Genomic DNA, 144,179 nt, shown 5'->3' with positions numbered 1-144,179 from the left:
TATTAACCAATTACAGGCCAATATCTAATTTGTGTGTCCTGTCAAAAATCCTTGAATCTCTGGTGAGTGAGCAACTCAAAGATTTTTTTATACTCAAACGACCTTCTTTCAAAGCTGCAATCAGGTTTTAGGAAAAAGCACAGTACTGTCACTGCTGCCACAAAAGTGATTAATGACATACTTATTGCCTTTGATAAAAAACAGTACTGTGCTGCGCTTTTCATTGACCTGTCAAAGGCATTTGACACTGTGGACCACACAGTTTTAAAGAAAAGTCTCTCCAGTTTTGGTCTTTCAGATCATGTAGTTTCCTGGTTCACAAATTATTTAAGTGATAGGACCCAATGTATCAAATATGATGACTTGTGTTCAGAATTTGTGAGTGTCCACAAGGGGGTGCCACAGGGTTCTATATTAGGTCCCCGCCTATTCATTATGTATATAAATGATGTGGGTCAAAATGTGTCTGATGCAAATATGCATTTCTATGCTGATGAGACAATCATTTACTGCTGTGGGTCATCCCCTACTAATGCTGTTGAATCCTTGCAGAAGGCCTTTGATGTGATCCAGCACGCATTTCTGCAGCTAAAATTAGTACTTAACGCGGACAAGACTAAACAAATGTTTTCAAAGCCAAGGAAGGGACTGTTAAACATCCCCACAGTATTCACTCTTGAGGGAAATGAAATAGAGGTGGTCCACTCGTATAAATATCTTGGTATCCTGCTTGATGACACCCTGACATTCAAAGCCCACAGTAAAAATCTTGTTAAGAAACTTGAACTGAAGCTGGGTTTTTTATTTAGAAATAAATTTTGTTTTTCTTTTGATGTTAAGAAGCGCCTTGTCGCTGCAACCTGTTTTATCTATTTTAGACTATGGAGACTTGTTGTACATGAACGCTTCAGCTCAATGCCTGAGTAAGATTGACTCTGTGTATCATGCTGCCCTGAGGTTCATCACTAATTGTCGGGCCTTGACCCATCACTGCAAACTATATTCCCGAGTCGGATGGCTGTCACTGTCTACCAGGAGGCTGACTCACTGGTATACCTTTATATACAAGGCAATATTTGGACTACTGCCACCCTACATCAGTAACCTAATCACACTGAGGAACCTTGACTCTTATGGCCTGCGCTCCAATGATCATTTGCTGCTCTCTGTCCCATCCGTCCGCACAGAGCGGGGAAAAAGAGCTTTTGTTTTCTCTGCCCCCACCACCTGGAACAAGCTGCAAAAGGACCTAAAAATAAAACAACTTATTCCATTGAGTGGTTTTAACTCCAGACTGAGAGCACTTGAGACGGCGTCCCTGATTTGTAACTGTTTTAAATGATTTTTTTTTCTTTTAATCAGACTCCAGTAAATTGTAATTTTAATTTTGTAACCTGTGCTGCCTCTTGGCCAGGACGCCCTTGTAAAAGAGATTATTAATCTCAATGGGTCTTCTCTCCTGGTAAAATAAAGGTTAAAAAAAATATTGAAGAGCAGTGCAGACATCACACATCCTTGTCTGACTCCTGTCTTCACCTGGAATGCGAGGCTGCCATTTCTCATTTTACAAGTGAAGTTGGCATAGAAGGACTTCATGAGGTCTACTATGTGCTATGGGATTCCATACATTCTTAAGGCTTAAGGCTATCCCAGACGCTATTCTGGCGGAGGCTGTCGAAAGCCTTTCAAACTCAACAAAGTTTATGTAAATCTGTCTCTGCCATTCTGTGCATTGCTGTATGATGCTTCTAAGGGCAAATATCTAGTCAATGCATCCCCTTCCTCTGCGAAAACCTACCTGTTTATTTCTTAGCTGTTCATCTACTGCATCTGAGATGTGTTGTATGATAAGTTTTGTCAAAATCTTGCTGACAGGAGAGTGATCTCACGCCAATTGTTACAATCTCTTAGGTTGCCCTTCTGTGGAATTCCAGTGATGACTCCTTCAGACCAGTCATCAGGTATCTCCTTCTTTTCCCATATTGTTGTGAATAGTGGATGGAGTACTTTAGCAGCAAGTTCAGGATCTGCCTTGAACAGCTCTGCATTCAGGTTATCTTGGCCTGGGGCTTTTCCATTCTTGAGAGACTTAGGCTACATCCACACGACAACGGCAACAAGATATTATTTAAAAAAATATCGCGTCCACATGGGCAACGATCAGTAAGATATCAGGTCCATATGGCAACGCAACACTTGCTGAAAACGATGCAATACACATGCCACACCTCTAGGGGAGCTGTAAGACGGTCCCTTCGGAGACACCAGAACAATAGAAGAAGTAAGGACGCATGCGCATAAACTATTATGCGCGAGACTTCATATTAGCCACAAAGTCAGAAAAATCTGTTCGTAAAATTACATTATAATGACCAAATACAATGAAAAGTATTTTTCCAGTCTCACCTGTGAAAGGTAATCCCATGTGATCTCGTTTGGGCAGTAAACCTTTTGGTACAGTTAAACGCAGCACATGAATGAGGCATCTTCATTCTCCGCTTTGACCCATCCAATATGGCGGCGAGGATGACGTATGATTCTACGTGGAAGGCGGTGTCTTTAATGGTCCGGAATAAATTGAATGCTACACGTTGATGGATTAATTTGTTCTTCTACGCCCTTTTTGAGGAATGTATTGTAGGACTTAAACCAACATCTGAAGAGGTGAGATTGCTCCTTTTTTTCCCTATTTTTACTGGCGGGATTGACTCTGCCCTAAGGGCTATTCTCTCTCTCTCTCTCACTTTGCACCATTACACAATATTCACAGTGAAAATATTTTGTAAGCGCGTTTCATGAACCAAGTTATAGGATTTGTTGACAACTCGCATCGAGTTCGTTACACTTCTACCCGGCGTGAAGCACTCACAGTCATGTGGTTGTGACGTCATCATAAACAAATCCGTTCTACTCATCCAGACGACTTCGCAACGGCAACGTTGCCAGATCTTTCCACTCTGGAACCCATTCTCAAAAGATTGCGTTTTGGGGCACCCAAAACGCCGGTGCCGTGTGGACGCCAGGCCGAAACGATAAACAATTGTATCGGATTCACCTGAATCCGTTGCCGTGTGGACAGGGCCTTAATGGTTGTAACAATTTCCTCCTTACTTGGTGGCTCAGTGCTAATGTCGAGGTCATTTTCTGCATGTTGGATATCAGCATCTACTGTGGGTAGTGGTCTATTCAGAACTTCTTTGAAGTGTTCTGCCCATCAAGCTTCTTGTTCTGCCTCAGTTGTCAGGAATCGGCCCTGTTTGTCTACTATTGGCATCTCTGTGGTTTGACAATATTTTTCACAGACTATCTTGGTAATCTTTCTGATCTTCCCTTGTTCCCTTTTCTTAGCTGCCTCTTCTGCTTGATTAGCAAGATCTTCTAGGTATGCCCATTTATCAGCTCTGGCTTTTCTTTGAACTGTTTTGTTTATTTCTTGGCATTGTCTCTTGTACCTGTTTTTCAGCTGTTCTGACTTTGTTTCATTTATTTGCTTCTTTAATTATCTTCTGCTTTCTATGGTTTGCCATGTGTCTTCAGTTATCTCATCTCATCTCATCTCATCTCATCTCATCTCATTATCTCTAGCCGCTTTATCCTGTTCTACAGGGTCGCAGGCAAGCTGGAGCCTATTACAGCCATTACAACCACTCAATTCATTTTTAACATGTGGAAACGCGTTTTTCTGAGCCGCCTCTAAACGCATCATGAGCAGGCGGAGCCAAGGCGGCAAACAAACACCGCTGTCGTGTGTGATCAGAGACGCTTTAGAAAATATTGTGTGATTATCTTTGGTGTGATTCAGATCTGGGCAGTGCTTCTGTATGTTCAGCAAACCAGCCAAGAGGCTAAAGACTTACAGTTTTTTCCAAACAAACCATGTAAGTTGAGTAATGCTGTTGAATGTAGATAATGTTTAGCTAAAAGATGACAAGTAGGTGTCAAGTTAGTTAGTCAAGTCAACTTTATTGTCAAATATGCTATACATGCTCGACATACAGCACAGATGAAATTTCAGTCCTCTCTGACCCACGGTGCAAACAGGCAATGACTACGGGTGAAATCTTCAGTTATCCATTCCTTCTTTTTCTTCTGCTTGTACCTAAGGCAGGATTCACTGGTTTTCAGATAGGCTGTTTTGGTTTGTTCCCACATAGTATTGATGTCATTTGAATTTGGCTCCTTATGATTTTCCATATCTGCCAATGCCTGAAACTGGTCTAGCTAGCTAACTTATGGCCCTTTTCCACTACCCTTTTTCAGCTCACTTCAGCTCGCTTCAGCTCACTTCAGCCCGACACGGCTCGCATTTCGACTACCAAAAACCAGCACGACTCAGCACGGCTCAGCAACTCCAGGGGCTGAAGCGAGCCAAACCGAGCTGAGTGAGGCTGGGGGCGTGAGCAGACACTCCCCTGTGCACTGACTGGTGAGGAGGCGTGTCCTCACATGCCCACACACGCCCCGCGAGCGCGCTGGGATCTGTAAACACCGCAAACCCGGAAGAAGAATAATTACGAGAATTTCTGAAGCCTTATGCGCCTCGCCTCATCTATACGCTCTTGCCAGTATCTGTTGGCGTTGTCGGTGACAACAAGCCACAGCACCAAGACCAGCAACACTAACGACACCATGTCCTCATGTTTATTGTTTACTATTCGGGTCGTGAGACTACTGCTTAAAAGATCACTGAATCAGTGACATACAGAGCATCGTGGACGAGTTCGCGGAGCGCAAGGCTCGTCATATGCCCTTCAAATAATGCGCGCAGTAGGCTATTGATGTTTTATTATGAGCCATGTACAGTAATGTTTTTTTGTTTCTGAGTTACATGTTCGTTTGAAGGACTTAATGTACAAAATAACATAGTTGCACCCCGTAGTGTTGAAATTGGTAAACACAGTGCATTCAGTGAGGTTTGCACCGCCCTCCTTTTATTTCTGACTCTTCCTGTCACCGTTGCAACCTCTGAGCGCTCATTCGTATGCCCTTCAAATAATGTGCGCAGTATAGGCTATTGATGTTTTATTATGAGCCATGTACAGTATCCTAATGTTTTTTGTTTCTGAGTTACATGTTCGTTTGAAGGACTTGATGTACTAAATAACATAGTTGCACCCGGTAGTGTTGAAATTGGTAAACACCGCGGTTGCGGACATTTTGTAGCCTAAAATGATGTTATGATGAGCTTTAATAAAGGGCCCGGTCATTTGCCCCGCCCCCGGCCCGGCTCTGACTTGTTCCGCCACTGTCACTGATGTCACTGTTTGCGCTGCTTAACGACATCACGTGACGTCCACCCACTTTCGCTAACTCCACCCAATGTGTCCACCCACTTCCAGCCAGCACGGTTCAGTGCGGTTGTAGTCGAAATGCAACTCCAACAGCCCCGCTCAGCTCGACTCAGCTCGACTCAGCACGGCACGGCTCAGCCGCGTTTGTAGTGGAAAAGCGGCATTAGAGGCGGTAGTAACTAGGTACGTTTACTCTGTTACATTTACTTGAGTAAATTTTTGGATAAATTGTACTCTTAAGAGTTGTTTTGTTGCAAAATACGTTTTACTTTTACTTGAGTAATATTATTCTAAAGTAACAATACTCAAGATTCAAGATTTTTATTTGTCATATACACAATAACAGACACAGCGGTTTATTATTGGGTAATGAAATTCTTATTTTGCAACTGCCTGACCAAACTACACTTACCAATATAAAAAGAAATATATCTCATCTCATCTCATTATCTTTAGCTGCTTTATCCTTCTACAGGGTCGCAGGCAAGCTGGAGCCTATCCCAGCTGACTACGGGCGAAAGGTGGGGTACACCCTGGACAAGTCGCCAGGTCATCACAGGGCTGACACATAGACACAGACAACCATTCACACCTATGGTCAATTTAGAGTCACCAGTTAACCTAACCTGCATGTCTTTGGACTGTGGGGGAAACCGGAGCACCCGGAGGAAACCCACGCGGACACGGGGAGAACATGCAAACTCCGCACAGAAAGGCCCTTGCCAGCCACGGGGCTCGAACCCGGACCTTCTTGCTGTGAGGCGACAGCGCTAACCACTACACCACCGTGCCGCCCAAAAAGATATATATATATATATATATATATATATATATATATATATATATATATATATATATAAAATGAGTGATTCCACACTTATGGGTACTGAAATGGGGACATGAACTTATTCACCTAAAACCATTTCTTTTTTTACCATCAGGTCACAAAACATGTAATCTTTAATGAATGATATGTTAAAAGATAACTTTAATTTTCTGAGATGTAATAAAACATTTATATGCCAAAGTCAAGCCTATGAGTTCCAAAATGATGTCTGTTACATTACTTCTGTTACGATTGTCCATCTCGCGTCTGTTACAAATTAATTACAATCTAGCTATATACCATGTTAATCTTATTGAAAGAATGTGTATGTTTATTCTACTACACATGTTTATTAATTATATTTGCTAAAACATCACCTTCCTATGTTTCAAAAAGTAATTCTACATTGTTAAAATTGAGAATATATATGTCCACAACACTTCTGTTACATTCTGACTTTGGCATATAAATATGTTTTTATTACATCTCAGAAAATTAAAGTTATCTTTTAACATATTCATTAAAGATTACATGTTTTGTGACCTGATGGTAAAAAAAAAAGAAATGGTTTTAGGTGAATTTTTAAAAATAAGTTCATGTCCCCATTTCAATACCCATAAGCGTGGAATCACTCATTCATATATATATATATATATATATATATATATATATATATATATATATATATATATATATATATATATATGAAATATATAAAGTGCATATGGAATGCAAAATATAAAGGTAGAGTGAAAAATGAAGATAACATTAAAAAAAAGGGGGCAAACAAACAATGTGCAAACATAGAGGTAGATATACTGTGCAATGTCTTGTGCAAAATTGCTAATATAATCCGTGGTTCAAAGCCTGATGGAAATATAGAGGTAGATGGTGATTATAATCTGTGGTTCAAAAGCCTGATGGCCTGGGGGTAAAAACTGTTTGTCAGTCTAGTAGTCCTTGCTTTCACACTCCTGTAGCATCTGCCAGATGGTAGGAGCGTGAATATTCTGTGTTGTGGGTGTGTTTGGTCCCTGATGATGCTCTGTGCCCTTTTTGTGACCCGGGTGTTGTAAATGTCCTGTAGTGGGGGGAGGACAGCTCCACAGATGAACTGTGCCATTTTAATGACACGCTGGAGAGCCTTTCTGTCCTGAGTTGTGCAGTTCCCGTACCACACAGTGATGGAATTTGTCAGGACGCTCTCCACTGTGCACCTGTAGAAGTTGCTGAGGAGTTTGGTGGACAGTCCAAATTTCCTCAGCTTCCTCAGGAAGAAGAGTCTCTGTTGAGCCTTCTTGATGGTCTGCTGTGTGTTGTGTGTCCAGGTGAGATCCTCACTGATGTGAGTTCCGAGGAATTTAAATGTTTTCACCCTCTCCACCTGTGTCCCGTTGATGTGCAGTGAGGCATGCTGGTCTCTCCTCCTCTTCCTCGGGTCAATAATCATCTCCTTGGTCTTCTCAGCATTCAAGGAGAGTGTAGTATGTTGAGCAGGTGGGTGGAGCACAGAAGTACGGCAGGCCAGAACTGAGTTTCACAAAACTCTTTATTTGCAGCTTTTCAGCTTATTTAACAAACTCCCAGTCACACAGACACACACCCATCAGTCGTCTGGTTGGGGAGCGAGCCTCTTCTCTCTTCTCCCCCTCCCTTTATACTCCATCCCTGCAAAACACACACACACACACACACACACACACACACACAGACAAATTAACATCAGGTGTAATGACCTAGCCACTTACCTTCCCCGACCCTGCCCTCCATTCACAGACTGCTGCTTGGCCACGCCCCCGCTGCCACATACCCCCACCGCCTGACTCAGGCCAGGGAGCCGTCCGGCCCGAAGCTGACTCTCCCCCCCCCGACGGGACAGGAAGTCCGCCACCACCATCTGCGCCCCCGGCCTGTGGATCACCTCGAACTTAAATGGCTGGAGCATGAGATACCAACAGGTGATCCGCGCATTGGCATCCTTCATGCGGTGGAGCCACTGGAGGGGCGCGTGGTCCGAACAGAGAGTGAAAGGGCACCCCAGCAGGTAGTATTGGAGGGTGAGGACTGCCCACTTGATGGCGAGACACTCCTTTTCAATTGTGCTGTACTTGCTCTCGCGCATCGACAGCTTCCAGCTGATGTACAGCACCGGGCGCTCCTCACCCTCCACCTCCTGGGACAAAATGGCCCCCAGCCCCCTGTCTGATGCATCAGTCCATAAAATAAAGGGGAGAGAGAAGTCAGGGGAGTGTAAAAGTGGCCCCCCACACAGTGCAGCTTTTACCTCTGAGAAGGCCTGTTGGCACTGCTCCGTCCACTGGACCGGATCTGGAGCGCCCTTTTTAGTGAGGTCGGTTAGCGGGCTGGTGATGTCCGAATAGTTAGGTATAAACCTACAACCCCGATTCCAAAAAAGTTGGGACAAAGTACAAATTGGAAATAAAAACGGAATGCAATGATCTGGAAGTTTCAAAATTCCATATTTTATTCAGAATAGAACATAGATGACATATCAAATGTTTAAACTGAGAAAATGTATATCATTTAAAGAGAAAAATTAGGTGATTTTAAATTTCATGACAACACCACATCTCAAAGTTGGGACAAGGCCATGTTTACCACTGTGAGACATCCCCTTTTCTCTTTACAACAGTCTGTAAATGTCTGGGGACTGAGGAGACAAGTTGCTCAAGTTTAGGGATAGGAATGTTAACCCATTCTTGTCTAATGTAGGATTCTAGTTGCTCAACTGTCTTAGGTCTTTTTTGTTGTATCTTCCGTTTTATGATGCGCCAAATGTTTTCTATGGGTGAAAGATCTGGACTGCAGGCTGGCCAGTTCAGTACCCAGACCCTTCTTCTACGCAGCCATGATTCTGTAATTGATGCAGTATGTGGTTTGGCATTGTCATGTTGGAAAATGCAAGGTCTTCCCTGAAAGAGACGTCGTCTGGATGGGAGCATACGTTGCTCTAGAACCTGGATATACCTTTCAGCATTGATGGTGTCTTTCCAGATGTGTAAGCTGCCCATGCCACACGCACTAATGCAACCCCATACCATCAGAGATGCAGGCTTCTGAACTGAGCGCTGATAACAACTTGGGTCGTCCTTCTCCTCTTTAGTCCGAATGACACAGCGTCCCTGATTTCCATAAAGAACTTCAAATTTTGATTCGTCTGACCACAGAACAGTTTTCCACTTTGCCACAATCCATTTTAAATGAGCCTTGGCCCAGAGAAGACGTCTGCACTTCTGGATCGTGTTTAGATACGGCTTCTTCTTTGAACTACAGTATAGAGTTTTAGCTGGCAACGGCGAATGGCACGGTGAATTGTGTTCACAGATAATGTTCTCTGGAAATATTCCTGAGCCCATTTTGTGATTTCCAATACAGAAGCATGCCTGTATGTGATGCAGTGCCGTCTAAGGGCCCGAAGATCACGGGCACCCAGTATGGTTTTCCGGCCTTGACCCTTACGCACAGAGATTCTTCCAGATTCTCTGAATCTTTTGATGATATTATGCACTGTAGATGATGATATGTTCAAACTCTTTGCAATTTTACACTGTCAAACTCCTTTCTGATATTGCTCCACTATTTGTCGGCGCAGAATTAGGGGGATTGGTGATTCTCTTCCCATCTTTACTTCTGAGAGCCGCTGCCACTCCAAGATTCTCTTTTTATACCCAGTCATGTTAATGACCTATTGCCAATTGACCTAATGAGTTGCAATTTGGTCCTCCAGCTGTTCCTTTTTTGTACCTTTAACTTTTCCAGCCTCTTATTGCCCCTGTCCCAACTTTTTTGAGATGTGTTGCTGTCATGAAATTTCAAATGAGCCAATATTTGGCATGAAATTTCAAAATGTCTCACTTTCGACATTTGATATGTTGTCTATGTTCTATTGTGAATACAATATCAGTTTTTGAGATTTGTAAATTATTGCATTTTGTTTTTATTTACAATTTGTACTTTGTCCCAACATTTTTGGAATCGGGGTTGTACGATAATAGCCAGCCAGCCCCACGAACCGCCTCACTTCCTTTTTGGTCTTGTGCCTCGGGCAGGCCACAATCACTGCAGTCTTGTTAATTTGGGGACACACCTGCCCATGACCCAAGTGGAACCCCAGATACCGTACTTCCACCCGCCCAATTGCACACTTTTTTGGGTTAGGTGTGAGGCCCACTCGCCTCAGCGACTTTAGAACAGCCCTCAGGTGTTCCAAGTGCCGCGGCCAATCATGACTATAGATTATTATGTCATCTAGATAGGCGGCCGCGTAGGCAGCATGAGGGCGGAGGACCCTGTCCATAAGCCGCTGGAACGTAGCGGGCGCCCCAGATAACCCAAAGGGGAGCATGACGAATTGGTGTAAATCAAACAGTGTGGAAAAGGCTGTTTTCTCTCGGGATAGAGGAGACAAGGGGATCTGCCAATATCCCTTGGTTAGATCCAGTGTTGAATAAAAGCGAGCAGCACCTAACCGATCAAGCAACTCATCAATGCGAGGCATTGGGTACGCATCAAATTTAGACACCGCGTTGACCTTTCCATAGTCCACACAGAACCGGACCGACCCATCAGTCTTGGGAACCAGGACCACTGGGCTGCTCCAGTCACTGTGGGACTCCTCGATTATGCCCATTTCGAGCACGGGCGATTGCTCTAAGACAACGAGGGAGGCTCAGCCTCCTCTAAAAATGACGAACATTGTGTAGGATGAATTGCACTAGGCTTATGTTATAGCCGACCTTATAACATTGCTATTTCAGATCCAGAATCATAGAAATATATGTGCTCAACCCAACTACAGTGCGAAATCATTCTGTTATAACTTTCCCCAGTTCGCCTAATGTGTGCGTGAGTTTTTCCCCCTCGTGTCAGCGTGATGCAGCCAGCCTCAATGGATTGGGAGCTATGTGCTTGTCAATCTCAAAATGCAAGACAGTTATTGGACAAATACTGCGAAAACGCCCGCCCAGGGAGTCTCACGGACTCCCAGCCTCAGTGGACTTCAACGGCATTTGGAAGCTATACGCTTGTCAATCTCAAAATGCAAGACGGTTATTGGACAAATACTGCAAAAATGCCCGCCCACGGACTCCCAGCCTCACAGTGGGAGGGACATGGCAGTTTCCGCGAGGAGACTGGTGATTGGTGAAAGCGGTCGGATATTTTCTTTGATTGACAGCTCGTTTCAACTATAGACAGGCAGCGGTGAATTTCAGTTCAGTCCCATGCGGATTTGCAAGTGGTGTGGTGTATTGTAAGAGATCAGCTTACATTTCGATTTCATTCATTACATACGGTTTCTACCAGCTTTTTTAGTTTGTATATATTTTCATTGTAAATAAAGTGTAAATATAGTGTTGTCAAGTTTGCTACGGTATCTTAGTTCCAGAAATTTCGTTTGAGTGACTGAACTTGAACTTGAGGGGGCTAGTCAGCTAGCAAGAAAGCTGCGCACGGATGCCAAGTATTGCTGATTTAATTTTGGCGAAGCCATTTGCCAGGCTTCCTTTCGAGGAAAAAATTAAAATTAAAGAACAGGGTAGACCAACGCCTCAAATTGACTTGGTGAAAAAGGTAGGGAATAATACTCGTTCCTTTCAGCTCTCCTGGTACGAGAAAGTGAATTGGCTAACAGCAAGTGACCCACATCAACAACAGTAAATAGGCTACTTTAGTAATATGTCATGGATGGACCAAAAATATAGAATCTATTTAAAATGGTTATGCGGAGTATATTATATTGGAATATATATTTCTCTGGATATGAATTAAACACAGCTACAATTTGGAAAACATTTTTAAACAAAAACACAGCCGAGAACATTTCGCACTACAGACCTGGATTAAAAGTGAAGGGTTATCAAAATTGTCACTAGAACATTTCTCAGTCAAAATAAGTAAAATATAGGGAAAGTGTCATTGAATAAAATGTGTGGCACCCAGCTCTATGTTTGGCTCCCCAAGGTCAGTGCTTGTGCCTATTCTAGAACACTCTGCTGTTACTGCTGAGGTTCCTGACAAAAAGCTGCTTTCAATAATGATAAATTTTTAAACAACATGCCACAATTTTAAAATATTAAATTTAAAAATATACCCCCCCCCCCCCAACACCACCATCATGTATATTGGACAGTAGGCTAATGGGCCAAAAGAACCTGTTATTTCATAGTTTGTGACCCTGCCAACAATCAGCCAGATCAGAGGCAAGAGTATGGGCAAAATTGATGTGTTTTGTCTTTTTTCTTTTAAAATCTGGAAATATCATAACCAACCAGCCTCCCCTGTTTGAAAGACTACCAGCTGCCACTGATTTCGAGCATGGCCTTGAGTTCATCCCGAACCACCTTTTTCTTGTGTTCGGGCAAGTGGTAAGGGTGGCTATGCACTACCACCCCCAGGGGCGTTTCAATGTGGTGTTCTATGAGGTGGGTACGACCCGGAAGGGGCAAGAACACGTCGGAAAATTCCTTCTGCAACCTGGCTACCTCCGTGAGTTGGGTCGGCGAGAGGTGGTCTCCACAAGGGACCAGAGTGGTCCGCGATGTTATCTTTTTTACCTCCGGCCCCAGCTCCGCCTTCTCTGGGACGGCCAACACCACGGGGACCCCCTCATTCCAGCGTTTTAAAAGGTTGAGGTGGTATACTTGCAGTGCCCCACCCCTATCCATTCGCTTTACCTCATAGTCGACATCCCCGACTCACCGTGTGACCTCGAAGGGCCCTTGCTACTTGGCGACTAATTTAGAACTCGACGTGGGCAATAATACGAGTACTTTTTCTCCCGGCGTGAATTCTCTAAGGCGTGTGCCCCTGTCATACAGCTGGCTTTGACGTTCTTGTGCCTGCCGTAAATTCTCCTGTGTTAATTGCTTGAGAGTGTGGAGTTTTGCGCGCAGGTCAAGAACGTACTGGATTTCATTTTTACTCGGTGAAGGTCCTTCCTCCCAATTTTCCCGCAGCAGATCCAGAATGCCACACGGCTTACGCCCATATAATAATTCGAAGGGAGAAAACCCTGTGGAGGCTTGCGGGACCTCTCATACTGCGAACAAAAGGGGTTCAAGCCACTTATCCCAATTACGCGCATCTTCACTAACAAATTTCCGGATTATGTTTTTGAGTATCTGGTTGAATCACTCTACTAATCCATCCGTTTGTGGGTGATATACACTGGTGCAGATGGACTTAATCCCCAGTAACCCATACAGCTCGCGCAGTGTGCGTGACATAAACGAGGTGCCTTGGTCTGTCAGGATTTCTTTCGGAATCCCGACCTGGGAGATAATGTGGAAGAGCGCTTCTGCAATACTGCGTGCTGAGATATTGCGGAGAGGCACTGCCTCCGGATATCGCGTTGCATAGTCCACCAGAACTAAAATAAAGCGATATCCCCGTGCTGACCGATCTAATGGCCCGACGAGATCCATCCCAATTCTCTCAAATGGGGTCTCGATTAGAGGAAGAGGACGCAGCGGCGCTTTTGGAGTGGCCGCGGGATTTACTAATTGGCATTCACGGCACGCCGCACACCACCGACGGACATCCCCGCGAATCCCAGGCCAATAGAACCGGGCCATTATTCGGGCTAGTGTTTTGTCTTGCCCCAAGTGTCCAGCCATGGGATTAAAGTGAGCCGCATGGAATACGAGTTCCCTACGGCTCTTTGGGATTAACAACTGGGTTACTCGTTCCTTGGTTTGAGTGTCCTGAGTCACTCGGTACAGTCTATCTTTCATAATAGCAAAATAGGGGAAGGTTGGCGCCGCGCTCGGCTGAAGATTTTGACCATCGATTACTCTCACTTGCTCAAACGCATGCCACAGAGTCTCGTCTCGCGACTGCTGTAACGGGAAATCCCCAAGGGAATCCCCGAGAGAGGGAGGAGGAGCGGAGTGCTCCTCACTCCGACACGGTGTTGATGCAGACGGCTCTGTGACAGCTTCTCCAGCCAATGCCACACCAGGATCTTCCCGTGACCTACTAGGGCAGGACCCACTGTGTGTTAAATATTCCATTAATTCATTAAATCCCAGCCAATCAGTACCCAAGATCAACAAGTGGGTAAGACGAGGATTAACCGCTGCCTCCATTTTATGCGTTTGGCCCCGGAATAGAATATGGACAGACACTAGAGGGTAATGGTGAACATCCCCGTGCACACACAACACTTTCACCGCTTGTGCTCCCCCCAATGCCTCACCTTGCACCAGGCGTTGGTGAATTGAGGTCTGATTGCAAACGGAATCCACCAAAGCGTGATATGTATCCCCTTGAATACTCACCGGTACGCGATATGCTCCGGCCCAATTGGGGGTGGTTTCTGGTGCATCAGGGATCCGGATGACAGCCCCCACCTCCCTTGCGGGGCTCTGATTCGGGAGACGCTCCGATTCCCCGCCGCGCCAGCACACCGGCCCAGGCTTTCCCTCTGCACTGGTGTTATGGGTGTCACTCACCTGAGGGGGAGACAACACAGACACAGAAGAGGGAGATAGGAGGACACCGCGGGTGCGATGGGCCGGCTGGGGAGGAGGCAGCCGCCGCCTTCATGGCAGGGGAATGGGGTGGGGAGGGGGACAAGAGACAGGAGAGAGAGAGGGAGAGAGAGAGGGGGAAGAGAAGCGAGGGGAGGCACCTCATCTGTCTGCCGTCAGCGCCGCCTCCAGATGGTCCTCCGCCAGCTCAATGGCTTGTTCCAGCGATGCCGGGCGGTGACACTGGACCCATTCTGCCGTTCCTTCCGGAAGTTGAGAGATAAACTGCTCCAGTGCCACCAGATCGATGATCTCCTCGGTGTTGCGGTCTTCCGCCCTCAGCCACCGCCTGCAGGCGTCCCGGAGTTGCTGGCCGAATGCAAACGGCCGGCCGACCTCCTCCAGTGTCAGCGTCCGGAAGCGCTGACGGTGTTGCTCCAGGGAGTGGCCGAGCCGCTGCAGGATGGCTTTCCTCAGGTCGTCAAAGACCAGCCGACTGTCAGCAGGGAGCTGCTGCGCTGTGAGCTGCGCCTCGCCAGTTAGGAGCGGGAGGAGGCGCGCCGCGCGCTGCTCCAGCGGCCACCCCCACGCCTCAGCTGTTTGCTCAAAGAGAGCTAGGAATGCTTCTGGATCGTCCTGCGGTCCCATCTTCGTGAGGGTGGCAGCAGCGGCGGCCGGCGGCCCTGCTGACGTGAGCCAGTGCCGGAACGCCTGGCAATCTTCCCGCTGGGCCAGCATCAAGGCTTCGAAGCGCTGCTGCTGCTCCTTCCGGAGGGTGATCAGCTCTTGACACTGGTTCTGCTGGGCAGTAGCGAGGGCAAGGATGAGCTCCTTGAACGGGGAGGACTCCATGGGGCGGTTCCCTTCTGTGCGTCCCAGGTTTCGGCACCACTGTAGTATGTTGAGCGGGTGGGTGGAGCACAGAATTACGGCAGGCTAGAACTGAGTTTCACAAAACTCTTTATTTGCAGCTTTTCAGCTTATTTAACAAACTCCCAGTCACACAGACACGCACACATCCATCAGTCGTCTGGTTGGGGAGCGAGCCTCTTCTCTCCTCTCCCCCTCCCTTTATACTCCATCCCTGCAACACACACACACACACACACACAGACAAATTAACATCAGATGTAATGACCTAGCCACTTACCTTCCCCGACCCCGCCCTCCATTCACAGACTGCTGCTTGGCCACGCCCCTGCTGCCACAGAGAGGTTATTTTCCTGGCACCAGGAGACCAGCTGAGCCACCTCCTCCCTGTAGGTGCTCTCATCTCCACCGGTGATCAGCCCAATGACAGTGGTGTCATCAGTGAACTTGATGATGGAAGTGTTGCTCTGGGTGGGGGTGCAGTCGTAGGTGAAGAGGGTGTACAGGAGTGGACTGAGCACACAGCCTTGGAGGGTCCCTGTGCTCACTGTCTTGGTGCTGGATGTTCTGGTACCGACTCTGACAGCCTGGGGTCTGTTTGTGAGAAAGTCCAGGACCCAGCAGCAGAGGGAGGATGTCAGTCCAAGGGTGGAGAGCTTCTCTGTCAGTCTGCTGGGGATGACGGTGATGAAGGCTGAACTGTAGTCCACAAACAGCATTCAAACATGGGTGTCCCTGTGTTCCAGATGTGACAAGGCTGTGTGGATGGCTGCATTGACAGCATCATCAGTTGAACGGTTCTGACGATATGCAAATTGAAGGGGGTCTATTGTGTCTGGGATGCCCTTTTTGACATATGACATGACTATCCTCTCAAAACACTTCATTACAACTGAAGTTGAGTTTCACAAAACTCTTTATTTGCAGCTTTTCAGCTTATTTATAGACATAGCAGGTAATCTTAGGGTCCTAGGCAAGCACAGGTTCTAAAAGATAGTTATCCATGCAGGAGCTAATGATATACGCCTTTGTCAGTCTGAGGTTACTAAGAGTAACTTTGTAGAGGTGTTTAAATTAGCGAAGGCGATGTCCGATGCTGTAGTATGCTCTGGCCCCATCCCAATGCGGCGTGGCGATGTAGCTTACAGCAGGTTATGGTCGCTGAACTGCTGGCTGTCCAGGTGGTGCTCTGAAAACAGTGTGGGCTTTATAGATAATTGGGCTAATTTTGAGGGCACTGCTGGCCTGTTAGGGCGGGACGGTATCCATCCCACTCGGGAAGGTGCTGCTCTCATTTCCTGCAGCATAGGTCATAGTCTCAGAACAGGCCTAGTTAATTTCTGACAATCCAGAGCCAAGGCCAGGGAGCAGACGAACAGGCTAAACCGACTGTCTGCTAGCTGCACAGAGTCATCACTCAGGGCCCACTACATCGAGACTGTGTCTGTTCCCCGAGCTCAACAAAAAGGTAGAAATTTTCAGAGAGTTTGTTCTAGTAACCTAATCAATATAAAATTAGATCATACTGACTGTACAGCTGCTGCCAGCACCTTTGATCTAAAGGTGGGGCTATTAAATATTAGATCTCTTACATCTAAAGCGCTAATGGTTAATGAACTCATTACTGATCAGGAGTTTAATGTACTGTGTTTAACAGAAACATGGATTAAGCCAAATGAATATATAGCATTAACTGAAGCGAGTCCTCCTGGATACAGTTATATACACCAGCCTCGTCTAACTGGCAGAGGAGGAGGCGTCGCGGTTATTTATAACGATTATCTAGGTGTAACACACAAACCTGGTTATAAATTTAATACATTTGAAGTTCTTCATACTCGTATAATGTATGTAGCCTCAAAAAATAAGTCTACCCAGTTAATTCCATTGCTTATTATTTACAGGCCCCCGGGGCCATATTCTGAGTTTCTTTCTGAATTTGCAGATTTTATCTCAGATTTGGTTATTTCCTTAGACAAAGCTTTAGTTGTCGGAGATTTTAATATTCACTTCGATAACCCAGAAGACCCTTTAAAAACAGCGTTTGTGTCCATCTTAGATTCAGTCGGGATTAAGCAGAATGTCATAGGACCGACCCATAATGGTGGTCACACCCTTGATCTAATACTAACATTCAGATTAAACGTAGACAATATAGTCATACTTCCACAGTCTGAAGTTATCTCAGATCATTGTCTCATCTGATTCAAAATATGTCTGAGTAATAATATATGCACCTCACCACGCTACTGTATTAAACGTACTTTCACGTCAACTACTGCACAGAGCTTTATAAATGATCTCCCAGAGCTGTCAACTTTGATTGGGTCACTGTCAGCCCCTGCAGAACTCGATCAGGCAACTGAATGCTTAGAGTCAACATTCCGCCATACTTTAGATAATGTAGCTCCTCTAAAAAGGAAAATGGTCAGAGACAAAAAATTAGCACCCTGGTATAATGATGACACTCGCACATTAAAACAGACCACTCGAAAATTGGAACGTAAATGGCGTCAAACAAAATTGGTAGTGTTCAAATTGGCGTGGAAGGAGAGCTTCCTGAAGTATAAAAAAGCTCTTAGTGCTGCGAGATCAACATATCTCTCCTCCCTAATAGAAGATAACAAAAATAATCCTAGATTCCTATTTAATACTGTAGCAAAATTAACCAGGAATAAGTCCACTATCAACACATGCACACCTGCAGTATGTAGTAGCAACTACTTCATGAATTTTTTTAATGACAAAATTGAGAATATCCGACAAAAAATTCAAACTACTAATTTAAGGTTAGACAATGAAAGTGACCTTGTAGTTAACAATATAACTGTATCAGATCATCAGTTAGAATGTTTTACTCCCCTAAAAGAAACTGAATTACTCTCATTAATCTCTACATCAAAAGCCTCAACTTGCGTACTAGATCCCTTACCGACACATCTATTCAAACAGATAATGCCTAGAGTAATTGAACCGCTTCTAAAAATAATAAATTCTTCTCTTATGATTGGCTATGTACCCAAATCCTTTAAACTAGCAGTTATCAAACCCCTGATTAAAAAACCTGACCTTGATCCCTGTCAGCTGTCCAATTATCGGCCAATATCAAACCTCCCCTTTATCTCCAAGATCCTTGAAAAAGCTGTGGCACAGCAGTTATGCTCATATTTACATAGGAATAACATCCATGAAATGTATCAGTCAGGATTTAGACCTCATCATAGCACAGAGACAGCACTGGTTAAAGTAGTAAACGACCTACTGTTGGCGTCTGATCAGGGCTGTGTCTCGCTACTTGTGTTGCTTGACCTTAGTGCAGCATTTGATACCATTGATCATTCCATTCTTCTGGATAGACTAGAAAATGTTGTGGGAGTTAAGGGAATGGCCCTCTCCTGGCTCAGGTCTTATCTAACTGATCGTTATCAGTATGTCGATATAAATGGTGATATTTCTAGATGTACCGAGGTAAAGTTTGGTGTTCCACAAGGTTCTGTCTTGGGTCCACTGCTTTTTTCTCTATATATGTTACCTCTGGGCGATATTATTCGTAAACATTGTATTAGTTTCCACTGTTATGCTGATGACACACAGTTGTATGTCTCTGCAAAACCTGATGAGAGACACCAGCTTAATAAAATTGAGGAATGTGTTAAGGACATTAGACACTGGATGCTTATAAATTTCCTTCTGCTTAACTCTGACAAGACTGAAGTACTTGTGCTAGGACCACATACAGCTAGAAGTAAGTTTTCTGATTACACAGTAACTCTGTATGGCCTTTCTGTTTCTTCACGTGCAGCAGTAAAAGACCTCGGAGTGATTATTGACCCCAGTCTTTCATTCGAAACTCACATTGATAACATCACCCGGATAGCTTTCTTTCATCTCAGAAATATTGCAAAGATAAGAAATTTAATGTCATTGCATGATGCAGAAAAACTAGTTCATGCTTTCGTTACCTCCAGGTTGGATTATTGTAATGCCTTACTGTCTGGATGTTCCAATAAGTGCATAAACAAGCTCCAGTTAGTTCAAAATGCCGCAGCAAGAGTCCTTACTAGAACTAGAAAATATGACCACATCACGCCTGTCTTATCCACACTGCATTGGCTCCCAATCAAATTTCGTATTGATTATAAAATACTACTATTGACCTTTAAAGCACTAAATGGTCTCGCACCACAGTACCTGAGTGAACTTCTGCTCCTCTATGACCCGCCACGCCTACTTAGATCAAAAGGTGCAGGCTATCTGCTGGTACCTCATATAGTGAAGGCTACATCAGGGGGCAGAGCCTTTTCTTACAAAGCCCCACTGTTATGGAACAGCCTTCCAAGTAATGTTCGGGAATCAGACACAGTCTCAGCATTTAAGTCTAGGCTGAAAACATATCTGTTTAGTCAAGCCTTTTGTTAATGGTGTTTATGAGGTAAAGGAGTAGATCTGGAGGGTCCTCAGACATAGTGTTTTGGTAAACTGGGATGTATGGATGCTGTCAGTCCCCACTCGCTTGCTCACTCGAGTTTGTTGACGGTGCAGTGGCTGGCTGCTTTATGTCCCGGGGCTCCCTCATGCCTGTGTTACCTTCTGGCTCTCTCCTTTTAGTTATGCTGTCATAGTTAGTTGCCGGAGTCCCTGCTTGTACTCGGTGCAATATATATACTGTTCCTACTTATTCAGGTGACATTGGGCATACCTAACCACCTTGTGTTTTCTTTCTCCCCCCCCCCAAATCTGTCCCTCTGAGTTACATGGAGTCAACAGGAAATCTTTTGGTGGAGACGGTGGGGACCTCGACTGGCTATCGTAGCCTGCAGGGAATCGGCCGTCAGACATTCTGTCGCATGTCCCAGACCCGGTGAAATGTAACTGAATTGTCTTGGCCAGGCCTAAGGGCCCCATCTGCATCTCATCATTGCTGAGGAGTGTGCTCCCATTACCCAATCAAGCATCCAGCCAGAGCAGGTCATGATATATTTTTTACCATATTAACATGCCATTGTGCGTCATGCCTGATGTAAAGACTCTCGTCTCTGCGAGCCTACCACACAGATTTAATACTTGTCATTTTTAGGGCATACCTAACAACGTGTTTTCTTCCCCCCCCCCCCCCCCCCCCCCCCCCATCTGTCCCTCTGAGTTACATGTTGATCCTGGGATTGAGATGCTGGCCTCTTCTGCCCCTCGGACCTGCTTGATCCATCCTGGTGCCCTGTGTCTGGTCGGAGTTTTATCGCCCCACTCCTGTGAAGGACGGCCCCATGAGGACAGTTGAGGGTTATACCTGTTAAAACTGTTAATATTATAGTCAGGCTGTCTGTTGTTGCCCAAATGAGGATGGGTTCCCTTTTGAGTCTGGTTCCTCTCGAGGTTTCTTCCTCATGTCGTCTGAGGGAGTTTTTCCTTGCCACCGTCGCCACAGGCTTGCTCATTGGGGATAGATTAGGGATAAAATTAGCTCATGTTTTAAGTCGTTCAAATTCTGTAAAGCTGCTTTGCGACAATGCTTATTGTTAAAAGCGCTGTACAAATAAACTTGATTTGATTTGATTTGAAGTGAGTGCAATTGGGCGATAGTCATTCAGGCATGTTTTATTGTTTTTCTTTGGGAGGGGCACTATGGTGGTGGTCTTGAAGCATGTGGGCACAGAAGACATGGAGAGGGACAGGTTGAAAATGTCTGTGAAGACCTCTGCTAACTGTGTGGAGCAGGCCCTCAAAGCACGGCCAGGGATGTTGTCAGGGCCGGCTGCCTTTCGGGGGTTAGTCCTCCTGAAGACCTTGCTCACCTCGGTTATGGTCGCAATAGGTGAAGAGCTCTGTGCTGCCTCTGTTGGTAGAATCCCTCTGTATTGGTTGGTGTTGAGGGTGTCGAAGCGAGCATAGAACTCGTTCAGCTCATCTGGTGATGTGTTGTGGTTGGTTGTGACCCTGCTGTTCTTCTGCTGGAAATTGGTGATGTGTTGCAGGCCCTGCCACATGCATCTGGAGTCTGAGGTGTTGTAATAACCTTCCAGCTTCAGTCTGTACTGCCTCTTGGCTTCCCTGATGGATCTGCATAGGTCATATCTGGCCTTTTTATATCCATCTGCATCACCAGAGGCAAAAGCGGTGGAGCGTGCATGTAGCTTGGAGCGTACTTCACTGTTGAGCCAAGGTTTTTGGTTAGGATATATTTTGCAGCACTTGGTGGGGACAATGTCGTTAATACACGTACTGATGTAGCTGGTGACCACAGATGCATATTCTTCTAAATCCACAGAACAGTCTTCTCTCAAAGCAGCAGTCTTAAACACATCCCAGTTTGTAGAACTGAAGCAGTCCTGGAGCACCAGATCCATCTCTTCATTCCAAACTTTAACAGTTTTACTCACTGGGGGGGCTTGTTTGAGAAGGGCCTTGTAAGCTGGGTAGAGGAACACAGAGATGTGGTCAGACTGTCCAAAGTGGGGGTGGGGCACAGCCTTGTAGCCATTTCTCACGTTGCTGTAGTTATGGTCCAGGATGTTGTTGTCCCTTGTCGGAAAGCTCATGTGTTGATGGTACTTCGGTAGCACAGTCCTGAGGTTGCAATGATTAAAATCCCCGGCCACGATGAACACAGCATCTGGGTGTGTGGTCTCATGTTTGCTGATGATGTCATGTAGTAGTCCTAGTGCTGTAGTGCGGTCGGCCCGCGGCGGGATGTAAACAGTCAGCATAAACACAGCACTGAACTCCCTCGGTAGATAAAAGGGTCTGCACTTCACCATCAGCACTTCAATGTCCGCACAACAGTGTTTTTCAACCACCTGTACGTCTGTACACCATCTGTTGTTAACATAAACACACACACCGCCACCTTTGTTTTTACCGGAAGCAGATGTGCGGTCTCCACGGTGCATGGAGCGGGTCTGTAGTTCAATGGCCGGGTCTGGCAGGCTTGCAGTAGTCCAGGTTTCTGTAAAAATCAGGGCACAACACTCTCTGATCTCACGTTGAGATGTTATCCTGGTTCTCAGCTCATCCATCTTATTCTCGAGCGAGCGAACGTTAGCTAGCAGAAGGCTAGGTAGCAGTGGTCTTGTAGCTCTAGCCTTTAGCCTACCATGTAGCCCGCCTCTCTTACCGCGCTTCCGTTTTGGGTGCAGGGATCGTCGGCCGTTTCGCCTACTCGAGTCTGGTGATGATGCAGCCTGCCGGATGGTGTCGGTGTAGCTTCGGTCGGTGTCAGTGATGAGAAGAAAGCTACAGTCCAGAAGGACTGGACTGGGCCCGTGGTGAATTTTACCAATGTCCAGAAGTGTGTCTTTGCTGTAGGTGATCCTAGTGTACAAGCACTGAGCATTTGTCACAATCAAAATTACTAAAATAAACAATAAATACAATCGGTGTCGGGAGCGCATCGCAAACACGTTCGCCACGGGGGGCACCATGATGGCCATACTTGATACTCTTACTTGAGTGACATTACTGTTTTGGCTACTCTAAGATTACTCACTCTGGGTAGAAAAATAAGAATATAAATGTATTTGTGTTCCTTTGACTGTTATTTTTGTAAAGATTTCATTTATTTTTGTGGTAGTTAAAGTTTAAAGTACATGAATTTGCTGATTATTATTACTGTATTCCTAATTCTATTTCAAAATGTTGCTTTCCACATATGTTTTAATCTTCATTGCCACAATAGAAAGAGCAGGGTGAGAAAGGAGACAGTGGACCAGAGGCCAACAAGGATGATTATGCAGGGTCACAGGTGAGAAGAGAATATAACTAGCTACGTCACTACTACTATTCTTAATTCTATTTATAAATTTTACTTTATAGAGTTGTAGATTTTGACTTTAGATATTGATAGTATATTATTTTAAAGAACTAAAGTCGGTTCCCTGGTGCTGTGCTGTTTGTGGTTATGTGGTTCTTTAGCTGCTAAGGAGAGGTGCAATTGAATGCGAGAGGATGATAAATCACTCAGTAGACCTCTGAACAATTTGTCCCCCTCACTTCTAAAATGATGGCTACGCCCCTGCCTCCAGGTGCCGTTAATCATGAGATGGTCTGTCTGACTCCTGTCCCTTCCATTTGGAGAGTACTGTGTGAGTTTGTGGATGCCCTTGTGTTGGAATGGGTCCCTCCAATTACTAGGTCATAAGTGATTCATAGCTCTGCTAGTCTCTCTCCATTCCCAGTCATAGTACCTCAGCCCTCTTTTCCCATTGCCCTGTCATACTCTGTATTGTCGTTACCAACTTTGGCATTCAGGTCCCCCCCATCATAATCTTCATGTCATGCCTTGGTGTATTTTCCAGCTTGGCTTGTAGTTGCTCATAAAATTCATTCTTCACTTTGTCATCACTATCGTTTGTTGGAGCATAACACTGAAATAGTTGTGTTAATTTGTTTCCCTTCATTCTGATCTTCATGAGCCTGCTGTTGACAGGTTTCCACTCGATCAAGCTGTTTTCCACTCCTTTCTTTAGAATGATAGCTACTCCTTCTCTGTGATTTTCATTATCCCTCCATGAGGGATCCCTCCACTGTCTCTCCTGTGATAGTCCTAAGTCTCCCCAATCCTGTCCATCTGCTTTCACTTACTCCACAGATCTCTAAATTGTATCATCTCATCTCTGATGTTACTTGTGCTAGTTTCCCTGTATCGTACATTGTTCTTACATTCCAAAATCCTATCTTAGTCTTATGTTTGGCATTCAGAACTTTCACCTTCCTGCCACTTGCTTCCAAACGGCTTTCACCATTGGCACTCATCCTGGCATCTATCTATAGTCCATCATGCCTGGTAGTGTCGATTCCTTCTGTTGCTGTTTCTAGCATATTTGTTTTTTGGGACAGGGTTGTTAGCCCTGTGCCCAACCCCCAACCTGGAGGACCAGTGGATTGCTTTTCATCTTACGTCTACCCTAGACCAAAGTTCTGTCCATGTTATGCCAACTTACAGACTTGTTGAATGTTCACTTGAGTATGTCGAGGCTAGATCTAGATCTATGGGACTTTTATAACTGATTGGTCTTGAGCTAGAAAAAGTTGCGCTTATCCATCCATTATCCATAACCACTTTTCCTGTGCAAGGTTGTGGGCAAGCTGGAGCCTATCCCAGCTGACTATGGGCGAGAGACGGGGTACACCCTGGATAAGTTGCCAGATCATCACAGGGCTGACACATAGAGACACACAACCATTCACACCTACAGTCAATTTAGAGCCACCAATTAGCCTAACCTGCATGTCTTTGGACTGTGGGGGTAACCGGAGCACCCAGAGGAAACCCACGCAGACACGGGGAGAACATGCAAACTCCACACAAAGGCCCCCGTCAGCCACTGGGCTTGAATCCAGAACATTCTTGCTGTAAGGCAACGGTGCTAACCACTACACCACCATGCTGCCCTGCTAGAAAAAGTGTTAGGAGAAATAACAGGTGCACAGAGCTTTCAGAATAACCTGATATAAAATGTTTTCCACAAACATGAGAATGCTTTGCTGGCATCCAATCTTCCTGTTTAACTGCAGCTTGCCATTTTTCTCGTCTTTCTGGGTTCGCCGGAAAGTAGTGAAAAGTTAAACCAGGCTTATCTCCACGTCTGTTATTACACCCAAAAGTGCTACAGGTTACTGATCTTTCTCCCTCCAGTATAGTTCCAGAATCTTTGCCAAGGTTTTGAAGCTGTTTTGTTCACTCAATCTGGCCTAACACCATAATCAGATACTATGTTGCTTTTTCCTGCATGTGAAATTTCCACACATGATTAAAAAAAAAAGAGTTTTCGAAACTAATCACACAGTTTTACAGCTTTTGTAGTTTCTTCCTCAATCGAAGCACATAAAACTGTTGCAGCAGTAAAACATATAATCAGAAAAGTGTTCTTAAATTATGCTTGATATGTTCCGGATACATCCTTATGCAAACACATTTTTCATGCTATCAGGGAAAGGACACCATTGCCTTTGGTGGGTACATCAGAAAGGAGAAGTTACTGATGTAATGTTGTAAGATACCACAGAACCATATAAAAGGCTATGCATCACTATCACTGTTAAGGTTGTATTACTGCATCACTGTTAAGGTTGTGATAACCTTGGTTAGGTTTTATCATAGTGAGCAGGAAAAGCAAGATGCAAATCCTAAAGTTATTGGTTCTTTTGGTGTCTATGTTGGGGATGATGGAGGGTACAGGTATGTCACCAAATTTCAATTATATAATTATTATGTTAGTTTAAATACACCAGGTCAAATAGCATGTTGGTTTTGAAATTAGTGCCTTTTGAGTTGGTCATTTGTAGTGAGGCCAGAACTTTGGAAATAAAACTTATTTCAGGGGTACAAAGCAGAATGTATACACCTAGGTCCATATTTGGACAGAGACAACATTTTTCTAATTTTGGTTCTGTACATTACCACAATGAATTTTGAACAAAACAATTCAGATGCAGTTGAAGTTCAGACTTTCAGCTTTAATTCAGTGGGTTGAACAAAATAATTGCATAAAAATGTGAGCAACTAAAGCATTTTTTAAACACAATCCCTTCATTTCAGGGGCTCAAAAGTAACTGGACAAATTAAATAATTGTAAATAAAATGTTCATTTCTAATACTTGGTTGAAAACCCTTTGTTGGCAATGACTGCCTGAAGTCTTGAACTCGTGGACATCACCAGACGCTGTTTTTCCTCCCTTTTAATGCTCTGCCAGGCCTTTACTGCAGCAGTTTTCAGTTGCTGTCTGTTTGTGGGCCTTTCTGTCTGAAGTTTAGTCTTTAACAAGTGAAATGCATGCTCAATTGGGTTGAGATCAGGTGACTGACTTGGCCATTCAAGAATATTCCACTTCTTTGCTTTTATAAACTCCTGGGTTGCTTTGGCTTTATGTTTTGGGTCATTGTCCATCTGTATTGTGAAATGCCGACCAATCAGTTTGGCTGCGTTTGGCTGGATTTGAGCACACAGTACGTCTCTGAATACCTCAGAATTCATCCGGCTGCTTCTGTCCTGTGTCACATCATCAATAAACACTAGTGACCCAGTGCCACTGGCAGCCATGCATGCCCAAGCCATCACACTGCCTCTGCCGTGTTTTACAGATGCTTTGGATCATGAGCTGTACCACGCCTTCACCATATTTTTTTTCTTTCCATCATTCTTCTGGTAGAGGTTGATCTTGGTTTCATCTGTCCAAAGAATGTTCTTCCAGAACTGTGCTGGCTTTTTTAGATGTTTTTTAGCAAAGTCCAATCTAGCCTTTTTATTCTTGAGGCTTATAAGTGGCTTGCACCGTGCAGTGAACCCTCTGTATTTACTTTCATGCAGTCTTCTCTTTATGGTAGATTTGGATATTGATAGGCCTACCTCCAGGAGAGTGTTGTTCACTTGGTTGGCTGTTGTGAAGGGGTTTCTCTTCACCATGGAAATTATTCTGCGATCGTCCACCACTGTTGTCTTCTGTGGGCGTCCAGGTCTTTTTGCATTGATGAGTTCACCAGTGCTTTCTTTCTTTCTCAGGATGTACTAGACTGTAGATTTTGGCTCTCCTAATATTGTAGCAATTTCTCGGATGTTTTTTTTCTGTTTTCACAGCTTAAGGATGGCTTGTTTCACCTGCATGGAGAACTCCTTTGACCGCATGTTTTCTTCACAGCAAAATCTTCCAAATGCAAGCACCACACCTCAAATCAGCTCCAGGCCTTTTATCTGCTTAATTGAGAATGACATAACGAAGGAATTGTCCACACCTGCCCATGAAATAGCCTTTGAGTCAATTGTCCAATTACTTTTGGTCCCTTTAAAAACAGGGTGGCACATGTTAAGGAGCTGAAACTCCTAAACCCTTCATCCAGTTTTAATGTGGATACCCTCAAATGAAAGCTGAAAGTCTGGACTTTATGTCCATGTCCATTATATAACTATAACTTGAATATGTTTCAGTAAACGGGTAAAAAAACAAAATTTGTGTCAGTGTCCAAATCATATATGGACCTAACTGTAGGTATTGACTGTATTTTACTCATGGGTGTTAGTTGGTTCAGATGTCTTCCTTTCTAAGTATGTTAATTATCTGAATGTTGATACACTTTTGAAATACGCTTTCATGTTTGCAACTGGTAGAATAATGTGTGGTAAGGTTTTTTTTTTTTTTAATGAGAATTGTTACTTCCTTAAAATGGTGATTTTTATGCAACTTGACTTGACATTATTATTCTTCTTTAATGACAATAAATGAACCCAAAAAATGAGTTTAAAATCTTATTCTAATGTGAGGTGTGTAGTTTAAAATGGTGTTGAACTTTAAAACAGTAGCATTTTTATAGTCAACATATCAGAAAAAGATAACAGAAAATTGTATTAATACATTACTTAGAAAAATGATCATACTGTGTGTGTGTGTGTGTACACACATACTATATAAATTTCTTTTTTTACACTTTTTTTTTTTTTTTTAATTGTGTGAAATTCACTAAGCTGTGGTGCTTATGCAGAATCAACACTGTACATTTCCTACAAACATTTTGGAATCAGTTGACAATTGAGCTGGAACCGTAAGAGGAAAATAGATAGATAGATAGATAGATAGATAGATAGATAGATAGATAGATAGATAGATAATATAAAATTAAATTTCCTTTTATGGATTCCAGCTCAATTGTCAACTGATTCCAAATTTTTGTAGGAAATGTACAGTGTTGATTCTGCATAAGCACCACAGCTTAGTGAATTTCACACAATCAGTCAGATTATCCAATTTTGGTGAACTGTTGTATCATCCATTACCATTGGCCCACAAACTTGCAGCAGGTTAAGAAATACCTTGCAACATGAATTACTGAAGTGCTTTCCTTCACAGAATACTATACTGTATATTCAGAAGTCAATAATGGAGCATTTCATGAGTGGGACTCATCATTATTTTTCTTTTTTCTTAGTCTTTTTCCTCCTTCTTCTTCTTGTTCTTTATTCACAATTTCCAATTATTCTCTGAAGGTTTTTTGTTGTTGTTGTTGTTGTTTTGTTTTTTACATGTACTTATTGTTGAGGTCCATTATCTGAGTACTGAAGCATATGGTTAGATAGTATTAGATATTAGACAGATAGTATTAGGATTAGATATTATTAGCCTATTGTCTATTGTGCAAATAGGGTACTAAAAGTAGGCTGAAATTACTGTGCTGAAGTGTAGCTGCAATAGTAAAACCTCTAATCTGTCATGTCATAAACCTGAATTGCTCTTTCAGATTGGTGCTATAAATCCCAGGTCTCATGTGACAACAAATGCAAAGGTGAGCTCTGATCATTATTTTATCAAATATTTTTTACATTTAAAATTTGGAAAAATTGTTTTCTCAACAAAATAAATTAGCACACCCTGTTGTTACTCTGTAGGACCAGATGAATGGAAGGACATAGCACCAACCTGTGGTGGCAAAAGCCAGTCACCTATTAACATTGTAACAAAAAGGGTGGTTACTATCAACCAGACCCCCTTCAGATTTCAAGGTTACCAACATCTTTTCCAAAGAAACATCACAAATAATGGTCACACAGGTGAGACATTAATCAGTATGAATCCAAATGAGGAACTGAGATCATATTGAAAACTGTTTGGACTGAATATATACACAGGAGATTATCACAATTAAGAGATCATTAGAAAATCGCACACAATTCAGAATTTGCCAATCAATGATTCAGTAACTTTTTTTCTTGAATAAACAAGCCTTTGAAGTGAATTAGGACCTAATGAAAGAAAATGTCCTTTCGAGTATACAGTGTCTTGCAGTGTCATTCCCCTTGGTGTTTGTCCTCTTTTGTCACATTACAAGATGGAATTAAAATGGATTTTTTAGGGGGTTAGCACCATTTGATTTACACAACATGCCTACTACTTTAAAGGTGCAAATTGTTGTTTTATTGTGACACAAACAATAATTAAGATGTAAAAACAGAAATCTGGAGTGTGCATAGATATTCACCCCCCCCCCCCCCCCCCCCCAAGTCAATACGTTGTAGAGCCACCTTTTGCTGCAATTACAGCTGCAAGTCTCTTGGGAAATGTCTGTATTAGTTTAGCACATCAAGCCACTGGGATTTTTGCCCATTCCTCAAGGCAAAACTGCTCCAGCTCCTTCAAGTTAGATGGGTTGTGTTGGTGTACAGCAATCTTCAATTTATGCCATAGATTCTCAATTGGATTGAGGTCTGGGCTTTGATTAGGCTCTTCCAAGACATTTAAATGTTTCCCTTTAAACAACTGCAGTATAACTTTAGCAGTATGTTTAGGGTCACTGTCCTGCTGGAACATGAACCTTCATCCCAGTCTCAAACCTCTGGCTGACTCAAACAGGTTTTTCTCTAGAATTGCCCTGTATTTAGTGTCATCCATCTTTCCTTCAGTCCTGACCAACTTTCCTGTCCCTGCAGATGAAAAATATCCCCACAGCATGATGCTGCCACCACCATACTTCACTGTAGGAATGGTGTTCTCAGGGTGTTGGGTTTGCACCACACATGGCATTTCCCATGATGGCCAAAAAGATCAATTTTAGTCTCATTTGACCAGAGAAGCTTCTTCCATGTGTTTGGGGAGTCTGCCACATGCTGTTGGGCAAACTCCAAACATGTTTTCTTAAGCAATTACTTTTTTCTGGCCATTCTTCCATAAATCCCCACTCTGTAAAGTGTATGGCTTAAACTGGTCCAATGGACAGATACTCCCATCTCCTCTGTGGATCTCTGCAGCTCCTTCAGTGTTATCTTTGGTGTCTTGATTGCATCTCTGATTAATGCTCTCCTTGCCTGGTCTGTGAGCTTTGGTGGGCGGCCTTCTCGTCAGGTTCGTAGTGGTGCCATATTATTTCCATTTTGCTATAATGGATTTAATGGTGCTTCCTGGGATATTCAAAGTTTGGGATATTTTTTATAACCCAACCCTGAGCCATACTTCACAAATTTGTCTCTGACATGTTTGGAGTAGCAGTAATCCCCGAACCTGTGGTGGACACCTGTGGTGAGGGGAGCCGTCAAGCTGAAGGAGTCCTATCGGGCTTGGTTAGCCTGTAGGTCTCCAGAGGCAGCTGACAGATACCAATGGGCCAAGCAGAATGCGGCTCTGGTGGTCACTGAAGCAAAAACTTGGGTGTGGGAGGAGTTTGGTGAGGCCATGGAAAGTGACTTTTGGTTGGCCTCGAAGAGATTCTGGCAAACCATCCGGCAGCTAAGGAAGGGGAAGCAGTGCTCTGTCCCTACTGTTTACAGTGAGGATGGAGTGCTGTTAACCTCAACTGGGGACATCATCCGGTGGTGGAAGGAATACTTTGAGGATCTCCTCAATCTCTGAGAAAGATGCAGAATCTGAGGGTGCTTGGGAGGACTCGCCCATCACAGGGGCTGAGGTTGCCAAGGTGGTTAAAAAGCTCCTCGGTGGCTGGGATCCAGGGGTGGATGAGATTTTGTCCTGAGTTCCTAAATGCACTGGATGTTGTTGGGCTGTCTTCGCTGACATGCCTCTTCAACAGTGTGTGGAGGTCGGGGACAGTGCCTCTGGGAGAGTGTGTTCCAACTATAGGGGAATCACACTTCTCAGCCTCCCTGGGAAAACCTGTGCTGGGATGCTGGAGAGGAGAGTCCAGTTGATAGTCGAACCTTGGATTCAGGAGGAACAATGTGTCCTGGTCATGGAACACTAGACCAGCTCTTTACCCTTGCAAGGGTACTGGAGGGTGCATGGGAGTTTGCCCAACCAGTCTACATGTGTTTTGTGGACCTGGAGAAGGCTTACGACTGTGTCCCTCATAGTGCCCTGTGGAGGGTGCTTCGGGAGTATGGGGTTCGGGGACTACTGTGGGCCATTCGGACCCTGTATGACAGGAGCAGGAGTTTGGTTCACATTGCCAGCAGTAAGTTGGACTCATTCTCAGTGCATGTGGGACTCCACCAGGGCTGCCCTTTGTCACCGGTTCTGTTCATAACTTTTATGGACAGAATTTCTAGGTGCAGCCAAGGGGCGGAGGGTGTCCAGTTTGGTGGCATCAGGATAACATCTCTGCTTTTTGCAGAGGATGTGGTCCTATTGGCTTCATCAATCTATGACTTACAGCATGGGGTGGGATGGTTTGCAGGCCGAGTGCAAAGCAGCTGGGATGAGGATCAGCACCTCCAAGTCCGTGGCCATGGCGCTCAGCCAGAAACTGGTAGAGTGCCTACTTTGGGTCAGGGGGGAGTTGCTACCTGTTTTCTCTCCGTGCTCTTATGGAAGGCGGTCGCATTTCTCTGCTCTCCTTCCCTTATCTTCCCTGCTTTGCTCCTTTTGTCTTGTCTCATCTGTCTACTGTCTATTCTTTTGAGAGACTCTCTCCGCACTGCTCTCCAAACTAAAAAATCATGGAATTGATAAACTGGTCTCAACGCTATTGACACAATTTTCTCGACGAGAATCCTGGGTTCGGGGGAACCAGCCTGTCCTGCCGGAACATTCGCAGCTGGCTACACGATGGGCACGTGGGAGAAGTGGCGGGTCATGTGCCTGGCAGTTCTTTCTGTGGAGGACATTGAAGACATCTACCTATTCGGAACCATGATTACAGGTCTTTTGCTGATTGGATTAGGCATTGCCCTGGTTTATCGAGGAAATCAGGAAATGGTGACAGCCGTCCAAAGCCCCATAAAGCTGCCCGACATGATTGAAGTGGTGGGCAGAGCTGTTGGCACTCAGACTGTGGCTATTCAGAACTTGAACTGCAACATGGATAACATCATGGAGAAGCTTTTGGCTTTGCAAAGAAAATGGATTGATTCGGAGACCAGAATGGACAAACAGAGTAGTCGTGTAAAAGAATGCGTCTACTTGCCCCAAGACCAAACAATCCCAATCTTATCTGCTTTTGGCTCCCTCAGACAGCACTGGCCTCGGCCAAGGCCGTTGCTGGAACAAAAACTCCCCTGAAGATCACTGCAGTGAGACACTCTTGGATCCCTTCCCCCACTTCCTGCGATCTCCGCTTTTACCCCCAGTGTGACAAGCGGGTGCGCAACCAGCGTCGTTATGGCTGCAGGAACAGATGGCTGCTTGCTCGCGCTGGGTTACTTCTACCTCCACCCCTCAAGTCCCAAGTTTTCATGTTGTAAAGTGTACTTGTGTATTTTGTGCTTATGTGCTGAGGTGGGGTTTTTTTTTTTAAATGTTCCCACACTGTACTCCTCAAGGAGCATAGTGTGGGGGTTGCTTTTTTCTCCTCCCCTCTCCTCATGTTACTCTGTATTTTTTTTTTCTTTTCATCCCTGTCTTCCTGTCCTGTCTACTCCCCCCTCTGTCAATTGTATGTATGTGTATATGTAAGGACGGGTTGATGGTCAATTTCGCTGGCACTTGTGGCTAGTGACAATAAAGGGTTCATTCATACCTAAAGTGGAGGAGTTTAAGTATCTTGAGGTTTTGTTCACGAGTGATAGTAAGGGGGAGCAGGAGTTGGACAGATGGATCAGGGCAGCGTCAGCAGTGATGCGGACGTTAAACCAGTCTGTTGTGGTAAAGAGAGAGCTGAGCCAAAAGGCAAAGCTCTCAATTTACTTGTCCATCTACGTTCCCACTCTCACCTATGGTCACGAGCTGTGGGTAGTGACCGAAAGAATGAGATCACCGATACAAGCAGTAGAAATGAGTTTTCTCTGCAGGGTGGCTGGGCTCTCCCTTAGAGACAGGGTGAGAAGCTTGGTCATTCGGGAGAGACTCTGAGTAGAACTGCTGCTCTTCTACAGTGGTGCTTGAAAGTTTGTGAACCCTTTAGAATTTTCTACATTTCTGCATAAATATAACCTAAAACATCATCAGATTTTCACACAAGTCCTAAAAGTAGATAAAGAGAACCCAGTTAAACAAATGAGACAAAAATATTATACTTGGTCATTTATTTATTGAGGAAAGTGATCCAATATTACATATCTGTGAGTGGCAAAAGTATGTGAACCTTTGCTTTCAGTATCTGGTGTGACCCCCTTGTGCAGCAATAACTGCAACTAAACATTTCTGGTAACTGTTAATCAATCCTGCACACTGGCTTGGAGGAATTTTAGCCCATTCCTCCATACAGAACAGCTTCAACTCTGGGATGTTGGTGGGCTTCCTCACATGAACTGCTCACTTCAGGTCCTTGCACAGCATTTCAATTGAATTAAGGTCAGGACTTTGACTTGGCCATTCCAAAACATTAACTTTATTCTTCTTTAACCATTCTCTGGTAGAACAACTTGTGTGCTTAGGGTCGTTGTCTTGCTGCATGACCCACCTTCTCTTGAGATTCAGTTCACGGACAGATGTCCTGACATTTTCCTTTAGAATTTGCTGGTATAATTCAGAATTCATTGTTCCATCAATGATGGCAAACCGTCCTGGCCCAGATGCAGCAAAACAGACCCAAACCATGATACTACCACCACCATGTTTCACAGATGGGATAAGGTTCTTATGCTGGAATACAGTGGTTTCCTTTCTCCAAATATAACGCTTCTCATTTAAACCAAAAATTTCTATTTTGGTCTCATCCGTCCACAAAAGATTTTTCCAATAGCCTTCTGGCTTGTCCACGTGATCTTTAGCAAACTGCAGATGAGCAGCAATGTTCTTTATGGAGAGCAGTGGCTTTATCCTTGCAACCCTGCCATGCACACCATTTTTGTTCAGTGTTCTCCTGATGGTAGACTCATGAACATTAACCTTAACCAATTTGAGAGAGGCCTTCAGTTGCTTAGAAGTTACCCTGGGGTCCTTTGTGACCTTGCCGACTATTACACGCCTTGCTCTTGGAGCGATCTTTGTTGGTCGACCACTCCTGGGGAGGGTAACAATGGTCCTGAATTTCCTTCATTTCTACACAATCTGTCTGACTGTGGATTGGTGGAGTCCAAACTCTTTAGAGATGGTTTTGTAACCTTTTCCAGCCCGATGAGCATCATCAATGTTTTTTTCTGAGGTCCTCAGAAATCTCCTTTGTTCATGCCATGATACACTTCCACAAACGTGTGTTGTGAAGATCAGACTTTGATAGATCTCTGTTCTTTAAATAAAACAGGGTGCCCACTCACACCTGATTTTCATGCCATTGATTGAAAACACCTGACTGTAATTTCACCTTCAAATTAACTGCTAATCCTAGAGGTTCACATACTTTTGCCACTCACAGATATGTAATATTGGATCATTTTCCTCGATAAATAAATGACCAAGTATAATATTTTTGTCTCATTTGTTTAACTGGGTTCTCTTTATCTACTTTTAGGACTTGTGTGAAAATCTGATGATGTTTTAGGTCATATTTATGCAGAAATATAGAAAATTCTAAAGGGTTCACAAACTTTCAAGCACCACTGCACATCGAAAGGAGTCAGTTGAGGTGGTTCAGGTTCCTTGTTAGGATGCCCCCTTGACACCTCCCAAGGGAGGTTCTCTGGGCATGCCCCACTGGGAGGAGACCCCAGGGCAGACCCAGGACATGCTGGAGAGTTTACATCTCTCGCCTGGCCTGGGAACGCCTCGGTATTCCCCCAGAAGAGCTGGTGAAGGTGGCCGGGGCAAGGGAAGTCTGGGCTGCTTCGCTTAGGCTGCTCCCCCCGTGACCCAGATCTGGATAAGCGGTAGAAAATGGATGGATGGATGGATGGATGGAGTGCTCCTTGGTTTTCATGTTGCTTGCTGAGTAGTGTTGCAGAGTCAGGGTCCTTCCAGAGCAGGTTGATTTTATACAGACATCATGTGACGGATCACGTGACACTTTGATTGCACACATGTGGATCTTAATCAATTAATTATGTGACTTATGAAGTGAATTGGTTGGACCAGCTCTTATTTAGGGGTTTCATACGAAAGGGGGTGAATACCTATGCACACTCCAGATTTCTGTTTTTTCATCTTAATTATTGTTTGTTTCACAATAAAACAATAATTTGCAGGTGGTAGGCATGTTGTGTAAATCAAATGGTGCTAACTCCCCTGTAACATGGCAATGACATACCAGATGCTCGCGGATTAAGAACAAACTCAGGGTTTTAATGGACACAGTGAGAGAAGGCAATGTGCAATAACCAGGCCAGGTCAATACCGGGAAATCCAACTGAGTAATGAGGGCTAGACAAATCGTGGTCATGAAACTGGTGAGAGTCCAAGAACCGGAAATCAGGAAAACACAGGCAGAATAAACACAAGGGCTAGGCAAATCAGAGTCAAGAAACAGGTGGAGATTGAGAAACCGGAAAGCGAGAGAAATGAGCAAACAAACAGAAGGGCTAGGCGAAACAGGAAGAAACTGGAAGGCGAAAAGGGTCATACACGGAAATGCAATCAGATACAAACACTCAGTAGGCTCATGAAAAATGTGGAGGCAATACTGTGCAAAGAACTAAACAAACAGATGGGTATAAATTAGTGCTGTCAAAGTTAACGCGATAATAACACGTTAACGTGATCTCAATTTAACGCGATTAAAAAAAATAGTGCCGTTAACACAAATTCTAATTTGGCCCTGCGAGTCACCCATAGTTCCTGTTGAGGCTTGTCGCGCACTGCTTCAATAAGAGTACGTGTGAGTGATGGAGAAAGGCATAGACATATAAACATCCTCGCCGCCATATTGGATGGGGCAAAGTGGAGATTCTTCAACCGTCTAATAAAGATGCCTCATTCATGTGCTGCGTTTAACTGTACCAACAGGTTTACCGTCCAAATGAGATTACATGGGATTACCTTTCACAGGTGAGACTGGAAAAATACTTTTCAATACTGTTCCTTCAGTCTTCAGTTTCCCAGCTCATCTCCACCAGGTAGGTATATAGTTATAAGCAGTGAGAATTAGATAATACAGTGCCACACTATGATTAACGTTTTTGAACGTATGATGAATGTTTTTATTTTTATCTGTTTTTTTCTTCTTTTATGGCAAATACTTCTCTTCAAAAGAAACTAATGAAGAGTAAAATAAAACATTTTTTATTTTCACAGTGATATGCACTTTATTTTTCATCCCTTGGTTTTCTCATCTAATATGGAAGTTATGGATGTCAGTGGCTGTGACAAGACGTGTTATGCTCTGCAATAAAAAAAAAACATTGGTACAAAACAAGCCCATTCACTTTTTTATGCTGATAAGAGAATTACAATGGTTTTTCATGTGACAAAAATGTGCGATTAAATTGCGATTAATTACGAGTTAACTATGATAGTCGCGACATTAATCGTGATTAAATATTTTAATCGCTTGACAGCACTAGTATAAATACAGACGTAAACAAAAAGGTACAGATGATAACAATTAGAACTCGGGAGAGCCACTCCTAGGAAGTGGTTCCGGATTGGTGGATTGGGTGTACGTGGTAGTGTTAGGTGTGTGAATGGGATTGTGGGAAGTGGAGTCCAGAGTGTTAGGTGAGCCCAGGAGCATGACTGTACCCCCCCCAAGGAGGCCGAGGGACGAGGGCGACCACGACGACCACCACCCACACTGCCGGGAACGCTCCTGAGTGAGCCTTCAGAACAGCCATGGTACTGGACAGAGGGTCATCGTTGCAGATGACCCCTGAGACCACTGCTGCGCAGACTGCTGGGGGGGCTGGACCCATGGTGCCTGGAACGTCCCCGAGGCCGAGGCGCGGGCTTCTCTGGATGACGCTGATGGAACTCCTCCACCAACCCCGGATTCAGGATATCTTGTGTGGGAACCCAGCTATGCTCCTCAGGCCCATAGCCCTCCCAGTCCACAAGATACTTCAGAATCCCACCTCTCCTTCTGGAGTCCAGCAACTGGTGGACCACATACACTTTGATGTCCACCAGTGGTGGGGGTGTGACATCGAGTGTGACCTCGTCCAACGGACCTGGGACAACAGGTTTCAAGAAGGACGAATGAAAAGAGTTAGAAACATGGTAATGTACAGGCAGATCCAATTTATATGTAGCTTCATTAATTCTCTGGAGAATTTTGAACAGCCCTATGTATTTAGGTGTGGCAGCAGGGGCATGGTCAAGCGGCGGTCTGTGAATGGAAGGCGGAGCCAGGGAAGGTAAGTGGTAGAATTATTGCACCTGAGAGGAATTAACCTGTTTGTGTGTCTTCCCCAGTGACCACGCCCTATAAGAGGAGAGGGAGAGCAGAGAAAGGGAGCTCTCCCCCAACCCAAACACTGGTGTGCGTGTGTGTGGCTGGGAGAGTGAATGTTGAATGCTGAAAAGTGAGAAAATAGAGTTTTATAAGAACTCAGTTCTGGCCTGCCATGCTTCTGTGCTCGACCCACCTGCTCAGATTTTACAGTGGTGCCAAAAACTGGGAATCGGAGTGCGGAAGAGAACAGCCCCATGGAGTCCTCCCCCTTCAAAGACCTGGTCCGTGCCCTCACCACGGCCCAATAGAGCCAGCACCAGGCGCTGATCGCCCTCTGGAAGGAGCAGGAACAACGGTTCAAAGCCCTGGTGCTGGCGCAGCAGGAAGATCGCCAGGCGTTCCAGCACCTGCTCGCGGCGGTGGTGGTGGACCCTCCCTACCTCACCCTAATGAAGATGGGTCCACATGATGACCCCGAAGCCTTCCTCGCTCTGTTTGAGCAGGCAGCAGAGGCGTGGGGTTGGCCGGTGGAACAGTGTGCAGTGCACCTCCTCCCCCTGCTAACGGGCGAGGCGCAGCTGGCCACGCTGCATCTCCCCGCTGACAGCCAGCTGGTCTACGCGGACCTCCACAGGGCTATCCTCCAATGTGTTGGTTGCACCCCCGGAACAGCAAAGCTTCCATGCTCCGCTCTTAGAGGAGGTCGGCTGGCCATTTGCGTTTGGCCAGCAACTCCGGGATGCCTGCCGGTGGTGGCTGAGGGCCAACAACCACGATGCCAAGGGAATCATTGACCTGGTGGCGCTGGAACAATTCATTGCCCGACTTCTGGAAGGAACAGGGGAGTGGGTCCAGTGCCATCGCCCAGCGTCGCTGGATCAGGCGATCAAGCTGGCGGTGGACCATATGGCGGCCATTCCAATGGCAGGACAGCGTGTCTCCTCTTCTCTCTTCTCCCTCTGCTCCCTGTCCTCACCCTATTCCCCCACCACGGAGGTGGGGGCCAGGTCCATCCCAGCCGGCCCACCGCACCCATGGTGCCCTACCGTTTCCTACTTCCTTGTCTGTGTCTTCTCCCCCTCAGGTGAGTGATGTCCGTAACACCGGTGCAGAGGGAGAGCCTGGGCCAGTATGCTGGCGCTGTGGGGAACCGGGGCACCTCCAGCATCAGTGCTTGGCGATGGAGGTGGGTGCGGTGGTCCAGATCCCTGACGCGCCAGGGACTGCCCTCGATCGGGCTGGAGCGTATCGCATACCGGTGAGTATCCAAGGGGATATGTATCAGGCTTTGGTGGACTCCAGCTGTAATCAGACTTCAATCCACCAAAGCCTGGTGCAAGACGAGGCATTGGGGAGAGCACAATTGGTGAAGGTGTTTTGTGTGTGTGTGCTCATGGGGATGTTCACAACTACCCTTTAGCAGAGATGGGACCAAGTCACACATGTGCAAGTCTCAAGTAAGTCTCGTCTTAACCTTCAAGTCCCAAGTAAGTCCCAAGTCTTTTTTGTCTTGGGCAAGTCAAGTCAAGTCACAGGCTATGTCAAGTCAAGTCCAAGTCAAGTCACCTTAGGCATATTGGCGTAATTTTAGCAGCAGAATATGAATTTAATACATTGAAAAGGCAATACATAAGTAAATGTCAGTAAACATCCCTGGCACATGTGCCCAACCTGTTAAATATTTGCATTTTAAATACTCATGTTCTGTAAAATGCATCATGGAATAAAACAAAACAGTAATAATGTCACAAAGTTATTTATTGATGGCAAAATTGATTGCAAGATTGAAAGCCAACTAAGTTTCTCACATTGTCATCAGCCAACAAGAAAAATAAACAAAGTGTTATAAAAACATATTACGATAGGAGTCATTTTGAAGGAGTAATGTATTTTGAACTTCTTGGCTTGCTATGATAAAATCAGAGGTATCGATGCCAGGTCCATAGTGTAAACACTCTACCATGTATTCCTATTCACAACTTAAGCCTAGTTGATTGACCTTCCTGTTTTTTTTCTTTTTTTTACTGCTTTAACTTGTTATAAGTATTATGTTTCATAGTTCACTCTCGCCTGCACAACAGATTCCATGATGCCTTGCATCACAAATTGCAGGTCTACACACTACTGCCTCATTCATTAATTTTTATATTTTATTTATTTCTGATCAGTGATGGGAATAACAGCAGCCGCTACTAACACCTTTACTTGATCCAGTAACAGGCCATCTAATTAATTATTAGGGATGCACCGAAATGAAATTTTGGGGCCGAAGTCAAACACCGTGTCTAATGCCGTACACACTATGTTTACTGTAATTGTACACCCTGAAGTTTAAGAACAGCAAAGGAAGATGAAAAATTCAGGGAGCTGTCTGTCTCATTTTTCACAATAAAATAAAACTAAACAATATATAAATAAATACATATAAATAGTAAATGCAAAAATTAATGAAAAAAAACACCCCATTATGGTAGCCTACTCATGCAGAGAATTGGCATTCTGTTATGTGCGTAGTTAAAAGAGGGTAGGACGACACCTTGGGTTAACAGGGGCATGAGCTCCTCCAATCTTTAATCACGTCAGATGAGATGATTATTATTAATAAGATACACGTGGAGAAACCTGAAGTGACTTCGATGTATGTTTGCGCCAGTAAAAAAAAAAAAACCCAAAGGATAGTGTGGGTGCAATCAGTTAATTATTGAAATTAAGTAATCAATCTCATTAAATCAGTCTCATTAAATTTTGAAGGTCAATAATTAAAATGAATCAATCCCATTGAATCGTTTACTTTGACTCATTTGAATTGAATCATACCATAGAATCACTCATTTGAAGTGAATCATTCAGTGAATCGTTTAGTGAATCATTTAATGAATCGTTCAATGAATCATTTAGTGAATCATACCATTAATCCTGGTGCTTAATAATAAATTACCAAACAGCTAAATTATGGTATATTTCCAAATTATTACGATCACTTACCATATTACATAACTTATATGCACCTTTTTGAATTCTTTGAGAAGATTGGGGACTTCATATATTGTTCACACAAATAAAACACAGTTTGTTTAATAAATGAATTTATTATACAAAGATAAAAATAATCAATATATACAAGCAGTGAGGTGTGTGTGTGTTTATGTGTGGTGTGTGTGGCCTAGCTTGTTGCTAGCTAAAACAAAGGAATGTTATCTAAATAGAACAAAGGATTAGCTCTGTTGCTAATGTGTGCTTGTGTGTGTGTGTGTGTGTGTGTGTGTGTGAAGGACTTGACCATGTGTTTAGCCTCGTGTAGCTAACTACACATGGTGGAGGCCTAGATTAGCCTTGTGTTGCTAGTGTGTGTTTGTGAAAGGCCCTATGGCCTAGCTAAAGTGTGTTTGTTAGGCCTTATGAGGCCTACTGAGCACGTGTTGCTAAAGACAAAGGGAAGCTGTAGCTAACCCACTAGCTCAACCATACTGAATCCACTGAAATCTTGATGAGATCAAGATGTATAATAATGAAATTAAAATGTTAGTAAGAATAAAAGAGAGAGAAGCATGCGCAGCCTATCTATTAAACAATTGAGAGAACATAGAACCAAAATAAATCAACACGCTGCGTGTCTAACAGTGTAACAGATAAACCTGGGTTTAAATTCACACTATTCCAATAAAAGCAAATTCCTAAGACTATCCTAATTATGCCCAATTGCCAAAATCTTACTTAATCCTGCCTTTAGCAAGATGTGAAGAACTATTCGCCGGTGTAGTTTCGGGACTCGCCGTGGGAGCACGTGAGCCGCTCGTGATGGAGGCGTAGAAAACTTTCGGGTCCAGCGGAGCACTTGGGTGGTTCCCGTGGAAAGCAGAGGATTCTTGGTCCGAACCTCAGCGTTCGTGAGGAAAAGTCTCTGATCAGAATAAGATGCACAGCGCTTTTGAGTTAAAAAGGATTCAATCGCTTCTTAACTTTTAACTGCCTGGGCTGCAGTCGTGACGTCACTTCTAATACAAGTAAACCGGTTGTAACGCAGGTTGAGTTTAAAGATCGCGCGACTCTAGAGTTTACCTTTGCCAAGGGTAAGAAAGAAAATCGCGCTGAGTGATGGATCTTGCAAGAAAGAAGACGTCTTTCTGGTGGAGAGCATCTCTTTGGTGTGTCTAGCTTCCTTGAAAACCGGACGCGAGAGACAAAATGGCAGAGCTTCCGCTTGGACTTATGCGCGCATGGCGGACTGACATAGATGATCCTGCCCACGCGTGACGTAGGTCACGCGGAAGTTGCCTGGGAATTGTAGTTCTGACACAAGATGGCGGCATGATACCTACAATAGAGAAATGTGTCAGACATAATTTAGGTCTCAAAAAGAAGACCCGTTCGCCTGTGCAAAAGTGACATCATCTTACCCCATATGACAAGCTACAGAGGTGTGTGCAAAAGTGCTCTCTCGCTCTCTCCCTCTCCGAGGCTGCCTCAGCCTGTGCGGAGCGGGGACATACGACTTTGGCGTGGGAGTCTTGGTTCCCGCTATAATAGATTATTACGAAAATAAATGTTAAATGAAATATGCATTCTGCGCATTCCTTTCCACAGGAACTTTGCTCACAATGTTTCGGTCGTGGCTAACGCACTGTCCTCCTTACCACAAGTGCAACGTTTCAGGAACAATACGGAAAGGACAGTGCACGGGATTCATCTGTCCTTGAACAATTACCCAGAGACTTTTTAAATTACCTCACTGGGAAATATCCAATGCACCTGTTCAGTTACAGAGTTGTGCTCTCTAAATTGTAGTCATTCAAACCATTGTTTTGGCGGCCTGGTAGCCTGATATACTAAATGTAAATTCATGGTTTGGATGACTGCACAATTTATTTTCGTAACACTGTGTTACAGCGGGAACCGAGACTCCCGCTCACAGTCAGCCTATTTTGCAGAGTTTAGTATTGCTGCTATTCAAACAGCGAGTGGCATGCCGGTGAATCCAAATTGTGGCGCTTTTTTCAATAGTGCATGATAGGCAGTGGGACGGAGTTTTCTTTTCTTTTTTGATCGGGTAGTGTGATGAAAAAAATGTGCAGGTTGCTGCACTGCTATTTCAAATGGCTATGATAAACTCCCCTGCCTCTATGCCCTATGGACAGTCTGGCTAATGTACACGAACACACTTACACCAATTTGTACTGCTCATGAACGTGTACATGTTCACAAGCTGACCATTAGCTTAACCCTGAAACAGAACAACAGGGTAGGAAGCTGCTTATGTTATTCAGCATCATGACTGCAAAGTGCACAATCAACTTACTACTACTGATATACAATATCATTAAACTTGACGTAACTACATTGCTTACCAGCATTCACATAAGAATTTCACAATAATAAACTGAATCCCTAGCTACATCTGCAACGGCTAAAATCCTCCTACTGCTCACTCTCGTGGCTAACATTGGCTAACGAGGAGTTTAGCTGCTATCAGCAAATAACAACACATTAATAAACTTACTGGGCAGAATGGATCTTCAAATGCCGGACGAAATTGGAGGTCGTGGTCTGGCTGTCAGAAATCGTCACGTTGCAAATCTTGCACTGCGCCGTTCGTCGTTTACCTTCTAGGCAGTAGCCCTTGAAGCCGAAAGTGATTACTCTTGGGATGGCTGACATGATGATATGATGTGAAATCTGTGAACACATCGTGGCATGGGGCGTGCCGGTATATAGCCCACGCAGAGAGTGTGCCTGATGGACAGGGCGGTGACAACGCAACGGCAGTGCAATCAAAATTACTGAAGTATGTGCATATTACATTTTATTTTCACAATAAAAACACGATGGAAATAACACTCAAGTCACTCAAGTCATCGTGTGTCAAGTCAAGTCCCGAATCTTAAACTTCCAAGTCCGAGTCAAGTCTCAAGTATTTTCATGTTTTGTCAAGTCGAGTCACAAGTCATGAAAACAGTGACTCGAGTCAACTCGAGTCCAAGTCCCCAAGTCTCAAGTCCCCACCTCTGCCCTTTAGTGTCGGTCCACATTCTATTTCGAGGGGAAAAATTTAGAGTAAAGGCGGTGATTAATCCTCGCCTTACCCACTCGATAATTCTGGGGACTGATTGGCCGGGTTTTAGGGAATTAATGGCACATTTAGTGAAGAGTGGGGCCTGCCATAGTTTAGTGAGGGGAGGTCCCAGAGTGGCATTGGTGGGAGCGACTGTCACAGAGCCGTCTATGTCATCACCACATCAGAGTGAAGAGCAGGCTGCTCCTCCTCCTTCTCTTGGGGATTCCCTTGTGGATTTCCCGTTGGAAATGTGGGAAGCATGAGACAATGATCATAACAGTAACTGGACCATGAGAGTATTTCCTTATCAGACCAGGATATGACAGGGTTATGTTTTTTGAGCCAAGACAAACTGAAAATAATAGCATACTCGCAAGCGTTTAACACAAAAAACCGAATCTGTTCAGAGTGCAAAGCACTGACAGTCATCTTGATGGGTTTTGTGATTCAGGTAACCAGTCCTTCTCCAACTGGGTCCCCATCGACAGCCGTAAGTCTCAGTGGCGACTCCAATGGCTCCACGGGAAACTGGAGTTGCTCCACCAGCTCAGCGTGGATGAAATCCCCCTCAGCTCCAGAATCGATTAATGCTGGAAACACACAGACAGACTGAGGGCAGTAAACGGTCACAGGCAGGAGGAAAGACTTGGAGACCAACCCCTTAGTGAGTGCACTCACCACATTAATGCATGGAGCCTGCTCCACGCGCTTTCCCGGGGTTGATGCCAAAGTGCTGCGTCGACGGAGTTGACAGTCACTTAGGAGTTGGCCCGCCACTCCGCAATAAAGACACAGTCCTTGATTGAGACGTCATTGCCTCTCCTCTGCAGATAAATGGAAGGAGTCACACTGTATGGGCTTGGGGATTTCTGGCTCCTGAAGAGTCTGGGTCAGCGGTGGACATGGGCAACGAGGAGCCAGTGTAGCAGCTGGGGCAGTAGGGGATTTATGCTGACCTCTCATGTGCTTCAGTTGGTCCAGGCGAATGGCGAGAGAAATTAGCCTCTCTAGGGAAAGGCTGTCATCCTTGCATGCCATCTCTGCTAGTATGTCAGGGTTCAAACTGTTGCGAAATGTTACTAATAACGCCGGCTCATTTCAACCACTCCCAGTCGCCAGAGTGCGGAATTCCAAGGCGTAATCCAACACTGAGCGATTACCCTGACGTAAACGAGTGAGCGATTCTCCTTGAGAGCGACCCTCATTGGCGTGATTGAAAACAGCATTAAATTCTTTAATGAAATTGTCGTAAGTGTTGAACTGGACAATGGGCCAAACTGCAGTAGTCCAGTCTAAAGCCTTGCCCGTAAGGCAAGAAATAACAAAGGAGATGCGAGCCTTGTCTGAGCTCTGGGGGGGAATTTGCAAAAAACATCGAATGTTGTAACAAAAACCCCTTACACTGATTCGGTGAGCCATCAAATTTATCTGGCTTGCTGACAACAAACAAACAGGTACCTGCTGTTGGGGGAGCAGCCTGGTTAGTGACCCTGGGCACGCTGGGGAGGCTGAGTCGTTGGAGTTGAGTTGTAATTTCTTTCATGCTCTGAAAGATTCTTTCAGTGATCTGTACTAACTGTTTTTGCTGCTCACCCTGCTGCTGAGTAAGATTCTGGATGGACTGGGTCATGGAGTCGAAACAATGGTGATGTTGTCCAAGCATCTATTCTTGACTGCTAAGTGCCACCTGTAGCTCTATGTAATCTGCCGTCTGCATGTCAGCACAGTATTCTGTAACGTGGCAATGACAGGCCAGATGCTCGCGGATTAAGAACAAACTCGGGGTTTTAATAGACACAGTGAGAGAAGGCAATGTACAATAACCAGGCCAGGTCAATACCGAAAAATCCAACTGAGTAATGAGGGCTAGACAAATCATGGTCATGAAACGGGCGAGAGTCCAAGAACTGGAAATCAGGAAAACACAAGGGCTAGGCAAATCAGAGTCGAGAAACCGGGAAGCGAGAGAAAAGAGCAAATAAACAGAAGGGCTAGGCGAAACGGGAAGAAACCGGAAGGCGAAAAGGGTCATACATGGAAATGCAATCAGATACAAATGCTCAGTAGGCTCACGAAAAATGTGGAGGCAATACTGTGCAAAGAACTAAACAAACAGAGGGGTATAAATACAGACATAAACAAAAAGGTACAGGTGATAACAATTAGAACTCAGGGGGAGGGTGGATTAGGTGCACATGGTCAAGTCAACTTTATTGTCAAATAGTGCTATACAGGTACATGCTTGACATACAGCACAGATGAAATTTCAGTCCTCTCTGACCCATGGTGCAAACAGGCAATGCAATAAATAAAAATAGAATAATTGAAAAAACAAACAATATAAACAGTATAAACACTCTAGATAAGAACTAGACATAGACTAAACACTCAAACAATATAAACAGTATAAATAAACAGTATAAACACTAGATAAGAACTACAACCCCGATTCCAAAAAAGTTGGGACAAAGTACAAATTGTAAATAAAAATGGAATGCAATAATTTACAAATCTCAAAAACTGAGATTGTATTCACAATAGAACATAGACAACATATCAAATGTCGAAAGTGAGACATTTTGAAATTTCATGCCAAATATTGGCTCATTTGAAATTTCATGACAGCAACACATCTAAAAAAAGTTGGGACAGGGGCAATAAGAGGCTGGAAAAGTTAAAGGTACAAAAAAGGAACAGCTGGAGGACCAAATTGCAACTCATTAGGTCAATTGGCAATAGGTCATTAACATGACTGGGTATAAAAAGAGCATCTTGGAGTGCCAGCGGCTCTCAGAAGTAAAGATGGGAAGAGGATCAGCAATTCCCCTAATTCTGCGCCGACAAATAATGGAGCAATATCAGAAAGGAGTTCAACAGTGTAAAATTGCAAAGAGTTTGAACATATCATCATCTACAGTGCATAATATCATCAAAAGATTCAGAGAATCTGGAAGAATCTCTGTGCATAAGGGTCAAGGCCGGAAAACCATACTGGGTGCCAGTGATCTTCGGGCCCTTAGACGGCACTGCATCACATAAAACATGCTTCTGTATTGGAAATCACAAAATGGGCTCAGGAATATTTCCAAAGAACATTATCTGTGAACACAATTCACCGTGCCATCCGCCGTTGCCAGCTAAAACTCTATAGTTCAAAGAAGAAGCCGTATCTAAACATGATCCAGAAGCGCAGATGTCTTCTCTGGGCCAAGGCTCATTTAAAATGGATTGTGGCAAAGTGGAAAACTGTTCTGTGGTCAGACGAATCAAAATTTGAAGTTCTTTATGGAAATCAGAGACGCCGTGTCATTCGGACTAAAGAGGAGAAGGACGACCCAAGTTGTTATCAGCACTCAGTTCAGAAGCCTGCATCTCTGATGGTATGGGGTTGCATTAGTGCGTGTGGCATGGGCAGCTTACACATCTGGAAAGACACTATCAATGCTGAAAGGTATATCCAGGTTCTAGAGCAACATATGCTCCCATCCAGACGACGGGTCTTTCAGGGAAGACCTTGCATTTTCCAACATGACAATGCCAAACCACATACTGCATCAATTCCAGCATCATGGCTGCGTAGAAGAAGGGTCCGGGTACTGAACTGGTCAGCCTGCAGTCCAGATCTTTCACCCATAGAAAACATTTGGCGCATCATAAAACGGAAGATACGACAAAAAAAGACCTAAGACAGTTGAGCAACTAGAATCCTACATTAGACAAGAATGGGTTAACATTCCTATCCCTAAACTTGAGCAACTTGTCTCCTCAGTCCCCAAACGTTTACAGACTGTTGTAAAGAGAAAAGGGGATGTCTCACAGTGGTAAACATGGCCTTGTCCCAACTTTTTTGAGATGTTGTTGTCATGAAATTTAAAATCACCTAATTTTTCACTTTAAATGATATACATTTTCTCAGTTTAAACATTTGATATGTCATTTATGTTCTATTCTGAATAAAATATGGAATTTTGAAACTTCCACATCATTGCATTCCATTTTTATTTACAATTTGTACTTTGTCCCAACTTTTTTGGAATCGGGGTTGTAGACATAGACTAAACACTCAGACCAATATAAATTGTGTAAACACTAGATAAGAACTAGACAAAGACTAAACACTCAAACAGACAATATAAACAGTCTAAAACACTCTAGATAAGAACTAGACATAGACTAAACACTCATATATACATACACACACACACACACACACACACGTAAATTGGTGCAAATAAACAGTCAAGCGCACTTGAGGTATAGCAGGTAAACATGAAATAAGCAGTATAAAAAACTAGCAGCTGTTAAGGTGAGGTAGTGCGGAATAGTGCAAATGAGCGAGGTAAAGTGAGATGTGCGGTCCCTGAGTTCAGTGTGTTAATGAACGATGTGTGTGTATGTGTGTGTCTGTCTGTGTTTGGGGGGGAACTGTGAGGATGACATGTCAGATGCTGAAGGGGGGGCAGGGGGGTGTGCGAGCAGAATCTGTGGCAGGGGGCAGAGGGGGGAGGAGGGGCAGAACAGGGAGGGAGTTGAGCCTCCTGACTGCCTGGTGAAAGAAACTGTTCTTGAGCCTGCTGGTTTTGGCCCGGAGACTCCGCAGTCTCCTCCCCGACGGCATCAGACTGAAGAGGCTGTGAGATGGGTGGGTGGGGTCACCTGCAATCCTAATGGCTTTGCGGGTGAGGCGGGAGTTATAAATAGGTGGGAGTGGTAGTGTCAGGTGTGTGATTGTGGGAAGTGGAGTCCAGAGTGTTACGTGAGCCCGGGAGTGTGACACCCCCAAAATTCCATTTTAATTCCAGCTTGTAATGCCACAAAACAGGACAAACACCAAGGGGGCTGAATACTTTTGCAAGACACTATATATGCTAAATATATAAATCTGAATCCCAAAACACTTACTGTATATAGTATATGTATTGTGATACACCACTTAAAAATAGAAAAAATAATAGTATGTAAAGGTTTCATTGATTAGTATGTTTTTCATCTTTGACAAGTGTCTGTTGTGACCTGATTATCTGGATTATTTACTTAAATTGGTAGCATAAGATTCATTAAAGTGGGTTGTGGATTTACTCATTATTTCTCTATTCCCAGTCAAGTTTACCTTACCAGGTGATGCTGTGATTACTGGTGCAGGGCTTTCAGAAACTTACAAAGCAGTGGAAGTCCATTTTCATTGGGGCAAGAATGGTGGGCCAGGATCAGAGCACACTATTGATGGAGAGCAGTATCCTATGGAGGTCTGTCCCTCTCTCTCTCTCTCTCTCTCATATCAAAACTTTTTCTTTTTAACTCTTTTGGCAAAATTAACAGATATTTTTGTATTCCAATTAAATTTAAACTACTACTAGCACTGGTTTTTGCCATCCAAACTGGTCCTATTGCAAGAGGATATTGATGACCACAGCAATGGTTTTCATACTTTTCTTCGTTAAATAAGATTTAGTTCAGGTGATCACTTACGCAATATGTCATTAAGTAAAATGAGGTGTGCTTGTGTTGGAATTCCAGCACACACAGGAATGAAATGGTAGCCATACATAGAGATGCTGATTTAAGAAAAAACTGAAGTGGTCTCTTAATTTTTTTCCATATATATATATTGCAGTGTGTGTGTGTGTGTGTGTGTGTGTGTGTGTGTGTGTGTGTAAAATATATATGAAATAACACTGCGAAATAGCATTGTTGAAAGTTAATTGGTGGAATTTTTTGCCTTCTTAATGCATTTGAGATCATCAAACAGTGAATAAAAACAAGTAAATAGCCCTATTTGACAATGACTCAACTAAGTAAAGAGAAACGATAGTCCATCATTACTTTAAGTCAAAGTTTATTTATAAAGCACTTTAAAAAACAACAACAGGGCAGTTGACCAAAGTGCTGACAAAAGGCCCTAAACACGCAAGACTTGAAAGACACACAGGACTTGAGAACAACCATAAAACACATAGGAGAACAATAATAAAATACCAGCACAAGAGGGGGGCTATTTACAGTAGATGGAATATAAGTATATTAAAAGAATAAAACAAAGTGACAATTTTGCCAATAAAAGATGGGTTAAAAGCGGGATTTCAGACATAGATAGATAAAATAAAACCTCAAAAGCCCTAGGTATATTAAAACAGATGAGACTAAGGTCTTATAGAGTTAAAAGCCTGTGCATAGAAATGTGTTTTAAGGTAGGTTTTAAAATCAGACAAGGAGGGGGCCAGGCGGATGTGAAGAGGGAGCTCATTCCAGAGTTTAGGGCCAATGACAGCAAAGGCCCTGTCCCCTCTACTCTTTAGTCTGGAGGGGGGCACATCTAATAGTAGTTGGTCAGCTGACCTCAGTGCTCTGGCGGGAGTGTGAATTTTTAAAAGATCAGCCAGGTAGGATGGTGCCAACCCGTGTAAAGATTTAAAAACAAATAAAAGAATCTTAAAATGTATTCTATACTGTATAGGGAGCCAGTGGAGGGCAGCCAGCACCGGTGTAATATGCTCACGCCTTCTTGTTTTGGTAAGAAGGCGGGCTGCAGCATTTTGAACTAGTTGTAGGCGTGAGAGGGCAGTAGCGCTTATGCCAGCATACAAAGCATTACCATAGTCCAGGCGTGAGGAGACAAATGCATGGATGACCATTTCGAAATTTTTAAAAGATAAAAAAGGTTTAACCTTGGATAAAAGCCGTAATTGATAAAAGCTAGATCTAACAACCATACTTATTTGTTTTTCCATTTTAAAGAGGGAATCTAAGTACACGCCAAGGTTTTTTGCAGTACCTTTCTCGTAGGGTCCAAGAGGGCCAAGGTCAATGTGTCGGCCACGGGAAGCGCTAGGCTGAAATACTAGAATTTCAGTTTTGCTCTCATTAAAATTTAAAAAATTTAGGGCCATCCAGGCTTTAATATCCTCCAGGCAGTTTAGCAGACGTTTGAAAGAGTGGGGGTCGTTGTGACTTAAGGGCATATATATTTGTGGCATAGCAGTGAAAGGAAACATTGTATTTTCTAAAAATAGAGCCAAGGGGGAGCATATACAAGGAAAAGAGTAAAGGGGAAAGAATGGAACCTTGCGGGACACCACAGGAGAGATGTGCAGAGGAGGACAATGAGTCTCCCAAGCAAATAGAAAAACTTCTATTCGAAAGGAAGGATCTGAACCATTGAAGGGCGGCGTCTCTGATGCCAACACAATGTTCTAGACGTGAAATTAAAATGTTGTGATCAACAGTATCAAAAGCAGCAGTGAGATCAAGTAGAATTAAAATCGCAGGGTGACCAGAGTCTGTAGCTAATAAAAGATCATTAAAAACCTTGAGTAACGCTGATTCTGTACTGTGTAGTGCTTTAAAACCTGACTGAAGAGGTTCCAGGATGCCATAGGTGTCAAGAAAGGATTGCAGTTGCTGGAGTACCAGTTTTTCAAGGACCTTGGATAAAAATGGAAGCTTGGAGATGGGTCTGTAGTTTGAAAGAATTGTGGTGTCTAAGTTAGGTTTTTTGATTAGTGGCTGTACAACTGCATGCTTGAAAGATTGTGGTACACAACTTGAGGTTAGGCTACAGTTCATGATGTTCAAGATGCTAGGGCCTGTGGACTCAAGTGTTTGCTTAAGAAGAGAAGAGGGTAATACATCTGTTTGACCAGAAGAGGCTTTCATTTGGCCAATAGTTTTGGTTAAGTTAGCCAGAGATACTGGTTCAAATTGATTCAAAGTGGCAGTGGATGTAATTTTGATGGAGGGGTCAAAGGAAGGAGGGGCAATAGTAGCTCTGATGTTAGTAACTTTTGAGACAAAGAAATTTAAAAACTGGTCAGCATTTACAGAGGTGTCCAGAGCTAAATGCAGTTTGGGGTTAAGCGCACTGTTAATGGTGCTAAACAGAATGCGGGGTTTGTCACAATTTCGCTGGACAATGTCTGAAAAATAGTTGTTTTTCTCGGTTTTGACAGTTTTCTGGTATTTTGCCCAGGATTCTTTCAGAATTTCGAGTGACACATGCAGTCTGTCTTTCTTCCACCTGCGCTCCACCCTCCTGCACTCTCGTCTGACAGCACGGGAAACGTCTGTCAGCCAAGGTTGTTGCTTAGTTTTAGGGCGCCAGGATTTGAAAGGCGCAATGGAGTCCAGGATGGAGCTGCACGTCAAGTGAAAGAAAGAGGTCAAGTGTTCAACATCACCGCAAGCAGCCGGGTCGCGGGGCCCAGCCACAGAGAAAGCAGCAGAGAAACGGGGAGTTGTGGTAGAGTTAATAATGTGGCGGCAACTCACGGGGGCGCCCGCACTTGGCACATTTGTGACTGTGGTTTCAAAACATATCGGCATGTGATCTGAGAAAACTGCGTCGAGAATATTCAGCTTTTGCACAGGGAGCCCAAAGTATAACACCAAATCTAACGTGTGGCCGTGTATTTGGGTAGGGCCAGTCACTGATTGAGCGAGATTAAAAGGGTCAATAAGATTTAAAAAATCAGTTGACAGTGGTTTGGACGGACAGCAAACATGGATGTTGAAATCACCCACACGATCATATTTGGTCATGACCCCGGACAAAAACTGGGAGAAGTCCAGTATGAAGTCCTTATTATATTTGGGGGGGGCGGTAGATCACAGCACATAGACATGGTTGCGAGGAGATAAGTTCAAAGGCATTAATTTCAAAACTAGCGTGCTGCGCCAACTGCAGCTGCTTACATTTCAAGGAGTTTTTAAAAACAGAAGCCAAACCACCACCACGCCCCGAAGTTCTCGGTGCATTGAAGAATCAATCAATCAATCAATCAATCAAGTTTATTTGTACAGCGCTTTTAACAATAAACATTGTCGCAAAGCAGCTTTACAGAATTTGAATGACTTAAAACATGAGCTAATTTTATCCCTAATCTATCCCCAATGAGCAAGCCTGTGGCGACGGTGGCAAGGAAAAACTCCCTCAGACGACATGAGGAAGAAACCTCGAGAGGAACCAGACTCAAAAGGGAACCCATCCTCATTTGGGCAACAACAGACAGCCTGACTATAATATTAACAGTTTTAACAGGTATAACCCTCAACTGTCCTCATGGGGCCGTCCTTCACAGGAGCGGTGCGATAAAACTCCGACCAGACACAGGGCACCAGGATGGATCAAGCAGGTCCGAGGGGCAGAAGAGGCCAGCATCTCAATCCCAGGATCAACATGTAACTCAGAGGGACAGATTGGGGGGGGGGGGGGGGGAGAAGAGAGAGAGAGAAAGAAAACATGTTGTTAGGTATGCCCTAAAAATGACAAGTATTAAATCTGTGTGGTAGGCTCGCAGAGACAAGAGTCTTTACATCAGGCATGACACACAATGGCATGTTAATATGGTAAAAAAAAAAATATATCATGACCTGCTCTGGCTGGATGCTAGATTGGGTGATGGGAGCACACTCCTCAGCAATGATGAGATGCAGATGGGACCCTTAGGCCTGGCCAAGACAATTCAGTTACATTTCACCGGGTCTGGGACATGCGACAGAATGTCTGACGGCCGATTCCCTGCAGGCTACGATAGCCAGTCGAGGTCCCCACCGTCTCCACCAAAAGATTTCCTGTTGACTCCATGTAACTCAGAGGGACAGATTTGGAGTGGGGGGGGGGGGGGGGGGGGAGAGAAAGAAAACACAGGTGGTTAGGTATGCCCAATGTCACCTGAATAAGTAGGAACAGTATACATATTGCACCGAGTACAAGCAGGGACTCCGGCAACTAACTATGACAGCATAACTAAAAGGAGAGAGCCAGAAGGTAACACAGGCATGAGGGAGCCCCGGGACATAAAGCAGCCAGCCACTGCACTGTCAACAAACTCGGGTGAGCAAGCGAGTGGGGACTGACAGCATCCATACATCCCAGTTTACCAAAACACTCTATGTCTGAGGACCCTCCAGACCTACTCCTTTACCTCATAAACACCATTAACAAAAGGCTTGACTAAGCAGATATGTTTTCAGCCTAGACTTAAATGCTGTGACTGTGTCTGATTCCCGAACATTACTTGGAAGGCTGTTCCATAACAGTGGGGCTTTGTAAGAAAAGGCTCTGCCCCCTGATGTAGCCTTCACTATACGAGGTACCAGCAGATAGCCTGCACCTTTTGATCTAAGTAGGCGTGGCGGGTCATAGAGGAGCAGAAGTTCACTCAGGTACTGTGGTGCGAGACCATTTAGTGCTTTAAAGGTCAATAGTAGTATTTTATAATCAATACGAAATTTGATTGGGAGCCAATGAAGTGTGGATAAGACAGGTGTGATGTGGTCATATTTTCTAGTTCTAGTAAGGACTCTTGCTGCGGCATTTTGAACTAACTGGAGCTTGTTTATGCACTTATTGGAACATCCAGACAGTAAGGCATTACAATAATCCAACCTGGAGGTAACGAAAGCATGGACTAGTTTTTCTGCATCATGCAATGACATTAAATTTCTTATCTTTGCAATATTTCTGAGATGAAAGAAAGCTATCCGGGTGATGTTATCAATGTGAGTTTCGAATGAAAGACTGGGGTCAATAATCACTCCGAGGTCTTTTACTGCTGCACGTGAAGAAACAGAAAGGCCATCCAGCGTTACTGTGTAATCAGAAAACTTACTTCTAGCTGTATGTGGTCCTAGCACAAGTACTTCAGTCTTGTCAGAGTTAAGCAGAAGGAAATTTATAAGCATCCAGTGTCTAATGTCCTTAACACATTCCTCAATTTTATTAAGCTGGTGTCTCTCATCAGGTTTTGCAGAGACATACAACTGTGTGTCATCAGCATAACAGTGGAAACTAATACAATGTTTACGAATAATATCGCCCAGAGGTAACATATATAGAGAAAAAAGCAGTGGACCCAAGACAGAACCTTGTGGAACACCAAACTTTACCTCGGTACGTCTAGAAATATCACCATTTATATCAACATACTGATAACGATCAGTTAGATAAGACCTGAGCCAGGAGAGGGCCATTCCCTTAACTCCCACAACATTTTCTAGTCTATCCAGAAGAATGGAATGATCAATGGTATCAAATGCTGCACTAAGGTCAAGCAACACAAGTAGCGAGACACAGCCCTGATCAGACGCCAACAGTAGGTCGTTTGCTACTTTAACCAGTGCTGTCTCTGTGCTATGATGAGGTCTAAATCCTGACTGATACATTTCATGGATGTTATTCCTATGTAAATATGAGCATAACTGCTGTGCCACAGCTTTTTCAAGGATCTTGGAGATAAAGGGGAGGTTTGATATTGGCCGATAATTGGACAGCTGACAGGGATCAAGGTCAGGTTTTTTAATCAGGGGTTTGATAACTGCTAGTTTAAAGGATTTGGGTACATAGCCAATCATAAGAGAAGAATTTATTATTTTTAGAAGCGGTTCAATTACTCCAGGCATTATCTGTTTGAATAGATGTGTCGGTAAGGGATCTAGTACGCAAGTTGAGGCTTTTGATGTAGAGATTAATGAGAGTAATTCAGTTTCTTTTAGGGGAGTAAAACATTCTAACTGATGATCTGATACAGTTATATTGTTAACTACAAGGTCACTTTCATTGTCTAACCTTAAATTAGTAGTTTGAATTTTTTGTCGGATATTCTCAATTTTGTCATTAAAAAAATTCATGAAGTCGTTGCTACTACATACTGCAGGTGTGCATGTGTTGATAGTGGACTTATTCCTGGTTAATTTTGCTACAGTATTAAATAGGAATCTAGGATTATTTTTGTTATCTTCTATTAGGAAGGAGAGATATGTTGATCTCGCAGCACTAAGAGCTTTTCTATAATTCAGGAAGCTCTCCTTCCACGCCAATTTGAACACTACCAATTTTGTTTGACGCCATTTACGTTCCAATTTTCGAGTGGTCTGTTTTAATGTGCGAGTGTCATCATTATACCAGGGTGCTAATTTTTGTCTCTGACCATTTTCCTTTTTAGAGGAGCTACATTATCTAAAGTATGGCGGAATGTTGACTCTAAGCATTCAGTTGCCTGATCGAGTTCTGCAGGGGCTGACAGTGACCCAATCAAAGTTGACAGCTCTGGGAGATCATTTATAAAGCTCTGTGCAGTAGTTGACGTGAAAGTACGTTTAATACAGTAGCGTGGTGAGGTGCATATATTATTACTCAGACATATTTTGAATGAGATGAGACAATGATCTGAGATAACTTCAGACTGTGGAAGTATGACTATATTGTCTACGTTTAATCTGAATGTTAGTATTAGATCAAGGGTGTGACCACCATTATGGGTCGGTCCTATGACATTCTGCTTAATCCCGACTGAATCTAAGATGGACACAAACGCTGTTTTTAAAGGGTCTTCTGGGTTATCAAAGTGAATATTAAAATCTCCGACAACTAAAGCTTTGTCTAAGGAAATAACCAAATCTGAGATAAAATCTGCAAATTCAGAAAGAAACTCAGAATATGGCCCCGGGGGCCTGTAAATAATAAGCAATGGAATTAACTGGGTAGACTTATTTTTCGAGGCTACATACATTATATGAGTATGAAGAACTTCAAATGTATTAAATTTATAACCAGGTTTGTGTGTTACACCTAGATAATCGTTATAAATAACCGCGACGCCTCCTCCTCTGCCAGTTAGACGAGGCTGGTGTATATAACTGTATCCAGGAGGACTCGCTTCATTTAATGCTATATATTCATTTGGCTTAATCCATGTTTCTGTTAAACACAGTACATTAAACTCCTGATCAGTAATGAGTCCATTAACCATTAGCGCTTTAGATGTAAGAGATCTAATATTTAATAGCCCCACCTTTAGATCAAAGGTGCTGGCAGCAGCAGTACAGTCAGTCTGATCTAATTTTATATTGATTAGGTTACTGGAACAAACTCTCTGAAAATTTCTACCTTTTTGTTGAGCTCGGGGAACAGACACAGTCTCGATGTAGTGGGCCCTGAGTGATGACTCTGTGCAGCTAGCAGACAGTCGGTTTAGCCTGTTCGTCTGCTCCCTGGCCTTGGCTCTGGATTGTCAGAAATTAACTAGGCCTGTTCTGAGACTATGACCTATGCTGCAGGAAATGAGAGCAGCACCTTCCCGAGTGGGATGGATACCGTCCCGCCCTAACAGGCCAGCAGTGCCCTCAAAATTAGCCCAATTATCTATAAAGCCCACACTGTTTTCAGAGCACCACCTGGACAGCCAGCAGTTCAGCGACCATAACCTGCTGTAAGCTACATCGCCACGCCACATTGGGATGGGGCCAGAGCATACTACAGCATCGGACATCGCCTTCGCTAATTTAAACACCTCTACAAAGTTACTCTTAGTAACCTCAGACTGACGAAGGTGTATATCATTAGCTCCTGCATGGATAACTATCTTTGAGAACCTGTGCTTGCCTAGGACCCTAAGATTACCTGCTATGTCCGGCGCCCTGGCTCCCGGTATACACCTGACTAAAGCTGCTGGTGCCCCTAAAGGCTGAGCTAATTTCACGTGCCGTATGATAGAGTCCCCTATAACCAGAGCTCTTTCAGGTTTCTCAGTGGGTGCATCACTAAGGAGAGCAAACCTGTTCGACACGTGGCGCGGAGAGGAGTGGTGCTCCCGTGGGCGAGCCTCAGCGGTAGCTTTGGCTCTACGCTTATGCCGCCGAGCCGTCACCCATTCGCCCCGCTGTAAGGGCTCTAATGCCGGAGTTGGGGGATTGCTAACTCCACCTAGGGCGTCCAGACTTTCCCTAACAGAAACTACACTGTTCTCACGCTCACTAACCTGCTCTAAAGCCTGGACACGCGCTTCTAGCACTGTAATCTTCTCCGTCAGAGAGCTAACTAATCTGCACTTATCACAAGTAAAGCTAATAGAGCTATCGCTAGTGACGGAGGAAGAATGACTAAACATCCTGCACTCAGCACACTGAACAGGCTGAAGGTGTGCCATGATGAAAAGATTCACGTACCTTAAATGAAGATCTGTTGATATTAAAGCAGATCAGATGGCCTCCGCTTGTGGACTTTACACAGGAGGAGAGAAAAAGAAAGCTTCCGGTCTCGGCGTTCTTCCGAAAAAAGAAAGAGAAAAAACCGGAAAAAAAAACCGGAAAAAGGAAACCGAAAGTGAAAAGTACAAAAATGAAAGCGACAGTATAATAAAAATGAAGACGATACTGGAAATTTATTTATAGAAAAAAAGTTAAAAAAGGATTAGTAATTAACGCCGGCACTCGCGGGAAAAAGGACTCGGCGCCAATGAAGAATGAACAGTTGGGTGGTAAAAGTTCTGTCAGGGGGCTCAGATTCCCAGGGCTCAACCAGGTTTCTGTAATACACAACAAATCCAGCTGCTCAGAGTTCAAACAGTGAACGTTACATATTTTTCCAGTGAAGACTACATATATACTTCATTTCAGTGCAGGCTACGTATATACTTCATTTCAGTGAACACTACATAAAGACTTCATTTCCTACCCAAAGAAAATAATAAAACAAGAAAAAGAGAGGAAGTGGAGTAGAGAAAAGAAGTGTTAGTGGTTAGGGGTTAATCTAATCTGGTACGGTAACGGCAGCAGATGGTTTAGCCAGAAAGCGTGCGCTACCATGGCCGAAGCTGTCAGGAACGCAGACCCCTTTATCCAGCTTGGCGTATAGCATCGCTATTCGTTTGTGTAGCATGCATGCGATACCAGCAGAAAAGACCCAGCCACAGAGAAGAAGTCCCAAAACAATCAGACTTATGATAGATCCTAGGTCAAGTGACTCTCGGATCCGAGTTTGGGAGACTATGGTTGAAATTCCATTCTGACCCAAACTAAATTTCACCGTTTTGGTCCCTTCAACCAGCAATTGCTGTTGGAGGGTGTTACCGATCTCCAGATCATAACCTTCGAATGCATCCATCATCTCAATTTCCGAATCGTACCTGTCAGTACTAAGATGGTGTAGGGTGATGTCATCTACGTGAATGGTGGCTCCCTGTGGTACACTAAGGAACACCGTTTGGTTTGGGATTTTCATTCTGGTGGCTGTGTCGTGCTGGTCGTATGACATCAAGACTTCAGTTTTTGGAGTGTTAACAACCCACCGATTACCAGCTCTCTCTACTCTAGTTTCCATGTCCTCGTCCTTTATGGACATTTGACCTACACACTTTTGTTCGGGCGCTTGTACCCTCAAACCACACAGGCGATCTGTAGTGTCTCTAACAATTGGGTTGCTTGGGCAGACCCAGTGGATGTCTTCAGTGGCGGTGCACATCTCTAGGTTGGGAATAAAGTAGACAGAGGGGTTGTCGTCATGGAATGCTACCATGGGTGGTGTCTGTATGTGTATACGGACATTGTTTTTCCAGAAACCCACGTTGAGGACAGACTTGAGTCTATATATGTTGGTTTTCTCAATGACGGGTAGGTTTAGCATGAAACCTATCTCCAAGTCTTGTGGATTCACAAAAATGGGGATAGCACTGCCAGGACTATATGCCAGGTGTATTTGTGATGAATACACGTTAGTAGTAGTAGCAGATTTTAGTATTTTATCTACCATGTTAAGGGGTATCAGATACGGTGGGATCTTACCACTACTCAGGGTACTGATTGAGCTGCTAATTTCTCTAAGCAGGTCTTGCATTAAATCCCTTGCTACTCGGATGTATTTGATCTCGCTCTTGATTATTTCGGCCAATTTGTCTATGGCATGCACAGTGTTATAGATTAGAGCAGAATGCATGTTAACAGTTAGTATAGTTCCCTGCAGGGTTTTGCCTAAGCCCTGCAGCTCCTCTTGTTGAGAAAGCAGTTTCTCTCAGATCTCTGGCATTTCCTCTTTCAGAATGCTAACTTCTCTTTTCACCGTACTCAGACTGACTGAGTTGGCTGCAGAGAGACCAATAGAGAACAAGGACCCAATGGCAGATGCAGCGGTAAGTAAACCCCCGAGGAACCTTTTCTGATGTGTTTTACCGCTCAGCTCTTCCTCGGTGACTAAGAATTTTTGTAACTGCTCTTGCATGTGGATAGTGGTGCGTTTAGCATGTTCAACTGTATTCCAGATCTCACCATTTGGTCCGTTATCATCGATTGATTGTGGTAGTGACTTGAGGTGTTTACGGTATACGTCCCATGGGTCTAGTCAGGCGTATACTCGTTGAGTGTGAATGCGACAGTTTGTAAGAAGGAGCCCAGGAGCCTCCTGCAGGATGATGCCAGCTGGGGGGCCAGGCTCCACCACCTCACTTGACTGACTCAGTTGTAAGGTGAGGAGGATGCACAGGATTCCGAGGGAGTCCATTCTGTAACATACAGAAGGGTTTTTGTTTTATTGGGTTGGTAAATGTGATTGGGAGTGTTAGTGTACGCTTATGGGTGAGTGAGGCATACAAGCTGGGTGGACTGGATGGGCCTAACTATCGTCCACCCCCTTTTTGGAATGAGGACTGTTCAAAAGGTTTGATTTGATTGCTATGAACCCGGTAGGAGGGCATTTGATTAGGCCTGGATGTCCTAATGTGATACGCGACAGGGGACAGTTTTCCCACGATCTCGAAAGGTCCCAACCAGTGTGGTAGGAACTTCTTTGAGACTCCTACCGGCTTGGTAAAGTTGAAGTAGAGGACTTTGTCGCCTATTTGATATTCGTGATGGGAGGCTTTTCGGTCATAGTAGGCCTTTTGTCCTTTCACGCTCGTTTCGAGATTCTTTTGGGCCCATGCAAAGGTGGATTGTAGGTGGCGTTGTAGGTCGACGACATATTGATGTGCGGTGTATGCAGTGGCGATGCTCATGTCCTCTGGTCTGTACAGGAGATGCAGTGGGAGAACCATTTCTCGCCCAGTCATCATCTCAAAAGGTGTGACTCCAGGGGTGCGATGAGGGGTGGACCTGACGGCCATTAGCACCAAGGGAAGTTTCACATCCCAATCTTTACCATGGTGGGTGACATACTTTTGCAGCATGCTCACAATGGTTTGATTGGCTCGTTCAACCTGACCAGAGGATTGAGTGTGGTACACGATATGGAATTTCACCTCAACGCCTAACGTTCCACAGTGCAGCCATTACACCAGCAGTGAAATGGGTGCCCTTGTCTGAGTCAATGGATAGAGGAAGGCCCCAACGGCTGAACACATGGTTCATGAGAAGGAGAGCAGTAGTCTCTGCGGTATCATTAGAGGCTGGTAGACATTCTATCCATTTTGTGAAAGCGCATGTGACGGTAAAGAGGTATTTGTTACCCCGGGAAGATTTTGGGACCGGACCGATCCAGTCCATTTGGAGGTTGGACCAGGGAAAGGTAATTCTGCGACTTTGCAGGGGAGCTCTATTTAGCGGTTTGGATGGGCGAAATTGACAACAGACCAGACATCCCTTGACATACTCGGTTATGTCTTTGATCATGAAAGGCCAATAGACTATTGGCTGAAGGGTCTTGTAGGTGGCCCTAGCGCTCCTATGGCCTTCACATGGGCTGTCATGAGCATATTGCAAGACAATCCCCCTGTGGTCCATGGGAACAACCCAGCGGGGTGGTCCTTGGCCACGAGGCATGTACACCAGGAGCCCTTTCTCAAGCTTCAGGCAGTGCTGGAGGTTATAGAGGTGTTTTAGGTCTTTTGACTGTTGTAGCGCCACTTCTGATAAGGGGAATGCCCTTGGGTCTGTAACAAAGTTGAGAATCTGACTGATAGTTGGGTCCTTTTCTTGCATAGTTACCAGATCTGCGTCGCCTGGTTGTCTACCTAAATGGACGGTCAACGACTGGGGTTCAGGGTCTTTTGCGCCTTTCTCTAGCCTGTCAGCGAGTAATGGCGTTCACGACGTGGCACAGTCTCTCAGGGAGCCATCCCTCCTGGAACTCCCAGGGGGGGCCATCCACAGCTCCTGCTTTGGCGAGGCGATCAGCTTCATCGTTGCTAATTTTATCAGGTCCAGGGACCTGAGAGTGCCCTTTCACCTTTTTCCAGTACACGGTCATTCCTTGGCCTGCCACCAGTTTGTCACATGCCAGGAAAAGTTCAGAGTGTTTCACTCCTTTTCCTCTAGCATTTTTCATGTCATTCATTTTCCATGTGGGGAAGTGAGAAATGAAGCTGTGACGGGCATAGGTGGAGTCAGAGCAGATGACTAGTTGCCCAATGCTCACTTCGCTAGCTTGCTGCAAAGCGATGAGCATTGCTGCTATCTCTGCATATTGGCTTGTCCTGGCTCCGATTTGGTACTGGTATTGTATTGTCCTTTCAGAGGGCCTACTGTCCAAACGATACCAATGCCGGCTCACAGTTCATTCTCATGGCGAGTGGAACAACCATCTACGTAGACCATGGGAAGGTCTTTACATGAGTTATCATCATAGTAGTGGTGGTCTGATGGAAAGGAAGGTGTAGTTATGAGGACAGGATTCTCTCCTGTCTCCTGCCCGCAATCACAGTGCTGGCAGTCGGCTAAGCCTTGGCCCAATGCCATTTTATGGTTCTGGGCATACTTCACCTCAATGTCGTAGCCCTGTAAGGCCATCATCCATGCCGCGATGCGACTATTGGACACCCTTCCGTCTCTTAGCCTCTGACTGTTTAAGAAAGAGACAGGTTGGTGAGATGTCTCTATCACCACTTTCTGACCACCAATGTAGCTGCGGAAATGTTCAACGGCCCAAACAGTGGTTAACAGGGCTTTCTCGCAGTCTGAGAATTTAAGCTCCACACTACTAAGTGAACAGCTAGCCTATGCGACGACTTGCCTGTCCTTATCATACTGCTGTGATAAGGCAGCACTTAAGCAGTGAGTGGAGAAGCTGGCTTCAAGGTAAAATGCTTTGTCCTTGTCTGGATAAGCGAGGCAGGGGGCAGAGCACAATTTCTGCTTCATTTCTCTGAAAGCATGTTCTTGAGGACTGTCCCACTGAAATTCCTTATCCTTTCGGAGAAGCTCTGTGAGTGGTCTCGCAATTTCTGCATAGTCTTCAATAAACTGCCTGGAGTAATTGCAGATGCCTAGGAAGCTCCTAAGTTCTGACACATTAGTGGGGGCTTTAATGTCTTGGATGGCTTGGATTCTCCCTGACTGGGGTTCGATGCCATCAGGCCCCACGAGCAGGCCAACATATTCAACTTTTGTGCAACACCACTGGCCCTTAGTAATGGAGAGCTTGGCTCCAGCGTTAGCAAGCTGAGTAAGGACATGTCAAATCTCGATTAAATGAGCTTCAAACGTTTGCAATCTGATCAGGATGTCGTCAACATGAATCAAGTTTCCACGAGCAGCAGCATCACTCATAGCCTTGTGTAGGAATATGTTGAATTCCGCTGATGAGTTGGAGTACCCAAAAGGGCATCGGGTCCAGGTAAACTGCTGATTTGCGAAGGAGAACGCTAGTTTATACTGGTCTTTAGGATCGACTTTCATCGTCCAGAATCCACTGGCCACGTCGGCAGTGGAGAAAAACTTGGTGTCTCTCACCTTGGCGAGCTCTTGGTCTAGATATCATTGGCCACCTTGACAAGGGGACTTGCTTATTCAGCTGCCTGTAGTCAATGGTGAGGTGCCATTTGCCGTTAGGCTTCAGCACGGGCCACAAGGGAGAATTGTAGGTGGAATTACATTCTCGAATGATCTGCTTCTCCAGCAAAGTGTTTATGATCCCTTGGATAGAGTCATAAGCAGCTAAAGGGATTTTGTACTGGCGCACAAACGTTGGTTGTGTATCCGGGTCAGTGGGGATTCGTACGGTGTGGAGGTCGGTGACTCCGCAGTCATTAGAGTCCCGTGACCAAGTGTCCTTGAAATCCTAAAACAATTGGCGGAGTTGTTGTCTTTGAGCGTCCAAGGTTAGGCTATCAGCCTTAGTAAGCTGTTGTTGGACCTCCTGTTCAAACCCTGGGTATGGTTCGCCTAATGAGGAATCTACAGCGTCTGACGCAGGGATGTTTTCACCCGGCTGAGAGGAGAGGGCATATACCATCATGCCCTCTGCTGTGTCGACTTTGGCCATGAAAACTCTGTCATCGCACAGCATGTCGTGTGGCTCGATGCGAATCATGTTATTGGGGACGGTAAAGAAAGCGTTTCTATTGTCTTTTAGTCCAACCAAAGAAAGAGGCAGTTCGCCTATGACTGGAATTGTTAGTTCAAAGTCATGGAATGATCTATCTATCAGCAGACCTAGGGGGCGGCAAGCAGGCACGGTGAGAGGGGTGTTTGTCAAGTTTTGTACCAGGAGGTAAGACGAACGTGGTTCAGTTCAAGCAGAGGAGTGCCACAAACTGTTAGGTTACGTTCCAGAAATAGGGGCAAAAGTTGGAAGAAAGCCTCTGAAGTTGGAAGCTCTTGACCCCTCAGAATGACCAACTTAAGGGAAAAACCGGCCGTCCTAGCGGGAATATCAACGTCAAACTCACTAGCTACCTGGCATGCCTGAGAGATGGTCTGTCCCGAGCACATGTGCTCAGGGTCAGCGAGGAGTGGGTGGTTGTTGATGTTGGCTTGAGTCCAGATTACCCGGTTTACTATGTCTATCTGGGCTCCTAGCCTAACCAGAATGTCTGCTCCGATGAAAAGTGGATTGGAGAGTTGAGGGACCACGCTCAAGAAATGGAGGAACTCTCTTGTTCCGATTGTCATGGTTACGGCACAGACGCCAACAGCCTTAACAGAGATTTGGGGTTGTTCGGCAGAGAGAAGTCGGTGGCTCTTCTGCCCGAATACGGGGCAAGAACGGCTTTGACACAGCATGTTAAACAAGGTCTGGCTGATGGCTGATTTCTCAGACCAAAGTGTCATAGCTGCGTTGGGGACCATTGTCCCATTGACTCGCGCTTCACCTGATAGGGTAGGGCAGTACATACGATAGCTGAGGTTGAGTTGCTCAGGGAGCAAAGGAAAGAGGCGTGATTTTCCAAAGAATTGTGGCCACTAGGGGGATTCACGATGTCGGGTGTTTCGACACCAGACTCGGTATACAAAGACATGAACCGAAGCTCATCGGATATTTGGTCTCCTGTGGCGCTTGGTTGGTCGGTGTCTGCACTAATCTCATCGCAACGGGCTTGTTCATGTTTTGTGGGATCCAACGACTGTGGGGTCATGATTTGGGCCCACAGTTGACTGCGACGACAATCAATGAGTGGCGCCAACCTATCGAGTAGGTCTTGGCCAATCAGTAGTTCTTCCATACCCACAGAGCAGATGTAAGTGGGATGTATGATTGACATGCCTTGGAATGTGAGTTTCAACCATGCCATTTTTGTTACTGGGGCTTTGTTTCGCGTGAAGCTGACCAAGTTTATGTTGCAGGGTTTGGTTGGGATAGGGTCACCCTGTGAGAGCCGTGTCTGAGAGATGGTGGCGAAGACTTTAGCACACATGAGCATGATCTCCGATCCAGTATCTAGAAGGGCGTGGAGGGTGATTGTACCCTCGACCACCACGGGGTGTAAATGCACTTAGTGTTGCCCCTTCTAACTAGATCACCTAAGAACTGCATCAGAGGCGCGTTTTGTGGGTTTGCCTTCACCACCAGGGGGGGGGCTCTTCTTCCTGACCATCGCCTGCGGTTTCACAGAGATCTCCGCCCCATTTCACGAGATATACTCGCGGTTCCTGGCCTAGTCATGCCAGCGGGTGGTCTTCGTCACCCTTCTTGGGCCCTTTTGTTTTATCTGTTGAGGGGTTTGACCTCTTCTGTAACAGTCCCTTAACCTCAGCCAACTGGGCTTTCAAAGAATCCAGCTCTGAGCGGAGCTCGCCAGGTTGGTCTGAGTCGCTGTGTCGGTCACTTCTACCCTTACGTTTGGAGCTACGGTCAGAGCATTCCTGCCGTTTCTGGCCAGAGCGGGGATGGTGATCTTGCTGCCAACCACCTTGTTCCTTATGACCCTTTTCATGTGAGGGGTGGTTGCCATGGTCACTATGGCCTTGCCCTCGGTCCCTCCTGGCCTTACCTTGCCGATTCTTCCGCTTGCCCTGGTGATGGCCCGGCAAGGGGCGGTTCGGACCGGAATTCCTCCGGGTGGGTCCCCCTTTTGGAGCTTTATCTCCTTCTAGGGTTAGCGGGGGCCCGTCTGCACCCTGGAGACTAAGGACTGTGGGGTCATCATCGTTCCTGTCTGTGGGTTTGACGATGGTCTCCCAGGTCATTTGGGCTAGTTGCCTAATTTCCCTCATTGAGTAGCAACCTTGTCGACATGTCAGTGTGACCTGAGTCCGCACACATGGATGGAGGTTGTGTAAGAAGAGGGATTTGAAGCCTCTGTCTTCTTCCAGGCCGGGTGCGTTACTACCCTGGAAATAGGCAGTATGTAGCCATCTATAATACTCACGAGGCGCCTCAGACTGTTTTTGTCTGATTTGTATAGCACACAATGTCGCGGAGGTTTCATCCGTGTACGGCGCATATTCTTCCCTCATGTAATTGCAAAGTTTTGAATAACTATCACGAACATTTGGGGGTAGTGTCTATAAAAAAGCACGAACGCTGCTACTGGAGGTTTTCCAGATCAGCTTAAGTTTCTCTCGCATTGTGGCTTTTGGCAGGTCCATCAGACATCGGCCTATTTCTTGTAAATAGTCATTTACGTTGGTTCTTTTATTGTCGGGATTGAATCGCTCAATATCTTTGGCAAGTAGGTCAATTTGCCGTATGCGGAGGGCTTGGTGCACGTCTTTGTGCGGCCTTCTTCGTTCTCCTGAGTACTCACTATCTGAGCTACTCTGGAATTGCTCCCGTTCTGCACGAGAGTCGTAGTCTGATTCATCCGAAGACGGATCAGGGATACTGTAGCGCACCGACCTGGGTGTGCTTTGGTTCTGGGCTCAGGATGAGTGCAGTACAGCTCCACCTTGGCTAAACGACGAAGGAGTCGTATAGCAAGTTGATGGAGTTTGGCGGGATGTCTGGCTCTCGACTAGGTAATCCACGGTGTCCGGTTCGGACGCCGCTTCCCACTCTGAGCTTCGGCGCATTGTTGGGGGTCTTTCACGCCCCTCGCACCCTTCTTGGGGGGTCTGCTCCTTGGCAGAACTTTTAGCAGCCTTTTCGGCTTTATCCAGCCTCTCGGCGCAATCATCAAGGGAGCTTTTCAAAAGCTCACGCTCCCTATATAAATCATTAACATCGGCTGTCAGCTCTGGTGTTGCTGGTGGTCAGCCTTTTAACCTCTCCGCGGAGGTGTCTGATCTCTTGATCAGTATCCTGGAAGTGCAACAGGAATAGCTTACCTAGTGCCTCTTGGACACTAATAGTTGTTCTCTTTGGATCTCTCATATGTTTTATGGAGCTATCTATGTTAATCTGGCATTCACCCTGGCTCATGCTCCTAATGTTTGCTTTTTCGGAGGCAGAGCAATGAATGAGGTCTGCGATGACGTCAAAGAGAGACACATCTTGAACGTTGTCTTCAGCTTCTGAGACATGAGGGGATGCCATTTTGCTTATGTTGGATGATCAATTAATCAATTAGTTAATTTGTTAATTAATTATTATTAATTAATATTAACTACATAATTAATTAATCAGTTGATAAGGTTTGTTTTGTTTGACAATGCTCTCTTATCCTAAGTTATGAATAGGTCATTAATATTTGTGATATGGTTATCATGCTACTGTTAACCGTTTAACACACCTGGGGATATACCTTGGCAATTGCTGAATCAAACTGGTAGTTTATCTGTTGTTACAACAATATTCAAGAAGTCACACCAATCTCCTCACAAGGGGCACCAATTTAATATGTAGGTGCAATTAGTAATTAAGTGATCAATCTCATTAAATCAGTCTCATTAAATAATTTTGATGCTTAATAATAAATTATCAAACAGCTAAATTATGGTATGTTCCAAATTATTATGATCACTTACCGTATTACATAACTCATATGCACCTTGGAATTCTTTTTGAGATTTGGGCAACTTCAAAAATACTGGGACAACAAAATAATCACACACAGTTTCAATAATAATTGAATTTATTATAACAAAGATAAAATTGAATAATAACAGTTGAAATCTTCAGCAAACAGTGAGGTATGTATGTGTGTGTGTGTGTGTGTGTGTGTGTGTGTGTTTGTTTGTGTGTGTGTGTGTGTGTGTATTAAAAGGAAATTAAACATGAAACATGTAGTATGTGTATTAAAGGGAAATTAAACATGAAACATGTAGTGTGTGTGTAAAGCCTTCTGGCCTACGACGAAGGAGTTAGCTTTGAATGCTGACTAGGTGTGTGTGTGGGGGGAGTTGACCACGTGTTTCTAAGTAAAAACAAGGGAGTTAGCTTTGGTTGCTAAGACAAAAGAATTAGCTTTGTATTGTTAGCTAAGGCAAAGGAAGGCTAGTTAGCATGTGTTTGTGTGTGAAAGGCCTGGTGACCACGTGCTTCTAAGTAAAACAAGAGAGTTAGCTTTAGTTGCTAGCTAAGGTGTGTTATGAGGCCTATGGCCTAGCAAAAGAAAGGCTAGCATGGGATGCTAACTGAGGTGTGTTTGACCACGTGGTGAGGCCTATGGCCTAGCAAAAGAAAGGCTAGCGTGGGATGCTAACTGAGGTGTGTTTGACCATGTTGTAGGTATCATGCCGCCATCTTGTGTCTAAGAACTACAACTTCCGCATGAGTACGTCACGCCTGGGCGGGATCACTTACATCATCTCCATGAGATTCAAAAGTGCTTGGAATACACCATTTTGTGTCTCTGGTGTCTGGACTCAGCGGAGAACGGACCATAGAGAGACGCTCACCATCGGACCGTCTGAAACACGCTCCAATGCGATTTCCTCTCTGTGTCTGCTCCTGATCACGGCAGATACCGGAAACACGCGAGCTTCAACTCAAATGAGTTAAAAACCGGTTTTTCCTCCATTTTCTTTTACGCTCGCGCAGCTGCAAGTGAAAGCAGTCTACTGAGTTTTTAAAGAAGAACGGCGGTTTCCACTTCTTTAGACTCGTGCACAGAACTTTCCTCCTCACGAACTACGAAGCTTCTCCAAAGAACCTCTCCAGGCTCCTGTGAACATCTGATTCATCAGAGATTCTCCGCTTGCTACAGAAAGGCGAGACTTTTGAATTAAGGCTGGCACTGGGCACAGATAAATAATATTAGTCTAGACAGTAATTAATTCACTAAGTGTAAAGTTATGGTCAGGAATAAGTGTGTACACTGATTTATTATTTTTGATTCCCTATTATTTGGTACTATTGATTTTAATTTGGTTAATCAATAAGTTTTTTGCATGATTCTCTCTCTCCTAACATTCTAATTTCATTTAACTCACTCATATTGTGACCTCATTAAGATTTCAGAATGTTTTGCCTCCAAAGAGGGCCTTTGTATGCTTAGGGAGAGCCCCTCCTCCTCCTTTGTTCTCAACACGAGGTCCTCTGGATCTCAGTTTAGATCAATATCACGTTGGCTCTTCCTGGTACACCACATTCCAGAGCTTTAACCTCTAACCCCACACACATGTGGAGTTACACACACACACACACACACACACACACACACACACACACATATATACTCAGAGAAACATTGTTCCATTCTGAGATTTCATTCTGTTGCCATTCAATTATTAACTTTTCATTTTACTTTTTTATTAATTCCTTTTTTTTATCTTTTTATAATAAACTCCATTATTATCAGAATTGAAGTGGTGTCGTGTCTGTTGTCCCAATATCTTCTGGAAGTCGCCCACATCGTCAAAGAATTCTTAAGGTGTATGAATAATTAATTAGATGCAGTTTGGTAAGTGATAAATTTGAATTATCAAATTTGAAATGATTCTTCAAATGATTCATTTGATTCACTAAACTGATTCATTTAATTCACTGAGTGATTCACCGAATGACTCACTGGATGATTCATTTGAATGATTCACTTCAAACAATTCAATGAGACTGATTCCATGGTAGGATTCAATTCAAATGAGTCAAATTAAATGATTCAATGGGATTGAATCCATTTAATTATTAAAGATTGATCACTTATACCAATCTACATATACATAATCATTAATTACACGTACATAAGTGGTGCCCCGTGTGAGGCCGATTGGTCTGTCGACTTCTTAAGTATTGTGCAACAGATAAACTACCAGTTTGATTAACCCCAGGTGTGTTAAAACAGGAATGTGATAATCATATCACAAATTCTCACAACCTATTGATAACTTAGGATAAGAGAACATTTCCAAACAAATAAACCTTGTTAATTAATTAATTACATAGTTAATATTAATTAATAATAATTGATTAATAATTAACTCATTGATTGATTAATTACCCAATACCCAATTTAAGTAAAATGGCATCCCCTCGTGTCTCAGAGACTGAAGACAACGAGCAAGATGTGTCCCTTTTTGAGGTCATCGCAGACCTCATTCACTGCTCTGACTCCGATAGGGCAACCATTAGGGGCATGAGTAGGCATGATTGCCAGGAGAACATAATCCACTCAATAACACAAATGAGAGATCCAAAGAGAACAACAATCAGTGTTCAAGATGCACTAGGTAAACTATTCCTGTTACACTTCCAGGATACTGATCAACAGATCAGATCCCTGTGCGGAGAGGTTGACAGGCTGACCACCAGCAACGCCGAGCTGACAGCCGAGGTCAATGACTTATCTAGGGAGTGTAGCCTCTTGAAGGACTCCCTCGATGAGTGCACCGAAAGGCTAGAGAAAGCCGAGAAAGGCGCCGGAAGGGCTGCCAAGGAGCAGAACCCCAAAGAAGGGCGTGAGGGGCGTGAGAGACCCCCAACTATGCGTCAAAGTTTAGAGCGGGAAGAGGCGTCCGAACTGGACACCGAAGATTACCTGGTCGAGCACCAGGCATCCCGCCAACCTCCATCAACTCGCTACACGACTCCGCCGTCGTCTAGCCAGGGTGGAGTCGCCCTGCGCTCATCCCGAGCCCAGGCCCGTAGCACACCTAGGTCAGTGTGCTACAGCTTCCCTGATCTGCCTTCGGTTGAATCAGACTACGACTCTCGTGCGGAACGGGAGCAATTCCAGAGTAGCTCAGATAGTGAGCACTCAGGAGAGCGAAGGGGGTCGCGTAAGGACGCGCACCAAGCCCTCCGCATACGGCAAATTGACCTACTTGCCAAAGATATCGAGCGATTCAATCCCAATAATAAAAGAACCAACGTAAATGATTATTTACGAGAAATTGACCGATGCCTGATGGACCTACCGAGAGCCACAGTGCGAGAGAAGCTTAAACTGGTCTGGAAGACCTCCACCAGAGCACCACCAGACGTTCGCGATAGTTATTCGAAACTTCGCAATTACATGAGAGAAGAATATGCGCCGTACACGGACGAAACCTCCGCGATGTTGTGTGCAATACAAATCAGGCAGAAATGGACTGAGGCACCTTGTGAGTATTATAGATGTCTACGCAGTGCCTACTTCCAGGGTAGCAATGCACCAGGGTTGGAAGAAGATAGGGGTTTCAAATCCCTCTTCTTACATAACCTCCACCCATGCGTGCGGAATCAAGTCACACTGATGTGTCGGCAAAATGGCTACTCGATGAAGGAAACTAGGCAGCTAGCCCAAATTACCTGGGAGACCATCATCAAACCCACAAACGGGAATGAGGATGATCCCAGAGTCCTCAGTCTCCAGGGTGCAGATGGGCCCCCGCTAACCTTAGAAGGAAGGGAAGCTCCAAAAGGGGGACCCAATCGGAGAAATCCTGGTCCGAACCGCCCTTCACCGAACCATCATAAGGGTGAAGGAAAGAAGCGGCAAGGTAAGGCCCAGAAGGACCGAGGGCAAGGCTATAGTGACTATGGCAACCGGTCCTCATACAAAAAGGGTCATAAGAAACAAAACGGTAAGAAGCAAGATCGTAATCCCCGCTCTGGCCAGAGATGGCAGGAGCATTCCGACCGTAGCCCTAAATGTAGGGGCAAAGGTAGCCGACCCAGTGGCTCAGACCAACCCGATGAGTCCCACTCAGAACTGGACTCTATGAAGGCCTGCTTGGCTGAATTTCGGAAACTGTTACAAAACCAGTCAAACTCCTCAACCAAACAAACAAAAGAGCCCAAGAAGGATGTCGAAGTCCGCCTGTTGGCGTGACTAGGCCAGGAACCACGAGTATATCTCGTGAAGTGGGGAGAAGATTTCTGTGAAACCGCAGGCGATGGTCAGGATGTAGAGCCTCCCCTGGTGGTGAAGGCACACCCACGAAACGTACCTCTGATGCAGTTCTTAGGTGACCTAGTCAGGAAGGGCAATGCTAAGCGCATTTACACCACCGTGGTGGTTGAGGGTATAGCCACCCTCCACGCCCTCCTGGATACTGGATCAGAGATCACGCTCATGTGTGCTGAAGTCTTTGCCACCATCTCTCAGACACGGCTCTCACAAGGTGACCCGATTCCAACAAAGCCCTGCAACATGAACTTAATCAGCTTCACACAGAACAAAGCCCCAGTAACCCAAATGGCATGGCTGAGACTCACATTCCAAGGTGTGTCCATCACACATCGCACCTACGTTAGCTCCGTGGGTATGGAAGAGCTACTGATTGGCCAAGATCTACTTGACAGGCTGGCGCCACTCATTGATTGCCGTCGCAGTCAATTATGGGCCCAAGTCACTACCTACCCGTCGTCGGGTCCCTCAAAACAGGCACAAGCCCGCTGCGACGAGATCAGTGCGGACACTGATCAACCAGGCGCCACGGGAGACCAAATTCCCAATGAACCTCAGTTCATGTCTTTGTACACAGAGTCTGATGTCGGAACACCAGACATCATGACTCCCCCTAGTGGCCACAACTCTCTGGAAAACCACACTTCCTTCCTTTGCTCTCTGAGCAACTCAACCTCAGCTATGTACTACCCTATTCTATCAGGTGAAGTGCGAGTCAACGGGACCACGGTCCTCAATGCAGCTATGACGCTTTGGTCTGAGAAATCAGCCATCAGCCAGACTTTGTTTGACACGCTGTGTCAAAGCCATTCTTGTCCCATGTTCAGGCGGAAAAGCCATCGACTTCTCTCTGCCAAACAACCCCAAACCTCTGTTAAAGCTACTGGCATCTGTGCCGTGACCATGACAATCGGAACAAGAGAGTTCCTCCATTTCTTGAGTGTGGTCCCTCAGCTCTCTAATCCACTCTTCACTGGAGCAGACATTCTGCTTAAGCTAGGAGCCCAGATAGACATGGTGAACCAGGTAATCTGGACTCAAGCCAACATCAACAAACATCCACTCCTCGCTGACCTCGAGCGCATGCTCTCTGGGCAAACCATCCCTCAGGCATGCCAGGTAGCTAGTGAGTTTGACGTTGTCATTCCTGCTAGGACGGATGGTTTTCCCCTTAAGTTAGTCATTCTGAAAGGTCAAGAGCTCCCATCTTCAGAGGCTTTCTTCCAGCCTCTGCCCCCATTCTTGGAATGCAACTTAACAGTTTGTGGCACTCCTCTGCTTCAACTGAACCATCGTCCCTCTTACATCCTCGTGCAAAACTTGACCAACTCTCCTGTCACCATGCCTGCACGTTGTCTCCTAGGTCTGTTGATAGACAGATCATTTCATGACTTTGAACTAACGATTCCAGTCATAGGCGAACTGCCTCTTTCTTTGGTCGGACCAGAAGACGGTAGGACTACCTTCTTCACTGTCTCCCATAACATGATTTGTATCGAGCCACACAACATGCTGTGCGATGACAGAGTTGTCATGGCCAAAGTTGACACCGAAGAGAGCATGACGGTATATGCACTCTCCTCTCAGCCGGATGAAAACACTCCTGCGTCCGATGCTGTAGATTCCTCAATAGGCGAACCATATCCCGGGTTCGACCTGGAGGTCCAACAACAGCTTACCAAGGCTGATAGCCTAACCTCGGACTCTCAGAAACAACAACTTCGCCAGTTGTTTTATGACTTCAAAGACACTTGGTCATGGGACTCTAACGACTGCGGAGTCACCGACCTCCACACTGTACGGATCCCCACGGATCCGGATGCACAACCAACGTTTGTGCGCCAGTACAAAATCCCTCTGGCAGCTTATGACTCTATCCAAGAGGTCATAAACACTTTGCTAAAGAAGCAGATCATTCGAGAATGTAATTCCACATACAATTCTCCTTTGTGGCCCGTGCTGAAACCTAACGGCAAATGGCGCCTCACCATTGACTACAGACAGTTGAATAAGCAAGTTCCCCTGTCAAGATGGCCAATGATCCATCTCTACCAGGAACTCGCCAAGGTGAGAGGCGCTAAGTTTTTCTCCACTGCCGACGTGGCTAGTGGATTCTGGACGATGAAAGTCGATCCTAAAGACCAGTACAAACTGGCGTTTTCCTTCGCAAATCGACAGTTCACTTGGAACCGGTACCCTTTTGGGTACTCCAACTCACCAGCGGAATTTAACATATTCCTACACAAGGCTATGAGCGATGCTGCTGCTCGCTGAAACTTGATTTATGTTGACGACATTCTGATCCGATCACAGACGTTCGAAGCTCATTTACTTGAGATTCGACATGTCCTTACTCAGCTTGCTAACGCTGGAGCCAAGCTCTCCATTACCAAGGGCCAGTGGTGTCGCACAAAAGTTGAATACGTTGGCCTGCTCATGGGGCCTGACAGCATCGAACCCCAGTCTGGGAGGATCCAAGCCGTCCAAAACATTCAAGCCCCCACTAATGTGTCAGAACTTAGGAGTTTCCTAGGCATCTGCAATTACTCCAGGCAGTTCATTGAGGACTATGCAGAAATTGCGAGACCACTTACCGAGCTCCTCCGAAAGGATAAGGAGTTCCAGTGGGACAGTCCTCAAGAACAGGCTTTCAGAGAAATGAAGCAGAAATTGTGCTCCGCACCCTGTCTTGCTTATCCAAACAAGGACAAAGCATTTTACCTTGAAGCCAGTTTCTCCACCCACTGCTTAAGTGCTGCCTTATCCCAGCAGTATGATAAGGACAGGCGAGTCATTGCATACGCTAGCCGTTCACTTAGCAGTGTGGAGCTTAAATTCTCAAACTGCGAGAAAGCCCTCTTAACCACCGTTTGGGCCGTCGAACATTTCCGCAGTTACATTGGTGGTCAGAAAGTGGTGATAGAGACATCTCACCAACCTGTCTCTTTCTTGAACAGTCAAAGACTAAGAGACGGAAGGGTGTCCAATAGTCGCATCGCAACATGGATGATGGTCTTACAGGGCTACGACATTGAGGTGAAGTATGCCCAAAACCATAAGATGGCACTGGGCCAAGGCTTGGCCGATTGCCAGCACTGCAATTGCGAAGAGGATGCGGGACAAAAGCCTGTCCTCTTAACAACACCCTCCCTTCCGTCAGACCACCACTATTATGACGATAACTCGTGCAAAGACCTTCCCGTGGTCTACGTAGACGGTTGTTCCTCCCGTCATGAGAATAAACTGCGAATAAACTGTTGGTATTGTTTGGACAACAGGCCCTCTGGAAGGACAATACCAATACCAAATCAGAGCCAGGACAAGCCAGTATGCAGAGATAGCGGCAGTGCTCATCGCTTTGCAACAAGCCAGTGAAGTGGGCATTGAGCAACTAGTTATCTGCTCTGACTCCAACTATGCCCGTCACAGTTTTATTTCTCACTTTCCCACATGGAAAATAAATGACATGAAAAATGCTAGAGGAAAAGTAATGAAACACTCTGAACTTTTCCTGGCATGTGACAAACTGGTGGCAGGCAAGGGAATGACTGTGTATTGGAAAAAGGTGAAAGGACACTCTCAAGTCCCTGGACCTCATAAAATTGGCAATGATGAGGCTGATCGCCTCATCAAAGCAGGTGCTGTGGATGGTTCCCCTTGGGAGTTCCAGGAGGAATGGCTCCCTGAGAAACTGTGTCACGTCGTGAACGCCATTACTCGCCGAAAGGCTAGAGAAAGGTGCGAAGACTTAACACCCCAGTCGTTGACCGTCCATTTAGGTCGACAACCAGGCGACGCAGACCTGGTAACTATGCAGAACAGGGATCCAAATATCAGCCAGATTCGCAACTTTCTCACAGACCCAAAGGCATTCCCCATATCAGAAGTGGCGCTAAAACAGTCAAAAGACCTAAAACACCTCCATAACCTCCAGCACTGCCTGAAGCTTGAAAAAGGGCTCCTGGTGTACGTGCCTTGTGGCCAAGGACCACCCCGCTGGGTTGTCCCCCTGGACCACAGAGGGATTGTCTTGCAATATGCTCATGACAGTCCATGTGGAGGTCATAGGAGCGCTAACGCCACCTACAAGACTCTCCAGCCAATAGTCTATTGGCCTCTCATGATCAAAGACGTAACCGAGTATGTCAAAGGATGCCTGGTCTGTTGTCAATTTCACCCATCCACACCGCTAAATAGAGCTCCCCTGCAAAGTCGCGGAATTTCCTTTCCCTGGTCCAACCTCCAAATGGACTGGATCGGTCCGGTCCCAAAGTCTTCCCGGGGTAACAAATACCTCCTTACCGTCACATGCACTTTCACAAAATGGATAGAGTGTCTACCAGCCCCTAATGATACCGCAGAGACTACTGCTCTCCTTCTCATGAACCATGTGTTCAGTCGCTGGGGCCTTCCTCTATCCATCGACTCCGACAAGGGCACCCATTTCACTGCTGGTGTAATGGCTGCACTGTGGAACATGTTAGGCGTTGAGGCGAAATTCCATATCGCGTACCACCCTCAATCCTCTGGTCAGGTTGAGCGAGCCAATCAAACCATTGTGAGCATGCTGCGAAAGTATGTCACCCACCATGGTAAAGATTGGGATGTGAAACTTCCCTTGGTGCTAATGGCCATCAGGTCCACCCCTCATCGCACCACTGGAGTCACACCTTTTGAGATGATGACTGGGCGAGAAATGGTTCTCCCGCTGCATCTCCTATAGACCCTTTTCAGTCACGTGACCTTCGTAAACACGACCACCATTTTGGACATGTAGCGGACTTCGGCTCGAATTGGTTTGAATGCGAGGAAGGCGACAAACGGAGAACATACAAGAAAAAGGAGCGAGATGCAGAAAATACCTTCGCTATCCAGCGACGTAGGGCATTTACAGGGCGAGCAGAGGGAGAAATAACAACAGTAACGACACATTAGCAATGCCGTACAGAAATAACGGTTTATGGCACAGACCCTTTCGGTTCTCGCTCATCTAGCTGCTACAATGACTGCTTAGACTGCAACAATAATACCTAACACACATTTAAGTATCCGTCGTAAAGACGTGAAACTCGTCGAGTGATGAGTGTGTTCATTGATAAGCTAACACAATCTAAAAGTAGACATACCATCACACTGCCCTGGCGCTGTGTACAGTTTACCTTCTACGGTTTGTGCACTCACTAGTTGCCATTACTTTCTCCAACCGTTGTGACAGATTACAGGGAATGGCCTGGATTTAAGAGACAAATACATGTTCCTCTTATTTTGAACACTTATTTGTAGGCAGTGCTTAATTTGTAAAGTGGGAGGTCCCGGAGCGCAGAGGATGAGCGGCTCCGGAGCGGAAAAAAAGAGGAGAGGGGAGGGGGGCTCTGCGCTGCGCTTCTGGGCATGTTTTGTAATAACACTGCAAATTAAGTTTATCTGCAGATATTTTGTGGATGTCGTTTCATGAGAGAAATCACCAACAAGACAGATATCAAAATCAGACATTAACACTAAATAAACTTGCATTTTTTTATTTAATTATTATTATTATTATTATTTTTTTGTTACATAGTCAAAAGAGGTGTCGGATCACCGGATCCAGTGTAAATAGCTGCCAGAGCCAACGCCCGAGGTTCCGGAGCGCGCTCCGGCTTGCTCCCCCTCAAATTAAGCGCTGTTTGTAGGACACTGCCTCTGATCTGTCCTACAGTCTACCAACAGCAAAGGAACACAACGCTAGCTAATAGCTACTACAGAAGAACAGAGGTTACAATGGGTTATTTTAGCCTATTTGGTTACACACTCGCCACCACAGAATGTTAACAGCAATGTAATGCCTTTTCTGGCTAATTTTATTCGTCTTACCTCCAACAAAGTGGTCACTACACAAGCGTTGGTATGCCGCTATCCATCTTCTCCGTCGGTCAGCATCTACCGGGATCCAATAAAATGATAACCCTTGCCTTGTTTGTTGATGGTTACTACATCCAGGTGCACAACAATATAGTGGCATGATGGAAGTCTTGCTGAAAATAAACACTTTCTTTGCTGCCGTTCCTCAATGTTGGCTGTGGTAAACTACTGGTAGTACACGTCCAAAATGGCGGCCGCGTTTGTTGTGACGTCATGTGAAAAGGGTCCATACTGACCAGAGGATGTGAGCGTCGCCACCGCATACACCGCACATCAGTATGTCGGCGACCTACAACGCCACCTACAATCCACCTTTGCGTGGGCCCAAAAGAATCTCGAAGTGAGCGTGAAGGGACAAAAGGCCTACTACGATCGAAAAGCCTCCCATCATGAATACCAAATAGACGACAAAGTCCTCTACTTCAATTTTACCAAGCCGATAGGCGTCTCAAAGAAGTTCCTACCACACTGGTCAGGACCTTTCGAGATCGTGGGAAAATTGTCCCCCGTTGCGTACCGCATTAGGACGTCTAGGCCTAATCAGACACCCTCCTACTGATGGGTTCATAGCAATCAAATCAAACCTTTTGAACAGTCCTCCTTCCAAAAGGGGGTGGACGATAGTTAGGCCCATCCAGCTTGTATGCCTCACTCACCCGTAAACATACATTGACATTCCTGATCACATTTATCAACCCAATAAAATAAAACCCTTCTGTATGGTACAGAATGGACTCCCTCGGAATCCTGTGCATCCTCCTCACCCTACAACTGAGTCAGTCAAGTGAGGTGGTGGAGCCTGGCCCCCCAGCTGGCGTCATCCTGCAGGAGGCTCCTGGGCTCCTTCTTACAAACTGTCGCATCCACACTCAACGGGTATACGCCCGACTAGACCCATGGCCCGTATACCGCAAACACTTCAGGTCACTGATACCTTCGAGCGACGATAATGGACCAAATGGCGAGATATCTAATGTAGTTGTACATGCTAAACGCACCACTACCCACATGCTAGAACAGTTACAGAAATTCATAGTCACCGAGGAAGAACTGAGTGGTAAAACACGTCAGAAAAGGTTCCTCGGGGGTTTAATTATCGGTGCATCTGCCATTGGATCCTTGTTTTCTATTGGTCTCTGCAGCCAACACAGTCAGTTTGAATACGCTGAAAAAGGAAGTTAGCATTCTGCAAAAGGAAATGCCAGAGATCCGAAAGAAACTGCTTATCCAACAATTCGAGCTGCAGGGCTTAGGCAGATCCCTGCAGGGAACTATACTAACCGTTAACCTGCATACTGATCTAATCCATAACACAATGCAGACTGTAGACAAATTGGCTGGAAGAATCAAGAATGAGATCAAAGATGTCAGAGACATAAGGGATTTAATGCAAGACCTGCTTAGAGAAGTAGGTGACTCAATTAGTTCCCTGAGTAGTGGCAAGGTCCCATCGTATCTCACACCCCTTAGCTTGGTGGAGAATATACTACAATCCACTACTACTACTAGAGACGTGCATTCCTCGCAAATACACCTGGCATATAGTCTCGGCAGTGCTATTCCCATTTTTGTGAGTCCACAAGATTTCGAGATAGGTTTCATACTAAATCTACCCATCATTGAGAGAAACAACATATATAGACTCAAGTCTGTCCTCAACATAGTTTTCTGGAAGGACAATGTCCATATACACATACAAACACCACCCATGGTAGCATACCATGACGACAACCCCTCTGTCTATTTTATTCCCAACCTAGAGATGTGCACCTCCACTAAAGACATCCACTGGGTCTGCCCAAGCAACCCATTTATTAGAGACACTACAGATCGCCTGTGCGGTCTGAGGGCGAAAGCGCCCGAACAAAAGTGTGTAGGTCAAATGTCCGCAAAGGACGAGGATATGGAAACTAGAGTAGAGAGAGCTAGTAGTCGGTGGGTTGTTAACACTCCAAAAACTGAAATCTTGATGTCCTACAACCAGCACCACACAGCCACCAGAATGAAAATCCCAAACCAAACGGTGTTCCTTAGTGTACCATAGGGAGCCACCATTCACGTAGATGACATCACCCTACACCATCTTAGTACTGACGGGTACGATTCAGAAATTGAGATGATGGATGCATTCGAAGGTTATGATCTGGAGATCGGTAACACCCTCCAACAGCAATTGCTGGTTGAAGGGACCAAAACGGTGAAATTTAGTTTGGGTCAGAATGGAATTTCAACCATAGTCTCCCAAACTCGGATCCGAGAGTCACTTGACCTAGGATCTATCATAAGTCTGATTGTTTTGGGACTTCTTCTCTGTGGCTGGGTCTTTTCTGCTGGTATCGCATGCATGCTACACAAACGAATAGCGACGCTATACGCCAAGCTGGATAAAGGGGTCTGCGTTCCTGACAGCTTCGGCCATGGTAGCGCACGCTTTCTGGCTAAACCATCTGCTGCCGTTACCGTACCAGATTAGATTAACCCCTAACCACTAACACTTCTTTTCTCTACTCCACTTCCTCTCTTTTTCTTGTTTTATTATTTTCTTTGGGTAGGAAATGAAGTCTTTATGTAGTGTTCACTGAAATGAAGTATATACGTAGCCTGCACTGAAATGAAGTATATATGTAGTCTTCACTGGAAAAATATGTAACGTTCACTGTTTGAACTCTGAGGTAACCCTAGTCTAGTTAGATAGTGATTATATGCCCAAGTGCCTATAACAATTATATGCCCAAGTGCCACCTCCAACTGTCTCACTGGAACTCACAAGTTTACACAGTCTTCACAGGACACCATGAACTGTGCAGAACAAGTCTACCTCAAGGACTATGGACACGGCGATGATACGGTACGGTGCTCTCAGTGCTACGACTCCGTCATACCCCTGAGACCAAAAGGGGGAATGTAGGTATCATGCCGCCATCTTGTGTCTAAGAACTACAACTTCCGCATGACTACGTCACACCTGGGCGGGATCACTTACATCATCTCCATGAGATTCAAAAGTGCTTGGAATACACCATTTTGTGTCTCTGGTGTCTGGACTCAGCGGAGAACGGACCATAGAGAGACGCTCACCATCGGACCGTCCGAAACACGCTCCAACGCGATTTCCTCTCTGTGTCTGCTCCTGATCATGGCAGATACCGGAAACACGCGAGCTTCAACTCAAACAAGTTAAAAACCGGTTTTTCCTCCATTTTCTTTTACGCGCGCGCAGCTGCAAGTGAAAGCAGTCTACTGAGTTTTTAAAGAAGAACGGCGGTTTCCACTTCTTTAGACTCGTGCACAGAACTTTCCTCCTCACGAACTACGAAGCTTCTCCAAAGAACCTCTCCAGGTTCCTGTGAACATCTGATTCATCAGAGATTCTCCGCTTGCTACAGAAAGGCGAGACTTTTGAATTAAGGCTGGCACTGGGCACAGATAAATAATATTAGTCTAGACAGTAATTAATTCACTAAGTGTAAAGTTATAGTCAGGAATAAGTGTGTACACTGATTTATTATTTTTGATTCCCTATTATTTGGTACTATTGATTTTAATTTGGTTAATCAATAAGTTTTTGCATGATTCTCTCTCTCCTAACATTCTAATTTCATTTAACTCACTCATATTGTGACCTCATTAAGATTTCAGAATGTTTTGCCTCCAAAGAGGGCCTTTGTATGCTTAGGGAGAGCCCCTCCTCCTCCTTTGTTCTCAACACGAGGTCCTCTGGATCTCAGTTTAGATCAATATCACGTTGGCTCTTCCTGGTACACCACATTCCAGAGCTTTAACCTCTAACCCCACACACATGTGGAGTTAGACACACACACACACATATACTCAGAGAAACATTGTTCCATTCTGAGATTTCATTCTGTTGCCATTCAATTATTAAATTTTCATTTTACTTTTTTATTAATTCCCATTTTTTTTATCTTTTTATAATAAACTCCATTATTATCAGAATTGAAGTGGTGTCGTGTCTGTTGTCCCAATATCTTCTGGAAGTCACCCACATCGTCAAAGAATTCTTAAGGTGTATGAATAATTAATTAGATGCAGTTTGGTAAGTGATAAATTTGAATTATCAAATTTTAAATGATTCTTCAAATGATTCATTTGATTCACTAAACTGATTCATTTGATTCACTGAGTGATTCACCGAATGACTCACTGGATGATTCATTTGAATGATTCACTTCAAACAATTCAATGAGACTGATTCCATGGTAGGATTCAATTCAAATGAGTCAAATTAAATGATTCAATGGGATTGAATCCATTTAATTATTAAAGATTGATCACTTAATACCAATCTACATATATATAATCATTAATTACACCTACAACGTGGTGAGGCCTCACAGTCCCTTGGAGACAATACAGTTATCTCTGGATGCTAAGAAGATAGAAGAATTAGCCGTAGCAGCTAACCCACTAGCTTTATAACATTACCAAATTCACTGAAATCTTGATGAGGTCAAAATATGTGTAAATAATGAAATTAAAGTGTTAGAAAGAAAAAGAGGGCATGCAAAACCTATTAAACAATCTTGAGAGATCAAAAATAGAACAAATGATAGAAACACAAAATCAGTGTGCACACTTAAACAGTCCCTGAGTTTAAATTCACACTACGTAAATAAACTAATTCTTAAGACTAGTCTTTTTGCCCAAAATGCCAAGTCTTACTTCAGTATCTTGCCCTTTTGTAGAAAGCAGAGAATTCTTGGAGAGGCTGAGTTTCACAGGAGCTCATAAAGACTTCTGTGGGAAACAGAGAATCCTTGGTCTGACGCTTTGTAGGTCGCGGGAAGAAAAACTCTGATTAAACAATGTGCACAGCTTTAGTTAGAAGGGATCCAGCCGCTTCTTAACTACAAATTAAACTGCTTTGGGCTGCAGTTTTGTATGTACTCATAAGGAATAACTAAAACCGGTTGTAACTCGACTGAGTTAAAAATCGCATGTTTCCGGAGTCTACCGTGATCAAGGGTAAACAAAAAGAAAAACACACTGAATCATGGATCTTGCAAGAAAGAAGTCGTGGTTTCGGACGGTCCGATAAGTGAGTGCCTCCTTTTAGGTCTGTTCCTGTGTAGTTGCAGATGCCAAAGAGAGCGTATGGTGTAATTCCAGGTCCCTTATGGAGTTGTGGAGGATGTGACGTAGGTGATCCCACCCAGGCGTGACGTAGGTCAACGCGGAAGCTGGTGATGGGAGTTGTAGTCTTAAAAGACAATACCGGCGGTACCTACAACATGTTCGTGAGCTGCATATCAAAAATATTTTCCTCTAATCTGTGTTTTTTCTCAAGATGCCAAATACTATTGACAAGCGAGATGAAGCGAAGGTACGTGAACTTGATGCTGGTATAAAAAACAAGTTTAGCAAAGCAAGAGAGGAGTGTGAGAGAGAGCAGAAGAGAACCAGGTTAGAGCATGTAAAAACAAAGGAGGCGCTGGCTAATCAGACCCTCCAGGATTTCGCGATGTTGTGATTTGCAACTTCAACGCAAATTCAACCAATCCCCGCAAATTCAGGGCGGTGTTGCAATTATATCCAGTCACCGCAACTTTCCCGCAAATTTGACCAATTGTTGGCGTCGTCTTGAGGTGACGTCGACAAACTACCTTCCGCCTTACTTCTGTGTATTCGTTCAAGAGAAGCAGCATGTGCGAGTCAGTGTTTATATGGGCTTAAATTCTGTTACTGAAAGTGTGTGTTATGTTTACAGTGAAGGACTGTGTGCACTTTATTTTTTTTACTTAATACAAGAAATTAATGGATGCCAACATTTTTGCCAAAATGGTATTTTATTTTCCATTGTTTAGGCAGCTTCAGCATCATATTGTGAGATTCTGTTCAAATTGTTTTTTTTTTCTTCTATGAAGCCTGAGCCATTTATTTTATTAGTTTATAATTATTGTTTAATTTAGTCTTCAGGAGAGACTGCCTGCACACAGTACTAGTATTAATAGTTTTTTTTTTTCTTGCATGAAAGCTGAGGCATTTATATTATATTTTAAGGTAACTTCATGTTGTGCTGTGAGGTTCTATGCACTTTAACTTTTGAACCAACAGGTGCATTTGGATAAGTAAAGCCTATTTTTCTGCATTTTTGTAGTCCTAGTAATCTTTTATATTGGTAAAGATGTTTATAGGACCATTTCTCAGTGTCTTTGGTTTTTTTAATCAATGGTTTTTCAGTAATAACTTAATATTTAACATCACTCAATTTTAATCACAAAAAGAGAAAATCGCAACAATTTCTCGCAACTTTCACTTCCTCCCACAATGTAATTGCAACAAAAACCTAAAAAACACTGCAACTTTCATCGCAATTTTTTGGAAAAACCCCCGCAACATCTGACATGTTAGCCCACAACAATCACAAAAAAGGCCCGCGAAATCATGGGGGGACTGGCTAATGAAAGAAAAAAGAAAAAAGAGAGGACTGATAAGCTTTTGGCTTTGGCCAAGAAGCTGAAGTCTAAATGATCAAATGAAAATTTGTTTCAAAAATAACTGGGAACTGTAAATAACTTTTAACTGTAAAAAGTGTAAATAGACATTTTATTTTTGAAGAAAACATACAAGTGATGTGGACAATAAGATAAAGACAGTCCCCATAAAATATGCATTTGTTTGATTCAATACATTGAATATATGATAATTTGAATTATAGCTGACAGTGTTGATAACTATATAACTTTAAAGTTTAAATAGACATTGTGAAGAAATCATATACAAGTAATGTGGACATTAGGAAAAGGTCAGTTTCCATAAGATATGAATGTTTTTATTTAATTCAATATATTGAATATATGAAAATTTGAATTATTAATGGAACTGGAAATAACTATGAATTTTAATCAACATTTTTTTAGAAAAACAAGTGATGTTGACAATGATTAATAACCAGTCCCCATAAAATGTAGATATTATTTTGAATTAATGCAATACACAGATTGATTTTGATACATATTGTTCTATATAATAGTGTTTTTATTTCAATAAGTATTAAAATAGGCATTAGGTGTTTTAATTAACTACAGCTCAGATTGCAGGAAATAGGGTGTGTAAGTAGCCTGGCAAGCCAGACTAAATGTGAATATTTAGTCTGGCATTGATCCGTAGACATTTCCGAAGGGGGTGGGAGGAACAAACCGCTGTCTTTCAAACTGTCTCTGTGCGTATAGGCCAACGCTCTGACCAATCAGCGCAACAGTGACTGTGACGTAGTCAGAGCGACAGAAAGCAGTGTGGGAGGCCTTGAAATAAATAATTTTTCAAAATGCGTATTAATTAATAAACAGGTTCTAGATATTAAGAAGTTTGGAGATGATGACCACAAGTTTGGAGTCTGTACCACATACACTCATTTTTTTTTCCCAAGTGTTTTTCAAGGGTTTGCTTAAACTGTTTTTGAGAGCTTTTATTTAGTGGTGTTTGGTGAAATAATTTCCCTTAAATTTAAAATAACGGGAAAATAAGAAACAATCAAAAAGTAATGTTTCAAAGCTGTTTATTAATTCTTCGTACGGCACAAACTAGCCCCATCCTTTTGGCTACGAGCGGAGCCAGCTGGTAGATCAGATTTTTGCCATAGCCGGTCGGCAAAACAGCGAAAATGTCCTTCTTGAAAAGGAATGAGCAGAGAGCCTCTTCCTGCTCATGTTTCAATGAAAACTCCAAGTCTAATTCTTCTAAAACTGATTCCAAAGCGGAGTCAAACTAGCTCTGTTCACTAGCCGTAGCCATCTTTCCTGCTGTGCTTTCTCCAGCGTTGCACAGCTTTGTCGTCACTCCTGCAAAAGCCCGCCCAAAGAATCCAAACAAAAACCTTGCGTTGTGATTGGCGGGCACGATTTGATGCCCGGGGTGTTTTTGTTTATATGGTGCGAGGCTAGACCCACTCGCTAGGCAAAAATATTTTTGGCTGCTAGGCGGGTGGGTCTAGTTTACTAGGCTAGTGTGTAAGGTCTCATTTTGAAAAAAATTCCCCGGGGGTGTCCCCCCCAGACCCCCCTTATTACAGATTTTCTGCTTTTTTTCATCAGGACCCACTCTCATCCCTGGTAAATGAACATACAGTACTTTTCAGAAGTTGGACATTTCTGTATTGTAAATAATTTTTTGATTGACCTTTAGGAAATATTCTTATAATTTGAGATCCTGGATTTCTGATTTTCATTAGCTATAAGCCATATTAGCACCAGGTGGCATGGTGCTGTAGTGGTTAGCACTGTTGCCTCACAGCAAGAAGGATCTGGGTTTGAGTCCAGTGGCTGACGAGGGCCTTTTTGTGTGTAGTTTGCCTGTTCTCCCCATGTCTGCGTGGGTTTCCTCCGGGTGCTCCGGTTTCCCCCACAGTTCAAAGGCATATGGTTAGGTTAACATGGGGCGGCCTTGGTCTGAAGTGCCCTTCAGCAAGGCACCTAACCCACAACTGCTCCCTGGGCACTGTAGTATAGCTGCCCACTGCTCTGAGTATGTGTGAGTGCTCATTGCTTGTGTGTGTGTGTGTGTGTGTGTGTGTGTGTGTGTGTGTGTGTGTGTGTGTGTGTGTTCACTGCTTCAGATGGGTTAAATGCAGAGGATGAATTTCACTGTGCTTGAGTGTGCATGTCTTCTTAATCATTAAAATTAAAAAAAATGATTGAAATATTTCACTTCACATGTAATGAATATAGAATATATGAAAGTTTACCTTTTTGAATTAAATTATGAAAAAAGGAACTTTTTCATGATATTCTAATTTTTTTTTAGATGCACTAGTATATCCCATGCCTTGACAGGTGCCATTGTAATGACCTAATAAATGTTTTTCATTTCACCCATTAGTCAGTGGCTAATTGACCCACACACACACAATATATATATATATATATATATATATATATATATATATATATATATATATAATATAAAATATATTGTGCGTGTGGGTCAATTAGCCATTGTGTGTTATATATATATATATATATTCCCAACTGGAAACCTGGAGCCCCCGACAAATACCGAAGCTGAGTTGCCAAGTACCTTCAGAAGATCTACTAGTAGATGTGAATGCTGCTCTGAAGACAATCTCCACAAGAACCATCACTGAGACCAACAAGCTGATACACAGTACAGCAACAGTAATCATGGAGATGCTTGGACACAAGGTGGGCTCGGGACATAACAAACAGTATCCACCATGGAAGAGACGATTAGAGGCCAAGATAAAGGCAGCAAGGAGAGAAGTTAGCCAGCTAGCTGAACTACAGAAAGGGAACATGGTGAATAAAGGGGCGCCCAGGAAGTACAACTCACTCTCCATACCAGAGGCACTCGAAACTGCCAAACAGCGACTAACAGCTCTGGCCACCCGGTTGAGGAGATACACCAAGGAAGGAGAGGCCAGGAGAATAAACAAGCTGTTCTCCACTGAACCAGCCAAGGTGTACTCTCAATGGCAGGGGAACAACAACCGGTCAGACCCACCAAGAGCTGAGGTGGAAAAATAATGGAAAGACATATGGGAAAGAAAGGCATCACACAACACCGATCAAGGGTTGAAAGAGCAGCTGGAACGGATGTGGAAGGTCAAGGGTTGCGTGGTCCCCGTGGTAGTGGGGGCACTTGGGGCAGTAACCCCCAAACTGGGAGAGTGGCTCCAGCAAATCCCAGGAACAACATCTGAAGCCTCAGTCCAGAAGAGCGCAGTCCTAGGAACATCGAAGATACTGCGCAGAACCCTCAAACTCCCAGGCCTCTGGTAGAGGACCCGAGCTTGAGGATGACATGGATACCACCCCCCCGCCGGGGGTGAGAAGGAGATTTTATATATATATATATATATATATATATATATATATATATATATATATATATATATATATATATATAATGTGTGTATGCATATATATATATATATATATATATATATATATATATATATATACAGTGCTCAGCGTAAATGAGTACACCCCCTTTGAAAAGTAACATTTTAAACAATATCTCAATGAACACAAACAATTTCCAAAATGTTGACAAGACAAAGTTTAATATAACATCTGTTTAACTTATAACGTGAAAGTAAGGTTAATAATATAACTTAGATTACACATTTTTTCAGTTTTACTCAAATTAGGGTGGTGCAAAAATGAGTACACCCCACAACAAAAACTACTACATCTAGTACTTTGTATGGCCTCCATGATTTTTAATGACAGCACCAAGTCTTCCAGGCATGGAATGAGCAAGTTGGCGACATTTTGCAACATCAATCTTTTTCCATTCTTCAACAATGACCTCTTTTAGTGACTGGATGCTGGATGGAGAGTGATGCTCAACTTGTCTCTTCAGAATTCCCCATAGGTGTTCGATTGGGTTCAGATCAGGAGACATACTTGGCCACTGAATCACTTTCACCCTGTTCTTCTTCAGAAATCCAACAGTGGCCTTAGATGTGTGTTTAGTCATGTTGGAAAAGTGCACGACGATGGAGTGACGGTAGCATCTTCTCTTTCAGTATAGAGCAATACATCTGTGAATTCATGATGCCATCAATGAAATGCAGCTCCCCGACACCAGCAGCACTCATGCAGCCCCACATAAGGACACTGCCACCACCATGTTTCACCGTAGGCACCATGCATTTTTCTTTGTATTCCTCACCTTTGCGATGCCATACAGTTTTGAAGCCATCAGTTCCAAAAACATTTATCGTGGTCTCATCACTCCAGAGTATAGAGTCCCAGTAGTCTTCATCTTTGTCAGCATGGGCCCTGGCAAACTCTAGGTGGGCTTTTTTGTGCCTGGGCTTTAGGAGAGGCTTCTTTCGTGGACGGCATCCATGCATGCCGTTCCTCTGCAGCGTACGCCGTATTGTGTCACGGGAAATAATCACCCCAGTTTGGCTTTCTACTTCTTTAGATAACTGCAGTGAACTTGCATGCTGATTTTCTTCAACCCTTCTCATCAAAAGATGCTCCTGTCGAGGTGTTAACTTCCATGGATGACCTGGACGTCTCTGTGAGATGGTTGCAGTTCCATCTTTCTTAAATTTTTGTACCACTTTTGCTACAGTATTCTGACTGATAAGTAAAGCTTTGCTGATTTTCTTGTAGCCTTCACCTTTGTGGTGTAAAGAAATTTTCTTTGGGGAATTCTGAAGAGACAAGTTGAGCATCGCTCTCCATCCAGCATCCAGTCACTAAAAGAGGTCATTGTTGAAGAATGGAAAAAGATTGATGTTGCAAAATGTCGCCAACTTGCTCATTCCATGCCTGGAAGACTTGGTGCTGTCATTAAAAATCATGGAGGCCATACAAAGTACTAGATGTAGTAGTTTTTGTTGTGGGGTGTACTCATTTTTGCACCACCCTAATTTGAGTAAAACTGAAAAATGTGTAATCTAAGTTTATATTATTAACCTTAATTTCACGTTATAAGTTAAACAGATGTTATATTAAACTTTGTCTTGTTCACATTTTGGAAATTGTTTGTGTTCAGTTCAATGAGATATTGTTTAAAATGTTACTTTTCAAAGGGGGTGTACTCATTTACACTGAGCACTGTATATATAAACACACACGTGTATATACATTAACCCTGATTGTACAGGGTGTTTCAAAAAATTTGATATTTCACAATCTAATAACTTTGCCACTTCTTAGTCAATTTACCTCAAATTTTAACAGCATGTGTGGAAACAGGTCAAAATTTTATGTTTAATGTTTATTTTATTTTATTACGTTTAGAAATGCCATTCACTGGAAAAGAAAAGGTGTTTTGTGTGTTAGAGTATGCTCAAACTCAGTTGAACAAGACTGTGCAGCGTGCATTTATGAGAGAATTCTCTAAAAATGCACCAACTGTAATGCAGATTTGGACATGGCACAAAAAGTTCAAAGAGGAAGGCTGTCTGTGTGAGTCTGTGTTTCAGGCAGCGCGTGTATTGATAATTTGTGAATCGTTCATGGAATCCACATACATTTTGAATTTCTCATTCAAAATTTTGAGGAATAAATCTTTTTTGTGGAACATTAAGCCTGTTCAATTTCATTTGCCTGGACTATGTAGTTTCTGGGAAATTTATATCTCAAATAATATCTTTTTTTTTTAAACACCCTATATATCATTGCACTTTGAATGCATTTCTTTAAATGATCCTTGTGCTGTATCTTTTATAGGTACACAATGATTTCAATAAATTTTCTTTTGTCAAAGGCATTCTTCAATGCAGTCTGAAAAAAACCATTAACTATGAAAAATTGTTGGAATATTTTTTAATAAAAATTGTTCCTTTCCTCTATGTATGGACAGTTTTGGGACACCCTGAGTGTATGTAAATCTTTCACTACATGCAAAGAAATGGGGTAGTGTAATAGTGCCTTCAAAAATAATGAAATTAAATGCTTCTCCATGGAAAAAAAGCAAACTATAAAGAGCAGTAAACAGTAATAGATGAATTTGGTCAATATTTGGTGTGATGACAAAAAAAAAAACCTTTCAGGTACAACTAATGCAGTTTTATAAGGAAATTAGCTGGTATGTTTTACTGAACATCTTACAGAACCAGCCACAGTTCTTTTGGAGACTCTGACTGTCACACTTGCTTCTAACTATCCCCATTTCCAGAAAAGTTCGGATATTTTCCAAAATGCAATAAAAACAAAAATCTGATTTGTTAATTCATGTAACCCTTTATTTAACTGAATTAGAAAGAAAAGATTTTCAAAAGTTTTACTGATCAACTTAATTGTATTTTGTAAAGATAAATGAAGCTAGAATTTGATGCCTGCAACACACTCAAAAAAAAAAAGTTGGGACAGAGGCATTATTGCCATTGGATTACATCACCTTTCCTTTTAGTAACTTTTTTTTTAATCATACAGAAACAGAGGATACTAATTTTTGCAGTTTTGCATTTGGAATTTTTTGTCCACCCTTGCTTGATACAAGACTTCAGCTGCTCAACAGTCCGTGGTCGCCGTTGTCTGATTCACCCCTCATGATGACCATACATCTGTGCCATACATTCTCAGTAGGAGACTGATCTGGACTGGCAGCATGCCAGTCAAGCACACACACTCTGTGCCTATGAAGCCATGCTCTTCTAGCCCATGCAGAATAAGGCCTAGCATTGTCCTGCTCAAATAAGCATGGATTTCCCAGAATGAGACGTCTTGATGAATATGTATCTCTAAAACCCCGATATATGCCCCAATATATCAATGGCACCTTCACACATATGTAACTCACCTATGCTGTGAGTACTGATACACCCCCATACCATTACAGATGCTGGCTTTTGCACCTTTCTCTGATGACAAACTGGATGATTGTGTTCAGCTTTGGCACTGAGAACCTGATGTCCAATTTTAATGATTTGGGAGGGGGGAATTCCCTCAGGTCATAGCACCCATCTGATCTACTGCTGTTCAGAGGCTGCAATGTCAGATGTGAAGTGTGGAACATGTTCTCTACGCTGTTAGAGAAAAATAACTAATGGGACAATTGTCAAATTAAATTAAATTAAATTATTTTGCTTCCACCTGCCCCAAAAGTTAAGCAGCCCACCGGAAACGTTCCCAATTAGCCACTCTGGTATTGCTTGAATATCCTATCAACTTTCCCCTCTTATTTTTCCTCTGTCCCAACTTTTGAATGTTATATTTTTGTAAATATAAACAAACCTAACTTTGTTTATATTTACAAAACACAAAGTTGGTCAGTAAAACTTTTGAAAAGCTTTTCTTTGTACTTCTGTCAGTTAAAGTGAGATGGCCTTTCGATTTCATAAAATCTGTGAAATTTCGTTCCCTGTGAAATTGTCATTGTGATGTTTATTTCTGTAATATCTCTCAAAATATCAAGCCACTCTAGCCCTAGCAAATAATGTGCATGAAATTGTTCGCTTTGCGCAGTCAAGCAGACAGAGGAAGTCCGTGTGCGCATGCACAGGTTTACCTTGACCGTGCATTGGCAGTTACATCATATTCTGTCGCTAAACAAACAGCTGATCACACCGAGCTGATCACACCGAGCTGACTGCCGATATTTATTAGTTTGGTCCTGCGTTTCCTTTCCTTCGCAACATAACATCTTTTCTTCTCGCTTTCCGTTACTGTAGTTGGTCTTTCACATTTCATTCGCACACTCATGCCCTCCATTTTTCTCTCCAGTTTCAAATTTGTATCCCGCAATGCCTTGTACAAACGGGGAAAGCCCATCACGTGATACACGATGTAGTATCTTGAATTGGGTCATGTTGAAGCAGACAAAAATAGCAGAGAATTTAGGGCCATGTGGCTCTAAATTTATTAATTGTTCTATTTGAAAAAAAAAAAAAACTAATACATTTGGAAGGCTCTGATTTGACTTCGGTAGCTTTTGGTCCACTAAACAAAAATAATTGGGTGTCAGGGAAAATTCTTTTTATGACCTAAAATTAAAATCAGAAAGGCAGTCTACCTTTAAATAAAGGCTCACGATCACAGATTTTTGTTTTTATTGCATCTTGGAAAATATGGCAACTTTTCTGGAAATGGGATTAGTATTTTTGCAATAAAACCCTGCAGCCTTAATCTGTGGTTGGTAGAAGAGAGCAACTGGACTTGCTTGAAAAGTCTTGAAGACGTTTCGCCTCTCGTCTGAAAGGCATCCTCAGTTCTGTCTGTCTAATAGGGAGTATCAAGTATTTATCCTCTCATGGATCATCATAGAATCCGAATCAGAATGCTGATGGCTGCATTGTAGGTGGCTGATAGATGTCATAGACACCCACCTCTGTTCAGTGATGGTCGTTCCAGGTTGACAAAAATGAACAATCCTCTCTGGCTAAGATGTCTGCCAGTTTTCTGGAAGTCCTCTCATACTCCCACACCAGTCAAAGGGAACTCATCCCAAAGTGTGTAGAAACATATCTGTGAAGATACTCAGTCATCCAGGTAAATAGTAATCTGTGGTTGGTAGAAGAGAGCAACTGGACTTGCTTGAAAAGTCTTGAAGACGTTTTGCCTCTCGTCTGAAAGGCATCCTCAGGATGCCTTTCCTTGAGGATGCCTTTCGGATGAGAGGCGAAACATCTTCAAGACTTTTCAAGTCTTGAAGATCTTCTACCAACCACAGATTACTATGTACCTGGATGACTGAGTATCTTCACAGATATGTTTCTACGCACTTTGGGATGAGTTCCCTTCGACTGGTCCAGTATGAGAGGACTTCCAGAAAACTGGCAGGCATCTTAGCCAGAGAGGATCGTTCATTGTTGTCAACCTGGAACGACCATCACTGAACAGAGGTGGGTGTCTATGACATCTATCAGCCACCTACAATGCAGCCATCAGCATTCTGATTCGGATTCTATGATGATCCATGAGAGGATAAATACTTGATACTCCCTATTAGACAGACAGAACTGAGGATGCCTTTCAGACGAGAGGCGAAACGTCTTCAAGACTTTTCAAGCAAGTCCAGTTGCTCTCTTCTACCAACCACAGATTACTATGTACCTGGATGACTGAGTATCTTCACAGATATATACTTGCAGCCTTAATTGTTTTTTTTTGCTTTTTTTGTGTGTGCGTGTCTCCGAAAAGTGGTCTCTTACATAATATACTGCTTTCTTTACTGACATACAAATCTTTTCTGCAATATTTAATTTTGTGCTGGAAAATGAATGTTTGGAAATCTAAAATGTTTTGTACTGACTTGATAATATAGAGGTCATAAAATAAAAATCTATAACAAAGTTTTATACTAAAAAATAAGGTGCCTAAAACTTTTGCTGTCACATATTGAAAGCGAAGACAGATGTAGGTGCAGATTATTTATAATGTGAAACACAAATGAAACAATTGGAACAAAAACAAGAAACATGAACTAACAAACTAGGAGCCAGAATGAAATTAAACAAACTCTCACTGCCACAGACCACTAGGAGTGACAATCACAATAGAAGTTTGACAAAGAAACACAGAAACCATAACTTAAATACTGGTGCTAATTAGGAACAAATAGAAACAGGTGTGAGTGATCAGGGGCTGATGGGTAATGTAGTTCTGTGCCATATTCGGTGTAACCATGACATTTGCACAGTACTACTGTATATAGAAGCAGAGAATAGCCATGATTGCATGCTGTTTTTTTTTAGATCATGGGTTAATTTATCTTGCTATCTTGAGATAAGTGTTTATATTCTCATGATAAGTTAATTATTTTGTTTTCATGAAAAAACAAAAGGTTATTTCCTGTTATTAGGCAGACTTGTGCTTTTCAGACATCACTGTATTGTTTGAATAGATGAGTGTCTCCACAGATGCATATTGTTCACATAAAGGAAATTTACAGTTCTGTTGAAGAGGCCATTAAAGACCCATTTGGACTAGCAGTTCTTGGATTTATGTACCAGGTCTGTTTTTTTTTTTAAATAAAACAATAAACAAAATAAAATGGGATTATGAAATTTCAGAGGACGTTGTGAATTTGAACACCTTTCTATCAAATCCACAAAGCACAATATGATTTTTACAAATGCTTTCATAATGAATTAATTCAGGCCAAATCTTTAGCACATCAGAAAATAATGAAGCATATAGTCATATATCAATAACCTTAATTTCATCCTCTGTTGATTCAGCAACATGCTTTGCCATTTTGTTTTTCTCTCCTCATGGTATATGAACTGATTGGCTACCCTACTACTAACCAATCAGAGTGTGCGATTGCTCATATCTTGTGAATGTGGATAGAATACATAAACTTTGAGACAACAACTTTGAGAAAGCATGATCAAATGCTTTCAAACGCATGGTATAGATTGTGGCATGTGCTGATAAGAGTAATTATTAAGGCCTAACTTGTAGCTGTTTTAAGAGGTGATTTTCTAACACTGTATTATCAACTTGTTTCATGCCATGGCTGACTGAATGTTAAAGTTAAGTATTAGCCTCATTAATGGCTATTCATATATAATACAGTTGGCTGTTATTGTGTATGCTTCATTATTTCCTGAAACATTTAAGGAAGTGCATGTATTAAATCATCATTAAGTAAGGATTAGTTAAATATTAAATACACTCACTGGCCACTTTAATAGGAACTTGTTGATTCCAAGATGCCTGTTCTTGGCTGCAGGAGTGAAACACAGTGTGGTCTTCTGCTGTTATATACTGAGATGCTTTTCTGCTTGCCACAGTTGTAGTGTTTATATGAGTTACTATATCCTTCCTGGCAGCTCGAACCAATCTGGCCATTTTCCTCTCTGACCTCTCTTATCAACAAGGCGTTTGCTTCCACCCGCAGAGTCAATGTTTTTGTTTTTCGCACCATTCTGTGTAAACATGTGTGTGTGAGAAAACCCCAGAAGATCAGCAGTTTCTGAAATACTCAAACCAGTCCATCTGGCTCAAACCAACACCCATGCCACAGTGAAATTCACAAAGATCGCAATTTTTCCCATTCTCGTGTTTGAAGTGAAAATTAACTGAAGCTCTTGCTGTGTATCTGTGTGAGTTTATGCATTGTGCTGCTGTCAAGGGATTGGCTGATTAGAGAACTGCATCAAACAGCAGGTGGATGGGTGTCCCTAATAAAGTGGCCAGTGAGTGTATATGCTTATTCGTGGACCATATAGTAGATACTTTAAGGTACCTTTGAGTTACTTGTAAATTATCAAATGTAAATCAATTTATGATGGAAATTTTATGTCAAAGCAGTTGTTGCCCTTTTTTCTTCACAGAAATCTCACAGTGCAAACAAGAAATATGATTCCATCATAAATGCTCTGCCTAACATCCGCCTCCCTGGTAATTCTCACATATTTATATAGCTTCATCCATTATCATACTCCTTTTACTGTTTTCTGATGATCGTATTTCTTGATAATTTATGGCATACTAGAAGAACCAAATCAAAGTTCAAAGGTGTGTTTTTAGTGTCAACTCAGTTACTGCCATGGCTGACTGAATATTTTTATTGATTGAATTCATTTGCAGGCAACAAAGTCTTACTAGAACCTATGAGTTTGGACATGCTTATTCCTCCTCACAATACCCGGATGCACTACTTCCGCTATAATGGCTCTCTGACTACACCTAACTGTGACGAGTCAGTCATCTGGACTGTATTTGAAAACACCATTAAACTTAGCAAGCAGCAAGTAAGTTTTGGTTGACATTTTTTAACCCAACTCAGTCTCCCACAAAACTGATGAGTTACTGCAAGTGAGTGCCTCTCACATTAACCTTCATCATCCAGACATAGCTTGTAAAATTTTGTATCACTTACCCTAAGCTTAGCCAATCTTGAGTCATACAAATCCTTCTGAATTTGTAGTTGTGAAACCTTCATCCCAAACCTTCTTAAAATTATTGTTAAGTTTGGCAATCAAACAAGCAAACAAACAAAAAGGTAAACAGGGTCTGGACTGCAAACCTAGTCCAGTAGTTTTTGATATGCAGAGTGTGCCATAAAAATTATGTCTCCCAGTCCTTCTGACTGGAAATGATTATCACTGATCTGTGATGTTCTGACTGCATTGTGTCCAGCCAGCTAACTTTGGTGTCCCTTATTCCACAGCTGTCTGAATTCTCTAATCTCTTCTTTGAAAATGGGATAGCCATGGCTGATACATTTCGCCCTGTGCAGCCACTCACTGGTCGAGACATCTTTTATTCTGGAGGTAATATTGCATCTGTCTACACAGGACTGGTTGTTAGTACTTTAATCATTATGTTTTTGATGCTTTAAGATAGAATGGATATGAAGTCAGTGTCTGAAGTGATCAGTCTCACTGATTAGAGAATCTGTATGTTCAAAGCATTTAAAAACCTTTGACTTTGTTACAATAAACTATATTCAGATATTCTTCTTTCTACCTTTTTCTAGCATTGTTTTAACCATGCAAATTTTAATGTTTTATAGAGATAGAAAGCATATATAGATGCACACAAACTATAACTAGAGACTTGTAAGCATTTTATCTTTCTGTAACACTGTTCTACAGCAATTTGCTTAAAAGAGGTAAGCATGACCAGCACCCTATGTATCTTGTAACCAAGAGAAGATAATGAAATAAAATGTTGCATGACAAGTCTCTTCATGTCTTAAAAATAAGTTAAAAATTACTGATCTGAAAAAAACCACACACACACTTGAAAGTTTGTGAACCCTTTAGAATTTTCTATATTTCTGCATAAATATGACCTAAAACCACATCAGATTTTCACACAAGTACTAAAAGTAAAGAGAACCCAGTTAAACAAATGAGAAATATTATACATGAATTTATTTATTGAGGAAAATTATCCAATATTACATATCTGAGTGGCAAAAGTATGTGAACCTTTGCTTTCAGTATCTGGTGTGACCCCCTTGTGCAGCAATAACTGCAACTAAACACCTCCAGTAACTGTTGATCAGTTCTGCACACCGGCTTGGAGAAATTTTAGCCCGTTCCTCCGTACAGAACAGCTTCAACTCTGGGATGTTGGTGGGTTTCCTCACATGAACTGCTTGCTTCAGGTCCTTCTACAACATTTTGATTGAATTAAGGTCAGGACTTTGACTTGACCATTCCAAAACATGAACTTTATTCTTCTTTAACCATTCTTTGGTAGAACGGTTTGTGTGGTTAGGGTCGTTGTCTTGCTGCATGACCAACCTTCTCTTGAGATTCAGTTCATGGACAGATGTCCTTGTTAGGGTGGGTGGAGGTATGATGAAGTTCAGATCCAAATGTAGAACACGCAGTAATCCAATAAATAAGATGATTTAATACAGGGAAGAAAGGGCGTGGCAAAAGGTACAACCCCGATTCCAAAAAAGTTGGGACAAAGTCTCTCATTATCTGTAGCCGCTTTATCCTGTTCGGAATGCAGTAATTTACAAATCTCAAAAACTGATATTGTATTCACAATAGAACATAAACATATCAAATGTTGAAAGTGAGACATTTTGAAATTTCATGCCAAATATTGGCTCATTTGAAATTTCATGGCAGCGACACATCTCAAAAAAGTTGGGACAGGGGCAATAAGAGGCTGGAAAAGTTAAAGGTACAAAAAAGGAACAGCTGGAGGACCAAATTACAACTCATTAGGTCAATTGGCAATAGGTCATTAACATGACTGGGTATAAAAAGAGCATCTTGGAGTGGCAGCGTCTCTCAGAAGTAAAGATGGGAAGAGGATCACCAATCCCCCTAATTCTGCGCCGACAAATAATGGAGCAATATCAGAAAGGAGTTTGACAGTGTAAAATTGCGAAGAGTTTGAACATATCTACAGTGCATAATATCATCAAAAGATTCAGAGAATCTGGAAGAATCTCTGTGCGTAAGGGCCAAGGCCGGAAAACTATACTGGGTGCCCGTGATCTTCGGGCCCTTAGACGGCACTGCATCACATACAGGCATGCTTCTGTATTGGAAATCACAAAATGGGCTCACGAATATTTCCAGAGAATATTATCTGTGAACACAATTCACCGTGCCATCTGCCGTTGCCAGCTAAAACTCTATAGTTCAAAGAAGCTATATCTAAACATGATCCAGAAGCGCAGACATCTTCTCTGGGCCAAGGCTCATTTAAAATGGACTGTGGCAAAGTGGAAAACTGTTCTGTGGTCAGACGAATCAAAATTTGAAGCTCTTTATGGAAATCAGGGATGCCGTGTCATTCGGACTAAAGAGGAGAAGGACGACCCAAGTTGTTATCAGCGCTCAGTTCAGAAGCCTGCATCTCTGATGGTATTGGGTTGCATTAGTGCGTGTGGCATGGGCAGCTTACACATGGCCTTGTCCCAACTTTGAGATGTGTTGTTGTCATGAAATTTAAAATCACCTAATTTTTCTCTTTAAATGATACATTTTCTCAGTTTAAACATTTGATATGTCATCTATGTTCTATTCTGAATAAAATATGGAATTTTGAAACTTCCACATCATTGCATTCCGTTTTTATTTACAATTTGTACTTTGTCCCAACTTTTTTGGAATCGTGGTTGTAAACAAACTGGACAAAAACAAATGGTAAAAATAGTCCAGGCAAAATAAGAACAAACAACTTGACAAAAACATGAGACAGGCAAAGACAAAAATGCTAGCGCAAAAAAACCTGAACAAGAAAAGACCCTTAGTGCAAGAAACCATGAATCAGAAATAACCCTTAATGCAAAAAAATGAACCAGAAAAACGCTAGTGCAAAAACCATGAACAAGAGAAAATCGCTAGAGAGAAAAACCATGAGAAGCAAGCGACTCACAGAAACGGATAGAGAAGCAAACGAGACACTCTAGCAAGGTCTAGGTCTGAGAATGGCGTATTTATAAGCAGCGGTGAAAACCAAGAAGTGAATGCAGGTGAGAAGAAATTACTGTCCCGGATCGGCCCTGGCGTGAGAGATCTGTAATCTCCGGAGTGGATGTCTGGGGCGGAGCATGACAGTTCTGACATTTTCCTTTAGAATTCACTGGTATAATTCAGAATTCATTGTTCCATCAATGATGGCAAGCCATCCTGGCCCAGATGCAGCAAAATAGGCCCAATACCAACATCATATTTCACGGATGGGATAAGGTTCTTATGCTGGAATGCAGTGTTTTCCTTTATCCAAACATAACGCTTCTCATTTAAATCAAAACGTTGTATTTTGGTCTCATCCGTCCACAAAACATTTTTCCAGTAGCCTTCTGGCTTGTCCACGTGATCTTTAGCAAACTGCAGACAAGCAGCAATGTTATTTTTGGAGAGCAGTGGCTTTCTCCTTGCAGCCCTGCCATGCACACCATTATTGTTCAGTGTTCTCCTGATGGTGGACTCATGAACATTAACATTAGCCAATATGAAAGAGGCCTTCAGTTGCTTAGAAGTTACCCTGGGGTCCTTTGTGACCTCACCGACTATTACACGCCTTGCTCTTGGAGTGATCTTTGTTGGTCAACCACTCCTGGGGAGGGTAACAATGGTCTTGAATTTCCTCCATTTGTACACAGTCCGTCTGACTGTGGATTGGTGGAGTCCAAACTCTTTAGAGATGGTTTTGTAACCTTTTCCAGCCTGATCAGCATCAACGACGCTTTTTCTGAGGTCCTCAGAAATCTCCTTTGTTCGTGCCATGATACGCTTCCACAAACATGTGTTGTGAAGATCAGACTTTGATAGATCCCTGTTCTTTAAATAAAACGGTGCCCACTCAACTGATTGTCATCCCATTGATTGAAAACACCTGACTCTAAATTCACCTTCAAATTAACTGCTAATCCTAGAGGTTCACATACTTTTGCCACTCACAGATATGTAATATTGGATGATTGTCCTTAATAAATAAATGACCAAGTATAATAATATTTTTGTCTCATTTGTTTAAGGGCAATTCCATGTAAATGTCAACCTCACCATGCAAAAATAAAGCAACATGTAATACATCAAAACCACTCCCAGAGATATCACCTAGGCCTGTATTTTACAGATGTGAATAAGTTGAACCAATTTGTAACCAACCTAATATGTCACTGTCAGTCTTTCTTTCTTATAATGTAAAACCCAAGCTAAAATCAACTTTGATCATGTACAATTCTATATTATTGCCACAAGCCACAGAAATGTATGCTAAAATCCACAAAACAGCAAAACAATAGCCATCCTAAATATTATTTAAGAACTTTGATAGTTTTAGCTGATATTTAGAGAGTTTTTCAAAGGGTTATGGTGGTTAAATTGCTGATTTTCTAAACATATGCCATGTCTATTTCAGATGCGTCACATCCATAACGGAATTATGTCACATCCATAACGCTGATTTTTTCTTCCTAGATTCTGCTTGAAATAGAAAATATTTTAAACAAAGGCTTTTTTTTATTTTCAGCTAAGACTCCTTTATTAAATGCATGCCTGCATTTGGATATTATGTTTGCAATTTCACAGAGTTTGGTGAATATGTGTAGTCACCCTGGAAATGGGGTATTTTTTCCGTCACATCCATAACGCATGTCTTTTTTGGCATTTTCTAGAGTTCTAAATGTACTATGGGAATTCTTTTTTTCCCATGACTTCTCCAATATGAGAGGTCTTAAAAATATACAACAAATTTTAAAATACTGGAAAGGAATAAAAATTAACTAGGTCAGTTGTTGCCATTTTGAGTCCAAATGTCACATCCATAACGCTGGAATTGCTCTTAACTGGGTTCTCTTTATCTACTTTTAGGACTTGTGTGAAAATCTGATGATGTTTTAGGTCATATTTATGCAGAAATATAAAAAATTCTAAAGGGTTCACAAACTTTCAAGCACCACTGTAAGCCTGAGTGCAAAACCTTGCATTGTTTTTGGACAATACATTGTACATATAGCTCTGTTCACAGATTACAGACAAAACAGTGTTCCTTATTTATTTAATTAAATAAGGAACACTGTTTTGTCTGTAATCTGTGAACAGATTACAGACAACAGAGGTTTTTCATTGTCTAACCTCTTAAGCCTTGGTGCTGGGACAAGTGACTCACCCAGACAGACATAGTCAAAAATAGTTCCACAGTCATCAGGTCAATATGTAAGACTTGAGTCAATATGTAAGATATGTAAGACCTCAGAAAATATATTTCCAGAGTCCATAGCATTGTGACCGTTACTATGCCTGAGAACATTGTGATAAACCAAAGGAGAATGTGAAAAAAACAAACAAACTGTTTCAGACTTGCAAACTTGATTCATTTTGTGTAAAGGCACGAGACAGTGGGCCTCATTTATTTTTGACCTGGTCCGATTTTTAACCTGCTTCACATTTACTCTCTATGTAAAATGTCAGATGAATGAGGAAAAATGATCTCCATTGTGGACACTGTTGTCATTTGAAGGACTTGTTCTTTAGACGTTTTATGTATGTTTGAATATGCTACTAAGGAACAGACATGTTGTTCTTCATAATAAATGTCTCCCTTGCTGTCTGAATCTCTTTCTTGTTGTCTTTCTGATCTCTTGATTGTTGTCCTGACTTTTGCTCTGTCTTGCTCCCTGTCTCCTACAATGGTATTGAAAATCTCCTGTACACTAAATCATATCATGATTGTCACAAAGTTGCAACTGAAATTAAAGGAGCTCAATTAAGCACATTTATGATGATAAACTTACACCAGAGATAAAGCACCAATATTTGTTACATTTGCTGTTATAACAACCTCCACTCTTCTGGGAAGGCATTCCACTAGATTTTGGAGCATGGTTGTGGAGATTTGACAATTCAGTCACAAGAGCAGTGAAGTCAGGTACTGATGTTGAGTGAGAAAACCTGGGGCTCAGTCTACATTACATTTCATCCAAAAGGTGTTCAGTCAGTGAGGTCAAGGTCAGGGCTCTGTGTAAGCTACTTAAGTCCTTCCACACCAGTCAAACCATGCCTTTATAAACCACACTTTGTGCACAGGGGCATTGTCATGTTGGAACATGTTTGGGCTTCTTAGTTCCCGTGAATGGAAATCTTAATGCTATAACATTTAAAGACATTGAGGAAAGCTCACATGCATTTGTAGTTTTGGTGTCCAGATACTTTTGCCCATATAGTGTCTGTCAAAAGAGGGGGAAATTTAATCAAACAGTCTGTAAAGGTTAAAGTCCACATCTTTACAACTAAACACACACTGTACTGGATTGAATTATTTGGCAGAAAACCTTGCAGGAAGCAAGTGGTAACTTCTAAACACAGAGCAATGTGGTTGGCATATGTGAAAAAACAGCAAAACAACAAAAAAAGAGGTGAGTTTAAAGGTCTAATGAGACAAAAGTTGTATGCTTTGATTATAACCATGTGGATAAAATAAGAACATGGCCTAAGAGGAGAAGAATACCATTTCAGTGGTTAAACATGGTGGAGAGACTCTAATGTTTTGGAATTGTGTGTCTTCATCAGGTGCTGGGGCTCAGCAGAAAGTAGAAGGTACATTATATGGCCAAATGATTGTGGATACATGATCATCACACCCATGTTGTATGTGTTCCTTCCCCAAACTATTGCCACAAAGTTGAAGGCACGCAATTGTTTAAGATATATTTATATGCTGTAACATAATAATTTCCCTTCACTGGAACTAAAGGGGGTGGCACGGTGGTGTAGAGGTTAGCACTGTTGCCTCACAGCAAGAAGGTTCAGGGTTCGAGCCCAGTGGCCGATGGGGGCCTTTCTGTGTGGAGTTTGCATGTTCTCCCTGTGTGTATATGGGTTTCTTCCGGGTGCTCCGGTTTTCTCCACAGTCCAAAGACATGCAGGTTAGGCTAATTGGTGGCTCTAAATTGACTGTAGGTGTGAGTGTGAATGGTTGTTTGTCTCTATTTGTCAGCCATGCGATGATCTGGTGACTTGTCCAGGGTGTACCCCACCTCTCACCCATAGTCAGCTGGGATAGGCTCCAGCTTGCCTGCGACCCTGTACAGGATAAGCAGCTACAGATAATGGATGGATGGATGGATGGATGGATGGATGGATGGATGGATGGAACTAAAGGCCAAATATGTTCCAGCAAGGTTAAAGTGGAAGAACTCGTATGACATGCACAGAGCCCTCTCTTTGAATGAATTGGAATGCTGACTGCACCCCAAGCCTCCTCACTCAACATCAGTGCCCAACCTTACTAATGCTGTTGTGGCTGAATGGGTAAATCCCCACAGCTATGCTTCAAAATCTAGGTTAAAACCTTCCCAGAAGAGTAGAAGTTATTATAACAGCAACGGAGGATTAAATCTGAAATGGGATGTTCAAAAGCACATATGATTGTAATTGCCATGTGTTCACATACTGTTGGCCATATAGTGTAGAATGAAAGCAGTCAAAAAGTAAAAAAATCAAAAAGTACTACTGTCAAAATGTTTAAAAATGTGTGGGAGTCCTGTGATGAGGCAATAACCTGAAAGAAAAATCACTTTAAAAGAAAAAGGCTGTGCACCATAAAAGGGTCATGCAAAAACTATAAGTAAAAATGGACAGTTACCAGTTGCAACCTTTCAAGGAGATTGAAAGGTTGCAAAGATGTACAGTCTGAGATGCACTAAATTATCACTATGGGAACACATTTCAAATACAGACAAATTCTACATGGGTCTCGCCAAGAGCAAGTTTTTTAAACTTCAGTCCTTGAGCTTCAGATTGAAGTTTTCTATTTCTTCAAACACAGTTGATTCAGCTCATGAAGGGTTTGAGTATTAGCTGATCTGTCAGATCTAGTGTGTACAGAGAGTTGACAAATGAAAGGAAAAAAGAAACAAGAAGGGTCATTGTAAGGTGTTGGGCCAAGCTGCCAGAACTCCTTTAATGTATCAATTGCATTCTCCAGATCTCTAGAAGTTTCTGGAACTGTATTGACAGGGTATTAACAGGATGAATGCTATTCCTCCAAATGATATTCTCTCAGTTGGTGCTTTGATGATGGGTGTGGATAGCCCCATCTAACCTGCTCCAAAATCTCCTATAGATGATTAATTGTGTTCGGATCTGGTGACTGTGAAGGCAATAGCATTTGATTTACATCGTTTAAATTCTCATCAAATCATTCAGTGAGCCCTCATGCCTTGTAGACAACAGCAGGGTCCTGGAAGAGACCATTCCTATCAAGATAGAAATGTTTCTTCACAGGAGAAAAGTGATCAGTCAGAGCCTTGTATTGATTTGCAGTAATGCAAATCCACTCTCAAAAGGAAAGTCTTCTTCTCTTGGCTGCTCCCAATTAGGGGTTGCTACAGTGGATCTTTCATCCCCATTGCTCCCTGTCCTCTGCATCCTTCTCTACCACACCTGCCACTTTCATGTCCTCTCTCACCACATCCATGTATCTCCTCTTTGGCCTTCCTCATTTTCGTGTGCCTGGCAGCTCCATCCTCAACATTCTCCTTCCAACATGCTCTGCATCTCTTCTCAGGATGTGCCCATACCATCTCAGTCTCATCTCTCTTAGCTTAATTCCCAAGCTCTCCACATGTGCTGTCCCTCTGATGGGCTCGTTCCTTAGCCTGTCCAACCTTGTCACTCGCTCTCTTTCTCACCTCACTATCGCAGCCCCCATTTTCCTGCACAGTTGACCCCAGGTACTTGAATTCACCAACTTTCTTTACATCTACTCCTTGCATCTTCACTACACTCTCATCCCCATTCTCATTGATGCACATGTATTCTGTTTTGCTACTGCTCACCTTCATTCCCATGCATACCTCCATCTCTCCAAACCCAACTCAACCTCCTTTCTACTTTCACCACGTCACAATATCATTGCAAACATCATGTTCCATAGTGACTCTTGCCTCACTTCGTCCGTCAAGCTATTCATCACTATGGCAAACAAGAAAGGACTGAAAGCAGATCCCAATTCCTCTTTGCTAGCCTCTTCCATCCATCCATCCATCCATCCATCCATTATCTGTAGCCACTTATCCTGTCCTACAGGGTCGCAGGTAAGCTGGAGCCTATCCAGCTAGACAAGATGACTAGACTAGCCGAACCTGTATGCCTTTGGACTGTGGAGGAAACCGGAGCACCCAGAGGAAACCCACACAGACACAGGGAGAGTATGCAAACTCCACACAGAAAGGCCCTCGTCAACCGCTGGGCTCGAACCCAAGACCTTCTTGCTGTGAGGTGGCAGTGCTAACCATTACACCACTGTGCCACCCTTTGCTAGCCTCTTCTCTTTTATAATTTTGTGCACTTCTTTGTTCCACCACCATGCCTCCTTGTCTTCCTACTCCTTCCTGATGACCACCCTAGCACCTTCCTTGCTGCCTCTCTTACATAGCAGTAGTATCCCAATCTTCTGGCAGACTTCCATGACCACTCAATGCTCGTCTCATTTATTCCTTAAACTCCTTCTGATGTTCAACCTCTTTTAGTTTCCACCACTTAATCTTCAGCTCCACTATTTCACACTTCCTCTTTTTCACTTTCAAGCTCATCCTGCACACGACCACTCGATGTTGTCTAGCTACACTCTCCCCTGTCATCACTTTACAGTCTCCAATCTCCTTCAGGTTACCCCTTCTGCAGAGTATGTAGTTCACCTGTGTAGATCTTCGTTCACTCTTAAACGTCACCCTGTGCTGCTCTTTCTTCTCGAAGTATGTATTGACTATTGCCAAATTCATCCTCTTTGAAAAATCAACCACCATTTGCCCTTCCACATCTCTCTCTCTTACACCATATCTGTCCATCACATCCTCATCTCCTCTGTTTCCCTCGCCAACATGTCCGTTGAAATCTGCTCCTATCAGCACATGCGCTTCCCTTGTGTAGCCCACCTAAATTGCACAGGGTTACTAGTATTGTTTTTCTATATTCCCCGTTCCCCTGGGTGGCGATATGCCGTTCATGTAGGCACGACACATTTTAGGTTGACTAGAGACGATCAACACTTTTTTTTCCCTAGAAGTTACCATTGAAGTGAAAACGTATGAGAAGACGAATATTTGACACTTTAAACGTTAATTTTCACCTTCGTTTGTAGCTGTATATCAAGAAGGCACTTTTGTTTTGATCCATTGCTTCTGAAGCGTTTTTTTTTTTTTTGCCTTTGTAACGTCGAACCTCCGGTGAGTGTAATTTATGGGGAAAAAAAAGCTTGCCAGTGAACTGTCTTAGCCATTGTTAGTTTCACTTTGATTCAGAAGGTAAAAATGAACTATTTTAATGGACTAACTATGTATATTACGTTATTTGTGACATCTTTTGAGTAAAAAAAACAATTGGAGATGATTGAAATGTAATTTTTGTTGTGTTAATCTGCCGTAGTGATTTAGAACGGTGTTTTCTTTTCCGACCATGTGCGTTCTTGTTAAGCCAGCAACATGGCGCAATATGACGTTCAGGTGCGTTGCATATAATGTTTACAGCTACGAGGTTACTCTAATGGGCTAATGTTTTCAGGCTTACAGCCATTTTAAGGATTTTTGGATGTAATTAAACATGATACACACAGATTAAGTAGCTCATAGTTTAATAACTGTTAAGTTATAAGGTTCATTCTGTGAATGTAGTACTTTACACTGCTCACTTGTATCACTACAGATGGTGTTCTTAGTCATTTTCTTGAACTGGTACTAAGTTGCACAGTCAGTAAGGGCCATGATTTAGATTAAATAATGACATTTTGAGTTTAAAGTGATGATACTTAAAGTGTTAACCATATACAGCACTAATGGGATATTTTGCACTGCTGTGTGCAGATTGTTTTTTTTTTTTGTTGTGCATTTTCTGCCACTGTTGAGAGAGAGAGACTTGACTTTCAAACTTCATTTAATACAAATTGCTTATACATGCATACCTTTGTGGGTGCAATCAGTTAATTATTGAAATTAAGTGATCAATCTCGTTAAATCAGTCTCATTAAATTTTGAAGGTTAATAATTAAAATGAATCAATCCCATTGAATCATTTACTTTGACTCACTTGAAGTGAATCATACCATAGAATCAGTCTCATTCAGTGAATCATTTAGTGAATCGTTCAATGAATCGTTTAGTGAATCATTTAGTGAATCGTTCAATGAATCGTTTAGTGAATCATTTGGTGAATCATTCAATGAATCGTTTAGTGAATCATTTGGTGAATCGTTCAATGAATCATTTAGTGAATCATACCATTAATCCTGGTGCTTAATAATAAGCTACCAAACAGCTAAATTATGGTACATTTCAAATTATTACGATCACTTACCATATTACATAACATACGCACCCTTTTTGAATTCTTTGAGAAAATTGGGGACTTCAGATATTGTTCACACAAATAAACAGTTTGTTTAATAAATGAATTTATTATACAAAGATAAAAAGATAAATCAATATATACAAGCCGTGAGGTGTGTGTGTGTGAGAGAGAGTGAGTGTGAAGGACTTGACCATGTGTTTAGCCTCGTGTTGCTAACTACACGTGGTGGAGGCCTAGCTTGTTGGTAGCTAAACAAAAGAATGTTATCTAAACAGAACAAAGGATTAGCTCTGTGTTGAGCCTCGTGTAGCTAACTACACGTGGTGGAGGCCTAGATTAGCCTTGTGTTGCTAGTGTGTTTGTGAAAGGCCCTATGGCCTAGCTAAAGTGTGTTTGTTAGGCCTGGTGAGGCCTACTGAGCACGTGTGGCTAAAGACAAAGGGAAGCTATCTAAAGTGTATCAGGCCTGGTCAGGCCTGGTGAGCACGTGTTCTCAGTAACAAAAAGATTCCACACTCATAACATTACCAAACTCACTAAAACCTTGATAAGGTCAAAATGTATGATAAAGAAATTAGTGTTAGTCAGAATAAGAGAGAGAGAGAGAAGCATGCGCAGCCTATCTATTAAACAATTGAGAGAACATAGAACAAAATAAATCAACACGCTGCGTGTTCAACAGTGTAACAATAAACCTGGGTTTAAATTCACACTATTTCAAATAAAAGCAAATTCCTAAGACTATCCTAATTATGCCCAAATGCCAAAATCTTACTTAATCCTGCCTTTAGCAAGATATGAAGAACTATTCGCCGGTGTAGTCTCGGGCCTCGCCGTGGGAGTACGTGAGCCGCTCGTGATGGAGGCGGAGAAACTTTCGGGTCCAGCGGAGCACTTGGGTGGTTCCCGTGGAAAGCAGAGGGTTCTTGGTCCGAACCTCAGCGCTCGTGAGGAAAAGTCTCTGATCAGAATAAGATGCACAGCGCTTTGAGTTAAAAAGGATTCAATCGCTTCTTAACTTTTAACTGCCTGGGCTGCAGTCGTGACGTCACTTCTAATGCAAGTAAACCGGTTGTAACTCAGGTTGAGTTTAAAGATCGCGCGACTCTAGAGTTTACCTTTGCCAAGGGTAAGAAGGAAAATCGCGCTGAGTGATGGATCTTGCAAGAAAGAAGACGTCTTTTTGGGGTGGAGAGCGCGCCTCTTTATACATCCAGATCCATCGGAAGCCAGACGTGAGAGAGCAAAGATGGAAGCGTTGTCCCATTGTTTTATGTTTCCTTGTATGATGACGTAGATGATCCCGCCCACGCGTGACGTAGGTCACACGGAAGTGGACTGGGAATTGTAGTTCTGACACAAGATGGCGGCATGATACCTACAGTCCCCCTTTTGGTCTCAGGGGTATGACGGAGTCGTAGCACTGAGAGCACCGTATCGTATCATCGCCGTGTCCATAGTCCTTGAGGTAGACTTGTCCTGTGCAGTCCATGGTGTCCTGTGAAGACTGTAAACTTGTGAGTTCCAGTAAGACAGTTGGAGACAGAGGCATTTTGGGCATAATATAATCACTATGGGCATTTTGGGCATATAATCACTAACTAACTAGATCAAAACCACATCAAAAAAAAAATTAAACATTGAACATGAAACATGTAGCGTTTAATTTCCTATGCATAAAAAAAAAAAACAAGAAAAGAGAAGAAATGAAGGAAGGAAAGAAGTATTAGTGTTTGGGTTGGCAAACCTAATCTTCTGGGAAGGTGATAGCAGTGGGGGGTCTGGCTAGAAAGCATGTGCTACTGCAACTAGCTGTCGGGGACACAGACCATCTTATCTAGCTAGGTGTGTAGTGTTATGTATGGGTTGCCTGGGCAGACCCAGTGGATGTCTTTCATGAAGGTGCACATCTCTAAGTTTTGTGGATTCACAAAAGTGAGGATAGCACTGCCAAGACTATATGCCAGGTGTATTTGCGATGAATACACACTAGTAATAATAGCGGATTTTAGTATTTTATCTTCCATGTTATACTGAAGGGTTACTTCATTGTGTTGGTGAAGTCTGACCGGGAATGTTAGTGTACGCTTATGGTTGAGCGATGCGTACAAGCTAGGTGGACATGATGGGCCTAGCTGTCGTCCACCCCCTTTTGGAGTGAGGACTGTTCAAAAGGTTTGATTCGATTATCATGGAAATCGATATGAAAGCGTTTGATTAGGCCTAGATGTCCTAATGTGATACGCGACGGGGAACGGTTTTCCCACGATCGAAAGGTCTCGACCAGGGTGGTAGGAACTTCTCTGAGATTCGGGCGTAGTAGGCTTTGTGTCCTTCTACTCTCGAATCGAGATTCTTTTGGGCACCTGTAAAGGTTGACTGTAGGTGGCATCGTAGGTCGGCGACATGTTGATGTGCGGTGTATGCAATCGCGACGCTCATGGCCTCTGGTTTGTATAGGAGATGCGGGGGAAGAACCGACTCTCGCCCAGTCATCATCCCAAAGGGTGTGACTTCAGTGGCGCAATGAGGGGTGGACCAAATGGCCCTTAGCACCAAGGGAAGTTTCACGTCCTAAATTTTACCATGGTTTGTGATATACTCTCGCAGCATGCTCACAATGGTTTGAATGGCTCGTTCAGCCTGACCAGAGAATTGAGGGTGGTACGCGATATGGAATTTCGCCTCGACACCTAACGTTCCACAGCGCAGCCATTACACCAGTGGTGAAATGGGTGTCTGTTTCTGAGTCGACGGATAGAGGGAGATTTTTGCCACTAGGGGGAGTCGCGATGTCGGGTGTTTCGACATCGAACTCGGTGTGCAAAGACATGAACTGAGGTTCATACGAAATTTGATCTCGCGTGGCGCTCGGTTGATCGGTGTTCGCACTGATCTCGTCGCAACGGGTTTGTGCATATTTTGTGGGATCCAACGACTGTGGGGTTTTGTTTTGTGTGAAGTTGACTAAGTTTATGTCGCAGGGCTTGGTTGGGATTGGGTCGCCTTGTGAGAGCCGTGTGTCTGAGAAATGGTGGTGAAGACTTTAGCGCACATGAGAGGTGCGTTTTGTGTGTTTGCCTTCGCCACCAGGGGGGGGCCCTACATCCTGACCCTCGCCTGCTGTTTCAGAGGGATCTCCTTCCCCCTTTTACGAGATATAGCCGTGGTTCCTGGCCTAGTCATGCCAGCAAATGGTTTGTCATTTTTCTTGGGCTCCTTTGTTTTATCTGTTGAGGGGTCTGACGTCTCCTGTAACAGTTCTTTAATCTCAGCCAACTGGGCTTTTAAAGAGTCCAGCTCTGAGTGGAACTCACCAGGTTGGTCTGAGTCACTGTGTTGGTCGTCTCTACCCTTGCTTTTAGAGCTATGGTCGGAACGCTTCTGCCGTTTCTGGTCAGAGCGGGGATGACGGTTTTGCTGCCAACCGTTTTGTTCCCTACGACCCTTTTCATGTGATGGGCGATTGCCATCGTCACTGTGGACTCGCCCTCGGTCCCTCCTGGCCTTACCTTGTCGATTTTTCCACTCACCCTTGTGATGGCTCGGCAAGGATCGGGCTGGACCGGAATTTTTCCAGGTGGGTCCCCCTTTCGGTGCTTCACCTCCTTCTAAGGCTAGCGGGGGCTTGTCCTCACCCTGGAGGCTAAGGACTCTGGGGTCATCATCGTTTCTGTTTGCGGTTTTGACGATGGTCTCCCAGGTCATTTGGGCTAGTCGCCTAATTTCCCTCATCGAATAGCGACCTTGTCGACACGTCAGTGTGACATGGGTCCGCACGCTTGGGTGGAGGTTATGTAAGAAGAGAGATATGAAACCTCTATCTTCTTCCAACCCTGGTGCGCTACTACCTTGGAAATAGGCAGTACGTAGCCGTCTGTAATATTCACGAGGCGCCTCAGACCGTTTTTGTTTGACTTGTAATGCACACAGTATCGCGGAGGTTTCGTCCGTGTATGGCGCATATTCTTCCCTCATGTAATTGCGAAGTTTCGAATAACTATCGCGAACGTTTGGGGGTAGTGTCTCTAAAAAGGCACGAACGCTACTACTGGAGGTCTTCCAGATTAGTCTAAGTTTTTCACGTGTTGTGGCGTTCGGCAGGTCCATCAGGCATCGATCAATTTCTCGTAAATAGTTATTTACATTAGTTCTTTGATTGTCGGGATCGAATTGTTCGACATCTTTGGCAAGTAGGTCAATTTGCCGTAGGCGAAGGGTTTGGTGCACGTCCTTGTGCGACCTTCTTGGCTCTTCTGAGTACTCACTGTCTGAGCTACTCTGGAATCGCTCCCGCTTCGCACGAGATGCGTGGTCTGATTCATCTGGAGATGGATCAGGGAGACTGAAGCGCACTGACCTAGGTGTGCTACGGGCCTGGGCTCGGGATGAGCGCAGGGCGGCTCCATCCTGGCTAGACGACGACGGAGTCGTGTAGCGAGTTGATGGAGTTTGGCGGGATGTCTGGTCCTTGACCAGATCATTTACGGTGTCCGGTTCGGACGCCTCTTCCCGCTCTGAGCTTTGGCGCATTGTTGGAGGTCTTTCACACCCCTTGCGCTGCTCTTGGGGGGTCTGCTCCTGGGCAGCCCTCTTAGCAACCATTTCGGCTTTCTCTAGCCGTTCGGTGCAATCATCAAGGGAGGTCTTCAAGAGCTCAAGCTCCCTATGTAAATCATTATTATCGGCTGTCAGCTTGGCGTTGCTGGTGGTCAGCCTTTCAACCTCTCCGCGAAGGCATCTGATTTCTGAATCAGCATTTTGGAAGTATGATAGGAATAGCTTACCTAGTGCCGCTTGGACACTAATAGTTGTTCTTTTTGGATCTCTCATATGTTTGTTTGAGTTATCTAAGTTGTTTTGGCATTCACTCTCGCCTGTGTACTTAATGTTTGCCTTTTCGGAGGCAGAGCAGTGAACGAGGTCTGCGATGACCTCAAGGAGAGACACGTCTTGAGCGTTGTCTTCCATTTTTGAGACAAGAGGGGATGCCATTTTACTTAGGCTGGATGCTAGATAATTAATCAAGTTAATTATTAATTTAATCATTATTAATTAACTATGTAATTAATTATGAAGGTTTATTTGGAAATGCTCTCTTATCCTAAGTTGAATAGGTTATGAGTATTGGTGATATGGTTATCACACTACTGTTAACCGTTTTAACACACCTGGGGATATACCTTAGCAGTTGCTGAATTAAACTGAGTTTGTTGTTGAACAATATTCCAGAAGTCAACAAACCAATTGCCTCACACGGGGCACCATTTTAACTGTGGGTGCAATCAGTTAATTATTGAAATTAAGTGATCAATCTCGTTAAATCAGTCTCATTAAATTTTGAAGGTTAATAATTAAAATGAATCAATCCCATTGAATCATTTACTTTGACTCACTTGAAGTGAATCATACCATAGAATCAGTCTCATTCAGTGAATCATTTAGTGAATCGTTCAATGAATCGTTTAGTGAATCATTTAGTGAATCGTTCAATGAATCGTTTAGTGAATCATTTGGTGAATCATTCAATGAATCGTTCAATGAATCATTTAGTGAATCATACCATTAATCCTGGTGCTTAATAATAAGCTACCAAACAGCTAAATTATGGTACATTTCAAATTATTACGATCACTTACCATATTACATAACATACGCACCCTTTTTGAATTCTTTGAGAAAATTGGGGACTTCAGATATTGTTCACACAAATAAACAGTTTGTTTAATAAATGAATTTATTATACAAAGATAAAAAGATAAATCAATATATACAAGCCGTGAGGTGTGTGTGTGTGTGTGAGAGAGAGTGAGTGTGAAGGACTTGACCATGTGTTTAGCCTCGTGTTGCTAACTACACGTGGTGGAGGCCTAGCTTGTTGGTAGCTAAACAAAAGAATGTTATCTAAACAGAACAAAGGATTAGCTCTGTGTTGAGCCTCGTGTAGCTAACTACACGTGGTGGAGGCCTAGATTAGCCTTGTGTTGCTAGTGTGTTTGTGAAAGGCCCTATGGCCTAGCTAAAGTGTGTTTGTTAGGCCTGGTGAGGCCTACTGAGCACGTGTGGCTAAAGACAAAGGGAAGCTATCTAAAGTGTATCAGGCCTGGTCAGGCCTGGTGAGCACGTGTTCTCAGTAACAAAAAGATTCCACACTCATAACATTACCAAACTCACTGAAACCTTGATAAGGTCAAAATGTATGATAAAGAAATTAGTGTTAGTCAGAATAAGAGAGAGAGAGAGAAGCATGCGCAGCCTATCTATTAAACAATTGAGAGAACATAGAACAAAATAAATCAACACGCTGCGTGTTCAACAGTGTAACAATAAACCTGGGTTTAAATTCACACTATTTCAAATAAAAGCAAATTCCTAAGACTATCCTAATTATGCCCAAATGCCAAAATCTTACTTAATCCTGCCTTTAGCAAGATATGAAGAACTATTCGCCGGTGTAGTCTCGGGCCTCGCCGTGGGAGCACGTGAGCCGCTCGTGATGGAGGCGGAGAAACTTTCGGGTCCAGCGGAGCACTTGGGTGGTTCCCGTGGAAAGCAGAGGGTTCTTGGTCCGAACCTCAGCGCTCGTGAGGAAAAGTCTCTGATCAGAATAAGATGCACAGCGCTTTGAGTTAAAAAGGATTCAATCGCTTCTTAACTTTTAACTGCCTGGGCTGCAGTCGTGACGTCACTTCTAATGCAAGTAAACCGGTTGTAACTCAGGTTGAGTTTAAAGATCGCGCGACTCTAGAGTTTACCTTTGCCAAGGGTAAGAAGGAAAATCGCGCTGAGTGATGGATCTTGCAAGAAAGAAGACGTCTTTTTGGGGTGGAGAGCGCGCCTCTTTATACATCCAGATCCATCGGAAGCCAGACGTGAGAGAGCAAAGATGGAAGCGTTGTCCCATTGTTTTATGTTTCCTTGTATGATGACGTAGATGATCCCGCCCACGCGTGACGTAGGTCACACGGAAGTGGACTGGGAATTGTAGTTCTGACACAAGATGGCGGCATGATACCTACACCTTGTCCTTAAAACAAAGTCTTTACCAGTATTTAAAAGTCATTAAAAAATAAAAGAGTAAAAATGCAGCCTAAAATAAATAAATAAATAAATAAATAAATGCACAACTCTGATAAAATTAACACAGTTAATCAGGCTGCAAGTCCTCTAACATGCTGTTAAAATTAAGCGCATCATCCTCCAGATAACACACAGCATCTTTATAGCACCATATCCTCTCAAAAGCCCCAAGATCATTCATTTCACTGTAAAAACGAAAATCAATTAAAATTCTTGATTTCACCAACATCATAAAAACCATTTTATTTAAACCCTAAAATAAAAGTTTCCATTAAAAAGTTCATTAAAACCACCAAATAACATTTCTAAAAGGGTAAAAAGAGGTTTCAGTCTCACACATTGCATGAAAGCATGAAAAATGGTTTCCTTCATTGTGCAAAAGGGACACTGTTCACTTACACTAGGATTTAAAACTGAAATAAAAGCATTAACTGCCACTGCCCCATGTAAAATCCTCCATTGTAAGTCCCCGCATTTCTTAGGTAATGGTGACTTGTGAAAGACCCTCCATTGTGGTTTAACCTCCTCAGTGATTTGTAAAACAGCACGCCACGGAGTGTCAATTCTTTTATCTAGGTGTTTTTTGTTCATAGCCAGAACACATAGTTTATACAATACCTTACCAGAGGCAAGGTTACAACCAGGAAAAAATATGGGCTCATATTTAAGTAAAACACCTGAGGAGTCATCCCAATTTGCAGTTACAGTAAAGTTAGGAAATACATCAGAGTCATTTGGAGACAACAAGCCCACAGAAAAATCGGTCAACAACTTATTTTCGTCTTCTGTAAAGAACCCCTTCCACTTTCCAAGAAGATGCTTTATCATTCGTAATGACCTTACTCCTAATTGGTTAGCCACTGGATTCGCATTTTGAAACAAAGGACCTGCTAAATTGATCAAGTCATTCAGGGTGAGAACTTTAGCCTCACAGAGAACTCCATTGAGGGCAGGAAAAGACTGATCATGTGAGAGGTCTAATATGGAGCCATTGATCAAAGGTTCTTGCAGTAACCAAAAAAGAGATGTAGAGCTCATAGTCCTCCCAATCTTGAAAAGACTCCATACTTTAAAAAGGTTCCGATAAAAAATAGGAAATTTCTTCAAGTTCAAACGTTTAGGGTCCATCCAGAAAAGCGTCTTATCGAGCCCCAGCCCCTCAAAAGTGCGCAGAATGACACAAGTCACAGCTTCCCAGCTGCTCTTCGCAGTCCCACTAAGCAGTCTCTGTATGAACTGTAGACGAAAGGCAGCCGTCCTGCTCTGTAAATGAACCAACCCGTGTCCCCCTTCTTCTCTGGGTAAAAACAAAACACTTTGTGGCACCCAGTGTAGGTTGTCCCAGAAAAAATTAACCAAAACAGATTGAATTTTTGACAGCACAATGACAGGAGGGTCTATACAAGCCAGCCGGTGCCAGAGGGATGAAGCAACCAGGTTGTTTATTATAAGCGTTCTGCCTCTATAAGACAATTTATTAATTAAAAAGTCCCATCTACCAAGACGGCCTTTCACTTTCTCTAAAACACCTTCAAAGTTTTTCAGCATAAAATCATTATTCCCGATAAACACCCCCAGGTATTTAAAACCTTCTCTGCACCAATGTAGATCCTCAGGTAAACTGGGTGGACCATTCTTCCAGTCCCCCATCAACAAAGCCACACTCTTTCCCCAATTTACTCTAGTAGAGGATAGCAATTTAAAATCATTAAGTAATCCCAACATGGCATTCACATCCCTCTGGCTCTTAACAAGAATAGCCACATCGTCAGCATAAGCTGATAAATTAAACTTAAAAGTGCAATTTGGAAGCATTACACCTTCAACCTCATTTCTCAGTTTAATCAAAAGTGGCTCTATCGCCAAGGAATATAACATCCCAGACAAGGGACAGCCTTGTCTAATACCTCTAAACACTTTAAAAGGAGCACACAAGTCACCATTAACCTTTAGTATGCTTTCAATGTCACGATATAAGACTTTTATATATTTAATAAAATCAGACTTAAAACCAAATGCGGCCAAGACATTCCATAAATAGTTATGCTCAATTCTATCAAACGCTTTCTGATTGTCTATTGAGATAAGTCCAAAATCTAAATTTAGACGCATTCCAACATCCATAATATCCCTAATGAACCAAATGTTGTCATAAATCAACCTTCCAGGCACACAGTAAGTCTGGTCAGGATGGATGACCTCTCCTACCACTTTTCTAAGCCTATTGGCCAGAACCTTTGAGAGCACTTTATATTCCACACTGTGGCAGCGGGGGCGTGGTCAAGCACCGGTCTGTGACAGGAGGGCGGAGTTGGGGAAGGTAAGTGGCAGAATCGCTTCACCTGAGTGTCATTAACCTGTGTTTTGTGTGTTCTCCCCAGTAAACCGCCCTATTTAAGGAGGGAGAGCGAGAGCAGAGGGAGAGCCGGACGAGACGCTGTGTGTGTGTGTCTCTCTCACGCTATTGAAACTGTGTTGCAACCCTGGAAAGTGTGGCAATAAAGCCGTAAAACCAACCTGATCTTTGTCCTGCCGTCCTCTGTGCTCCACCCACACGCGATTCACGCTACAGTGGTGCCGAAACCCGGGACCGTGGAGCACCTGTCCTGCAGCCCCATGGAATCCTCCCCGTTCGCGGACTTGGTCCACGCCCTCGCCACGGCCCAGCAGAGCCAGCACCAGGCGCTCGTCACACTCCGGAAGGAGCAGGAGCGCCGCTTCGAAGCCCTGGTACTGGCTCAACAAGAAGATCGTGAGGCGTTCCGGCGCCTTCTCGCGTCGGCGGGGTCCCCCAGCGCCCCGGCCGCGGGCCCATCTCCCATCACCTTGACTAAGATGGGCCCGCAGGACGACCCCGAGGCGTTCATCGCATTATTCGAACAGGTCGCCGAAGCCTCGGGGTGGCCGATGGAACAGCGCGCGGCGCGCCTCCTCCCCCTCCTGACGGGAGAGGCGCAGTTAGCCGCACTACAGCTCCCCGCCGACCACCGGCTGGCCTACGCCGACCTTCGCCGGGCTGTCCTCCAGCGCGTGGGGCGCACGCCGGAGCAGCAGCGCCAGCGCTTCCGCGCGCTGCGAATGGAGGAAGTCGGCAGCCCGTTTGCGTTCGGCCAGCAGCTCCGGGACGCCTGCTGGCGGTGGCTGAGGGCCGAAGATCGCGACGCCGAGGGGATCATCGACCAGGTGGCGCTGGAGCAGTTCATCGCCCGCCTACCCGCCGGAACCGCGGAGTGGGTCCAGTGCCACCGCCCGGCGTCGCTGGATCAGGCCGTAGGACTGGCGGAGGATCATCTGGCGGCTGTCCCGGCGGCAGGACAACGGATGTCTTCTTCTCTCTCTCTTCCCCCTCCTCCCGTGTCCCGTCCTCGCCCCATTCCCCCACCACGGAGGCGGGGGCCGGCCCCACCCCAGCCGGCCCGCCGCACCCGTGGTGCCCTCCCGTTTCTCCCTTCTATGTCTGTCTCTCCCCCCCCTCAGGTGAGTGACCCTCAGTCCACAGCTGCAGAGGGGAGGCCCGGGCCGGTTTGCTGGCGCTGCGGGGAACCGGGCCACCTGCAGCAACAGTGTGCCGCGATGGAGGTGGGGGCGGTGGTGCGGATCCCCGACGCGCCAGAGGCTGCCCTCGATCAGGCCGGAGCATATCGCATACCGGTAAGTGTACAAGGGGCGACCTATCAGGCGTTGGTGGATTCGGGTTGCAACCAGACCTCGATCCGCCAAAGCCTGGTGCAAGACGAGGCATTGGGGGGAGCACAAGGGGTGAAGGTGTTGTGTGTGCACGGGGATGTTCACTGCTACCCGTTGGTGTCGGTCCACATACATTTCAGAGGGGACAAATCTATAGTGAAGGCGGCGGTTAATCCTTGCCTTACCCACTCTTTAATCTTGGGGACTGATTGGCCGGGATTCCGGGGGTTGATGGCACACCTAGTAAAGAGTGGGTCCTGCCGGTTAGCCGGGGGGGGTCCCGGTGTCGTTTTGGCTGGAGCTGCGGTCGCAGGGCCGTCTACGTCATCTCCGCGACAGAGTGAGGGGCCCCCGGCTCCTCCTCTTTCTATTGGGGAATCCCTCGCGGATTTCCCACTGGAACAATCGCGAGACGAAACTCTGCGACACGCGTTTGACCAAGTGAGAGTAATCGATGGTCAAACGCTCCAGCCGAATGCCACCCCGACCTTCCCCTATTTCTCCATCTTAAAAGATAGGTTATACCGAGTGACGCAGGACACTCAGACGAAGGAGCGTGTCACCCAGTTGTTAATTCCAAAGAGCCGTCGGGAATTGGTATTCCAGGCGGCTCACTTTAATCCCATGGCGGGACACCTCGGGCAGGATAAAACACTCGCCCGGATAATGGCCCGATTCTATTGGCCGGGGATTCGCGGCGACGTCCGTAAGTGGTGTACGGCGTGCCGCGAATGCCAGTTAGTAAACCCAGCGGCCATTCCAAAAGCGCCCTTGCGCCCCCTACCATTAATCGAGACCCCGTTTGAACGAATTGGGATGGATCTCGTCGGGCCATTAGATCGGTCAACACGAGGGTACCGCTTTATATTGGTTCTGGTGGACTATGCAACGCGATACCCGGAAGCGGTGCCTCTTCGCAATATCTCCGCACGTAGTATTGCAGAGGCCCTCTTCCACGTCATCTCCCGGGTCGGAATCCCGAAAGAGATTCTGACTGATCAAGGCACCTTGTTTATGTCACGAACACTGGCCGAACTGTATGGGCTATTGGGTATTAAGCCGATCCGCACCAGCGTGTATCACCCACAAACGGACGGTTTAGTCGAACGGTTCAACCGCACCCTCAAGAATATTATCAAAAAATTCGTAAGTGAGGACGCACGTAACTGGGATAAGTGGCTCGAACCCTTGTTGTTTGCAGTGCGAGAGGTCCCCCAAGCCTCCACGGGGTTCTCCCCATTTGAATTACTGTATGGGCGTAAGCCGCGCGGCATCTTAGATGTACTGCGGGAAAATTGGGAGGAGGGACCTTCGCAGAGCAAAAATGAAATTCAATACGTTATGGATCTGCGCGCAAAACTCCACACGCTCACCCACTTAACTCAGGAGAATTTGCGGCAGGCCCAGGAACGGCAAACCCGCCTGTACAACAAGGGCACGCGCCTTAGAGAGTTCACTCCAGGAGATAAGGTACTCGTCCTGTTGCCCACGTCGAGCTCCAAATTAATCGCCAAGTGGCAAGGGCCCTTCGAGGTCACACGGCGAGTCGGGGATGTCGACTATGAGGTTAGGCGAACGGACAGGGAGGGGGCGCTACAGATCTACCACCTCAATCTGCTGAAGCTCTGGAATGAGGAGGTCCCCGTGGCGTTGGTGTCGGTAGTTCCAGAGAAGGCGGAGCTGGGGCCGGAGATCCAAAAAGGGTCATTGACATCTCGCACCTCTCCGGTCCCCTGTGGAGACCACCTCTCCCCGACCCAACTCACGGAGGTCGCCCAGTTGCAGGCCGAGTTTTCGGATGTGTTCTCGCCCCGGCCCGGACGCACCAACCTCATAGAACACCACATAGAGACGCCCCCGGGGGTGGTAGTGCGTAGCCGACCCTATAGATTACCCGAACACAAAAAAAAAGGTGGTTCGGGAAGAACTTCAGGCCATGCTCGAAATGGGCATCGTCGAGGAGTCCCACAGTGACTGGAGCAGCCCGGTGGTCTTGGTTCCTAAGGCCGACGGCTCGGTCCGGTTCTGTGTGGACTATAGAAAAGTCAATGCGGTGTCTAAATTCGACGCGTACCCAATGCCTCGTATTGATGAGCTGCTTGATCGACTAGGCACGGCTCGCTTTTACTCGACACTGGATTTGACGAAGGGATATTGGCAGATCCCCTTGACTCCGTTATCCCGGGAGAAAACGGCCTTTTCCACACCGTTCGGCTTACACCAGTTCGTCACACTTCCGTTTGGGCTGTTTGGGGCGCCCGCTACGTTTCAGCGGCTGATGGACCGGATCCTCCGGCCCCACGCCACCTATGCGGCCGCTTACTTAGACGACATAATCATTTATAGTAATGACTGGCAGCGGCACCTGCAACACCTGAGGGCCGTCCTTAGGTCGCTGAGGCGGGCGGGGCTCACTGCCAACCCGAAGAAGTGTGCGATTGGGCGGGTGGAAGTACGGTATCTGGGCTTCCACTTGGGTAACGGGCAGGTGCGTCCCCAAATTAATAAGACAGCAGCGATTGCGGCCTGCCCGAGACCCAAGACCAAAAAGGGGGTGAGACAGTTCCTGGGGCTGGCTGGCTATTATCGTAGGTTCATACCTAATTATTCGGACGTCACCAGCCCGCTGACTGACCTCACTAAAAAGGGGGCGCCAGATCCGGTCCAGTGGACAGAGCAGTGCCAGCGGGCTTTCTCTGAGGTAAAGGCTGCACTGTGTGGGGGGCCACTTTTGCACTCCCCTGACTTCTCTCTCCCCTTTGTGTTGCAGACGGATGCGTCGGACAGAGGGCTGGGGGCCGTTTTGTCCCAGCAGGTGGGGGGAGAGGACCGCCCAGTGTTGTACATCAGCCGGAAGCTGTCAGTGCATGAGGGGCGCTACAGCACTATCGAGAAGGAGTGCCTGGCCATCAAGTGGGCGGTCCTCGCCCTCCGTTACTACCTGCTGGGGCGCTCTTTCACCCTCTGTTCGGACCACGCGCCCCTCCAGTGGCTCCACCGCATGAAGGATGCCAACGCGCGGATCACCCGTTGGTATCTGGCGCTCCAACCTTTCAACTTCAAGGTGGTCCACAGGCCGGGGGCGCAGATGGTCGTGGCGGACTTCCTCTCCCGTCAAGGGGGGGGGGAGTCGGCTGCGGGCCGGACGGGCGCCCGGCCTGAGTCGGGCGGTGGGGGTATGTGGCAGCGGGGGCGTGGTCAAGCACCGGTCTGTGACAGGAGGGCGGAGTTGGGGAAGGTAAGTGGCAGAATCGCTTCACCTGAGTGTCATTAACCTGTGTTTTGTGTGTTCTCCCCAGTAAACCGCCCTATTTAAGGAGGGAGAGCGAGAGCAGAGGGAGAGCCGGACGAGACGCTGTGTGTGTGTCTCTCTCACGCTATTGAAACTGTGTTGCAACCCTGGAAAGTGTGGCAATAAAGCCGTAAAACCAACCTAATCTTTGTCCTGCCGTCCTCTGTGCTCCACCCACACGCGATTCACGCTACACACACATAGGACAGAGACAGGCCTCCATGACCTTATGTCATTTAGATCCCCTTTTTTTGGCAACAGCGTCACCACAGCTCTTCGGCAACTTTGTGGCAGCCACCCATTGGTTAAACTGTCACTAAGCACCTCCAGCAAATCTGTGCCTACTTCAGGCCAGAAAGCTTTGTAAAATACAACCGGTAGACCATCAATCCCCGGAGCCTTTCCACTCTCCATACTTTGGAGGGCTGTAAACACTTCCTCCAGGGTTATCACCCCTCCGAGGATTGCATTTGCCGAGCTGGACACCTGGGGTAAATTGTTCAAAAAGACATTCTCTGGAGCCTGCTCATAGGAGATCTCACTCTTGTAAAGGTTTTCAAAAAAAGCCCGTGCTCTTTTACGAATGTCAGTGTGAGCATACAGAATAGTGCCATCTTCTGACGACAAAGATTGCATTAGCTTTTTTTGACTGTTTTTCTTTTCCAAATTAAAAAAGAATTTGGTAGGTGCATCCATGAGTTCAATAGACTGAAAACGTGACCTGACCAGAGCTCCTTGAGCCTTAACCCCTAATAACTCGGCCAGTAAGTTCTTTTTAATTTTCAATTTTTCCGTTACATTGCCCGTTGTGTCCCCTTGAAGATTCAAAATCTCAATCTCTAAGGCAGTCATACGATTGGAGATGTCCCTCGTGACATTGAAGCTATACTGTTGGGACAATATTTTTATCTGGACCTTAGCAAAATCCCACCACTGCTGTATTGACCTAAAAACAGGCTTTGTACTCTTACACTGATCCCAAAAAAAATTAAAAACATCCCTTAAATGCTTGTCTTGCAATAAACTGGAATTAAAATGCCAGTAAGCACTCTTTGGTTTAAAAGTACTAATAAATATGTTGCATGTTACCATGCAGTGATCGGAAAACCCAACTGGTACAATGTTACAACTCCTAATGAAATTAGACTGGTGTTTGAACCCATAAAATCTATCTAGCCTTGCCAAGGACAGCATGTTGTTATATGCGTGGACCCATGTATACTGCCTCTGATTTAAATGGAAACTTCTCCAAACATCTACAAGATTGTGAACCTTTACAATTTCAACTAACTTTTTACGAGATGGCATGTGAGGCTCTATATGATTGCGATCTATGCCATTCTCTGTGCAATTAAAATCTCCCCCAACAAGCAAGATGTCTTCACAATCACAAGTTTTTAGAACGTCATCCAGTGTTTGTAGAAAAAGTATGCGCTCTAACGCATCGGTAGGTGCATAAACACAAACAAACAAAGGTTTTACCATCATATTTGGCTCTTATTTTTAAAAGCCTACCTTTAATAATTTCATTAATTTCATAGGAGCATGGAATAAAATTGTAGCTAAAAGAATACCAACACCCCCACTATTTGAGGTGTTATGACTCAAAACTGATACACCCGCAAATTCACTCGCCCAGTCATCACTATTCCTTATATCTGTGTGAGTTTCTTGAACAAACGCAACATCAATCTTCTTTTGTTTAAAAGTTTCAAACACAATAGCTCTCTTATTTCGTTCCCTTGCTCCATTTAAATTCAACGAAGCAATTTGAAATTCACACATAAGGAAATATAAAATATAGAACTTAAGATACATAATGATCATAAAGAAAAATTACAATTGATTTTTAACATCACTATCATTTAACTTGCCCAATATCTTTTTTAAACGGAAGCCCTCTTAATCGGTAAATCCCCCTTCTGACATAAACAGTTTGGTCTTTGCAATAAACTGATCAACATCTGCAAAGTGATCATCAATCCTTACATTCCTTGCATGTTTGGTTTTGGTTAAAAACGCTTTGATATCTTCAACACTATAATTCTGTTGAGAAAAGCCGCTTGTGCGTAGACTGCAGGTAACACTACAGTCAGACGCATAATCGCTCTCACTATCAGGCACATCAACTGTCAGACTCTTCTTCTTTGCTTTGCCTCTAGAGCCTGGATGACCCCTTTTCTTGGACGGCATTTTAAAAACATTTTCAGTTTCTATAGGAGGGTTATGTTCGTTAATAACTTCATTAACGATTTGTTCCACTAGATCTGTGTAACTACCCTCCGAAGCAGCGGGCATTTCAGATTCCGAAACGAGATCCATTGAGTCACCATCTTCTGGTGTCTCAGCCGGAGGGGCTACCTCTCCTTCACCATTCCCATCACCCGCACCTTCACCCTCCTCACCCGTAGGTGCCTCATCATTCTCAGTGTTGGGTGTTTCCTGAGATCTTTCGTCACTGGGGATACCCTCTTTTAAATTCACATTATTCGATCTCACCTTATCTGGACAATTTCGCGCCAGGTGCCCCAGCTGTCCACATCCAAAACATTTCATCGTATTTGTGGTCACATAAATCGTGTAATTAAAATCATCCACCTTAATATTCAGAGAGACTTCAAGTTCTCCCTTGTCTTTCAAAATTATATAAGCAAACCTTCTAAACGAGACAACATGCTTTAAAAGCGGAGATTTGGTTGCCATCGGTATCATTTTTGGGGGAGATACTACTTTTCCGTAACGAGATAAGACCTCTGTAAGCACATCGTTGCTAATAAAGGGGGGCACATTAGAAAGCATTACTTTTCTTGAGGGGCTCGACAAAGGTAAAACGGGGAGAAAGACCTCTTCAACCACTACCCCCGTCTCCACCATTTCGTTTACCAAATCAACAGAAGCAAGGAATAAAACCACTGCCCTGTTCATGCGAGACGCAGACAAAACATTGTCATGACCAATTAAACCTCCCACAGCCAAACTGATCTCCTCCACTGAAAGAGGTGAATCTATTTTAATACCATGCTTCCTCGTTAGAGAGCCAAAACGCTGCTCAGGTGCACTTCGCGCCGCCATACTTCCAAAAGGAAGCAGACGCCTGGCGCGTGCACTTTTAACAAAATTCAAACAATAAACTAACAACCGTATACAAAAAAAAAAAATAGAAAGATAGAAAAAAAGATAGAAAAGGGACAAAAGTTTATGGCACGGCGGCCAAACTTTCAGCACGCACTCACTCACACACGCTCCACTCCACCCACTCGCACCGCACATGCGCAGAAAGAGAGAGAGAGAGAGAGAGAGTGTTATACGGCGAGCCAGCGATTACGTTCAAGGGTGTGTCTACACCAGTGCCCGTCAACCTGCCAGCTGGTGGACTGGACACATTCTGGATACATTTCCTTGGGATACAGATAAGAGTTGATGTTTTTTTTTTCCTTGAGATCTCCAACATCACTTACACACTGCCCAGGTAGTGATTAAAAAGGCCTTGCTTCTTCTACATTTCCTTTATTCAACAATACAAAGTACGTACAAGGAACATCTCTTTTTGTTTTTTTCCTTTGCAAGTGGGACACACGATTGAACAGAACTTAAACATTGAGTTTACTGACTTGAAATTTTTTTTCACACTGACTATGTGGGATATTGTGTGTTATACTGCTTTCTATTTGTGATTCATAATATCTTCTGGGTATTAAATAAATGCTGTAACTATTCTTTTTTCCCTTTTCAAATACTGGTCGTTGCCAATTCTCTTCCTTGAGCCGAACCTAGCTTTGATTTCAAGTGTTATGCTTATTACTCAGGTTAATACATTAGTTATATTCATATACTAACTTAGTAACGTTACACTTGGTATACTTTCTACTACTTCATCCATCTTTTCCTAGAAAAACTCTTTCTCTTCATTCTCACATCCAACCTGTGAGGCATACGCACACAGAACACTGATTACTACTCCTTGAATCTCCAACTTCATGCCTATCACTTCAACCTGGACCCCGACCGATCTGGTATGGTATTTCTCTTTTCAATCCGCGTGTTAGATTTGGCACAGTTTTATGCCAGATGCCCTTCCTGACGCAACCCTCTCCATTTATCCAGGCTTGGGATCGGCACCAAGAGTACACTTATGCACCCCCAGTGGCTGGATCCACTCTCAAAAGGAAAGTGTGAACCAAAAAAAAAGTCAAGTTTATTTATATAGCACTTTTAACAATAGACATTGTTGCAAAGCAGATTTACAAAAAATTAAATACTTTAAACATGAGCTAATTTTATCCCCAATTTATCCCCAATGAGCAAGCCTGTGGCAATGGTGGCAAGGAAAAACTCCCTCAAATGACATGAGGAAGAAACCTCGAGAGGAACCAGACTCAAAAGGGAACCCATCCTCATTTGGGTGATAACAGATAATGTGATTATAAATAACTCACTTCTATAAATGTGTCCTATAGAGTCACAAAGTATAACTGTGAAACCAGGAAGTTCATTATAGTTTTAACATGAAGTCTGTTTTGTTGAAGTTATAAACTGTTCATTGATGGAAACGTGAGTGCAAAACTATTCATGACAGCTGCAGTCCTAAAGTTAGCAAGTCAACTGCAGTCCTCAGACATAAATGTATTATTGTAAATGTCCAGAGCCATCTTCCAAGTGCGATTTTTGACTGTCCATATGGGGCCATCCTCCACAGGAGCAATGTGATGAGACTCCAGCCAGATGTAGGGCACCAGGATGGATCAGGCAGGTCCAAGGAGCAGAAGAGGTCAGCATCTCGGTCTCAGGATCAACATGTAACTCAGAGGGACAGATAGAGAGAGAGAGAGAGAAAACACAGGTTGTTAGGTATGCCCAGTGTCACCTAATGAGTAAGAACAGGATAAATTTTGCACTGAGTGCAAGCAGGGACTCCAGCAATGCTAACTATGACAGCATAACTAAAAGGGAGAGCCAGAAGGTAACACAGACATGAGGGAGCCATGGGATATAAAGCAGCCACTTCACCGTCAACAAACCCGAGTGACCAAGTGAGTGGGGGGGGCGACAGCATCCATAGATCCCAATTTATCAAAACACTCTATGCCTGAGGACCCTCCAGATCTACTCATTTACCTAATAAATCTATTAACAAAAGGCTTGGCTAAACAGATATGTTTTCAGACTACATTTAAACACTGAGACCATGTCTGAGTCCCGAACACTACTTGGGAGGCTGTTCCATAGCTGTGGGGTTCCATAACTGTGCATTCCACAGCCTAACAGGGTCAATACAGTTGACATATCCATCATATACAGGCTGTAGTTTTGTGGCAAAAACACATGTAATGTGTTTCACAAGAAATTCTTGTGAACAGTATTAAGTGCACACTGTCACCTACAGAGCTGAATTGCATTGCTGTCTTTCTTCTGATTTAGAGAACCATCTAAATTTTTGTATATTTTTACTTTTGCAAACTTTTTATTTAGAAATTTGCTGATTTCATTAAAAAAAAGCACACAAAATGTTTCCAAAAGGTTCAGATGCCAACTGGTAGGCACATACAGACTTTTATTTAATTATTATTTGCAAAATGTGCTTTCGAATCAGATTTAATTTAATTAAATATAGTTTGACAAACAAGACAATTAAATAAAGGTCAGTAAGGAAGTATGAAATAATAATATTGCAAGTTGTGAATACAACCCTGTTTCCAGAAAAGTTGGGATGCTGTGTAAAATGTAAATAAAACAGAATGCTATAATTTGGAAACCCTATATTTTATTGAAAATAGTACAAAGACAACATAGCAATGTTGAAACTGAGAAATCATATTGCTGATTTTGGGTGGAATGGTGGTGTAGTGGTCAGCACTATGACCTCACAGCAAGAAGGTTCTGATTCAAGCCCTGTGGCCAACTGGGGCCTTTCTGTGTGGAGTTTGCATGTTCTCCTCATGCCTGTGTGGGTTTCCTCCCACAGTCCAAAGACTTCTAGGTTAATTCAATTGACTACTCTATGCCGCTTTTCCACTACAAACGCGGCTGAGCCGTGCCGTGCCGAGTCGAGCTGAGTCGGGCTGAGCGGGGCTGTTGGAGTTGCATTTCGACTACAACCGCGCTGAACCGTGCTGGCTGGAAGTGGGTGGACACATTGGGTGGAGTTAGCGAAAGTGGGTGGACGTCACGTGATGTCGTTAAGCAGCGCAAACAGTGACATCAGTGACAGTGGCGGAACAAGTCAGAGCCGGGCCGGGGGCGGGGCAAATGACCGGGCCCTTTATTAAAGCTTATCATAACATCATTTTAGGCGACAAAATGTCCGCAACTGCGGTGTTTACCAATTTCAACACTACCGGGTGCAACTATGTTATTTAGTACATCAAGTCCTTCAAACGAACATGTAACTCAGAAACAAAAAACATTAGGATACTGTACATGGATCATAATAAAACATCAATAGCCTATACTGCGCACATTATTTGAAGGGCATACGAATGAGCGCTCAGAGGTTGCAACGGTGACAGGAAGAGTCAGAAATAAAAGGAGGGCGGTGCAAACCTCACTGAATGCACTGTGTTTACCAATTTCAACACTACGGGGTGCAACTATGTTATTTTGTACATTAAGTCCTTCAAACGAACATGTAACTCAGAAACAAAAAAACATTAGGCGACATACTGTACATGGCTCATAATAAAACATCAGTAGCCTACTGCGCGCATTATTTGAAGGGCATACGACGAGCCTTGCGCTCCGCGAACTCGTCCACGATGCTCTGTATGTCACTGATTCAGTGAGCTTTTCAGCGTTAGTCTCACGACCCGAATAGTAAACAATAAACATGGAGGACATGGTGTCGTTAGTGTTGCTGGTCTTGGTGCTGTGGCTTGTTGTCACCGACAACGCCAACAGATACTGGCAAGAGCGTATAGATGAGGCGAGGCACATAAGGCTTCAGAAATTCTCGTAATTCGTAATTATTATTCTTCCGGGTTTGCGGTGTTTACAGATCCCAGCGCGCTCGCGGGGCGTGTGAGGACACTCCTCCTCACCAATCAGTGCACAGGGGAGTGTCTGCTCACGCCCCCAACCTCACTCGGCACGGCTTGGCTCGCTTCAGCCCCACTCCAAAATGGTGCGAGTTTTAGGGGCTAAGTAGGGCTGAAACGAGCTGAGTCGTGCTGGTTTTTGGTAGTCGAAACGCGAGCCGTGTCGGGCTGAAGTGAGCTGAAGCGAGCTGAAGTGAGCTGAAAAAGGGTAGTGGAAAAGGGCCATAAATTTCCCTTCAGTGTGTATGTGAGTGTGAATGGCTGACTGTCTCTCTGTGTGGACCCTGCAATGGATTGGCAACCCATCCAGGGTGTATCCTACATCTCACCTGATGTCAGCTAGGATTGGCTCCAGCTTACCTGTGACCTGCAATGGATAAGTGGTGTAGAAAATGAATGAATGATGAATATGCTCATTTTGAATTTAGTAGCAGCAAAGTGTTTCAAAAAAATTGGGATGGGGCAACAAAAGACTACAAAAGTTGTGCAATGTTAAAACACTTATTAGCTTAATTGGCAACAGGTCAGTAATATGGTTGGGTATAAAAAGAGCATCCCAAAGAGGTGGAGTCTCCCAGAAGTAAAGATGGGGAGGGGTTCACCACTCTATGAAAGGCTGCATGGGCAAACAGTGCAACAAATTAAGAATAACGTTCCTCAATGTAAAATTGCAAATAATTTGGGGATCACATCATCAATGGTACATAATATCATTAAAAGATTCAGAGAATCTGGAGAAATGTCTGTATGCAAGAGACAAGTCTGAAAACTGATATTGGATGCCTGTGACCTTTGGGCCCTCAGGTGACACTGCATTAAAAACAGACACAATTGTGTAATCACTGTATGGGCTCAGGAACACTTCCAAAATCCATTGTCTGTGAACACAGTTCATCACTGAATCCACAAATGCAAGCTAAATCATATATAAACAATATCCAGAAACACCGCCACCTTCTCTGGGCCTGAGCTCATTTATGATTGACTGAGGCCTTAGTATCTATCTATCTATCTATCTATCTATCTATCTATCTATCTATCCACACACACACAGCGTAAATGAGAACACCCCCTTTGAAAAGTAACATTTTAAACAGTATCTCAATAAACACAAACAATTTCCAAAATGTTGACAAGACAAAGTTTAATATAACATCTGTTTAACTTATAATGGGAAAGTAAGGTTAATAATATAACTTAGATTACACATTTTTCAGTTTTACTCAAATTAGGGTGGTGCAAAAATGAGTACACCCCACAACAAAAACTACTACATCTAGTACTTTGTATGGCCTCCATGATTTTTAATGACAGCACCAAGTCTTCTAGGCATGGAATGAACAAGTTGGTGACATTTTGCAACATCAATCTTTTTCCATTCTTCAACAATGACCTCTTTTAGTAACTGGATGCTGGATGGAGAGCGATGCTCAACTTGTCTCTTCAGAATTCCCCAAAGAAAATAATTTCTTTACACCACAAAGGTGAAGGCTACAAGAAAATCAGCAAAGCTTTACTTATCAGTCAGAATACTGTAGCAAAAGTGGTACAAAAATTTAAGAAAGATGGAACTGCAACCATCTCACAGAGACGTCCAGGTCATCCACGGAAGCTAACACCTCGACGGGAGTGTCTTCTGATGAGAAGGGTTGAAGAAAATCGGCATGCAAGTTCACTGCAGTTATCTAAAGAAGTAGAAAGCCAAACTGGGGTGACTATTTCCCGTGACACAATACGGCGTACACTGCAGAGGAATGGCATGCATGGACGCTGTCCACAAAAGAAGCCTCTCCTAAAGCCCAGGCACAAAAAGCCCGCCTAGAGTTTGCCAGGGCCCATGCTGACAAAGATGAAGACTACTGGGACTCTATACTCTGGAGTGATGAGACCACGATAAATGTTTTTGGAACTGATGGCTTCAAAACTGTATGGCGTCGCAAAGGTGAGGAATACAAAGAAAAATGCATGGTGCCTACAGTGAAACATGGTGGTGGCAGTGTCCTTATGTGGGGCTGCATGAGTGCTGCTGGTGTCGGGGAGCTGCATTTCATTGATGGCATCATGAATTCACAGACATATTGCTCTATACTGAAAGAGAAGGGCACTCTGTGCCCTTGGTCGTTGTGCACTTTTCCAACATGACTAAACACACATCTGTTGGATTTCTGAAGAAGAACAGGGTGAAAGTGATTCAGTGGCCAAGTATGTCTCCTGATCTGAACCCAATCAAACACCTATGGGGAATTCTGAAGAGACAAGTTGAGCATCACTCTCCATCCAGCATCCAGTCACTAAAAGAGGTCATTGTTGAAGAATGGAAAAAGATTGATGTTGCAAAATGTCGCCAACTTGTTCATTCCATGCCTAGAAGACTTGGTGCTGTCATTAAAAATCATGGAGGACATACAAAGTACTAGATGTAGTAGATTTTGTTGTGGGTGTACTCATTTTTGCACCACCCTAATTTGAGTAAAACTGAAAAAAACAGTGAACAGTGAGGACTCGTGCAGCCCCACATAAGGACACTGCCACCACCATGTTTCACTGTAGGCACCGTGCATTTTTCTTTGTATTCCTCACCTTTGCGACGCCATACAGTTTTGAAGCCATTATAAGATAAACAGATGTTATATTAAACTTTGTCTTCTCAACATTTTGGAAATTGTGTTCATTGAGATATTGTTTAAAATGTTACTTATCAAAGGGGATGTACTCATTTACGCTGAGCACTGTATATATGAGAGAGAGAGTCAAAAGTTTGGACACACTTTACAATTCAATGGTTTTTCTTTATTTTTGATAATTAAAAAAAGACACTTCATGTCTTGAGCCATTGTCAAATAGGGCTATTAACTTGTTTTTATTATTTACTCTTTACTGTTTGATTGTTTGATGGTCTCAGATGCATTAAGAAGGCAATAAATTCCACCAGCTGTGCATTATTCATCTCATCTCATTATCTCTAGCCGCTTTATCCTTCTACAGGGTCGCAGGCAAGCTGGAGCCTATCCCAGCTGACTACGGGCGAAAGGCGGGGTACACCCTGGACAAGTCGCCAGGTCATCACAGGGCTGACACATAGACACAGACAACCATTCACACTCACATTCACACCTACGGTCAATTTAGAGTCACCAGTTAACCTAACCTGCATGTCTTTGGACTGTGGGGGAAACCGGAGCACCCGGAGGAAACCCACGCGGACACGGGGAGAACATGCAAACTCCACACAGAAAGGCCCTCGCCGGCCCCGGGGCTCGAACCCAGGACCTTCTTGCTGTGAGGCGACAGTGCTAACCACTACACCACCGTGCCGCCGCTGTGCATTATTATTTATAATATATATATATATATATATATATATATATATATATATATATATATATATATATATATATATATATATATATATATATATACACACACACTCTCAAATGTATGTACAAACTAGTTTTAACCTAAGTCAGATTGTCTTAAATAGTGAGATTCCTGAATGGTTGTGCAGTGTACAGAATGCAGCAAGCAATATACATAGGGCAAAGTACATAATATAATATATTATTTATATATAATTTATGTACTAGGTTTGCTATAACATTCTTTCACCACACTCATCTTTGTGACATGGTGTTGGATGTCACAGATGCACAGCCAGTATTCAAAATAAAGGAGCTCGTCATGTCAATCAAATAATTTCATATTGTCCCATTAATTTTCTGCATTGTTGATTTTCATTTGTGTAACAATTCCTTGAGGTGGGGCAATGAGGAACTGGCGACAGGCGCTACAATTCAAGGTGCACTTTTATTTTTAGCATTCACTTTTCAGTGACATCTAACACATCACACACGTTGGAAGAACACAGCTCTCTCTCTCTCTCTCTCTCTCTCTCTCATTACTGGTTATCTGAAAGACACACAGATACACGTTGATAGACAGCCAGTAATTAGGCACAGATGTAACTCATCACATGTTACCTGCTGGTTCAACCCGAGAGTATATGATTTAGCTTATTGTTTTCTCTATGTGTTTCTTTAGTTCTACGGTGTTTACGATGTCTACACGACGGTGTTGGTGTGTTTGTGCGTAATAAACATCAGTAAAACGGAACTTGACTTTGCCTGTTGACTGGGGACGGCATAATGAGGGCCAGACCTAAAACCACCAGCGCGGGAACCGGGGCAGCACCCCCTGGTGGTGGACCCTCAAAACTGACATGAACATAAAACAAAACTTACGTGAAAATATATTTGTTTATTTATTTGTTTTCATTTGGCTCTGCTGATTTTATATGTCATGTTTTAGATGTAGGATGATGAGGGCTGCATTTTAGTTATTTAAAAAAGGATTTAATTAAAACTTATAACTTAATATGTAGCCTAGTGGACCATCAGAATTTTTTTTTGTCGTGACGTCGACGTTCAGCTTTTCAGCGCGCGAAATTACAACAGGAAGCGAGTACGAGTCGACCGTCTGTAGAGAAATACAATGTTAGCACATTTCCAGCTTGGTATCTGCGTTGGGTGTGTTAAACCGTGTGGATTTAAGTGGAATAATTGCGAGAAGTCATATGATCAAGACAGCGTTTTAAGGTAAGGCCATTTGGTTATTAATTTTGCCCGCTGTGTCGTGTTCACTTGAGCCTATTTGGTATGCCTTGAACAAGTGCAGGTGTTGCTAGCATCGTGCTTTGAAGTTGACTCAGATGTAACTACAGTCTTAAAAAATGTTCGTTTAAAACGGTGTGTCCATGCTCATCATGTTTTACTTTTACTTTTCTTAATGGAGAGTGTGAAATACCGCTGCATCACTTTTATGAATGATTTTTTGCAATAGAACACTAAGTTAGTGTCACTAACCCATAGTAGTAGGATGAGTGGGTTCATGGATTTCGGTCTGTTGATTGAGAGAACCATGGTGTTTGTGTTGTTCCAGCGAGAGTGTTGTTCTGTTTCATGTGTGTGTGTGTGTGTGTGTGTGTGTGTGTGTGTGCGACTAACTACTGTATTTGAAATGCACACTCGCTTGACTGGATCTGGGTATGTAAGGCTGTAATCGGGTGGAATCCGCGTCTCCTTCAGTTTATCTAGAGCAGATTTAAAACCTGCGACTGTTAAACCACAGCTGTGCGCTTCTGCTTCTAAAATAACCTGTCCTTCGTAATCGTGTTAACTGAGAATTGTCATTGACAGACAGGCTTCAGAGTCTTCCGTCATCACTCAAAAAAAAAAAAAAAGTCGTTTTTACGGATTAGGCCTATAAGTAGTAGGCAGTTTAACGAAATATTGCAATTGCAAGCTTAAAAGGATTTCGGACGCCTGATTGGTTAAAATGCAGGAAATTGCATCTAAGAAATACAAAATTTTCTGGGGGAGGACCCCCAGACCCCCCTTCAAAAAAATGTCCCAGGTCACATCACAGCACCCCCTGCCGACAATGTCTTCCCGCGCCGCTGCCTAAAACTGTAACACCCATCCCAGTGTGCCCTATATGTCACATTATGTGAATACGATACAGTTAATTGTGAGTGTATAATTCAGCATAGTCAAATGAAAATAGTGGAATGGCACTAAGGATGATTTATCCAACCTGACATTTTAAATGGTGTGTTCTACTGTAACCATAATATAAAGTTGGCTGTTGTTTAGGCCATCTAAATGTTCAGAAACAGCCCTGAAAGTCTGGTCAAAAACATTACTGTATATTACTGGTACGGAATATACTGTGCATTCCATATTAGTACTTTTGCAAGGTTACTGTTAGCGTGAACTGAAAAGCTTTGCTGTAAATAACTCACCAATAATATTGGTGACATTGTAATTCATTGACAGTACATGTTTTTGTAACCCATGTCTCCAGGTAAGTGTACTGATAAGGCCAAAAAAAAAATGTGTGTGTTTCCGGTTACCCGACCGACCCTAATCCGTACCGCCCGACCCTAAACTTTTTTTTTTGTTTTTTTCCCAGTCGCGACTTTTACATATAACCCAACCACGTGAACCGGAAGTTTTTGTCACTCACTAGGAAAATCAGGGCTTTCCACAAGCACCGGCTGCCGGCCATACAGCTGACTACACAATTAAGTCCAGCCGGCTACTTTAATGACTATTATTTTTGTAGCCCACAGGCTCTAAATATTAATTTTCGATTTTAATAAAATTAAATGTTTATCTAACGGACTGACAATAATGTCAAACTGAACCGCACTCATTTAAGTTGTGATTCGCGCTGTTTGTACCGATAATAACCACAAATTCCCCGCTGACTTTGTTGATCAAGGGAGAGTAACTCATCCGCGGCCCTGACATGCGGTGTGTGCGCGTGCACTCGGTGGAGGCAGTAGTGTGTCGGGGCCGTCGGAGGGAACAGAAGCAGAGATAACGCTTATTTTGTCTTTCACCTAAAGACATGATTCAAACTTTAAAACGGAGACAAAATTCTCCTGTGTGGATCTGGCATTCAACTTTTTTGCTAGGTTCTATACTTTTGGATCAGTCACAGATCACCATGATCAAATCTGGAGAAATTCAGGCTTTATAATGGGTGTCTATGGCGTTACACACCAGTGGCGCTCAGGAGTTTAGAGTGTAGGCCGCTTGAAAAAAAAGCTCTAACTTTCTCATTTAAACTGTTTTCTCAGCCACAATTTTCACTCTACACACACAATTTTCTCAAAAGTTGTAGTCACACATTGTGTGAATCAAGACAAGTGTCTACCTGAGCGATAGGATTTACAGTTTTTGAATGAGAAGCCTGAAAGTGAGGGGAGGACAGCCGCGCTCTCCCATAGACTCACATTATAAACGTGGCAGCACTTTTACTGCAAAATCAGAAAAGTCACTTGTTTTTAACTCGCTCTAGTGTCCATGTTTTTTACACTAGGGACAAAAAAAATTACATTAATGTGTTCTACATCGCCACGCCCAATGCGGCGTGGCGATGTAGCTTACAGCAGGTTATGGTCGCTGAACTGCTGGCTGTCCAGGTGGTGCTCTGAAAACAGTGTGGGCTTTATAGATAATTGGGCTAATTTTGAGGGCACTGCTGGCCTGTTAGGGCGGGACGGTATCCATCCCACTTGGGAAGGTGCTGCTCTCATTTCCTGCAGCATAGGTCATAGTCTCAGAACAGGCCTAGTTAATTTCTGACAATCCGGAGCCAAGGCCAGGGAGCAGACGAACAGGCTAAACCGACTGTCTGCTAGCTGCACAGAGTCGTCACTCAAGGCCCACTACATCGAGACTGTGTCTGTTCCCCGAGCTCAACAAAAAGGTAGAAATTTTCAGAGAGTTTGTTCCAGTAAACTAATCAATATAAAATTAGATCAGACTGACTGTACAGCTGCTGCCAGCACCTTTGATCTAAAGGTGGGGCTATTAAATATTAGATCTCTTACATCTAAAGCGCTAATGGTTAATGAACTCATTACTGATCAGGAGTTTAATGTACTGTGTTTAACAGAAACATGGATTAAGCCAAATGAATATATAGCATTAAATGAAGCGAGTCCTCCTGGATACAGTTATATACACCAGCCTCGTCTAACTGGCAGAGGAGGAGGCGTCGCGGTTATTTATAACAATTATCTAGGTGTAACACACAAACCTGGTTATAAATTTAATACATTTGAAGTTCTTCATACTCATATAATGTATGTAGCCTCGAAAAATAAGTCTACCCAGTTAATTCCATTGCTTATTATTTACAGGCCCCCGGGGACATATTCTGAGTTTCTTTCTGAATTTGCAGATTTTATCTCAGATTTGGTTATTTCCTTAGACAAAGCTTTAGTTGTCGGAGATTTTAATATTCACTTCGATAACCCAGAAGACCCTTTAAAAACAGTGTTTGTGTCCATCTTAGATTCAGTCGGGATTAAGCAGAATGTCATAGGACCGACCCATAATGGTGGTCACACCCTTGATCTAATACTAACATTCAGATTAAACGTAGACAATATAGTCATACTTCCACAGTCTGAAGTTATCTCAGATCGTCTCATCTCATTCAAAATATGTCTGAGTAATAATATATGCACCTCACCACGCTACTGTATTAAACGTACTTTCACGTCAACTACTGCACAGAGCTTTATAAATGATCTCCCAGAGCTGTCAACTTTGATTGGGTCACTGTCAGCCCCTGCAGAACTTGATCAGGCAACTGAATGCTTAGAGTCAACATTCCGCCATACTTTAGATCATGTAGCTCCTCTAAAAAGGAAAATGGTCAGAGACAAAAAATTAGCACCCTGGTATAATGATGACACTCGCACATTAAAACAGACCACTCGAAAATTGGAACGTAAATGGCGTCAAACAAAATTGGTAGTGTTCAAATTGGCGTGGAAGGAGAGCTTCCTGAATTATAGAAAAGCTCTTAGTGCTGCGAGATCAACATATTTCTCCTCCCTAATAGAAGATAACAAAAATAATCCTAGATTCCTATTTAATACTGTAGCAAAATTAACCAGGAATAAGTCCACTATCAACACATGCACACCTGCAGTATGTAGTAGCAACGACTTCATGAATACAAAATTGAGAATATCCGACAAAAAATTCAAACTACTAATTTAAGGTTAGACAATGAAAGTGACCTTGTAGTTAACAATATAACTGTATCAGATCATCAGTTAGAATGTTTTACTCCCCTAAAAGAAACTGAATTACTTTCATTAATCTCTACATCAAAAGCCTCAACTTGCGTACTAGATCCCTTACCGACACATCTATTCAAACAGATAATGCCTGGAGTAATTGAACCGCTTCTAAAAATAATAAATTCTTCTCTTATGATTGGCTATGTACCCAAATCCTTTAAACTAGCAGTTATCAAACCCCTGATTAAAAAACCTGACCTTGATCCCTGTCAGCTGTCCAATTATCGGCCAATATCAAACCTCCCCTTTATCTCCAAGATCCTTGAAAAAGCTGTGGCACAGCAGTTATGCTCATATTTACATAGGAATAACATCCATGAAATGTATCAGTCAGGATTTAGACCTCATCATAGCACAGAGACAGCACTGGTTAAAGTAGTAAACGACCTACTGTTGGCGTCTGATCAGGGCTGTGTCTCGCTACTTGTGTTGCTTGACCTTAGTGCAGAATTTGATACCATTGATCATTCCATTCTTCTGGATAGACTCGAAAATGTTGTGGGAGTTAAGGGAATGGCCCTCTCCTGGCTCAGGTCTTATCTAACTGATCGTTATCAGTATGTCGATATAAATGGTGATATTTCTAGACGTACCGAGGTAAAGTTTGGTGTTCCACAAGGTTCTGTCTTGGGTCCACTGCTTTTTTCTCTATATATGTTACCTCTGGGCGATATTATTCGTAAACATTGTATTAGTTTCCACTGTTATGCTGATGACACACAGTTGTATGTCTCTGCAAAACCTGATGAGAGACACCAGCTTAATAAAATTGAGGAATGTGTTAAGGACATTAGACACTGGATGCTTATAAATTTCCTTCTGCTTAACTCTGACAAGACTGAAGTACTTGTGCTAGGACCACATACAGCTAGAAGTAAGTTTTCTGATTACACAGTAACGCTGGATGGCCTTTCTGTTTCTTCACGTGCAGCAGTAAAAGACCTCGGAGTGATTATTGACCCCAGTCTTTCATTCGAAACTCACATTGATAACATCACCCGGATAGCTCAAAATGCCGCAGCAAGAGTCCTTACTAGAACTAGAAAATATGACCACATCACGCCTGTCTTATCCACACTGCATTGGCTCCCAATCAAATTTCGTATTGATTATAAAATACTACTATTGACCTTTAAAGCACTAAATGGTCTCGCACCACAGTACCTGAGTGAACTTCTGCTCCTCTATGACCCGCCACGCCTACTTAGATCAAAAGGTGCAGGCTATCTGCTGGTACCTCGTATAGTGAAGGCTACATCAGGGGGCAGAGCCTTTTCTTACAAAGCCCCACTGTTATGGAACAGCCTTCCAAGTAATGTTCGGGAATCAGACACAGTCTCAGCATTTAAGTCTAGGCTGAAAACATATCTGTTTAGTCAAGCCTTTTGTTAATAGTGTTTATGAGGTAAAGGAGTAGATCTGGAGGGTCCTCAGACATAGAGTGTTTTGGTAAACTGGGATGTATGGATGCTGTCAGTCCCCACTCGCTTGCTCACTCGAGTTTGTTGACGGTGTAGTGGCTGGCTGCTTTATGTCCCGGGGCTCCCTCATGCCTGTGTTACCTTCTGGCTCTCTCCTTTTAGTTATGCTGTCATAGTTAGTTGCCGGAGTCCCTGCTTGTACTCGGTTCAATATGTATACTGTTCCTACTTATTCAGGTGACATTGGGCATACCTAACCACCTGTGTTTTCTTTCTCTCCCCCCCACCCCAAATTTGTCCCTCTGAGTTACATGGAGTCAACAGGAAATCTTTTGGTGGAGACGGTGGGGACCTCGACTGGCTATCGTAGCCTGCAGGGAATCGGCCGTCAGACATTCTGTCGCATGTCCCAGACCCGGTGAAATGTAACTGAATTGTCTTGGCCAGGCCTAAGGGTCCCATCTGCATCTCATCATTGCTGAGGAGTGTGCTCCCATCACCCAATCAAGCATCCAGCCAGAGCAGGTCATGATATATTTTTTACCATATTAACATGCCATTGTGTGTTATGCCTGATGTAAAGACTCTCGTCTCTGCGAGCCTACCACACAGATTTAATACTTGTCATTTTTAGGGCATACCTAACAACGTGTTTTCTTTCTCTCTCTCTCTCCCCCCCCCCCCCCCATCTGTCCCTCTGAGTTACATGTTGATCCTGGGATTGAGATGCTGGCCTCTTCTGCCCCTCGGACCTGCTTGATCCATCCTGGTGCCCTGTGTCTGGTCGGAGTTTTATCGCCCCACTCCTGTGAAGGACGGCCCCATGAGGACAGTTGAGGGTTATACCTGTTAAAACTGTTAATATTATAGTCAGGCTGTCTGTTGTTGCCCAAATGAGGATGGGTTCCCTTTTGAGTCTGGTTCCTCTCGAGGTTTCTTCCTCATGTCGTCTGAGGGAGTTTTTCCTTGCCACCGTCGCCACAGGCTTGCTCATTGGGGATAGATTAGGGATAAAATTAGCTCATGTTTTAAGTCGTTCAAATTCTGTAAAGCTGCTTTGCGACAATGTTTATTGTTAAAAGCGCTGTACAAATAAACTTGATTTGATTTGATTAATGTGTTCATGGGAGCCTTGTAGCACTCAATGTGAAAGAATTTTGTGAATAGCTCCTTTCGTTTCCGTGTAAATCAGCATTGTTCGAGGAGAGGGAACTCTGAGAAAAAGCGCTCTTCGCTTGTTATATTGTGTCTCCCTGCACCGTTACCAAGGCGACGAGCTCCACTCAGGGAGCAGAGAGGGGCGGGGCTGCTCTCTCTCTCTCTCATGGTGTATTGAGCTGTTATATTTACAGAAAAATTCATGTTAAAAGGTGTCTCATGCTGCATCAGATTCATCAGAAGGTGGTAACTCAGGTGACCTGCAAAGAAATTCATTATATTTTGTGAAATTATTCCTGTCTAAATATAGGTTATGGCAGCCATCTTGAAAAAAAATTTAAAAAAAAAATGCCTGCATACCGACCCTAGTTTTGAAATCTACGTAACCGGAAACACACATTTTTTTTTTTTTTGGCCTAACTGATTTAATTAGCTATGAATTAAAGCTGGGCTAACATCAGCAAACTCTAGGTACGACTACGGAGCCTAAAATAATAAGAGGTCAGCAGAGAACAGACAACGCAGAGCAGGTAAATTTGAAAAATGTATTATACAAAATTATAGACAGTTATTCACATTCCCTATCTATCTAAGCCGGCTTCCTGAGTGCACAGGCGCACATTAAAGGGCCCAAAAATAAATAACTTCAAAATAAAATGTCTTTTGTGAGATTCTTCTTGGACTTAAAGGAAATAAAGTTGGTTCATTGTCTCTAGTTCTTGGTGTGTGTGTGTTTCTTGAAGTATGTATGTTCTTCTACTACCCGGGTAGGTTTACGTGTGCTCTTATCAGGGATCCCAGCAGTAATTGAAAAAAATAGAGGAATGTAAGAAACTATCACCGGGCGGCACGGTAGTGTAGGCTAGTGGTTAGCGCTGTCGCCTCACAGCAAGAAGGTCCGGGTTCGAGCCCCGTGGCCGGCAAAGGCCTTTCTGTGCGGAGTTTGCATGTTCTCCCCGTGTCCACGTGGGTTTCCTCCGGGTGCTCCGGTTTCCCCCACAGTCCAAAGACATGCAGGTTAGGTTAACTGGTGACTCTAAATTGACCGTAGGTGTGAATGTGAGTGTGAATGGTTGTCTGTGTCTATGTGTCAGCCCTGTGATGACCTGGCGACTTGTCCAGGGTGTACCCCGCCTTTCGCCCGTAGTCAGCTGGGATAGGCTCCAGCTTGCCTGCGACCCTGTAGAAGGATAAAGCGGCTAGAGATGATGAGATGAGAAACTATCAGCAGGGGTCAAGGGGGCTGCCTGAAGCTGTTGAGATTTTAACATTTAAAGATGCTATAGAACACATTTTTTACATAGATTTAACATAGAAAAGCAACAGAATTTAACCATAATGTCTATCTATTTGATGCCATATTTTGTAATCAATGACAAAGTGGCAAAAAAAAATTATAAAAATTAGACGAAAATCTAGCTTTGAAGAATATACTTGCCTAAATATTCCACTGATTTTGTTATAATAATAGTATCCATAGTTCATCTCATTTGTTTATTTTTTTTTGTTTCAAGTTAATGTCAAAACTAGTCTAATATAAGCCACATTCATTTTTCAAAAATCATGAATATGAGCAGAAATCAATGATTCAGTAATATTAGATATATACATATGTACAGCAAATACTGGAGATATTTGATTTAAACCTCTCTTTTTGAAAGGTTTCACTGCAAAGGAATTTAATGCTCTTTTCTGGGGTGCATTCTGTCTTTCCTCCAGTTTTCTCTGCTTTTGTTTCTCTGATCTTTCCTTCTGCTTTTCTGATGTTCCTGCAGTGCTCTGAATTAAGTTCAACGCATTAGAAACAAAAGCACGAACGGAGTTAAAACATGTTTTCTAGCAAATGGGCGCAGCCATGTTGTTTTCTTGTTCTATCGTGTACAGTCTCGCGGTCAGTGTTGCCAGATACTCCTGACATTTTCCAGCCCAAAATATGTTCAAAACCCGCCAAAATGCACTTGAAACCCCCCAACTGGGCGGAGAACTGCGCAAACTGGCAAACACTGCTCGCGGTATTTACATCAATTTAACTTCCGAGTGTTCCCGAATGTCAACGAGAACAAACGAAGCCGATGAAAACATCGCTAAACAAGCAAACCAAATCAGAACGTATTCTGCTGGTCATATTTTTAATGGATATACAAGAGATTTAAAAAAAAAAAAAAAAACTTTCGCTAGAAAATAGCGGAATTCCGCTAAATAGCGGACGTCTGGGATCCCTGTCTTATCTGTATCTCAAATAATAGAGAGTGATAATGATGGTTCCAAAGACGCCATGGCTGGCCACACCAGGCTCTTGGTCCATTCACTGTCGACTTCTGCGGTTGGCTCGCCACTGACCGCCAGGGTCAGGTTCAAATGATCTCTCTCTCATCAAAAAAACAAAAAAATCTATGCATACAGTACAGAATGCATTAGTTATTATTGTCATTTCAGTTTAAATCCAATCAATTAATCCCCATTCAAATGTCAAATCAAGTATAACCAATTGTAAAGGATATAAATACTTTTCTCTCCTCCTGTGTAAAGTCCACAAGCGGAGCCCATCTGATCTGCTTTAATATCAACAGATCTTCATTTAAGGTACGTGAATCTTTTCATCATGGCACACCTTCAGCCTGTTCAGTGTGCTGAGTGCAGGATGTTTAGTCATTCTTCCTCCGTCACTAGCGATAGCTCTATTAGCTTTACTTGTGATAAGTGCAGATTAGTTGGCTCTCTGACGGAGAAGATTTCAGTGCTAGAAGCGCGTGTCCAGGCTTTAGAGCAGGTTAGTGAGCGTGAGAACAGTGTAGTTTCTGTTAGGGAAAGTCTGGACGCCCTAGGTGGAGTTAGCAATCCCCCAACTCCGGCATTAGAGCCCTTACAGCGGGGCGAATGGGTGACGGCTCGGCGGCATAAGCGTAGAGCCAAAGCTACCGCTGAGGCTCGCCCACGGGAGCACCACTCCTCTCCGCGTCACGTGTCGAACAGGTTTGCTCTCCTTAGTGATGCACCCACTGAGAAACCTGAAAGAGCTCTGGTTATAGGGGACTCTATCATACGGCACGTGAAATTAGCTCAGCCTTTAGGGGCACCAGCAGCTTTAGTCAGGTGTATACCGGGAGCCAGGGCACCGGACATAGCAGGTAATCTTAGGGTCCTAGGCAAGCACAGGTTCTCAAAGATAGTTATCCATGCAGGAGCTAATGATATACGCCTTCGTCAGTCTGAGGTTACTAAGAGTAACTTTGTAGAGGTGTTTAAATTGGTGAAGGGGATGTCCGATGCTGTAGTATGCTCTGGCCCCATCCCAATGCGGCGTGGCGATGTAGCTTACAGCAGGTTATGGTCGCTGAACTGCTGGCTGTCCAGGTGGTGCTCTGAAAACAGTGTGGGCTTTATAGATAATTGGGCTAATTTTGAGGGCACTGCTGGCCTGTTAGGGCGGGACGGTATCCATCCCACTCGGGAAGGTGCTGCTCTCATTTCCTGCAGCATAGGTCATAGTCTCAGAACAGGCCTAGTTAATTTCTGACAATCCAGAGCCAAGGCCAGGGAGCAGACGAACAGGCTAAACCGACTGTCTGCTAGCTGCACAGAGTCGTCACTCAGGGCCCACTACATCGAGACTGTGTCTGTTCCCCGAGCTCAACAAAAAGGTAGAAATTTTCAGAGAGTTTGTTCCAGTAACCTAATCAATATAAAATTAGATCAGACTGACTGTACAGCTGCTGCCAGCACCTTTGATCTAAAGGTGGGGCTATTAAATATTAGATCTCTTACATCTAAAGCGCTAATGGTTAATGAACTCATTACTGATCAGGAGTTTAATGTACTGTGTTTAACAGAAACATGGATTAAGCCAAATGAATATATAGCATTAACTGAAGCGAGTCCTCCTGGATACAGTTATATACACCAGCCTCGTCTAACTGGCAGAGGAGGAGGCGTCGCGGTTATTTATAACGATTATCTAGGTGTAACACACAAACCTGGTTATAAATTTAATACATTTGAAGTTCTTCATACTCATATAATGTATGTAGCCTCGAAAAATAAGTCTAGCCAGTTAATTCCATTGCTTATTATTTACAGGCCCCCGGGGCCATATTCTGAGTTTCTTTCTGAATTTGCAGATTTTATCTCAGATTTGGTTATTTCCTTAGACAAAGCTTTAGTTGTCGGAGATTTTAATATTCACTTCGATAACCCAGAAGACTCTTTAAAAACAGCGTTTGTGTCCATCTTAGATTCAGTCGGGATTAAGCAGAATGTCATAGGACCGACCCATAATGGTGGTCACACCCTTGATCTAATACTAACATTCAGATTAAACGTAGACAATATAGTCATACTTCCACAGTCTGAAGTTATCTCAGATCATTGTCTCATCTCATTCAAAATATGTCTGAGTAATAATATATGCACCTCACCACGCTACTGTATTAAACGTACTTTCACGTCAACTACTGCACAGAGCTTTGTAAATGATCTCCCAGAGTTATCAACTTTGATTGGGTCACTGTCAGCCCCTGCAGAACTTGATCAGGCAACTGAATGCTTAGAGTCA

General features: G+C 43.6%; 2 protein-coding genes across 2 annotated transcripts; both read left to right on the top strand.

Annotated features, from left to right (window-relative positions):
* The first annotated feature begins 25,592 nt into the window (after positions 1-25,592).
* On the top strand, positions 25,593-96,366 carry ca4b (carbonic anhydrase IV b). Its single transcript, XM_060898022.1, has 8 exons — positions 25,593-25,653; positions 28,702-28,746; positions 28,850-29,011; positions 48,701-48,846; positions 93,935-94,027; positions 95,357-95,423; positions 95,613-95,776; positions 96,196-96,366. The coding sequence occupies exons 1-8, from the start codon at positions 25,593-25,595 to the stop codon at positions 96,364-96,366; spliced, it is 909 nt and encodes a 302-aa protein (XP_060754005.1).
* Positions 96,367-117,132: 20,766 nt separating this feature from the next.
* On the top strand, positions 117,133-121,423 carry LOC132901373 (zinc finger protein 213-like). The gene is made up of 2 exons (XM_060943711.1): positions 117,133-118,027; positions 121,363-121,423. Exons 1-2 carry the CDS (start codon positions 117,212-117,214, stop codon positions 121,363-121,365), a joined length of 819 nt encoding a protein of 272 aa, XP_060799694.1. The 5' UTR covers positions 117,133-117,211; the 3' UTR covers positions 121,366-121,423.
* Positions 121,424-144,179: the final 22,756 nt, after the last annotated feature.

Source organism: Neoarius graeffei, chromosome 17 (genome assembly GCF_027579695.1).
Source record: "Neoarius graeffei isolate fNeoGra1 chromosome 17, fNeoGra1.pri, whole genome shotgun sequence".
Taxonomy (NCBI): domain Eukaryota; kingdom Metazoa; phylum Chordata; class Actinopteri; order Siluriformes; family Ariidae; genus Neoarius; species Neoarius graeffei.
The sequence above is the reverse complement of the archived record's forward strand: the minus strand, read 5'-3'. Positions and strand labels throughout refer to the sequence as shown.

Coding starts and splice junctions, on each gene's coding strand:
- ca4b (XM_060898022.1), top strand. CDS start 25,593: ATGCAAATCCTAAAGTTATTGGTTCTTTTGGTGTCTATGTTGGGGATG. Junction 28,747..28,849: donor ATGTGACAACAAATGCAAAG/GTGAGCTCTGAT, acceptor GTTACTCTGTAG/GACCAGATGAATGGAAGGAC. Junction 48,847..93,934: donor GAGAGCAGTATCCTATGGAG/GTCTGTCCCTCT, acceptor GTGTCTCCACAG/ATGCATATTGTTCACATAAA.
- LOC132901373 (XM_060943711.1), top strand. CDS start 117,212: ATGGGCCCGCAGGACGACCCCGAGGCGTTCATCGCATTATTCGAACAG.